This window comes from Sorex araneus, chromosome 6 (genome assembly GCF_027595985.1).
Source record: "Sorex araneus isolate mSorAra2 chromosome 6, mSorAra2.pri, whole genome shotgun sequence".
Taxonomy (NCBI): Eukaryota; Metazoa; Chordata; class Mammalia; order Eulipotyphla; family Soricidae; genus Sorex; species Sorex araneus.
The window spans coordinates 13956495-14100673 of NC_073307.1; the positions used below are offsets into that span (position 1 = coordinate 13956495).

At 42.4% G+C, this 144179-nt stretch overlaps 1 protein-coding gene across 3 annotated transcripts; it reads left to right on the forward strand.

The window, feature by feature from the left end:
* The first annotated feature begins 49482 nt into the window (after positions 1-49482).
* Positions 49483-108324, forward strand: YTHDC2 (YTH N6-methyladenosine RNA binding protein C2). Of its 3 annotated transcripts, none has more exons than XM_004612729.2 (29): positions 49483-49823; positions 51314-51404; positions 59213-59409; positions 60906-61105; positions 62754-62920; positions 64752-64854; positions 65670-65826; positions 67436-67543; positions 69358-69506; positions 70976-71111; positions 74954-75080; positions 75259-75324; positions 79956-80134; positions 80355-80451; positions 80532-80619; positions 80708-80788; positions 82617-82699; positions 82999-83104; positions 84747-84866; positions 85135-85407; positions 88378-88504; positions 89504-89709; positions 90412-90607; positions 94299-94408; positions 95080-95372; positions 99422-99599; positions 102522-102725; positions 103369-103551; positions 106047-108324. In XM_004612729.2, the coding sequence occupies exons 1-29, from the start codon at positions 49646-49648 to the stop codon at positions 106125-106127; spliced, it is 4284 nt and encodes a 1427-aa protein (XP_004612786.2). In that variant the 5' UTR covers positions 49483-49645; the 3' UTR covers positions 106128-108324. The 3 variants fall into 3 exon arrangements, with proteins under 3 accessions (XP_004612786.2, XP_054998484.1, XP_054998485.1); XM_055142509.1 differs by having other exon boundaries at positions 94302-94408; XM_055142510.1 differs by lacking the exon at positions 59213-59409 and having other exon boundaries at positions 49783-49823; positions 106047-108321.
* Positions 108325-144179: the final 35855 nt, after the last annotated feature.

Below are 144179 nucleotides of genomic sequence, written 5' to 3' on the forward strand. Positions count from 1 at the left end.
GAAAAGGCAGTTGGGATAGGGAAGGGGCCACTAAGTAAATGAGGGTTGGAGGGACGCTCAGGACGGGAGATGTGTGCTGAAAGTAGATAAAGGACCCAACTTGATGGCTTCTCAGTCTCTGTATTGCAAATCATAACGTTCAAAATTAGAGAGAAAGAGCATGAAGAAATGTACCTGCCACAGAGGCAGGAGGTGGGATGGGGTGGGGGTGGCGGGAGGGACACTGGGGACAATGGTTGTGGAAAATGTACACTGGTGGAGGGATGGGTGCTCCATCATTGTATGACTGAAACATAATCATGAAAGTTTGTAACTGTATTTCATAGCGATCCAATAAAAAATGTGAAAAAAATAAAAACTACACCCTTAGTCTCAAAATAAACCCACCTGATCCCACTCTAGACATGCTATCAGAGGACTCTCACCCTCTCGCTTTCTCAGGAGTGCATGTGGCACCGTAGGTTGGCATCCACATGCTCCACAGTCAGCCTCTGTGCCTGCGTCTCCTGAGACATCAAAGAAACTGAGGAACAAAAGAGTGACAGAAGAGTACCAGAAAATAGAGGTTTCTGAACTCAGATGGGTTTTAGGCAGTGAAAGGCAACTGTGTGAATCATTTCTAATGATCAATTTGTCCCGACACATGGGCCCTACTGAAATTTCAGGCTCCAACTAATCACTTGTAAAATGAAATGACAGTCCTGCATACATCAGATGACTGTTAGGTCCCATTATAACTGTGGCCTCTGAATTACATTCCGCCAATCAGAAAACAGCACTTACCATTCTGTAGTATCTGGGTCTTCCAAAACTCATCCCACAGGAAACATTTTTTCTCAACCTCCCTCTACATAAACTGTTTTCCATGCAAGTGAGATGTGCCATGTTTTCTACACAAACCAGGCCAACGTTTTTTGAATCAGCTCGATTATATTCTGCCATCTCATGAAAATCCTGACAATTCCACTGAGGTAGCACTTTCTTCAAAGAAGAAAAGCAAGCACAGGGTTCTTCTTCTTGCAGATTATTCTGTCATTTGACCTCCAACACCTGCTGTGGCTCTAAGCAGTGTCTTTGCAATCACATACCAATAAACACAGCTTCAGTGCCTTCTGCTAAATATCTGGACGGGAAGCTTAACTCCCTCAACCTTTTAAGCGCTTGGACAGACATAAGAACCAGAGGTCCCCTAATTCTATCCATTGTCCCAGTCCCATAAAATGCCCTCCCAATAAACTCCTCAATCTTTTAGTTCCTTTTCATGCTGTGCCAATTTGCACCAGATGCTTTCCCTCCACCACTTAGCACTCACCCATCCAGAAGTATTTATATTTGACTACTATGAGTCAGTCATCCCGACTGTCCCCTACTACTGATTCCCATTGCCTGGTTTTTTTTTTTTTTTTTTTTTGCTTTTGGATTATACCCAGCGATGCACAGGGTTTACTCCTGGCTCTGCATTCAGGAATTACTCCTGGTGGGGCTCGGGGGACCATATGGAATGCTGGGAATCGAATCTGGGTTGGCTGTGTGCAAGGCAAACGCCCTACCCGCTGTGCTATGGATCCAGCCCTCTCCCATTGCTTATTTCATAACAACGATGCTATTCAAGAACTAAACTCATTGGGAAAAAAGAAATACCTAATGCAAGCCAAAAGAAATTTGGTCAATTATTTGTTTTTGAAAACATATTAAGCAAATCTGCCAAGCCATGTCTGTAGTTTACAGACTTTCTGCAATGTTTTCCAATAAAATTTGTCATTTTTTTACTTCACTTATTAGTCTCCGCACCATTCTGAGGTCCATCTTTACATCGGGTATCAAGTATTGCACTCCTTAAAACTGACCAGTTTCCCTACATATAAAATGAGTTTGTCCTCTCCCTATTTATTTGTGGGACCGTGTTTTAAATGTGCTTACTTCACAAGTTTTTGTGTTAAGAAAATCTTTTCTGATTATGGTCAGCTGCTGAACTAATACTTGTTTTGTTGCTTTTGTTGGAGGGACTGTACCCAGCAGTGCTCAGGGCTTATTGCTGGCTCTGTGCTCTAGGATTACTCCTGTTGGTGACTTGAGGAAATTATATGTGGTGCCAGGGATTGAATCATGGTCGACAGCATGCAAGTGCCTAAACCCCTGCAATATCTCTCCAACCTTTCATCATTACATTTTTTTTTTACTAGAAGTCATTTGGGGTTGACAGAGTATCGGGAATATTCTCTGCCATAGAGGCAAGGGGAGGGTGGGAAAGGGGGTGTATACCCGGGATATTGGTGGTGGGGAATGTGCAGTGGTGGAGGGATTGGTGTTTGATCATTGTGAGATTGTAACCCAAACATGAAAGCTTGTAACTATCTCACGGTGATTCAATAAATTTTTTTAAATTAAAAAAAAGAAGTCATTTGGGGTCATAGTTAGGGGGCCATTAGACCACTAACAGTGATTGGTGGTTGGGTGGGTATTAAATTCAAAGCCTCACATATACCATACTTGTACTCTTAAAATGTGAGCTATTGCCCTAACCCATGGATTGTCTTTTACAAATTATAATTTAAGTACTTAATACATTCTAAATCTATATTTTCTGGTAATATAACAAAAATGATTTCTACCACTCCAAAAATATTTTAAATACTTTTAAGAGAAATATTTACAGAAGTTTTACTTTAAAAAATTATAATTTACCAGATTTTCTTCTACTGATGATGCTTTTACAAGAAATCTAAAAATTCTTTGCTAAAAACTCTTAGGTATTGAGAACCACCTTCCCAATCACTCTGCTTCTTGAAATTTTATACCTTACATTTTAATTCATGATTCATTTTAGAGATTATTGTTTTTGTAAAGTATAAAGATTTTTAATTTAAAATTTTTATTATAGTGTAGGTAATGGGGCTGGAGCAACAGCATAGCAGTAAGGCGTTTGCCTTGCATGCGGCTGACCCGAGTTCAATTCCTCTGACCCTCTCGGAGAGCCCGGCAAGCTACCAAGAGTATCTCGACCGCGTGACAGAGCCTGACAAGCTACCCGTGGCATATTCGGTATGCCAAAAACAGTAACAACAAGTTTCAGAATGGAGACGTTACTGGTGCCCACTCAAGCAAATCAATGAGCAAGGGGATGACAGTGACAGTGACAGTATAGGTAATGATAACAATAGTGTTAAAGTTTTATTACAAAGTTATTTTTGAGGGGTATTTGCCAATAGATATTGAAATCTATTAAATTGATCTTATATTTGGCAAATTCACTAAACTTTGGTGAATTTGAGTTGCTGTGATGCTTTTACGTAACAGTCTAAAATAAATTTTATGTCTTCAATGACATAACATGTTTCTCCCTTAAGGTGTAGCCAGACCTTTCACTCTATATTAAAATATTAAAACAAGGACAGCTTTATCTTATCCATAATCCTAATGAAAGAGCATCTAAGCTTCTCTATGAAGTATATTTGACATGAGGTGTCGATAATGTTCACCAAACCAGCGGTGGGGCTCAGGGGCATAGAATATGCCTTGCATGCATTAAACTCCAGTTCAGTCTTTGGCACTGCCAAGTGCTAATACAATGTTGCATACACCAAATTTAGAAAGTTCCGTTTTTGCACTGGAGTGATTGGACAGTGAGTAGGGCATTTGCCTTACATGCAGCCAAACGGGGTTTGATCCCCAGCATTTCATATGGTTTCCCAAGCACCACCAGCAGTAATTCTTGAGTGCAGAGCCAGTAATAACCCCTGTGCATCGCCAGGTGTGACCCAAAAAGCCAAAAAAGAAAATAATAATAAGTTTCCTTTTTTCTAAGTTACCTTAATTTTTATTTTTAGTGATTGTTGTTCCTTATCATATGAATTTCGGTGAAGTTGAGATCATTATTTTTCTCCACTGTTTTTAATATGATTAAATATACTCATATACAGAGATAATTTTACATCAGAAAACCTATCTAAATTATAGACTACTTGATAGAGTTTTTTAATTAACACAATTGGCTACCATTTATTACTTTTTACTTCTCTGGCTATATGTGAAACATCTATAATTTTCTTGTATTACTGTTGAGAGACGTTACTGGTGCCCACTCAAACAAATCGATGAGCAACGGGGTGACAGTGACAGTGACTGTTGCCTTATTTTTGAATCATGGTTTCATTGGCCTCATATAATAAGGTGACACCTTAGTTCTTTCATTACATCCCCAGTAACTCAGTAGAACTCATCTGTACACAATTGAATCTAAACTATTTTTATTATAATTTCAATTTATTTCAAGCTTAGTGGTCATGTCATTTTGTTGTTGTTTTTTTGCCAATTCTGACTTCCTGCAAGAAGCGTCATTGCATCCAGTATGTTATTCAACACGATGGGACACTAAGAAAGTCAATCCTTCTAGGTCTCTATTGTTATAGAAAAAATAAGAAAACCTGAAAAACAACCTTGGTAAATTTTTGCTTTAATCCATATTAAAGTCAAAACAAAGTTAAAATTTTAAGCAAAGCAAAACAAAATAGACAAACAATAATGCTAGATGTTTTAAAACATCTTATAACAAAATCATTCTGGCAGGTTTACTTAGTACTCTGACCAAAACAGATAGTAAGGGAAGAACTTCTTGATATCAATTCAATATATTAAACATCCAATAAAACCAAAGGCACATAAGCATATGAAAAATCAAACCAAGTCCTTTCTCACAAATAAAATGCAAAAACAAAAAAAAAATCAGCTAACTCAAGAAACAAAGGAGTCTGTACAATGAGCTCAAAGAAATAATTGAGAAATTCACAAGTTAATAAAAATTCAATAGTCCAGGATAGAAGGCAGATAAAATGAAATCCTACCAAAATAGTCTTTTTAGCCATTTAATAAAGAGTGTTTACTCAAGATACACAAATAAAAAAGAAAGTCATGAAATGAAATTGTTATTATGACCATGGCTATCAGAATATAAAACACATGGAATTATACTTGTCCAGAACAAGTACGTTTCTAATTAGAATTTACTTGAGAATTGTGTTGTGGGGAGCTAGACCGTGTTTAGGGGTCACTCCTCATCTCACATTAGAGACCATATGCTACTGAGGATTGAATCTCCAAATGTTACTTGCAAAGCATGCACTCCAGCCCTTTGAGCCATCTCTCCAGCCTCTCAGATCTTAATTGAGTCAATTAATTTAGCTAAATAGGCAGGGTGAACTAGACAGAGTTGTGAAGAATGGAAGTAGGAAACAAGTTATGTTTAACCAATATTTGGACTTCTATCAAACTTGAAAAGAAAAAAATAAACCTGCTTTCAGATGCAACCTACTGATCCACCCAGAGAATAGAAGATTGATTCCGGAGTGATTGAAAGGTAAAAAAAACAATTGAGTTGTCTGCTTATTTCAACTGGTGAAAGGAAGAAACACATTGATTTAAGGGCAATCTGTGCACCATGAATTGTAGTACAAAATGTAAAAATTGATTTATAAAAGAGACAATTTGATAAGAATGGAGAAGGGAAGTAATGTTTTTGCAATATAGCAGCTAGAGCTGAATCCAAACACCCATGGGTTTTGGGATGACATTATTCTCTGTCTAAGAGATATGAAAAAGACAGCTAATTGCTTACACAACATTCACTCTCTCTTTCTAAAAACAAAGCCACTAAGTTGTTGGGGTGGTGTAGCTAAAAGCAAACTATACTCATAATTTTAACTATATTGTTTGAAACTAAAATGGTCAAGAGAGAAGACTTTCTTTGCTTAGAGAATTCCAGAAAATTGTTGAATACCTATCTTCTCAATCTGGGAAATACAAATTCTGTATTGTACATTGTTGGGAGCACAGTGTTGGTACATTGTTGGGAGCACAGATTTTGTACCAAGCACCAGAATGTGTTCACAATAACAAAAATGAATTCAACTAGGAATTGATTACTGCCTGGCATCTCAGCCTCTCATGGGTCAGCCTATCAGTGATCTCTGCAGAAGTCACAGCAAGGTGATTTGTTGGTGAAACTGAGCATACACTGAGTGGATGGGGCTGAAAACTGAAAAGAAAACCAACAGAAGTGATTAGATAGGGTTGCTGGGCTAGTTCTTTCCACAAAGAGGGTGAACTCATCTGGAAGGCATATCACTTCCCAATCCCCCTTGGCGTCCTGCTAGTATGTATGCAGATGCGGTAGCTAACGTCCTTTTGTCATCGTGGAGTGATTTTGAAGGTGAGCCCGCAGTTAATGATGGAGAAACAGAGAGGTAGGAGTCTGGGCTGCAGATGATAACTACGAAATTATCCAGCTCAAGGCTGACAAATTTCAGCCTCATGCCAAGTGTGAGGCAAACATGCTATCTTATTTCAAGCTACTATTTTTTTATAAATTACTTTACTAGCGACTATTTACAGTTGCAGTTGACTGACAGGGCTGGTGGGGACAATGGAAGGTAGCTTATTGTTAGGTTCTCCAAAGACTCATGTATGAAATTATGACAGGCAGAATAACAAATACTCTTTACACTGAGAAGGGCGTTGAAAGAAGCTACATGAAGATGTGGTGGTTTCCCTCTTCATTATTCAAGTTAATTATGTCAAAACTTGCCCCAATTTTTCCATCAAAGACAAGGCTATATTTTCAAATAATGCTCTACACTTGATGGGATTTTAGTGATGATCTGAATTTTAAAATTAGACAACTTACCTTCCAAACCTGGTTCTAGATGCAAAAAGAAAAACTGGATAAATTGGACTTTATCAAAATTATAGGGCTGGGAAGTGAGCACCTGCCTTGCATTTGAGGGTTCCTGGGTTAGATCCTTGATATGGTTGGAAAATGACAAAAAAGGGAGAAAAAAGAGCAGGTGCCAGAAACGTCTCCATTCGTCTGTGTCACGTGCTAGTGTAGCCCAATGATATCTGCTTGCTCCAGGAACATGAAGAGCCTCAAACGATTCATTCAGGGTTTTGACGAAGAAGTCTGACCTTCTCGTAGGTGGATGGCCACACGGTCTTTTGATGTCCACTGAAATCCAGTCGGTAACAGCTCTAGTTCATTGTTCGTCTCTAAATCACATTACGTGTCCAGCCCATCTGATTTTTGATGCCTTGGCAAACGAGACAGCGTCCCCGATTCTTGATCGTCGAGGAAGGTCGGAACTCCAGATTCCTTCTCTCACTTGAGTGAAACGTGATACTCCAAGCATAGCTCTTTCAATCCCTCTTTGGGATACCCAAATAGTGTTCTCATCCTGTTTTCATAGGGCCCAGGTCTCTGAGGCGTATGTTAGTGCAGGAAGAACGGTCAAGTATCTAACAGTATCTAACCTAAAAACAGAATCCTTAGACATCAACAAAAACAACCAAGACAAAAGCATGTGAGAGATTTAAATAACATTTCTCAAAAAATATATATAAATATAAGCACATGGAAAAACATTCAACATCAAAAAATCTTTAGGCAATGGAAATGAAAATCTCAACCCACAGCTAATATTTACATAATAATGAAAAATAGAAGGTACAAGACAGGTATATTCACTTTAACTGCTCTTATTCAGCACAGCATTACAAATCTCACAAATAAGGCAAGAAATAAATAAATCCAAATTGGAAAAGAAATCAAATTCTTTGTAGGTGTTACAATATTATACATATAAAACTCCAAAGGCTTCTCAAACACAGAAAGTAGTATAGTACTGTGGTAGGCCACAAAATTAATGTACAAGATTCTTTCACATATCTATCCACAAACAACAAATCAGGAGGGAAAAAATCGGAAAACAGCACATTTATAATACATCAAAAAGAATGCCTGGGAATAAACATGAGAGCAAAAGGACTATACTATAAAAATTCTAAGATTGCTCAAAGATCCTCTTACCGACAGCTTTATACAAATTCGGGACAGCTCTTATAAAAATTCCAATGGTATTTTTATAAAACAAATGCCACTAAAATTTGTATGGAATTATCGAAGACCCAAAATAGTTGGAGCTATATCCTGAGATGAAAAAATAGAGATATTCTTTTACTACAGGGGCTGGGGAGATATTAAGGGAGGTAAGACACCTGCCTTACACATGGCAGACCTGAGTTCCATCCCCAGCGCTACATACAGAACCTTAAGCATCAGCAGAAGTGACCACCAGGCAGAACAGAAGGAAGCCCTTAGTGTGTATTACTGGGTGGCACTCAAAAAGAAAACAGGCAAGAAATTTCTCTGCAAAAGTAGTAGCAATCAAAACAATACGATGCTGGAATACGCAGAGGCACAATGGAACATTTCTGAGATACCAGAATTTAACATTTCTATATAGGAAGAGTAAATTTACTACAAAGGAATAAAAGCATATAATGAACAAAGTAAAGACTTGTCAACAAGTAGTGTTGAGAATACTGCATAGTATTGTGCTGGAAAATGAATGAAGACGAAGTACAGAGACTCAAATGTATTAAAGACTTAAATACAAGACCTGAAATGCACCATAACCTCCCCTAAACAAAATAACAATGGTGATTCATTCAATGAAACTGACTTTATAGACAAGTCTTTGGCAAAGGCAATAAGCAAATGGCAAAGAAAACAAGTAAAAATATGCAAATAGGACATCAAATTAAAAGGCTTCCACATAGAGCCATTATTTTTTTAAAAGAAGACATCCTGCTGAATAGCATATTCAATATTTGAATATAAATGTATTTGACAAGAAGTTAACATCCAAGATATATAAAGAATTCATGCGACTCAACAACAACAAAATATTCCAATAAAAATAAATGGCTGAGGCCGTCCTGGGGTGCTCAATCCCTGGCATCCCATATGGTCAACTGAGCCTGCCAAGAGTAATTGTTGAGTACAGAGCCAGGAGTAACCTCTGAGCACCACTGAGTGTGGCCCAAAAACAACACAAAACAAAAATGGCAGGAGAATTTAGTAGATACCTCTTCAAAGAAGCATACAGCTAGCCAGGAGTCAAATGGGAAAATAATCATTATCACTTGCTAGGAAATATAAAGCAAAATCACACCATGACATGACCTTTTCCAAGTGTTTTTGACAGAGGCCATCTCAGAAACTGTGTGAGGGTTGGGGTGAAAAGGACTCCCGGTACTGTTGCTAGAGAGGTGAATTGCTACAATTTTTGTGTAGAACATGGAGGCTTCTCAAAATAATAAACAGATCTACCATATGGTACAGAAATTCTACTTCTATGTACCTACCCGACGAAATAAATATACGCACTGATCTAAGCACTTACTGTTTTTTCCTTCAGATCTTTTGTTCTAACGATGTTGATCAAAATGAAGCAAAAGCACGAAGATGTATTTGCTCAACAAGCAAATACTTGTTCTTGAGTCTTAAGCCTTAAGTCATAACAAGTCGTAAGCCTTATCAGAAGCAATATTTGTGCTGTTCGATTCTGATTTTTGTAAAAAAAATTAAAAAGGAACATCAGAACAAAGTTTAGCAGTACAACAGGTGAGCATGTTTCTTGCTTGATCCAAGCCAGCATATCACCATCTCCAATTCAATTCATTTTGAATAGTTTCATTTGGAAACTGAAAGGATGGGCAGAAAAGCCTCAGACTAACTATCAATTAAAATTCTCTTTTGCTAGGAAAACCTGGGAGATAATGAATAGCACTGTCTCCAAGGGGATAACAATGGCAAGATACATACACAGAGCATTTTGAAAAATTGTTTATGAGTAATATGAATTCACAAGGCTGTGTCAGTTAAGGTTTCTGGATTATTTTTGGTTCTGTTTTTTGTTTTTTGGGTGGGAGCACACTGGCTGTGCTCAGAGCTAACTTCTGGCTCTGTGCTCATATATCACCCTTGGCAGTACATGGAAGATTGTAAGTGGTGCCATGAGTAAAACCATGGTTTGCTCTTAATATTAAGAAGATTAGAGCAAAGCACATATTTTAAACCCTGTACCACCTCTCTGCCCCAGTTTAAAACACATTTAACTGAAATATTAAAATTCAGAAAAGCAGAACAATAGGATGTCTTGAAACTACAGGACTCAGCCACTTTCTTTGGGATCAGGGAGACAAAGTAAAATGTGGGAAATACTGAAATTAAAATTTTGAGTTGAGTGCACCACAAAGACCTTAGCAAATAGACTATTCCTTCACTGGAGCAGGAATCTGACTTTGGAGAGGAAATCTCATGGTACAGGGATTCATCCTTAAAGATGCCCAATCCGGATGTTATTGTTCCTAAAGGTCATGATGAGACCTCAATCTCCAAAGACTGAAGAATTTTCAAACTGAATTCAATTACTTCTATCAATAAATAAAGTTCCAGGGTCCTATTGAAGAAATGAGACTGTTATGATACAGACAAAACCCCCAACTGATGTAAGAAGGACCTCCAGCTTTGCAATGCTTTCTAGTGCCAGCTCAGTCTTGCAAGGCGAGAGTTAATATTACAAAGTGGAACCTGGAGGGGGGGATATGAACTTGAAACACAATAGCTGAATGAATAACTGGTGCAATTTACCACTCAATATCTCTTCACACTTTTTCTACCTATACTCAAACTTTTATTCAGTAACAAAAATAACTCCTAATTTGTACCTAATGTGATGAAGCAATTCTTTAGGAAAATAAAGGCATGCTTTTCTTCTCCCCAAAATATGGAGCTGCAACATCAAAAGATTCTTTAGTGATCTCCAGCAAAATTTGTTTAAGATTAGAACAAAAAGGAAAATAATGGAAAGTGCACACACACACACACACACACACACACACACACGCACAAGACAGAAGCTCTATATAGCTACCATTGCCTTCTGTATAGTTACTGTAGCCTTCATTTTCTAATGATCATATCATCATCACCATCATCATCCCGTTGATCGTCAAATTTCTCTAGCGGTCTCAGTAACGCCTCCATTCATTGCCCTAGCCCTGAGATTTTAGTAGCCTCTCTCAACTTGTCCTTCCCAACGATGCTGCATTGGAGGCTCTTTCAAGGTCAGGGGAATGAGACACAGCTTGTTACTGGTCATGATTAACATTTTTACTACTATATTATAGATCTCATATTTAATGTCCTCAGTCAGAGCATCAAACAGTCAAGATTCTCTACCACAGATGAACTAAATTTTCCATTCCAAAATATTCTAAATATCTGATTATCTTTCCAGGTTAAATTAAAGTTTTTCTTTTAATAGGAAATACCAAGAAAACTCCAAATAAATTCCTGGGTTCTATACATACTCTTCTGATATAGTATAGGTACATATACCTGAGTATGAGGGTCATTTTAAAATAAAACTTTTTATGATGCACTATTAGCAATTGTTTTATTTATATGCCCATTTTATCTACCTATATACATAGGGCTGGATAAGCATTTATTGGGTGGAAGGGATTGTGAGTTTACAAAGATTTACAAGCCTTGGTTCAAATGTCTCATCTACCAAGGTGATAGTATTAAAAGGTAAGGCCTTTGAGAGGTAATGAGAACACAGTATGGAATCCTCACAAACAAAAATCATAGCATCATTGTTGTGTTCCCCTGGGGAACTAACCATTTACTATAAACCAGACTCAGATTTATTTTTTCTCAGCCATGAGTTCCTAAGAAATTCTTCATGAATCCATAGGCATGAAATGACACAGAATGACACTATACAATAGTAAGTAGCATTGAAGGAATCTGTTGTATGTGCTCATGTAACTTTTGGGGGCCTTTTGAACTAGCTACTTTTCACTTACATCTGATAACTAACCACTATTTCATGTTAAAATGGAAAGCTTGGTGGTTCAGATAACACTAGTTTTTGATGGAAATCTGAGAACAGCTGATATCTGACGTCCAATGTCTAGATCTTCAGCATCTACTAGAAAACTTGGAAATATTTCCTAAGAGAATGAGTATCTGCAAAACAGAGCAGAGATTTATGAAACCTCTAGAAATCTGCCCTTTCGGTGTCTTTATAGTATTTGCCAAAGTCTCATAGTGTATCACTTTATTCTAGTGGTTTTTCAAGCATCCTCAGAACCGCTCCTTCATAAAACTGAAGTGGTTGCAACTCAAATAAACCTTCTCTTGGTCCCCATTTAAAACTGACAATCTACAGTTTACTCAGTAAATATCATTTAGTGAGACATATCATTCTCACTCAAATATGATGTCTTTTTATTGGCTGGTGGCTCAAGGTCCTGCAACTTGACCTGAATCCCTAAAGTGGTCATTCAAATGACTGAGCTCCTGGATCTCTGAATACTCAAGGATTCCATAACCTGTTCTTTATCTCTCATCTACCTTACTAAGGTTCTGCTCATCAGAGACAATAAAAATAATACTAGCATTGTCAGCATGTGTAATACTGTAGAGAATGTCAGGATAATCTCCGTGGAAGACATGATTAAATCAGGAAATATAATAGAGCCTTGAAGTAAGGCTGTGAAAGCAAATTATTTATTGACCATGCCCAGGCAAACAACATTTGTGATCCCTGCATATTGATATGGAAGATATCATGGAAGATATGATCTGGGTCAATAGCTGCACATTTGGCGCCAAGATTAATGTTGATTTTTCTTTAGCAGAAGTACCACACCTTGAGCAGCAGCTAAAATGGAAGCCACCACTGATTAAATATGATACACTGTGGTCATTCTCCAAGGCCCATGTAAACAAGCAACCAAGCAAAACAAATACAGATGTGTTTGCGTCTTATGTATCTTGGGTATTGGCAGTAATCTCCAAAAATCATTCAGAAATGCTGTACTGCTTCAAATTCCACCCCCCCCCCCACCAGGGAGAGAAATAACAAGGTCTTCTACTTGGTCCTTCCTAGTGCATATCTTTACTTCATGAGTCAGAGAGCTGAAATAATCGATTTTCTAGTCTGCAAGTATGTCAACTCAAAGACATATTTAGTAACTTAGTAAATACACACTGCAGTCAGGGGACCTACTGAGTCAGGGTGCTTAAATTTAGGTCAAAAACAGCGCATGGGACGGCCCTAAGTTCTACTTTTACAACCACCAAGTTTTCCTTCACTGCTGTTCACGAGCCGATCAATCAAAAAACAATGATGGGTTCAGAAAGCATTTATCAGAAACAAGCCAGCAGGTTGGAAGAGGAGAAGCTCCTGTCTTCAAAGGAACTTTCATGTCTGAATCATCACCCAAAGTAGTTATTGTATAGAAATAACAAGGAAGTAAATTTTTTAGAAAAGGCGGGTTGCAAACCAGCTGCCACGAGGATGATCAATAAAATTTCTGCAGAGCTGGTCACTTGAGGCACACTCCAACTTACCTGTAAACCTAAACAAAGGTTTCAGAGGGTAGTTAACCTGTCCTTCTTGTAGGTTTTGGAGAAGACAACTTAAGAACAGTCAAAGGGTTTTAGTTTTATCTCTTTCACTCTTAGTAAAATACCTCCTAAGTTCCCTTAGTAAAAAAACCTGCCAGAACAGGTCTGAACATTTTTCAGACATCAATTCAGAGCTCAAAAATGGGCTGTTTTAAACTTTACCAAGGAAGAAATACGAATGGCCAAAAGGCACATGAAAAAGTGCTCTGCATCACTAATCATCAGAGAGATGCAGATCAAAACAACCATGAGATACCACCTCACACCACAGAGACTAGCACACATCCAAAAGAACAAAAGCAACCGCTGTTGGAGAGGATGTGGGGAGAAAGGGACCCTTCTTCACTGCTGGTGGGAATGCCGACTGGTTCAGCCCTTCTGGAAAACAATTTGGACGACTCTCAAAAAATTAGATATTGAATTCCCATTTGACCCAGCAATACCACTGCTGGGAATATATCCCAGAGAGGCAAAAAAGTACAATCGAAACAACATCTGCACATGTATGTTCATCGCAGCACTGTTTACAATAGCCAGAATCTGGAAAAAACCCGAATGCCCCAGAACGGATGACTGGTTGAGGAAACTTTGGTACATCTATACAATGGAATACTATGCAGCTGTTAGAAAAAAGGAGGTCAAGAATTTTGTAGTTAAGTGGATGGGCATGAAAAGTTTCATGCTGAGTGAAATGAGTCAGAAAGAGAGAGACAGACATAGAAAGATTGCACTCATCTATGGTATATAGAATAACAGAGTGGGAGACTAACACCCAAGAACTGTAGAAATAAGTACCAGGAGGTTGACTCCATGGCTTCGAGGCTGGCCTCACGTTCCGGGGAAAGGTCAACTCAGAGAAGCGATCACCAACTACATTGTAGTCGAAGGCCATGTGGGGGAAGGGAGTTGCGGGCTGAATGAGGGCTAGAGACTGAGCACAGCGGCCACTCAACACCTTTATTGCAAACCACAACAGCTAATTAGAGAGAGAGAACAGAAGGGAATGCCTTGCCACAGTGGCAGGGTGGGGTGGGGGGGAGATGGGATTGGGGAGGGTGGGAGGGGCGCTGGGTTTACGGGTGGTGGAGAATGGGCACTGGTGAAGGGATGGGTTCCCGAACTTTGTATGAGGGAAGTATAAGCACAAAAGTGTATAAATCGGTAACTGTACCCTTACGGTGATTCTCTAATTAAAAATAAATAAATTTAAAAAAAATGGGCTGTTTTTTTTTTTTGGAAAAGCATTCACAAAATGTTGGTGAAATATTTCTCTTCAAAAACTGCTGAGCAGTTTTGTGTGTCCTACACTTTTTTAAAGCTCACAAGTAAAAGGAAGTATACTTCAGTGATCGAACATTTTCATAAGTAGAAAAGAAAATATTTTATATAATTTCAGGTTCTAATAAATTGAGCCAAAGGAATAAAAGTCATCTGGCAGAGGTATAACAGGACAGTCGAGGGCAGAAGGCGGCATGCCAGATAGAACAGTTGCAAAAACAAACCTGAACCTAGGGAACTGAGGTTAGAACTGAAGACTACAACCAAACCAGTTCTGACAAAATCTGAAATGAGTTTCAGGAAAGGAAGAACAAATCGCAGAAACCCACTGAGGAAAAGTGTTGGGAGAAGGGCCCGCAGGAGCAAGGGCAGTACCTGGGGGCAAAACACCATGACCCAAAACAATGCAGCCAATGTCTTGCTGGAGAAACCAACCCCCGGCCAATATGCAGGTTCTGATAAGGAAGGAATTAGTATGGACAGGCCATGAATCATACAAGGCGCAGTTTCTAAAAGTCACTTGGTGATGCATGTATAATAACAACCATGGTTTTGGTTTTTTTTGTTGTTGTCGTCGTTTTTGGGTTTTTTTTTTTTTTTGGTTTTTTGGTAACCCCGGCGATGCACAGGGGTTACTCCTGGCTCGTGCACTCAGGAGTTCCTCCTGGCGGTGGACCATATGGGATGCTGGGAATTGAACCCGGGTTGGCTGCGTGCAAAGCAAATGCCCTACCCGCTGTGCTATCACTCCAGCCCCGCAACCACGGGGTTTAAGGGAAAAGCAGAGCCAAATGGAAAACACTCCAACATTTTGTAAGCAATGCTTGGGGGAGAAAATTAAAAGAAAACTAGTTTTAAAACAATCAGTCAGTGGCCGCACCCGTTAGGTGAGTCCGTACTGAAATTATATAATAGCAATGGCCCTTCACCTGAGAAGAAGACAGGTAGCTTGTCACAGGACAGGGTGCTGGGGTAGGGGCTGGGGTTGGCGCGCATGTGTTCCTTCAGCCACTGCAGCTCCTGCTCTCAGAACTCTTGCCTCCATGCGTGAGGCTCTGGGTTCAATCCCGGGAACCATCACCTCGCAACACCATTGATTCCCTATCTTGCCACCCCCCCCTCACTACTGAAATAATAAGTTAATATGTTAAAAAGAACTTATTAAAATCTAAACAGGCCGGTTTCACAAGTGGTTTCAGAAATTCTCCTTTGTCTTGTGATGTTGCATGGGATTAGCCACTGGGTATTTTTTGTTTGTTTGTCTGTTTTTTTTTTTTTTAAACACTGGTACCAGCACCAGCCAGGTAAACCTCTGTTAGGACCAAAGGCTGACTGCCCATGACGTACGTAAGTGGTACATGTTGATGGGGAGACGGCAGTTCAAGGAAGGTGTTTTGCCAGCTTATCCATCCCCCTGAAAAGGAAAATTCTGGTCTGTTTTCAAGGTTTATTTAGACAGGCAAGTCTTAAAACACTCTTTTTTTTTACTTCAATAAAAAATATGTTACTTCTGTTCTTTTTTCTTTTTAACCCCTCCTCTACTTTCCCTTTTCTAGAAATTATACAACTGCACCAAAATGACCAGACAGTTTGAATGCTCTGAGCCCGCAGATACAAAGAATTAAAGTTCCCCTTCTCCCTTAAAAATCTCTCCATATCAATTTAATTATTTTCCAGCCTACGAGCTGAAGGTAGATGGGGGTTCATTTCTTCCCAGCCCCTCCTGACCACTCCATGTACTGGCCGAATCTGGTCAGTGTCTAGTTTTCTTCAAGTGGTTGGTTCCTTCTCACCCACCCCACCCCCACCTCATACATCTACTACTGCCCGGTGGTTGTCTCCCCAACTGATAATAATAAATCTGGGAGCTAGAAATGTGGGGACCCTCACCTAGGTCCCCAGTGAGCTTCTCAGAAACATTTCCCCTTTAAGCCTAAAAGAGCATCAGTACTGGTCCTTGGGGTTCTTGTGATTGTAAGAAGCCTTTCATAAGCCATCTGCCATCAGGAAACATAGAGAAAATAGAGGCTTGCTCTTAGAAGAATTGGAAATTACACAAAACATCTGAATCGCAGTGAGGAGTGGACGGGGATCACAAAGCAGAGGACAGAGACAGAGTTCAGAGAGAGGTGCCATGGTCCTGGAGTTCTGCTTCGACCGGGATTGAGGTGGGGGCCGACGGGTCAAGGCCTCATGTGTTTGGTTCACTTAAACATAGAAGCAGAATTGAAGAGCATGAAGGGAAAGAAATGAAAACATACACACATACACATGCATACACCCTTGCACGCAGGCCTCAAAGGACTAACTCTTAGCTTAAACTGTGGGCTGTGACCCCACGTGTGGTTTTGTACTTGAATAGGGGGATTGCAAAAAAAATAAATCATGAAAATCTTTTATGAGGGCCAGGGAGATGGCACAGGGGTTAGAAAAATGTCTTGCAGGGTGGGATCCAGAGTCAGTCTCCAGCACTCCACAACTCCCTGGGTAGAATAGCCGGGAGTGGCCTTGGTGACTGTTGGCACCAAAAGACCCTGAGCAGCCTAACATTCTCAGACCGCAGCACTCAACCTAGTTGGCCAGAAACTATTGGGAATGGCTCCAGGGCTCCCGGTGTAGAGCTTAGGGGATCTATCCTGCCATCCCCCATCCTGCCATCCCCCCAAAAAATTATCTTAATAGCAACATTTTTCTTTATGATTTATTATTGGGCTGGAACAATAGCACAGTGGGCAGGGCATTTGCCTTGCAAGCGGCCAACCCAGGTTCAATTCCTCCGCCCCTCTCGGAGAGCCCGGCAAGCTACTGAGAGTATCTCGCCCTGCATGGCAGAGCCTGGCAAGCTACCCGTGGCATATTCGGTATGCCAAAAACAGTAACAAGTCTCACAATGGAGACATTACTGGTGTTTGCTAGAGCAAATCGATGAGCAAAGGGACAACAGTGACAGTGAGTGTGATTTATTAGTAGTAAATATTTTATTTGTATACCAATTTAATATACCTCTGTGCCCCTGGATCAGGTGAAAACTTCTCAGGCAAAGATGAGTTGCCAATGGAAAAAAAATCCCTGATTCAAATCAACTCTGATGTACAGAACAAAGGATTCTGAGTCAAGGTGAGCCACCTGTCTGTTTCCTAGGCAGAGGTAAGCAATGTGCTCGCTGGTTTACTCCGTTCATTTCTACATGATTTACTCTCTTGACTGGTGAAATGCTAAGATCTGACACTATTTGCTGTTGCATCTAAATTCTTAACATATTGCCTCAGAAACACAAGGCTCTGTTTTGCTCGAAATATTATCCCTCGCTCTGTCTGTCAGCTTCTCAGCTGGCTGGAGACAGACAGCAGACACTTAGTTCTATTCGCTTTTTTGTGTGTTTCCTTTACTTCCCTTCCTACTTGGATCATCTACTGAAATTTGGTAGCTGGTCTAAATATTGTGCACCCTAAATTCCCTGCAACCAATCAAATGGTGATAGCTAAATAATAATCCAATTCCATCAAATTCAGAGATCCAGCAGACTAATATTGTATAAGGACTGATGAACTGTGTGGGAAAAGTACTTCCATCAAGTGTCCCATCCAGCATTTTATGTCTTGGTGCTGTGTACAGGGGATTATTGTCACTTTTTGATTATTCTACTTGATAGATAGCTTTCATTATTTTATAGTGCGTGATAATGCCTTGATGCATAACCATCAGAGAAGGAGATTCTTCTATTTCCTGACAGGTAGAGTCCATTCATTTTTGGGGATAAGAATTGTGCGATCAAGAAAATTAGGATGAGTGGCAAATGAAAGTTTATCATTTGTAGCATTCTTAATTTTGATTTTTGGGGCCATACCAAGTGGAATTCAGGATCAAAAACAGTTTCCAGCTCGCAAAAGATGTGCAACGGCCCTTTAAACACTCTCTGAAGATCCCTTTTCAGCATTCATTTTTGTAGTTTTTTGGCCCATACTCAGCGCTTTCTCCTGACTGCACTCAAGGATCTCTCCCTTCAGAATTTTGGGGGCCTTCTGGGGTCCCAGGGATCAAACCCAAGAGGGCGGAGTGGGGACTACAGGCAAGTTCCTTACCACTATTCTCTCTCTCCCTGACTCCTTTTCAGCATTCTTAACCCATTATTGAGTAAAAACTTTTCAACATCCTACACAAATTATGATATAGTCCTGTAATAGAATCCCACACCTTTATTGGAAGGGATATATTCAAACTTTACTTATTAACTGGAAAGTAGTAGAAAGTGATTGAAAATTCGGTCATAAAGTATTTTGCGAATTATGATTTTCAATTTGGTGAAAAATGTATGTATATTCATATATTAAATTCAAGGACATACTCTTTAGACATGTCACAGGTATATTCATTACAGAGATCACTAATGTTTTCATCTCTTCTGTCATCTCCATTTTTTCTCATTTTTCTACTCTGAACAGTTATTCATTGTGTATCTGTATCACTGTCACTGTTGTCCCGTTGCTCATCAATTTGCTCGAGCAGGCACCAGTAATGTCTCCATTGTGAGACTTGTTGTTACTGTTTTTGGCATATTGAATATGCCCCGGGTATCTTCCAGGCTCTGCCGTGGGGGCGGGATACTCTCAGTAGCTTGCCGGGCTCTCCGAGAGGGAGGGAGGAATCAAACCTGGTCGGCCATGTGCAAGGCAAACACCCTACCCGCTGTGATATTGCTCCAGCCCATGTATTTTTTAGCATAATAAAAACTATCATTAGGGGACAAGGAGGGAGCACAGTTGTTGGAGAGCATGCTTTGCAAATGATAATCATGGGTTCAATCCACAGTCCCCAGAGGACTGCAAAAATTGATGCCCAAGAACTATGCCAGGATTATCTCTCAACTACTGTGTGGCATGGCCCCAAAATAACAAAAACATTATTGTCTTCATGAACCAGACATAATGTTAATAAAATGCTGTTTTTAAATAATTGTTAGGTGTGTGAATTTTATAAAATTAATTAACTATATTAATGTGCATTTTTTTAGTTAATTTTTTTCTTTTTAAAAACATGACTGGATTTCAGTCATACAATGTTCCAACACTCATCCCTTCGCCAGTGTACATTTCCCACCCGGGTTTCCCAAGTTTCCCTTTCAACCCACTGTCCCTCTACGGCAGGCACTGTGTAATAATAATTTTTATTTTATTGGGGGAAAATGTTTGGCCACATCCTGCTGTGCTCAAGTCTTACTTCTGGTTCTGTGCTCAGGGGTCACTGCTGAGGAGTAGTGCCAGGAATCAATTAATATTTTGAACTATTGGCAAACTATAAAACTGATAGGATTTTCATATCCATTAACAGATATGGATTAAAATTTGTAATTTTATTTCTAGATTCACCCTTCACTTAGTTTCATTAGTTTTAATTCAGTTGCATAAAACTAAGGTTTTACATACTTAGGAAAGGAAGAAACACTAAATGTATAGTGTATTTTGTAAAAATATTCACATTAAAATTTTGGTACATTCTTATTTCTAAATGAGAGTGTTGTATCCTAAAATTTTAACATTGGTTATTTTTTTGTAACCACTGGCAATGCTCAGATCTTACTCCTGACTTTGCACTTAGGTATCAGTCCTAGAAGGTTCAGGGGACTAAATGGGGTGCTTGGGATCAAACCTGGGTAAGATGCCTGCAAGGCAAGTTCCCTACTTGTTGTAGTATTACTCTGGTCCCAACACTGGTTAATTTGATTTTTTATTTTAATAATTTTTATATTTCATTTATTTCCCTTAATTTTCTTAATTTTCAAACTATGATGCCACTCTTGTGAAGGTTTAGAATGAGATTATAATTTTAATGTGCTCTGTATTAAATAAAAGAAAGAGCTACAGGTTTTGGATGAAAACCAATTTTATCACCCTCTCTGCTATTTCTCATAGGCAAGACAATAAAATGATAGTCACAGATTTGCATGTACTAGAAAAATATTTCACCAACATTCTTGTTTAAAAACTCATTGAATATTTATTGACCAAGAATAAGATAAATCATAATAATAAAAAAAACTCATATTAGAATATCATAAAAGAGTCCAAGCTGCAATTAAATTCCAAATTCAGTGCATGGTGTATTACCTGCGCTCTACCCGTGAGGACAATTCTGCCCTCTAGGGGTACTGCTCGATGCGACTCTCATTTGAATGTTAAATTATTTTTAAGCAAGTCCTTTGTGCTCTTCCTGTTTGGGGACTTTAGGGATATAATAACGTAGCAGATATTGAAATCACTTCCCTACAAAGTCTACCGTCTCATTCTTATTTTTTTTACTTCTGCTCCTCTCTTAGTAGAAAAGATAACTCTGAGTCACATTCTTCACCCCATATTTAGGAGGGATGCCTGCTCAAAGAAGGCATCCACTTAAAATCTTAATAGTTCTTATGAAGTTCCAGCCATTTCAAGAGAGTTAAATTTTCCTATAGTTGGAGCACTGTGCCACAAAGAACTCACACACAAGAGATCTTTTGTTTCCCTTCCACAAAGGCAGAATTGCACAGAGCCATTTTCATTGCTCAGAAACTCAAATGAGTTTCTTCCTTTTGAAATCCATTTTTGACAAACACAGTTATTCATATCTTTTAATTGGAAAAATGCAGCTATTGTGTGTCGCCAAGTGCATTTTTATATTACCGCAAACCTCAAACTTGGAGCTGTTTCGCTTTTAACTCTACCTTAAAATTAACTCTTCAAACAAGTAAATATATGAAAACGTTCATGGAGTTGACAGAGGATCTTTAATAGAACTTGACTTTGTTGCCTTCTCACTTCATTGTCCTTTCCCTTTTCCAACAAGAACTTGGTTGCAGGGTCCAGAATGTTCTAGATCAATTTTCTTTCCCCCTCCCCACCAAGTTTATGCTGTAGGTTGTCCTGATCTAAACATTAGAAGTAGAATTGCTAGAATAGTAAGAATAGAGTGTTCCAATATTTGCACAAAATTGAGATTGCAAAGAAAAGATAAAGGTAATTATTGTTGTTGTTGTTGTTGTTTGGGGGGCCATACCCAGCAGTACTAGGGCTTACTCCTGGCTCTGCTCTTAGGGATCACTCCTGACAGGGCTTAGGGGACCATATGGGGTACTTAGGATGGAACCGATGTCAGCCTCATGCCCTACACTCTGTATTATCGTCCTGGCCATGGATAAAGATAATATTCAACACTGATTAAAATCCACAAATCTTTCACTTTCCCCTTCCTTCCCCTTGTGGTTGTTATTAACATGGGATGCACGTCCTCCATTGTGGTACTTGCTGTGGTCACACTCCTTAGTTGTGGTTCCCTTACACACTTGCTAGAGTGCACAACAGATTGAACAATGTTTTGTGATGCTGGTCTTCCCAAAGAGCAGGGTCACACCAAAGACCAATCTCACAGCCTCTCACTCCTCTCACTTGCAAGCCTGAGGGTCGACACTGAGGTACGCCTGGGATATCCTTTACTTTCGGAGAGGGATTGGAGCCACATTCAGTGATGTTCAGTGGTTACTCCTCGTTCTGAACTCAGAAATTACTCCTGGCAGTGCTCGGGGGACCATATGGGATGATGGTGATAGACCCTGGGTCAGCCGCATGCAAGGCAAAAGCTCTAACCACTGTATATCGCTCCGATCCCCAATTTTTAAAAATAATTAGATGAGCTGCTCTGCTAGCTTCTGTGCCAAAATTTGGGCCCATACAGTATATCTCATATGGTCTGTGCAAAATGTTCTGCTGCCAATAAAGGTGATACTACTATATAATCTGCAACAATATGAAACTTCAGAAGACTGAACAACCTCACAGTGAGGAAATCTGTAATAATTAAGGGTTTACGGTGTCTAAACAAAAATTTTTAAAAATGAGTAGGGTTTCAACAGAGGAGAATATGCACATTTTATATATATATATATATATATATATATACATATATGATGTTTTATTGGGACAAGTTATTTCTTCACAAGTGTAGGCTCTGGTTTAACAATCTAGATCTGTCTGTTGTTTCTGTCTGATGCCTGAAGTCAGCAGGGCAGCCAGGAAGCAGGTAAGATGGCACTAAGGGACTACTGGAACACACTAGAACATGCCAGTCATTGTCTAGGGTTTCAACCTACTTAGACCCTAATAAATTAGCCTTCAACTGTACCATGGATTCTGGAAGATGACACAATACTCGGGTCAGAGACAAAATATTCTATTACATATTGCAAGTAGCATGAATATCATATTTGCCTTTGTTCCCCTGGGCCCTCCAAACCCAGCGGGAATACACAAAGGGGCTCAAATGGACGATGCACATACAGTATATTTTCATCACAACTAAGAAACTGAGTTTGCAGAATCCACTAAAGTAAATAAGTGTAGCAGGCAGGAAGCTGCCCTGTTCTTTGTCCCAGAGGGAGATATTATCTCATCTTTCTGGTTGCTAGCTGTAAACACAACCCTCAGAAATGCCCAGATTGCAAGCTACTTGTGTTTTTGACATCCCCTGCAAGATTGCCAAGGGACACTGAGAGCCTACAGTGGGTTGTCTGTGAGACTGAGCTGGGACCCAGATGGATGAACTGGCACCTGCCCCCACATCTCACCGTCTCCAAATCTCCAGTGTGATAATGTGCGGGTTCAGAAGGTGACACAGGTGCCCTTCGTCATAAACCAGGACAGCTCTGATACTGTGGGGGATGATGGAGGACAAGTGAGGTAGGAGCTACCGTTGATGTCAGCCTAGCAGTTGCCAGAGGCCAACCAGACAGAACTATGCGGACATGATGGGTGAGCTATGCAATGGCCTGTCGTGAGACAGCAGAGTGCAAGTATAATGACTGCTGTTCCACATCTGTCTTTCAAATGTGACCCAAAAAATATCACTGGTGGTCTGTGCTCACCCAGAGCTGGAGTGCATAAATGAGAAGTCAAGAAAACACAATTTGATCTTTGCTATCTCAGCTCCAATACAATCATCACAGAGAGTGGACACGTGATCTCCGTGGAACTTTCCTCCCAAGTCCGAAATTGCCCTTTCCATCTTTGAGAACAACACCCTAATGCTCACATTTCAAAGAGGAATGATGGAGAACCAAAGCGACAATGTCTCAGGTGTTCCTGCAACCACCCCCAGCTCCAGTGATTCTCTAGAACTCACAGACCTCATCATCATCATCATCATCATCATCATCATCATCATCATCATCATCATCATCATCCCGTTGATCGTCGAATTTCTCAAGCAGTCTCAGTAACATCTCCATTCATCCAAACCCTGAGATTTTAGAAGCCTCTCTCCACTCATCCTTCCAATGATGTAGTACTAGAGGCTCTTTCAGGGTCAGAGGAATGAGACCCAGCTTGTTACTGGTTTTGGCATATTAATACACCAGGGGGACCTTGCCAGGCTCTCCCATTTGGGCAGGAAACTCCCAGTAGTTTGCCAGGTTCTCCCAGAGGGAGAAGTAGGTTATAAGATATAACCTTATATAACCTTCGGGACCGCACTCTTCTGGGAGCTGGCTTTTAAGTCTCTGGATGCTGGCCGTTGACAGGATTACACGACGCCAGGGGCAGTCCCTGGGAATGACTACCTAGCTGCTGGGAGATGGGAAATCTGGGCGGAGGAGGCCCAGTCCCGATCCGAGCAACCTTGGAGGTCTCAGCTCCGGGTCCCACACACCTGGGTTCCTCTGCCGGTTCCTGCATGCTCGTCAAACGTGTGGAGAGGGGCCTTGAGCATGGCTGTGGCTAGGCTCCGGAAGTCTTTGGCCGCCGGGAGCTCTGCTCAGGGTGGGGAGGGAAGCTGGAGCCCATCCCCTCTGAGGAGGCCCTGGGGAAGACAGCCAGGCGTGTGGGCAAGAGACTCTCTTTTATGCTCAGTATAGAAACATTATCATCACAAAGTAGAACAATGTACAATCATTCAGGAAAAGGTAATAAAGGGAAAAGACAGAAGAAACCAGGCAGAATTTCCAAGAGTCCTCTCCACATGGAGTGCCTTGAGATACATTTTAGTGATCCTAGGAATAAATCAAAACAACATAGGAAATGTTGTGTACCAAGAAAGTTCATTCTAGACCCACTGACCCAAGGTTCTTACTGGGATAGAATACAAAATCCTCATTCCATAATCTCACAAGAAAAGCAAAGATTCTGCATAGGCCATATTCTAGGCATAAGTTAGGCTCAATGACTAGCTCTTATGAGTGAAGGGCCTGATGGGAACCTGCTCAGGACCCAAATTTCTACATGGCCACTTTGCCAGCAAACCTTTAGAAGGATCAGTGTTTCAACAACAGAGCTGTTTTGCCAAAAACTCGGAACATCAATGGCACCTCTGCTAATCTCTCATATGAGGGATGATATTTAAAAAAAAAAAGGAAAGGGAATGGATCATGGAAAACAAACCCTTAGGCTCTGATAACAGTACTGTTTTGAACTGATTTTACCAGAGGGAGGACACTGGGGGGCAAGGAACACAGTGGATGGTGACGGAAGGACAGTGGTGTAGAGTCTGGACCCTTAGAGACAGTTAGGATGCAGTACAACACATCAAATGCATAAACTTTGACACTGTTGTAAACCAAGTTACCTCAGTACCAATACAATCTGTTTTTAGGCATAAAGGAAAATTGAACATCCAATACAATGAAAAGTTCACTGCAGATGATTCACCCATTTTTAGCTGTTTGAATATTAACACTGTACTAGATAAATATTTTCTCTGGTGGGGAAAAAAGTGCTCTTGCATTGCTCTCTGTATTTGAGTTTGGAAATACCAACCTCTTTTCTTTTTTTGAGTTTTTAATCTTGTAAAAATAAAACACTTTTTCCCATTCCCATTTTTCATGAGGAGGCTGTTGAGCTTCCACTTCACCCCCAACTTTTCTCACCACTCAAGCTCGCCTCTCCCAGGGAAGGGCAAGGAATCGAGCTCAGTTTGGGGAACATTCTCGGCACTACCTGGCTTTGTGACTCGATGGTCTTCTGACATGACAGGGACTGCCTCTTTGATGAGGAGACCTCCTCCATCCGGGATTTAAAGCTGGTTTCTCTGCTGAAGTCTGAGGTTCCCTGAGGTTCCCTGTGACAAACCAATGGCTTTGCAGCTATTTCGCCAACTTTGCTTTGTTTTTCTTGCTCTTAATTCACTCCATTAACCAAGCAGAGAAAGGGTTTCTATACATTGAGGTTCCCTCTGAAACCAAATGAAGAGAAACAAGGACTATTTCAAAAGTGGGGCACGTTTGTTATTAGAGTGGTATTTCCCCTCCCTTAATAGACTGAATCTTTTAAAATATGTTCTTACTGTTTTAATCAATATGTAATTGCCATGTTATTATCTTATGACCATAAAATAAATATATTTTTCACAAATAAATCAGAGTTGTTTATACTGCAAAATACTAGACATCTTTAAAATCACAGAAATACTAGACATCTTTAAAATCACAGAAATACTAGACTTCTTTAAAATCACAGAAATACTAGACTTCTTTAAAATCACAGAAATACTAGACTTCTTTAAAATCACAGTGGCGCTTAGCTAATCCTTCCTATAAATAAGGTAAAACTCACAACAATGACCTTGAAACTGCCTTCAACCCTAATCCCATAAAATAATGGGATACACTGGCTCTAGATGGATAGCTGAATTCTATATGTTCAATGTATTGATGTTGAAGCTGATTTTTAAAATACTTTTCAACCTCCTCAGTTGGCTTTTAATTCCTTCAGCAGGAGGTCTGGAAACAAAAGCTTTTGTAGAAATGTGTAGTACCCAGAGATTCAGGTCTCTGATTCAATTTTGCAACCAAAATTCCTCAGTAATATATTGTTTATTCAGCTTAGAATTTACTGACATAGTTGATGTCAAGTCTTCTTAAGGTTCTCTCTTTCAAGGACCTGATTTTTTTCTGAATTGGGGACCAAATGGCTATCTTCTCATGTGAAACTGCAAGTTATGTAACAGCTGTGTCAGGAAGCATTAAACTCAGTCATCATGTCAGGGACTCAGTTTCTAAGAAGCCTGAAGGAACAGATCTCACTATTATCGCTCTTTGAAAGAAGAGAAATATTTTTCTCTCCCTGCTACCCACAGAGTCTCTTGCCCCTGCACCTGGCTGTCTTCACCAGGGCCCCCTGGAGCAGGGCAGGTTGAGTTTCCCTCCCCGCCCTGAGCAGAGCCTTGGCAGCCGAAGACTTCCATAACCCAGCCACAGCCATGCTCAAGGCCCCTCTCCACATGTTTGGACAAGCCTCATGCATGAAGAAACCGGCAGAGGAACCCAGGTGTGCGGGACCCGGAGCTGAGATCTCCAAACCTGTTCAGATCAGGACTGGGCCTCCTCCACCCAGATCCCCCATTTTCCAGTAGCTTGGCAGCCACACCCACAAACTGCCCCTGGTGCTGTGTAACCCATCAATGGCCAAGATCCAGAGACTATAAAACAATACTCCCGGAAGCATGCAGCCACATTCGTGGCCATGTGAACTCTTGTAGCCTAGTTCTCTCTCTCTCTCAGAGAACCTGGCAAGGTACTGAGAGCACCCCGCACGCATGGCAGAACCTGGCAAGCTCTCCATGGTGTATTCAATATGTCAAACACAGTAACAATGATGGGTCTTACTTCCCTTACCCTGAAAGAGTCTCCAATGCATAACCGCTGGAAAGAACGACTAAAGAGAGGCTGCTAAAATCTCAGGGCTAGGATGAATGGAGATGTTACGGCACCTGCTTGAGCAAATCGATGATCAACGGGATGACAGTGATACAGTGCCCCACACAACCACTCTTCTTGAGCAAGGATTGGGGGTTGAGTCACACTGCAGTGCTTTCGAGGATATTCCTAATTCTGTGCTCAGGAGTGACACCACTTGGGTCAACGGAATGCAAAACCAGTGTCCTACTATCCCTGTTCTACATCTCTAGCTCTAGGAAGAAAAATATTAAGTGCAATGTTGTGTAGAGCCCCCGAATACCTTCATTGGTATTTGGTAGCCAATGAGATACCCTCTGCTATTCCCTCAATAAAACTAGAACTCAGAATGATAAAGTGGCTTTCTTTTATGCATTGAATCAGCTTGATACCTACTTCAAGCATCCTCCATGTTTATTTGCATTGGGATAGATTGAAAGACAGGAAGTACAGTGATAAAATTGACCGTAAAAGATATGAGCTTAAGGAAATGAGGAGAGAATGCAGTATTCAGGGGCCACATGCATTCGTGCACTGAATTCATAGGGACCAAGCAGCATGTGACAGAATTACTGTATGTGGTCCTGGTGGCCCGAAGCACCACTGGGCCTGAGCACTTACCCATCAACCTGGGTGACTGATGTCTGCCTACATTGGCCCTCTGACCCCCACAAAACTGCAAGGGATGTCTGGGATAAGTGAACATATAAGTAAATAAGTAGAACTGTAGCACTGTCATCCCGTTGTTTATCAATTTGCTCCAGTAACATCTCCATTGTGAGACTTGTTGTTACTGTTTTTGGCATATCGAATATGCCACAGGTAGCTTGCCAGGCTCTGCTGTGCAGGCGGGATACTCTCAGTAGCTTGCAGGGCTCTCTGAGAGGGACGAAGGAATTGAATCCGGGTCGGCCGCATGCAAGGCAAACTCCCTACCCGCTGTGCTATTGCTCCAGTCCAACTAAATAAGTAAGTAAATACATAAGTGGGGGCTGGGCAGAGAAAAAGAAAACTAGCTTAAGTTGGGTTCGTGTTTTTAAGGCAGGGATGGAGCAAACTGTTCTGAGAACACAATCAGGACTTGGTGTCCTCCCGCTCTGCTTTGCTCCGCTCCTTCTCAGCAGGCTTCCCCCAGGCGATGGTAATGAGAGCCACTGGCAGATGCAAGTCCTCTCAGCATAGAAATTTGGAGAGAAAGATAATATTTTCCCACAGGTCCAGATAAAACCTAAAAAAGGGTGCTGACTGACACTGCTTATCTATCCCTGAGATAAGCTGTCTGGAAGAAGGGGAAAGTGTGGTCACAAAATATAAAGTTCCTCAGTAACACATCAGAGAAGTTACCAAGAAGACAAGGGTGAGGGGGTGATTTATTAAAACATGGGATGCATATCCCTTCCTGTCTTTCCATCTTCATGGAATGATAGCTTCCATCTTCATGGGAGATAGCTCAAAGCACTGTTTACAGACTTTGTATGTGGTAGGCCTGCGTTTGGTCCGTGGGACAGTATAGAACCCAGCACCACAGGAAATGACCTCTAAGCAGTTAGGACTAACCCCAGAGTTCTGCTAGGTTTGCAAGGTCCCATAAAATAAAAAGTTAATAGACTAGACACATCTTGGTTCTGACTGTTCTCTGGAACTCTGCAGCATGTTTATGTGTACAGGGATGGTCATTTACTATAGACTGGCCACTCACACTGTTAACTCTCAACCACTGAAAGTTGAAATTGAAATAGCAACAACAGCGAGTGGTTGGAATGAAAACTCATGGCCACCTGCGGAAGAAGGAAACTCTATGCCTTCCTGCTGCTTAGGTCCCCAGTTCTTCTCTATATAGTTCTTCAGCTACTTTATGGTCAGGAAGTAGTTTGTCAGCTATTTTCCCTTCATCCTTAGAGGTAAATTGTTAGTGGGAGTCTATCCAACTGCCACTTCTTGAGAGCAGAAGCACTAGTTGGTGCCTAAGAGCAACCAGGCCCAGCAACCAACCTCCATCCAAAAAAGTAAATAAATAAATATTAGCATACAAGGTTCAACATGTAACACCATGGTAGTAATCTCTTATACAAGGGCTTGATGACTCCAGGCTGAGAGACAAATCTTCACACATCTTCCTCTTAGGAAACTTTCCATCACTTTAAAAAGATTATTCATAACAAGCAATTCAGAATAATTTAGGACCTGCTTGGAGGGAAGGCTATGGTGGTGGTGGGAAAATTTGAAATCATGGTGGTGGAAAAGTACAATGGTGTTGGGATTGATGTTGGAATATTTAATGTAATATATTATTGTTTATTGCTATTGTTTATCCAAATTATTATTTATCCAAGCCTGCTTGGATAGGGACTGGGCCTCTTCTGTCCAGATCCCCCATTTTTCAGTAGCTAGGTGGTCACACCCAGAAACTGCCCCTGAAGCTGTGTAATCCCATCAATGGCTAACATCCAGAGACTATAAAACCAAGCTCCCAGAACAGAGTGACGCAGAATCTCTTGCCCCAGTGCTAGGCTGTCTTCACCGGTGCCCCTCGAAGGGGGTGGGTTGAGTTTCCCTCCCCACCCCGAGCAGAGCCCCCACAGCCAAAGACCTCTGGAACCCGGCCGCACGACATCTTATAGCCTAGTTCTCCCTCTTGGAGAACCTGGCAAGCTACCAAGAGTTTTCTGCCCACATGGGAGAGCCTGGCAAACTCCCTGTGGTGTATTCATATGCCCAAAAGAGTAACAATGGTGGGGCTCATTCCCCTGACCCTGAACGAGCTTCCAATGTGGCACTGTTGGGATAGAAGAGTAAAGAGAGGCTTCTAAGAACTTGGGGCTAGGACGAATGGAGACGTTACTGAGACTGCTCAAGAAAATCGACAATCAACGGGATGATGATGATGATGATGATGATGATGATGATGAAATTATTGTGAATATCTTTATGAAACAAAAATAAAAATAGGGGGTGGAAACAGAGCATCCAGGCCCTTGCCCTCATCTACAGCTGCTCAGTTAACTCTCAGTCAGTCCTGGGGGCAAACTGCTCTGGCCAATGTCGGGGGTGGGGGAAGCATGTCCACGTACCTGTTGTACTTAGGGAATGTTGGAGTATTTCTCTCCTCCTCTCTCTCTTCTCTGGGAGCAAGAAGCATGATGACCTACAACTCCTGAACATCAGAGGCCAATTTAAAGCAGGACGAGCAACTCGCAGGAGAGAGTAGTGAGACTGATCTCTTGGTCTCCATCTGGCACTGAATTAGGCATCTCTGGAACCTCTGGACTTCTTGATAATTGGGATAATAAATATTCACATCATTCAAGCACAACTGACTTGGTTTTGGATTGGGGATGTTTTTAATTGTTTTATTATTATTTTTTAAATTAATCTATTTTTTAACCTATCTTTTAAAAAAAATATTTATTTTTATTGAATCACCATGAGAAAAGTCACAAAGCTTTCAGGCTTACATCTCAGTCGTACAATGATCAAGCACCCATCCCTTCACCAGTACATATGTTCCACCACCAAGAACCCCAGTATACCTTCCATCCCACCCCCCTGCCATGTGTGGCTGATGATTTTCACTTCACTTTCTCTTTACTTTGATTACATTCAATATTTCAACAGAAAACTCACTATTATTATTTGGAATTTTCTCCCAACCATCAGACCTGCTGAAAAGGCATCATTTGATAATTTGTTTTCCATTGCTGAGAATGAAGAGCATATGAGGTCTTGAATTTCTGGTATTTTAGTAATGAAGTCCAGAGAAATTTCTTCCAGAAGTCGCATCACTGCAAGCTCGTACCTCTCTTTAGTGGGCCTTATAAGATGGTGGCTGCCACGCCGCCACTGGGGAAAGGAAAGGCAAGAGAGAAAAACCTTTCCCTTCCTGGGGCGGCATGAGGCCGTAGCTTAGTTCACAGTCTAGAGGCATTTCTGCAAGAAGTTGCTGGGTGCCAAAAGTAGTTACTTGGTCTCTGGGATCATGGGAGTTCAGGAACGGAGGAGTCGTTTGTGTGTGGCTGCTCGGGGTCACTTCTGGGTGGCTATTGTTTATTTTTTGATTTTTTTAAACTTACTTTGGTAGTAAGCTAAGTAAAATGAGCTATCCGACATATTTTCAACAATTTTCACTTTCATCTAATGCCCAATTCTGCTATTTTCTATAAAAGAATTTTAAACTAATAGATTGTGGTCTCAAGAATGATAAGTCTGGGGCCGGAGCCATAGTACAGCGGGTAGGGAGTTTGTCCTGCACTCAGCCAGCCTGGGTTCAATCCCCAGCATTTCATATGATCCCCCAAGGATTAATTCCTGAGTGCAGAGCTAGGGGTAACTCCTAAAGCATCTCTGGGTATGATCCAAAAAGCAAAAAAAAAGAAAGATAAGGTTACTTTTATATTAATACTCCAAACCTGTGACTCTGCCCCCACACCCACCTGATTTGCAGGAAATCCATCTGTTCTTTGTGTGTCTTTCCTTAAACGTTTCTTAAAACCCCATTGGAATTTTTAGATTAGTTCTTAAAACGTGACTAGCTATCTTTTATCTATCATAAGTATATTCATTCTAAGTAAGCACTATAATTTACTTAAACTTTCCCCTAGAGTTTTCATTTAGATTTCATCCAATTTTTTGTTGCTACAAGGCTCTGATATAATGACTATAAAACTGTATTTTCAGAAATTTTCATATGTCATTTTCCCAAAATAGAATCCTATGTTAGCAAATGCAAATATTTAAAAGTCCAGTTTCCTTGCAGAAGAGTTGTATTAATTTATTCTTTAACGGAGAATGAATGAGAGTACCTGTTTCACCACATTCTTAACAGTGCTAAACATTCTTTCTCTTCTTCTTCCTTTCTTTCTTTCCTCACCCTCCCTCTCTTCCTCTTTTATTTCCTCCCTCTTTTTCTGGTACCTTTAAATAAGCTTAGTTTTAGTGTGTATAATTCAGCTCAGCTCTGCCAACCACCAGAGATGTTGCTGGCAGGGTCTTTGGGAAAAACCTATCAGTAGGGCCTCCCCCCATTAAACTGTAAATACTTCATCAACAGAGATGACAGCTCTCCACAGAGATAATTCACAGTACCGCCTACAGTCTGAAAGTTCTTGAAGTTCTGTCATCTTTTAAACTGTCTTTAACCAGCATCTCAGTTTGGAAGATGAAATAATCACATTATTCAAAAAGGATAACATACTTTGGACTATGCTTCCTTCGGGTGTTTTTACTTATACTACCACCATCTATGTTCTACTGGTGACCTGTCTATCTATCTGTCACCTATCTACTCTTAATTTGAAAGGCAAAGAATTATATTTGAAAATAAGCACATGTATATTCCATCATACCAATATCAACTTTGCTCTGATTATATCTTTCTCCAATATAAACACTTGGGATTTCTGTCAATGGAAATTAAAAATAAGAATCAATTACAGAAGTCTCTGTGCTGAGGAAAAAAGGGATATTCTTAATAGAAAGAAATAAAAATCACAGACAGTCTTATGGAGGACTAAAGTTTTATTGTAGGGAAGGTCTAAATAGGATTATTACAAGTACAAAGTGAAAATTCCATCTCCTAACGCAATATAGGTAAGATGTACCATTGGGAGATGTGTGCTCAATGTAGACAAAGGACCAAACATAATGGCCTCTCAGTATCTGTATTGCAAACCATAATGCCCAAAAGTAGAGAGAGAGTAAAAAAGAAAGTGCCTGCTCTAAAGGCAGGAAGTTGGGTGGGTGGGGGTGGGGGAGGGATACTCAGGACTTTGGTGATGGGAAATGTACACTGGTGTAGGGATGGGTGTTCGATCATTGTATGACTGAAACTCAATCATTGAAACTCAAACTCAATCACGCTTTGTAAATGTATCTCACAGTGATTCAATGAAAAAAATAACACAAAAGAATGAGAAATACCTTGGATGCTGTGCTCAGGAAAGTTTAAAATACAGAATTGGGGGTTACTGGGTCTCAAATTCTTCCTAGAGAAGGAAATGTGAGAAAGATATCCAGGAGACAGAGCAGGGAAGAGGCTGCCACTGAAGGCTCTGGGGGAACTTTTAACTGGAGAGGAAGAATGATGGAGAAAAGGGGGAGTTGGGGCAAAAAGTTGGTTATGAAAAGAATATGAATATGACAAGGAATCTGTAATTTGTAGAGTTGACAATGAAAGTAAGTGAAAGCTTTTAGGCAGGTGAAGACAAGAAAACAATCCCTGGAAAGCAATTTGACTATGATAAGAGTCAATGTCATTCATTTCTTTAAATACTTCCACTTTTCCACCAAACACACACCCAATCAGCTTTCATAGGCATATGTTCCCTAATTTACAAACCTCAACCACAAGATTGTACTTTCAAAGATTGGCTGTTTATCTATTCCCACGCTTTAGGTGAGTATCTATACATATCAGTATCACAGTTTCTCAACCGTTTTTAAAAACAACTTTTACCTCTTGAAGGTAATAGTACCCAACTTAGAATGTCTCAGTTGGAGGAGGAGTAGAATTGGATAGGGTGACAAAACATGTCTGAAACTTTACAAAAAGATTGAGTTTCTCATAGCATTCATACAAGCAAGGACAAGAAACTGGGGACTTGGTTGGGGGAAATAAACACATTGAGTTAGAGCTATGGGAATGGAGGAAGAATGATTTTAAGCAAGGAGGACAAATTAAAGGGCCAGGAAGAGCCTGGATGTATTCTCTAGGTAGCCACCTCTGCGAGACATGGCAGTGTTTGCACCAAGATTTTCAGGAGTGAGCGACGTGGGCCCAGCGAGTCAGCAGATAATCAGTCACAGGCATCTGAGATGGCAAATGGGGCCCGTTAGCTCTGATCCTCCCAGACATGCTTTGCCCTGTGGCTGACTCTAAGGACAACTGACAGGTCAGAGAAGACATGGAGTCAAGACACAGACGCTGCAAATGAGAAGGGGGAAATGATGTTCTCAGAATCTAGGGCATAAAGAGGTGAAGTCGTGTAGTGAGGACCAATCTGAGGTGCAGAAATCAGCTCAAACTTCAGCCGTAACCCCAGTTGAGCGAATCAACTCTTGACCATCTTCAGTGAGACAAGCATGGAGGAGTTTTGGAAATAAACCCTTACATCAATCAATGAATCAATTCGTCAGTTTTCTTCATATTAACTTGGTTGTCCTGGATATGGGGATAGAACCCAGCCTTGTAGAAGGGAGTGGAACAGGTCACACAAAGGGCAACAGGGAAGGCAAGTCACAGCAAGTAGGAAGGACTAACCAGCAGCAGCAGAAACCACCAACAGCACAGATACTGAAGAAATCACTTCTGTACACCCAGTACAAGTTGGCAGCTATGAACCCTCGGCTCTACTAATGTGAGGAACAGGGCATTAAACGTCTCATCATTGTGGGGCCATAGAAGCAGTGGGAGGCTTGGCGTGGGGTCAGGGGGATACTGGGGACATTAGTGGTGGAAAATGTACACTGGTGGAGGGATGGGTGTTCGCTCATTGTATAACTGAAACTCAAACATGAAAGCTTTGTAACTGTACCTCATAGTGATCCAATTTTTTAAAAATCTCATCATACAGAGGATGGTAAGGAAACAAGCAGTGCAAGAGGAGGCATACAGTATGTGGTGTAGATAACATAGCCTCAGGTAAAATACCTCTTAAGGTGTTTTTCTCCTTTCCTTAGTCCAAACACTCATTAACATCTTAATACTGTTAATTTTGTATGGACATAGTAAAGGCTTGTAAAGCAGCTCTCCTGGGAACATCTTGCACAGACTCAGACTACAGCGCTCAGGCCAGATTAATCATTCCTAACTCTAGCAGGGTCCGAATCTAGTTATCACTGTTTGGATCATGACAGCATTTGTCCATGACCAAACTCTTAACTTATAGTTAAGAATTAGGCACTTTGGCCAGGCCCATCTCTATGCCAGGGTAGCACACAACTCACCTCTTGCCCTGGGTCCGTCTCATTCCTCTTCGGGACCCCGCCTTTGAGGGTGCTAGGAAGTAAGGGAAACTGAGGTTTAGGTCGAGAGAACAAATGCCCAGGAGGAAAATATCATGTAGAGTCAAATGACTCCCAGTTTACAAAAGCATAGCATTTGCTACAGTCTTCCTGTACAAAAGTATGTCGCTCTGAATAAACTATGCAAAGGACTCAAGGAGAAGATAAAAACAATATTTACAAGTCAACAGAACACAAAGAAAGAAGTTACAAATAAACACAGAGGGATGGGAGCACTGTGATGGGAACAACCCAATAAACCTAAACTACCTGAGGCTATGTTATCCTACATGGTGGGAACTGGAATAGTGAAGCAGAGGCGTCTGATGAATTTAATGCAAAATTAAGGAGATTTTGGTGCTGATGAAGAGTCACCCCAGAGTTGCAGTAACTCATAGATGTATGGATCACATACAAGACCTAAAATGAAGGAATAGGTAATCAGTTCATGAAAAAGGTAGAAAAACAATACTGTGCCACTCAGAGAATCCCTCTCACCTATTCCTTATCCCCTCTCTTCAATTCCCAATGGGCAACAAAAAATGAAACAGGAAAGAAAGAAGGGAGGTGAAAAGGCAGAAAGAAGAGAGAGAGAGATAGTCTTTTCAAGTAAAAGTTTAAGTGGTCTGTCTGCAGGGAATGAGGACATTAGTGTCTGCATGGCCTCTTCAGAACTAAGCCACACACAGGTTAGCATGTAAAAGTCCCCAGAGGGCAACAGAAATGAGAAGTGAGTCCCATCACAGGAGAGAATCACTGGAAAAAGAAACCCAAGAGATAAAATTGGGTTGAAGCTGCCATAGACTTCCCACAATGACTTGATACTGCAAACGTGAAGAAGTCAGAAAGACAGCAACTGGAGAACTAAGAGATTCAAGCTTACAAGCAGGAAGATGAAATCACAGAATATAGCTACATTAGCTATTAGTGAATGGCATAAAGTTTTCTCTGTACAAATCCTAAAATCCATCTGCTGACAAAAGACTTACTTGGGAACCACAGAATAGAAGGCAGCTAAAACCCACCCTGACATAATGAAAGCAAAATGACAATGGGCAAGAGTTGGAAGATAAAAGGGCGAAGGAGAGAGGAAGGGTTGAAAAGTCTGTTTCGACAGGTGTTGGAGTGAGAAATAAAAGTGCAGATATTGTTTGAAGTTACACAGATAATCAAGTGAGAAACTGAGAAGATAAACACAAGGGAGCTGAAAGTAGGGAGGAGAGAAGATGAAAGGTGAGTGGGTAAAAAGGAACCACTCTGCCATCTGTGGCAGTCAGAATCTAACAGAAAATATATGAAATGAATGAAGGAGGAAATGGCAATTGATGTTCTATTTATCAGAAATATGGAGGGAACCACAGATAAAATAATGAGTTCCAAAGCTTTTCATGTGTCCCAGAATGGGGGTGAAGAGAGAGATAGAGAGAGAAAGAGAGAGAGAGAGACAGAGAGAGAGAGACAGAGAGAGAGTAGGGACTCTTTTTCTTACGTGTCCATGTTATTTGGCTCTTAATAGCTTGAACAAAAAATTAAGAAAATTTGTTCTTTAACCAAAAGCCATTTGTATGATTCAAAGAAGGTTCCCAAAATAGGACAGCAGCAAGAATGGAGATGAGGGGGCAGATGTGAGAGACAGAACGGAGGGAGAATTATCTGTGCCTCCTATTGAACATAGTTGAAGGACAAAGAAAGGGACTTATGAAAACCTTCCCCAAGTTTTGAGATAGAATACACAGAAGAATTTTAGAGCCTCTGCTGAAACTATAGAATTAGGGAGAGCAAGCTTGTCTGTGGGAGATGTGATGAGGACACTTCAAGACACGTGTGTAACAAGCAAAAGAAGCCAATGTAGGTTTTCAAAACATTCCTTCATTTCAAATAACCAAAACCCCAAGAGCCATTGCATAATGCAGAAGGGAAAGAATCTTTTCCTTACTTGCATTTGTGATGCAAGCCTGTTGTCAGGCTTAAAAAAAAAAGTAGAGTGGTGCTCCTTATTGACAGAACATAGAAGGTTCTATGCCCCATGGAAGGGTTAGGGGCAGGAGGGAGGTGGAATTAATTATATCCCCGAATACCAAACCTGTCCTTTCTAAAACAAAACAATATCCTACTTCCAAGGTATCCTCAAAGCAGGGTGATTCTAAGCTACCAAATAACAGATGATTAACAAAGAAGCAGATTAAAACTCAGATTCGCTTTTTGTCTGAGTGCTGGGATGAGGAATGTTGTGTCAGAATGCCCTGTAATACTGGAAAATAAGTAAGTTTGGTGTAAATTGAAGTGCAGTTAGAATGTGATGGAAGTAAATTCATGCCAACAGTACCACCCACTGGGCACAAGCTGGACTGCCACAGGCTTGAAAGAAGATTCCTGGCATGCCCGCACAATTGCCCCTCCACACCCTCCCACCACCACACACGACACAGAAATGAAAGATTTGACCCAGAGACACTTGATGATGGAGAGTAAAAACAAGAACAAAATTAAGTAATGAAATGATTTTCCTAGTTATAGTGACTCAATCAAGGGTATAGTATTTAGAAGTTTTGTTTATACCAGGATGTGGAGCCTTACTCCTAACAAAGTAGTATTGCCTTCTATATTACAAAGTCACTTTCTTGAAACCATCTGTGATGGGAAGAATTTCAGCCTGTTCCATCCTCCAAAAACAAAAACTGTCTAGGTCTACATTCCTGGGTCTGTGAAGCTGTGACAGGACAAGAGAGAATTTACAGCAGTGAACTTTATGTGCTGAAACAGCAGTGGACATTCCAGGCTTACATAGGGCCTTTAAAGGGGGTGAGACAGAGACGTGAGGACAGAAAGCAAAAGCAGGAGTGATGGGGGGGGCGGAAAGAGGAAGAGAGAGAGAGAAAGAGGGATAGAGCAAGAGATATTAAGTACGCATCTTGTTCAGTCTATAGTCTATTTTTAGCCTGTATCTTCTATGCCTAGTGGGCCTGCCTAACACCCTTTGCTTGGTGATCCCTTCTCTATCAGAGCTGCTTCTTCATAACTCTGTAGCAAACCACAACACCCAAAAAGAGAGTCAGCAAATGGGAATGCCCTGCCACAGAGGTAGGGTGAGGTGAAGGGAACAGGGTGGGGGTGATGGGAGGGATGCTGGGACCATTGGTGGTGGAAAATGGGAACTGGTGGAGGGATGGGCACTCAATCATTGTATGACTGAAACGTAAGCATGAAAATCTGTAAGTCTGTAACTTTGTCTCACGGTGATTCACTAATAAAATAAGAAAAAAAAGGAAAGAGCAAGAGAGGTTTGACTATGAAGAAAGAGCCTACAAGCTAAGTTACCTAGCCACCTAGCTCCGCGTTAGGCCAAGAATGAGAATTTGTTCCCACAACCTAAAAGAAAAAGGGGACACAGACCTATTAACCCCTTAATCCAATGCCAAGATAGTTTGTGATATTTAAGCCACAGTGTTGGTAACAAACACATATTTCTGTAAAAACACATGCTAGAACTATATAGCAGAAATAGAAATGCTGGAATTATTTGGAATTATTTGCTTTAGTAAGCTGGGCATCTTTAAGCAGAGCTACCATGAATTAGAAGAGTTAGATGGTAGGTCAGATACTAGGGGAGGAACAATGTAGTATGAGATAATGTCCCTAGAATTTTGATCCAAAGTCTGGATAGGAAAAGAAACCTGATGTTTATTAGAGCATAGAGCATCAGTTTTGAGCAATGTGCAACAACTTCTCACCCAGAGGCCAGTAGATTGAACTTAGAGTGGGTGATTCCTCATGAGTCTTGGTTTATAACCCTTAGCACAAAGTTGAGCTGTTTTAAAGTCACTAACCATGTTGTCTAAATAATGGGAAGCTGAGGAGTGGAAGATTATAAACCGGCCCTTGTGGGTAAGATTTATTAAGGAAATTGGGTCACCTGTTTTGAAGAGAAAAATATACTCACTTCTGTGTTTTAGCTCACCAGAAACCTTGTTCAAAGAGAAAGCTGATGTCCTTACTAAGGAATGAGTCCGAGCAGCTGCCCTTAGTAGAGACAGCAGATGCATGCATAGACAAGAGTGGTCACCTTTGCACTCAGATGGATCCAGTTGGCAAGGTGTTCCAAGGATGTCTGATTGTCCCTGAAACACAGAAACTTCATAAATACAGAAATAGAATATCCTGTTTCCTGAAAAACACCCATGACAGCTGCCAAAGGAGTGTGGGGTCATACTCTGGCGGTCCCAAAATCAACATCATATTCAATATGGAGGTAGTTCTCTTACTGTACTGAAGGCATCTGGGCACTTACCATAATTGTCTCAAATGTAAACAGAATAGCAGTTTATGATAACTATCAAACCATGTCCTGGCCAATGGATAGCTCTTAAGTTTTAGCTACTAGAAAGAGATTTATATTAGGGGCTGGAGCGATAGCACAGCGGGTAGGGCGTTTGCCTTGCACGCAGCCAACCCGGGTTCGATTCCCAGCATCCCATATGGTCCCCTGAGCACCGCCAGGCGTAATTCCTGAGTGCAGAGCCAGGAGTGACCCCTGTGCATCACCGGGTGTGACCCAAAAAGCTAAAAAAAAAAAAAGAAAGAGATTTATATTAATGTTGGGTACAGAGTAACAGCCTTTGGCCACCCCCTCGCCCCCACTGTAAAATGACTTAGGGATGGAGTGGAGAAAGCATGCATCCTTCTGGTCAGTTTTAGAGATGGCCCGAGCAAAAGTACCAACTATAACTTTGACTGAAATTATGGCATTGGCAGATTCATAAATGGCAATTTGGCACAGGGGTAGCTATCCAGAGGGTAAATAGATGGAAGGCAACGTAAGGAATTAAGTTCCATTATATATGGGGCTGTTTACTATGTAACCACAATGTGTGGGGTTGCCATTACCTTACCTACCACTTTCAGCTGATCATGGTGATCAATAACCAGTCTCTGAGAAATGCTCATGTTCTGAGCATTGCGCTTCGTGCCAGGGTTGCTTCTACTCCAGATGCCCCCGGTGTGCTGGGCCAAACAGCAATTTCAAAGCCAGGCTGCTCCCAGCGGAGTGGCAAGCTCGCTGGCCGCAGATTCCTTCTCTGGCCTGATTCCTAGTGCAGCCATCTGTACTTGTGTGGTGCTCATGGGTGGAGAGTGTCTAAAACAGTGCTCAAAACCGACTGTGTTCTTGCCAGAAAAAAGAACTGAGGCTTTTGAAATAGCTGTTTATCAGTGGATCTCTAACCTGCTCAATACTGGAATGGCTAAAGGAACTTAAAGATTCATATTGGATGCATTTAGCAGGGAGAGGGAATCCTTGAGAAACCTATTTGTGGAACCAGCTTTGTGTGGATGGACAGAGCCCAGAGTGCATAACGTGACTTAGGAAAGGGTGCAGGTTCTTGGACAAGTGATGGGAAGTCTCTCTATACCTAAGTACAGTGTACCTCGTTTTTTATTAGGAATCTTTAACACTATTAAGATTTCTTGGTTCAAGCATAGAACAGATGGAGTCCGCCTTCCATGTCCCAGCTTTTGCCGCAGATTTTATGTAACTTTGACAGTTCAGATGGCTCTTAAATTTCTATTTTGCCTGTAGGACCTCAGCAAATTCTCTGGAATACTGTGGGTGTGTGTGGGAGGCAGGTTCATTTACCTCCTGAGATTCTTTTATCACAAACCTTGGGGAATAAAAGGGGATGAAATAGACAAAAATATACAGCTTGAGAGAGATTAAAAAAAGAGTGAGAGACTATAAGGGAAATGAAAAAGACAAGGTCGGTGAAGGGATGTGGGTCTGATTTGAAGGGAGAGAAGAGTCGGATATTAGGCTTTCTCTCTCCACAGCTGTCACCTCCCGATATCCATTTCTGAGCAGCACAATAAATCACCCCAAAGAAATATGTGAACCTAAACAGTCACGGTCCAGAGGTTCGAGGAAATGCCTTCATGTGCTAGGGGAAATTTAATAGGAAAGTTGAGAGTTATACTAGCAAGTGGAAAAGAAAGTCCACATTGAATTATGCTGGTCTTGACCACCTGCGGGGACATTCGCCTATTAATAATTTTTTGGAAATCCACAAGTTGAATCCAAGGTGTGACTAAAAGATTAGGGCTAGAGATAAATACAGGCTCCAAATATGGTCATGGGGCTAGTGATATAGCTTAGTGGATTAGCAAACTTGCTTGCATGCAACTGACCTGGGTTCAATCCCCAGTATCCCAGATGGTCCCCTGAGCTCACCAGGAGTAAGTCTTGAGCACCATCAGGTATGCCCCAAAACAAACAAACAAAGACACGAATAGGATAGGATTTGAAATATATTCTGTAGAGAGTCAATTCATCTACTTGAGGCCATGATGACGGCACAGACTAAGGGGCAACTGGTAGCCCAGGAAGAAGAGGAGACTTTTCAGAAGGAGTAACGGGAAAATAAATGTGGGAAGTCAAGTAGGATTGGGCCACATAAAATTTATGAAATCATTTTAGATATCAGGGGAAATGTTGAAAGCTGCACATCAGGGGGATAACAAGCTTCAGGACGTGAAGAATTAAGGCCCACGATGTCAGAGCTCCAGAGATGTAATGGCCATGCAAGTTGCACCAACTTTTTTAGGGCTCAGTAGAAATGCTAAGGGTTTGAATTTTAATCCTATAGGAAGGGGCAATAAACCGAGGCTTTGCTGTAGGGGAGGGTGTGGTCAGATGTGTGACTTAGCAAGTTGTATTGTGGTTGTGAGGATGGATGGCAGAAAGCAGAAAGAAGGTCAGGAAGAGCACCTGGTGTCAAAGTACAGGTAAGAGGGGACAAGGCACCAGCTCAGGATGTGGATGAAGAAGAGGCAGAAATGAGGGCGTCTTGGGAGGTCAAGAGGACACACCTAATGAGAGGGGTGTGATAAGCTGGACTTTCTAAATTAGGAATCTGAGTAGATGATGCTGATTCTGTCCATGACAGAGGAATCAAAGGCAGGGATTTTAGTGAGATGATGGATAACCATCTCGAGGGAGTTATCTGGTTTGCAGTTATCCGGTTCTGCTGCTTTTATTCTGAAAATAATTGAGAATTTTTCTGAGAGCACCAAATAGGTAATGGATGTCCTGGGCCTGGGCACTGGTGTCTGGAGAGTTTTCAACATTCCTTCTGGCTAACCCATCTGATCTTTGGTGGGAGTGTCCCTTTCAGCAAGTGCAAATGGTGGTTGGTTTGTAGGAATCTCATATATTTACCAAGAATCCCTTGTAGAACTAAGCACAGTTTGAAATTGTCAGGTCAATAATAGTCCTAGAATTGAGCAGAGGATATTGCTTTGGCCTTTGTGCATCATGCAGAATAACAAGTCAAGAGAGTGTTGGCCCTGGGTTATAGAAACAGGACTTGACATGTATTTGGGTGTCCTTGGAAGAAGAGCCCTGTAGTGCTGTGAGAAGGTGAGAAAATAAACATAGAGTATTTTTCCAAAAGATCACAAAGAAACAATAACACTTAACACACGACCTCTCGTCTGCACCTTTCTTAAAACATCATTATTGGCCAGATATAAGGTAGAGGGGTCAAGAGCTTGCCTTGGACATGCATAACTCTTGTTTGATCTCCTGAACTTTATATGGTTCACTGACCACTACCAGGAACTGATCCCTGAGTACAGAGTCAAGAGGAAGTACTGAGTACTGCCAGATCTGGCCCAAACCTGGATTCTCAAAAAGTCATTATGATGGCCATTCTATATAGAACAAAACTTCCTCTAATTTTGAGATGTAAAGGATAGCTTGCAACTTTTGTAATGACACATGCCTGGAAATTATTATGTGCTCAGTTTGGTATAGAGTTTTTAAACTGAAACTGAAAATAACTAATATTCTATAAGGAAGGCTGAGGTATAGAAAATCTGCTGGATTTTACTTTTGTTCTGAGTTACTCCATTCTCTTTTCTGTCAGTATAACAGTGTTTTACAGGAAGCTATTTTATTTATGGGATTCATAATTTTTTTATTTCCTCCTTCTCATCCCATGGGTGCTTTTCTGCTCTTCTTGAATAGCTAGAATGAAGTGTACACTAAAAAAGATTGGCTATCAAACTATATAGTTTTTGAGATGAACCACGGTGAGAAGGAGAAATCCAAGGGTTGAAGGTGAACTACTCTTTATACCTGTGCTACAGAACTTTAAAAAATGACAAGGACAACGTTTTAAATTCAAGACATTATCTCAAGTTTCCAAGATTATCTTTCACTGAAAGGATTTCATATCTCTTTTAATTTCATAATCAATATATTCATGAATCAGGACCAGTCTGCTGAATTAATGTGTAGGTTGAATTCATAATTTATCAGGTTTCCTATATGAACATAAGACATCAATTTCCCTTAGTGGGAAAAGGCAAGATTCCTTTAATTTGAAGATGGACAGCTTGGAAATTCTAGATAAACCTCAGTGCCCCAAACTCACTACCCCATGAGTCTTTCTGATGCGCAGAAGCAAACCCCATACTTCCTTCTGCTTAGCTGCTCTATGCCCAGAGGACTCTAAGGATCTCCCCTGGGCTTACTTTTTCACAAATGATGCAGTTTCCCTTCGTGGACCACCTACACGCTTGTCATTGTAAATTCTCTGGAAGCTGGATTCAAGTGTAACCAGCCTTTGAGAGCAAGTGCAGAATCTACCACATGATAAGACGTCTTGGAGTAAAAAAAAAAAAAAAATGGCAGTTCTTTTTTTCTTCTCTCAGCAGGCAGGACTGTGGGGGAAATGTGTGAGGATGTATTCCAAAAGCACAGGACTACTCTGGTGAACAGAAGGAAGTGAGAATGACCCATGACTAAGTTATGGCCTCTCAAAGAGTGAGTATCACACCCAGGAGTCCTCAGTAAGGGGGAGTGAGATTAAAAGGTCCTGTGTTCATAATGTACATTATCACTAGCTTTTTCCCATTCATTGATTGATGACCTTATATTCTGGAAAATGCAAAATAGTTATCCCTTCTAGGAGGTTGTTGGCTCCGAGCTGCTGATAATCCTTCAAAAATGGGTGGCTGGATTCCACACATGTAGTAAAGACAGAGTTCCTCCCATTTACTTCCTGACCATGGATTAAGGTGATGCTGATGGTGAAAGCCTATGAAACTAGCCTTGCCTGCCAATTTAGTAAAGCAAAATCAATTTTCAGGCCAGAAAAAGTCAAAGAAATTTAGTGCCACCATTAAAAAAAGATTACAAAGGCAGCTATTCCTACAATGTCTATATTTAGTTTTACGTTATTCCATGTGAAGAATATATTTGGATCTTAGAAACCTACAGCCGGTTACGGTAATGCTGAGTAAAGTGCCATCTGCTGTTTTAGTTAAAATCTTACAGAACAAATCAAAATGACTTCATATTTCTAGGGAACTATTAATCTGGCAGAAAAATGTTTTCTTTTTCCTGTATCCCACTTAACAAAAAGCACCAGAAGCATTTTTTTCTTTCCTTTTCTTTTCATTTTGGGCACTGCCATTATCATACCTTCACAGTTTTCTCAGTGCTAGATCAACTCTGAATTTTTAGTTAGTGTTAAGAGGGCCTTAATCTTAATTTCTAAAATATCAAAATGCTCATCCATCATATTGGTAAAGTCATGCTGATTGAATTTCGGAGGATAGAAGCAGAAAGTTTCCTTTCTGTACTCCTTAGACATGTGGCAAAATGGCATGAGGTTCATGAAAATTTAGCAGCCTCCCAATCAAAAAATTTTCTGAGTAGCTCATCATCTGAAACAAGATGTGATATCTCTTCTCAAACATGAAAGAAAGACTACATCTGGAGTCCCCTGTCACTAGAACTGGAGTTCAGAGCATCTGGGCTCTGGAAGCTTCCAACCATGCCCTCAATGTTTGAACGTGGTACTCAATTAGCTGGGAAGTCACTGCTAAGATTCCCAGGTTTGACTGGCTTCTAGAAGAGAAGTCCTTCAAGTTTTGCAAGATGCTCCGCCACTTGCTGGTGTAGGCAGGTGTGGGGGGCAAGTCACGATGCTTTCTTGGGTTGGGAATTCCCTTAAGAAAGAATCACAGTGAAAACCTCTAAGGTCTGGGGCAGCGATATGCCCACTTAGTCAAAGACTAAATTTCTTCCTGAGAAAGAGCTCCTGGTTGTTTACAAAATATCTGCCCAGGGTAATTCTTTTATATGACAGACTTTGGATTTGGTGTGCTAGCAGCACTTTGTGGATGAATGGAAGTGTCGAGAAGGGATCTTGCTTCATGAGCAGAAATACTTTGGACACCTTTTGTCAAATGCCTAACATTGTTCCCAATTTTTCACTTGTTCTCCACTAAATAGCAAGGGTGCCCCCTTACAGATGGGAAAAAATTTCAATGAAAGAATTCCAACGGAAAATAGGAAATTTTGTATAGCTATTTCTTAAAAGTTATTTTCTTTTTTTAAAGCCCCATTTTCATCTTTAAAAGGAGACAGAGTGCTTCTGTTTATTATTAAACATGAATATATTACATGTAATTACATTAAAAAAATTCCCGAGATTCAGGCTGAGCACTTTATGTACTATCTCAATTTTATGCCTTGAGGAGGGCTGGAGCCATAGCATAGCGGGTAGGGCATTTGCCTTGTGCGTGGCCAACCCGGGTTCGATTCCTCTGTCCCTCTTGGAGAGCCTGGCAAGCTACCGAGAGTACCCTGTCTGCACAGCAAAGCCTGGGAAGCTCCCTGTGGCGATATCCCAAAAACTTGATACACCAAAAACAGTAACAACAAGCCTCACAATGGAGACGTTACTGGTGCCCGCTCGAGCAAATCGATGAGCAACGGGTGACAGTGATACAGTGATACAGTGATGTTTTGAGGTGGGTATTGTTATTATTTCTAATGCGCCGAACTGGCAATAGTAGTCAAAGGCTGGGGCACATGCCTGAGAAGCACCAGGTCCCAGGTTCAGCTTCCAAGTTGCATGGCCTCCGAGCACTGCTGGGTATAGCTCAGCTGGTCTCCCCCTTCAGTAGGGCGTCCCCCTCTCCGCCACCATCAAAACCAGAATAGTCCAACTGCTTTGGGAGAGAAATTGACTTCTTAACATGTCTATGTGTGAATTCTCACCGAATAGAAGAGAACAAAAGAATCCTGATGGATAATCTTAGATTTTAATAGGGACAATCTTGGCTATATCATTAATTTACCTGTTGTTACAGAAACAGGGCACCCTACAGGCAGAACTGAAGCCTGTACATGATGTCAGAGGAACAACTGGCATTCTTGCCTTCGCATTGATCAAGTTAGGGTTGCTCCTGGCTCTGCATTCAGGAATTACTCTTGGTGGTGCTTGGGAGAGGAGGTGGGATTCCAGGGATTGAAGCTGGGTCTGCTGCATGCAAGGCATCACCCTGCCTGATGTACTATCGCTCTGGCCTGCTCATAATTTTTTTTTAAACCAATGTCACTTTTTAAAAAATGGTAAGCTATTCATCTAGCCAAAAATAAAGTAAATATTGATGATTGATGGCACACTTAACTCAAATGAAATGATTTATGCCACTTGCAGAGAACCAATGTAACAATCTTAACGGAAAAGTATTAATAGTCTTTATTACATATAAATTTGACACTTTCTATGATTTATAATTATGTGCTTCACTTTTAGAAAGCATAGTTTAAAGGTAGCGTTTATTGGTATTTTTAAAGCCCATTTTGCTGAGGTAGGAATGACATTTACTAAGCTGCCTTTCAACTATGGTCAACATCTAAGATTTACAACACATAGCTAAGGAGCTAATGTCGTTTTTTAACCTTCATAGTAGTAGTTCAGAAAGTAAATTATAAAGCTGGAGATGTGAAGCACTTGCCTTGGTGTGCCTAAGGTTCTGGATTGAATCATTGACCAAAAAAGTAAATTTAAAAAAATCAACAAGAAAAAAATAAGGCATATACTTATAATTTCACAATTTTTAGTTCAAATGAGTGACTTTAAAAGTATACAATAAATATTATGTAAAAAATTTCTATTAAAGCTTCTTGACACCCCCAGAAAGATTGTTGACATTGTATTATTGTTTTAATGTTTTAAGTGACTCAGGTACTCCAACTGAATACTTTAAAACTGAATCATTTGGGGCTGCAGAGATAGTACAATGGGTAGGGTGCTTGCCTTGCATGAAATCAATCCAGATTTGCCACCCTGCCCCCCCCCATATCATACAGTCCTCAAACATTGCCAGGAATAATTCCTGAGTGCAGCTCCAAGGGTAATCCCTGAGCATCAGTAGGTATGACCCAAAAACCAAAACCAAGACCAAACAAAAAATAAACAGATCATTTTAAGTTAATGTTGTATATGTATTGCAAGTGATACTATAATAGAATAAGAGTGAAGGTTGACCATTTTCCTTTTAGCCCAAAGAACACTGCTACTGAGTGCAAAGACTATCAGGCAGAAAAACGTAAATTGGAAACAAAGATTTGTATCAAGATTTTAGAGTGCATAACTAAACATTTCAATATTTTTTTATTTCTAGTAGTATTCTTAGAACTTTGAGCTCCTACTTAAAAAAAGACCTTTGATCCAAAATATTTTGGAAATCACACTTGTACTTTAGTTTTAATTTAGTTTTAGTTTTACACTCAAGCTGATACCTTATGTTCATGTTTAACCTATGTTCATGTTCCCCGCCTTCTGTAACTGCTCATCTGAATTTTAACAGGACTATTCACATAGTCCAGTGGAAAACGTCTCTTGTCCATTTATGCGGGCAACCTGGCCTGAGGTGTCCTGATCTGCCTTTACCATGCTCTGGGGCCCACAAAATTACCCAAGGGCCCTCCTGGCTTCTGTGAGCCTTTGACCAAGCAGTGACTATGCTACCGGGTTGGCCCTCCTGCCAGTGAGCTGGGGATAGTGAAAGGAATGGGAAACGGTTCTGAGCTGCTGGGCTGTTCACCTTCATACGTGTAGAGGGTTGAGGGAGAAAGAAAGAAACGGAGCACAGAGCCTCCACTCTCAGACTGCCCTCAGTGGGGGCTGGTCAGCAGCAAACTCCCTCCCAAACCGACTCCATGCTCTCTGCCTCCAGTTTTACTAATCTTATTTATAATATTTTAAATTACTTAAAAAAATTGTCTGTATGATGGGGGAGGGACTCCACTGTGGAGGGGGCCCAGGAGCTATCTATCCCCAGTGATTTCCCGCCCCCAAACACTGGCTGGAAAGTCCAATGCAAGGGCCAGGCCACTGGCAGTTGCTTGGGATGCTGGTAATTGAACCCGGGCCCAGGGAGATTGGGCTGCCAATCTCCCTGGACTCCCTGGCATGCACCCCATGCACCCCGACCCACGAGCCATCTCAGGGGTGAAGGGCTCCTGGCCCCCTGCTGGGGGTACGATGCCTTCGCCTTAGATGCCTAAGACACTAATATCAGAATATTGACTGTCAGTTAGGACATGTCAGTGAAAAAGCCCAGTCTCCAACGGCGTCCGATTGTCCAGTGGGTCAGTTTTGTGTTCTCAACTCTCGAGGTGACATCAGGACGTCTCTGAAACGCTCTCTACACCTAAGGGTCTCTCTCTGTTGTGTGTGTGTGTGTGTGTGTGTGTGTGTGTGTGTGTGTGTGTTCTCGCTCTCTCTCTACTCTCTATACCTTAGGGTCTCTGTTCTTTTGTTTTGGGGTCACGCCCAGCGCTGCACAGGGGTCACTCCTGGCTCATGCACTCAGGAATCACCCCTGGCGGTGCTCAGGGGACCATATGGGATGCTGGGAATCGAACCCGGGTCGGCCACGTGCAAGGCAAACGCCCTCCCCGCTGTGCTATCGCTCCAGCCCCTCTGTTCTCTTTCAATGCTCTCTACAGCTCAGGGTCTCTCTGTTCTCTCTCCCTACCCCCACTTCTCGCTCTCTGTCGCTCTCTCACACGCGCCCGATCTCCCTTCCAGAACTTTCTGTGGCGCCCCGGCTTCCTCCGCGGGGCCCTTTAGCTCCCCATGCCTGGAAACCTTGGCTCGGTGCTCGCACCCCCCCCCCTTCTCGCGTTCCCCTGACCCCCGGGCGCCTTCTCCTTCCCTCAGCCTCGCGCCCACCCGGCCACGCGCTCGGACGCCCCCGCAGAGGCCGCTGCCGGCGCCGGCTGTCGGGGCGCGGCAGCCCGTTCCAAACGCCCGCCGCGCTGACGTCGGGGGCGGGGCTCCGTGACGTCATCACGCCGGCGCGGCGCGCGTCCGGCTCTTTCCCGGCGCCCGGGCCGGCCGTTGTGTGTCTGTGTGTGTTTGAGTGTGAGTGTGTGTGTGCGCGGGGGCGCTGCGGGCACTCGGGGCCGCGTCGGGAGCAGCCCCCCGCGTCGGCGCGCACCCCGGAAGCCACAGGCGCGGCCCGCGGGCTGGGCGCGGGGCACGGACGCCCCCGGGGCCATGTCGCGACCCAGCAACGTCTCCCCGAGGCCGCCCGCGCCCGGCGGTGGCGGCGGCGGCGGCGGCGGCCCGGGGGGCTGCGGCCGGGCCAAGGGGCTCAAGGACATCCGCATCGACGAGGAGGTGAAGATCGCCGTCAACATCGCCCTGGAGCGCTTCCGCTACGGGGACCAGCGCGGTGAGCGCGACCCCCGCCCCCGCGCGGCCCCCGCCCCCCGCGGCCCGAGGGTCGGTTATCCCCGTCTTGTTGGGGGGGGGGGATAGGTTCTTTTTCTTTCAATGGGGGCCTTGGGAGTGCCGAGTTGGCCCTCCGGGGGGCGCGGGGCGACGTGCGGAGACCCTCCCCCCCGCCCCCGCCGCTGCTGGGCGCGCCCCCCTTTGGAGAGGCCTTCTCAGGGGGCCAGCCCGGGAGGCTCAGGGACCCACGGGGGGAGCTGGCGGGACTCGGGCCCGGGGGTCCACAGGGCCCACTGGCCCCCAGCCCCCTGCGGGTCTGGGTCGTGATAACACCCCCCCCACCCACACACCCGGGAGGGATGCGCGGGGTTGATGGGGGACCGCTCTGCGGGGTGGGGCGTTAGGAACGCGGGAGATCGGGAGCACAGATACTAACAGCAGAACTGAGCAAACAAAAACACCCCCAAACCACGTTCGTGGGCCCGAGATTCCAGCCCCGGCCAGGTCTGCTCCGTAAGTGACCTTTGAGCACCTTTGAGCACCTTTGGGTTTCCCTGTTGGGAGGTCACGCCCCTCGGAGCCGCCACGGGGGGTGGGGGGGGATCGGGCTCCCCAGGCTCGGGATGCCAGAGCAGACTGGGGAAGGAGTGCCTGGGCGTCCCTCGCGCAGAGCATGCACTCAGCGCACGGAGCTTCTCTCCCACCCAGGTTTGTTTTTTCATTTATTTTTTAAAAAATTTTTTCTTTATTGGAGGGGGCGGAGGTGCACAGCCAGCATTGTTCAGGGCTTACTCCCTGCCCAGTGCTCAAGCCTGTTGAGCCTAAAACTCTTCAGCCTCCAGGTTTAATTTTTGGTTGTTTGGGGACCACGCCCACCGTTGCGTAGCGTGCACTTTTGGCAGGGCAAGAGTGATGCAACATAAGGGTGCTTTTAGCAGCGTGCCTAGTTTTTACATTCCGAACCGGGATGCCAGTAACTCTTGCAGTCCTAATTGTGATAGCCCCAAAGCCTCTTGGCGTTGCCAGAACGTCCTCTGACGTGGCACCGAACCCATGTCATCAGTGTGCAAGGCAAGCACCTTACCCTCTGTGCTGTCTCTCTTGCCCCAGGTTTAGGGTTTTCTTTAGAGGGGTGGGAAAGCAGGCACATCCGGCGATGCTCAGGGGGCTACCCCTACCTTTGCACTCAGTAATCTTTCCTGGTGTGCTCAGGGGACCATAGGGGATGCCTGGAATTGACCGCGGGTCAGTCACGTGCAAGCAGGCACCTTATCCTCTGCACTATCCTTCCAGTCCCAGGTTTAAGTTTTTTTAAAGCATAGTAACTTTGGAATGTATTCAATAGTAACTGTTTTTAGATCTGTTTCTCAGTTTCTAGTAAATTTAATTATATGCTTTTTAAGAAGTTTTAGTATCTGTAGAAATTGAAGCACTTTGAAAAGAAATTGCCTGGTCTAAATGGTACTTTGTGTTTTTCTTTTTTTCATGTAGAAATGGAATTTCCTTCTTCTTTTACCAGTACTGAAAGAGCTTTTATTCATCGACTGAGTCAGTCTCTTGGTTTGGTTTCTAAAAGCAAAGGGTAAGATGATAGCTTTTCTTATCTAAAACAAATTATTTACCCAAAAGAAATAGAGTTAGGTTTTCTGATGACTGTACGTGGTGATTACTGTATTTTAGATTGACAGCCTTCATTATCGTGTAGGTAAACCGATTGTAATCTGTACTAAACCCAGCTCCTTTAATGTTACTGTGCTGTGTCAGGAAGGTGATGAGCCATATTCTAAGAATATGTGTAAATTATTTTCTGTCAGGTCAAGAATGTGCTCATTGGGCTGGGGAGATAGCCAGGGCTCAGGGGCTCATGCCTTGCTTGCACAAGGAGCCGGAATTGATCCCAGGCTCTGCGTGGCCCTGGCCCTCTCGTTCCATGACGTACGTTCCCTGGTACGACCCTGGCAGCCCCCACACACCTTGCCCTGAGCAGCACCGCATTGAGACTTGCAGTGCATATGGAGTGAGTCCCCTAAAATAGAACAGGAAGAAATTGTATATATTTTTTGAGGGTCACTCATCCAAAGGGGGGAACAAGTAATTTATTTATTTAAGCCATCCGGGCTAGAGCAATAGCAGAGCAGTAGGGCGTTGGCCTTTCACGCGGCCGACCCGTGTTCGATTCCTATGCCCCTCTCGGAGAGCCCGGCAAGCTCCCGAGAGTATCCCGCCCGCACGGCAGAGCCTGGCAAGCTACCCGTGGCGTATTGGATATGCCAAAAACAGTAACAAATAAGTCTCACGATGAGAGACGTTACTGGTGCCCGCTCGAACAAATCGATGAGCAGTGGGGTGACAGTGACAGTGATTTAAGCCATCCAAATTGAAGATCTCTTAAAAGTAGAAACTTTTATTTTTTAAATACTGATATTAGGATTGCTCTGAAGCAGAGTTTCTCGGTGTTGGTATTATGAGCTTTTTGGACTGGATAATTCTTCATTATGGTGACTGCTTTGTGCATTGTGGGCTATTTAGCAGCATCCCTAACTTTAACATACCTAACCTGGATGCCAGTAACTCTTGCACCCCTAATTGTGATACCAAAATGCCTCTTGGCATTGCCAGAATATTCTCTGAAGAACTCGATTGAGAACCACAGAAAAGAGGCAAAAAAATAATATCCGCCAGTTTTCCCTTTATAAAGGGGCATAACAAGACTTTATTACTACATACTAAGTAGTAGGAAAGTTCTAAGATGAAAGTAGCTATTACAGGAAAGCCTTGCTTCTCAGTGCCTACCTGTGATAAACTGACGCCTGGGACTGGGGCCTTAGCAGAGGCGAAGGAGCATTTTGAACTAACGTCTCAGGGGATCAGTATGAGTAGTTAGGCTGTCAAGCATTCCCATGTTAGAGTTCTTTTGTAAAGCTAAAATATTGAACTTTAAAGATTGACAGGCTACACGTGTACCCATTTATCTTTGGAGAGACTGTTCAGATTTTTAGAAGATATAGTTGGGTTCCGTTATTCAGTGACCCTGGTAAGATACAGGCAACACCTTTAATAATAATGTTTCTGCTGAAAAGTGTGTAAATATTTTCACTATGACAAATTGTTGCCAAATGAAGCTGCTATGAACTTAGAAAAATCCTGCAGTTTTTAGAACTGTTTTGGTTTAAAAGGTGAGAGGTTGAGGGCCTACATTAGAAAGAAATATGTCACAGCGGTGAGTTCTGTAACTCCCATCACTTTAATGGTTTAATGGGCTTTGACCTTTGAACAGCTAACTTTGGAATACTATTTTCTAATAGAATATTTAGAAGACATAGTTCTAAATATTAGAAAAGATGGCTTCTGTTTCTGTGAGTGGCACAATTGCCTAAGGAGTGGTCCAGAATGGAGAGGTATCAGGGAAAGAGCAGAAGAGGAAGAAAAGCCAGGACCAAAGAGAACCGAGGAAACATCAAAGACAGAGAAAAGAAAAAGCAGGGCAATAGAGAGGGAACGGTGCCTCCATGTCCATTTTTAAATGTTGGATAAGCCCTCTTCACATAAATAAATCCTCCTAGTTCTTTCTGTCCTTCGTTTGTCTTGGAATAAACTTATTACGGTGTTTATTTCGTGTTCCTTACCATTTTCAAATGCCTTTCCTCTTTATATATAGAGATAAATTAAGCTTTGAATATACATGTTAGGTCTTAAAACTTGTATGAGAATTTGCACCTGATTTTTATGCTTCATGTATCCTTGAGTAGAGACTTCTTGTTGTTTTATCATGCACTAGTAACTCAGTGAGTTGATTTTTCTGCTCTTTCCCTTTTCTGCTTGAAACTGTGGTTCCTTAGTAAGCATTGGAGAGAGAGCCTAGTGCAGGAAGAAGCGGGAGACTGCGTTCAACTCCGCTTCTTGCATTGCTCCGTTTCCTAGCTTTAGCCATGCCCCTTAAATTTGAAGTGCTTTTCTTTCACTAAAGCTTCACTTTTTAATTTGTTCCCTCTCTCCTTGGTTATTGTTGTTGTGATCATTTAGGGAGTGAGGGTGGGGTGGCCCTTGTGCTCAGTTCCAGTGTTTGCACACTTGGCCATGATACTCTTCCAGGCTCATGTGCTCGAGTTATGCCAATGCTTGTGCTACCGGGAGCCATAACCGTTAATTGTGCCAGTTTGAGCACATGCCAACCACTGTACTTATGGGGGGGGGGCGGGGGGGCACTTTGATTCCTACATGTGCTTGCCGGGGGTGAGACTCAACTGGAAGTCCTACACTCTTTGATTGTGAGCTAGAGCTTATGCCCTGTGTGGTGCCAGGGTTCCCAGCATGTGGACAGCGCTGGCATCCTGCTCAGACTTGTCGGGCAGGCGCCCGATTGTCCGTCCCTCCCCCCAGCGGCCCCCTGGTTTCATTTATTATAAAACTGGATAAAATTGGAGTTACTCTGTTTCATTAGGATTTTGTGAATGTTGAGATTTAGTTTGTTTATTGTTTGGGGGCCAGACCCAGCAGTGCTCAGGCCAACCTGGTGTTTGAGAGTGACTCTTGGTGTGGGTTCAGGGCCATGTGGTGCTGGGGATCGAACCCACGCCTCCTGCATGTAAAAGCATATGGCAGCCTCTTGAGCCATCTCTCTGAGTTATAGTTCATTTTCATTTTCTTTTCTTGCAAGGGTTTTAGAAATAGATTCCAAGCTTACTATGTGATAATTTATAACTTCTGTGATTCTCACTTAATTCTTGCGGACTTTCTTTTAAAATGCAGACATGTGCTGGACTTTGGTTTATCTTTTCCTGAAGAATTAAGATATACATATATTTGCTCATCTTTTGGTGAAAATACTCTTGCTTGAGTAAGATCTATATTTTGTGTTAGTATATTTCAAAGTTAATTTTTTTTGTTATTGAGTCAGACCGAGTGTTGCTCAAGTGACCTTATGCAGGGGAGGAGATCAAGCATGCCTGTGTGCAAGGCAGTCACCTTAACCCTGTGCTAGCTCTCTAGCCCCAAAGTTAAATTCTTTCGGGAGACAGGGAATACCTGGAAGGGCTGGAGCATAAGCTTTACATTTAGAAGTCCTGAAATTGATTCCAGCACTGCAAAGTTCCCCAAGCATTATGGGGTGTATACCCCCTATTCTCAAAAATCTATCACTGTATCACTGTCATCCCATTGCTCATCGATTTGCTCGAGCAGGCACCAGTAACGTCTCCATTGGAGACTTTTGTTACTGCTTTTTTGGCATATCAAATATGCCACGGGTAGCTTGCCAGGTTCTGCTCTCAAAGATAAAAGCAAAAAATGTACCATAAAGTTGAACTTGTTTGTCCCAGAATTTCACTTTCTTTTTTTTCTTCTTTTTTTTCTTTTTGGGTCATACCTAGCAATGCACAAGGGTTACTCCTGGTTCTGCCCTCAGGAATTATTCCTGGTGGTGCTCAGAGGACCATATGGGATGCTGGGGATCGGACCTGGGTCGGCCACATGCAAGGCAAACGCCCTACCCGCTGTGCTATCGCTCCAGCCCGCAGAATTTCACTTTCTTATCATTTACTGCCCCCTGATTCACTGAGTTATTCAGTCTTATTAATATACTTTTCTGAGTGTTTGTGTTATGAGGAAAACAAGACCATTTTCCTAATCTTAGCCCAGATTAGGCTAAATGAAATTGACCAGATGAATTTTTTTTTGAAAATTGGAGAGCAAAAATATAAAATACATAAAAATACAGATTTTTGTAGGGCTAGGTATTTTATTCCGTGATTGTTGGATCTACTGCAAAGTAGGTCTCTAGAGCGTTACCCACCCTTAATACAGGGCTCTGGCCTACAGGAAAGCTGCACTTCTCCCAGTTTGGGTCACTGCTTTCCTCGCTTGCCTTGGGAGATTGTGCACTGCAGTCCTCGGCTCTTTCTCGGCCAAATAGGAGAATTCTCAAAAGTGATGTACTTAAGGAAGGTTTGTAGTGGGGGAGAAAGGACAGCCTGAGGTGCCCCAGTAATAATAGTAGCTAACACTAACTAGATGGTTATTTAATCTTCACAACTGTCTTAAGTTCTGTTACTGATATCTGGCACGTATGTAGCACATAGTTTAAGCTTAGAGCGGGTAAGCACTTTTTCCAAGATCACGTGGTTTGGCAAGTGGCAGAGCCTCACTCATACATGAGACACATGCTCGGCCTTTAAGCCACATCCCTGGCCCCATATTATATCATGTTTGATTAGTTATATCATTTTCTCTTTAGAAGGAAGAAACCATTAAAATGGCAATGCTTATATTAATTAACTTTGCCTTTTGAAAGTTAGAGTTTATGATGTTTATATCTATGATTTAACTGCAAATTTAACATTTGCAGTTAAATGTTCTCATATGTTATTTACTTTTTGTTATTTTAAAAATTTTAAAGTTCATTTATGTAACATCTTTTTTGACACCATACAAGAATTTTCTAATATCGTTTTGTAAACGGGCTTGATCCTTTTCATCAAAGCATAGTATGGAGTAGTGCCTTGGAATGAACGTGTAGCGAGGCAGTCTCAGTATATGTACAAGCCTCTGCCAGAGGGCAAGTCTCCACTTATCACAGGTGTTTTTAGCCACACAGTGATGAGCATCTTGCCAAAATACTTATTATCACTGTTATTGAGATGCTAAAGGTGGTAGAAATGTACTCTTAATAGCCACAAGTGAAATCTTTCACTGTGTATTAGAACTGTGTAGCTGGTGTTCTTTCTGTGTCTGCCGTTCATGTTCACACTAAACTCAAAATATTTTAAATGGTAATGACTAGCTGTTTAATGTAAGTAAATTTTAATCCCTGACCGTTGTTTATTAGTCAACCTTTGTTAGGAAAGTTTCAATCTAACCTGATATTTAAGTTTTGAACAGTGAATATTTCTGTTAACTCTTGTAGTCCCAGCTTCTAGCATATCGTGTGGCAATGTCGTAAGTACTCAGTGAATATATGATGAATTATTAAACTAAAAAAAGAAAAGTAAAGGCAAAAATACAGAAAATCTTTCCGAGATAATTTTTAAGAAAACCAAAGCCTCTTGGATACAATAGGAATATTAAATACTTTTACAGTACTAATACACAGTTTTAGAGTAATAGTTTATTTTTGATCACATAAATAGTTGAAATATTACAAACTGAAATAATTGAAACATTACAAACTGAAAGCAAGCCTTTTGACACTTGTGTTGATTTCAGCATTTCATTTCCTATAGTTTGTAAAGATTTAGTCTTTTATGATTAACGTTTCAGAAGGTCCTTCGGGAGGGAATTAATGAATAGACATCTCTACTATCAATAATTCTGTCTAACTTGGATAACTAAAAGTAGGTCGGGTCTGTAACTATACCTCAGATATTATTGAAAGATCTTAGTAAATTGAGAGCTTTACCAAGAAGGCTTAAATAGCCAAAATTGTTAGATTAATATCCAGTTTTATTTTATTCTTAGATTAAAGATATTGTTAAAAAATTCTCATAAAAATCAATGTAGTTTTCATTGTATTTGTGCTTTTGTTGCTCATTACTTACAATACATAATGATATTAATAATAAAACATGACATTTTAGGTAACTTTTTCAACATAAGTAATTTTTTTCCTCCCCTGGATAGTTTTTATTAAGTGCTTACTCTGTAACAGCTACTGTTTCTCCCAGGTATTATCTTATTTAGTCATATGAATAGTCTTTGAGGCAGATGACTTGGTCTCAAGGGTATTAATTATTTGCTTGTGGTCTCACTGTTAGCAAGTTGTAGGGTTTTCAAACCCTGTGAGTATCTTTTCAGAGATTTTTCATCAATATTACAGTGTACAAGCTGATGGGCATGTATTAGGCCATTCACAGCACATCTGAGGATTATGTACATAACATTAGACTTCATACTCTTGGAGCTAGAAAGTCATAAAAGTCACGTTCAGCCCAGAAAAAGTTAGAGAATCAATATACTTTTAATCAAATACCTTGATAATTGGAAGCTAGAATCAAAAACTTTGGGGGAAAAATAAAGATTTTTTAAATATACATCTGAAAATACTCATCAGTAATACCAATTTATGAGATTTTGATTCAACCACTTGACTATCTTAAACAAGCTTTCATGTAAGCGTCCTATTACCACAGATCCTAAAAAAAATTAGTGGAATATTTTATTCTGGATGGTGGACTCTTTAACTTTTTTATTATCACTTTTAGACTTTGTTCAAATTGATTTCCCTCCTCTGTACGCTTCCCTGCATATATTAATTGGTGATGTTTTGTTCACCATCAGTTTTATAACTCTCTTTTTTAAAAATTTTTATTTATTTTTTTAAATTTTTATTTTATCACCATGTGGAAAGTTACAAAGTTCTCAGGTTTATGTCTCAGTTATACAATATTCAAACACCATCCCTTCACCACTGCCCATATTCCACCACCAAAATCCCCAGTATACCCCCCGCCCCCACCCCCCACCCCCAACTGTATAACTGATGAATTTCACTGCATTTTCTCTTTACCTTGATTACGTTCCATATTTCAACACAAAACTTACTATTGTTGTGGGAGTTTTACCCCCAAACAAGACAGCCCTACTAAGGAAGCATTTGATAATTAGTTTTCCATTAAAATATTGTATGTTTTCAGTTTTTAGAAAAGGTTCGGATGTGTCCCAGTCCCACATCCCAGAGCCGTGTTAGTTGCTGCTCAGTGTCGCCAGGGTTTGATCTGGAGAAGGTGTGGTGGCTGCACCTCCTCCATCCGGATCCCCGGTGTTGCTGGCCCCGATTCGGGTCCGGAGCATTCTCTGGGCTGCGTTGCTCACCAGAATGCCTGGCTGCTTCTCTGTTGAATGTGGCAAGATGGCGCCGAGGGTGGGTCGAGGGGTGACTTCCGGCGGCCGGACCACTTGGAGGCTGGGCTGGCGCCGCCCCACTCCAGTGCCCCCTCCCCCCACCCCGCAGCTTGGATATGTCCCAGTCCCGCATCCCGGAGCCCTGTTAGTTGCTGCTCAGTGTCGACAGGGAGAAGGTGTGGTGGCTGCACCTCCTCTGTCTGGATCCCCAGTGTTGCTGGCCCCGATTCCGGTCCGGAGCATTCTCCAGGCCGCGCTGCTCACCAGAATAGTTTTATAACTTTCATGTTTATAGGTAAGTCCTTAAAATTTTTTTCTAAACCAGTTTAAAACTGGATTTGCAGCATTTTGGAATTTCAACTGAGAATGGCCTTGTGACCACTTTAGCAAACAAAAACCACTCTTTACTGATTTTTTTTTTAGCATCTTACTCCAAAAAACTTTGTTTTTTACAGTGTTTTGCAAAGACCTGTTTTCTAAGTAGACATGCATCTTATGTGAACGACTTATGTGACTCTATATAGTAGTAAATCAATGATCTTTATTAATATTCAGAAAGGGAGCAAATAGATACCTAACTGTGAAGAAGAAAGATGGATCAGAAACAGCTCATGCAATGATGACCTGTAATTTAACTCATAATACGAAACATGCTGTTAGGAGCCTAATTCAGAGATTTCCTGTCACGAATAAAGAACGTACTGAACTTCTGCCTAAAACAGAAAGAGGAAATGTGTTTGCAGTTGAAGCTGGTATGTATTTTCTGGGGAGCTTCCTTTTTTATCCTATTATTAATGCCTGTTCTTTATCCATTTTAAGTTTATTTTTTGGAGCTAAAATGAAAACACAGATAGTGTATTAGAAATGGTTGAGTTGTGAGAGTTGGATAGAGATGCATTGTGGATCAGTGCTTTAGAAAAAATATTTTCTAAGTGTTACAGTATTATGAGCTATCATTTATTGAATATATATTGATTGCGAAGCAGTTTTGAAACTCCTTATATAGGGCCTCATAGCAACATGAAAATTTTTCATTTCACAAGCAAAGAAGCTGGGGCATTAGAGGAATTGAAATTTTAATTTAAGAGCCGGAGCAATGGTACAAGTGGAGTGTTTGCCCTTTTTGTGGCTGACTTGGGTTCAGTCCCCGCACCCCGTTTGGTGCCCCAAGACCACCAGGACACCACTGAGCACAATCAGTATGGCCCAAAAAAGGAAAAAATATATATTATTCAGTGCCACTCAGCTAGCTAGTAATCTGCAGAGCTGGGATTTGAATCCTGTGGCAAAAATGAGTGAGATTTTGAGTTGGCTCTTTAGCTTTTGGAGAGACCTGATAGAATCTTTAGTACAACAAGTTGTTTCCTACTGAGTAAATGATTTATTTTGATGCTGCGTTGACAAGAGTTTGCTGTTGGAGTAAATTTGCAAAATTTAGAAAACACATAGACTCCGGTATCAAGAAATTAGTTTTAAGTGCACAAAATATTTTGAGTTATGTGTAGAATATAAAGCAAATCATGCCTTTTTAAAATTCCTATCTGCGTAGTTGAATGTAGCTATTGGCTCAAATGCTCACTTAGAAACTTTATTGTTGAGACTGGAGCTAAAGCACAGCAGGTAGGGCATTTGCCTTGCATGTGGCCAACCCAGGTTTGATTCCTCCATCCTCTCTGAGAGCCCTGCAAGCTACCGAGAGTATCCCACCAGCATGGCAGAGCCTGGCAAGCTAACTGTTGCATATTTGATATGCCAAAAACAGGAAGAACAAGTCTCACAATGGAGACGTTACTCGATGTAAATCGATGAACAACGGGACAACAATGCTACAGTGCATTGTGCTGTTGAACCTTATTTACACATACTGTTTATAACTTATAATTATGATCATGTTAAACTTTAAATACAACAATTAATTACATATTTTCATACTGTACATAGGACTTTATAAGTATAATGCATATTATGTAATTACTGATAGAAACAATCCTGAAAATCATTTGAAGGGTAGCAAAATTCTGTTTTATTAAAATGATTGTTGAATGATTGATTTTTGTGTATTTTTTAACATTATATGCTCAAAATAGTTCTGAGGAATTTTTTTTTCTAAATGAGAGAATAATTGAGGCATTGTTTATTAATCTTACAAACTCACACAAAGAAATTCTTGAGTTACATTAAAACTTAATCGTTATTTCAATACTTTTTAAAAGGTGTTAATTGTGAATTTTTTTTCTTTATTTCAAAGAAAACCGAGAAATGAGCAAAACAAGTGGACGTCTCAACAATGGTATACCTCAGATTCCAATGAAAAGAGGAGAATCCGAGTTTGATTCCTTCAGGCAATCTCTGCCAGTGTTTGAAAAACAAGAAGAAATCGTTAAAATAATTAAAGAAAATAAAGTAGTTTTGATTGTAGGAGAAACTGGGTCTGGAAAGACTACTCAGGTTTGTTTCTTTGTTTTAATAGATTTTCAAGGAGTTGTTGAATATTTTTTTTCCTTTCTAATAAGGAGGTGGGAAACCAAATAAGGTAGTATACTTCTGATTTAGAAGCTTAAGTACACATCAACTGCCAGAAAATATATAAAGAGGAAAATAAAAGTGGAGGGGAAATGCTAAACTACATGCTATAAAAACAAAAGGTAGAATGTTGGTGCGGGAATAGACAATTAAAGATGTATAATAAAATTCTAGAAATTACGGTCGAGTAGTTTTGAAACAATATTTTATTAAAAGGCATACTTTAAATTGGAGGAAATCAGTAGAAACAACTATACATTAGCATGAACAATAAATAATTTTTGTATTAAAACAATAAATTCCAGGGGGCTGGAGCAATAGCACAGCGGGTAGGGCGTTTGCCTTGCACGCGGCCGACCCGGGTTCGATTCCCAGCATCCCATATGGTCCCCTGAGCACCGCCAGGAGTAATTCCTGAGTGCAGAGCCAGGAGTAACCCCTGTGCATCGCCAGGTGTGACCCAAAAAGCAAAAAAAAAAAAAAAATAAAATAAAAATAAAACAATAAATTCCAGGCTATTTAGAAGCTATAAATTTTAGAATACAGTTTAAGAAAATGTTTAAATCTTTATGATTTTCATTTTATAAAAATTTAAGTGGAATTTGGGTTATTTTTTCATTGACTATTGACTAACTTGGGTATAGTTAGCATTTTTACATTATTTCCATCTAGATACGTGTCACGTTCATTTTTTAATGTAAACTCTAGCTATCTCTTTAAAACTTTGTTCTTAATATTTGGTTTCTGTTGTGCACAGCATCTTTTCCTTTTTTGGGGGGGGCAGGGGGGTGTTCACATCCAGCAATACTTGGGGAATACTCCTGGCTCTATACTCAGGAATTGCTCCTGGCTGTGCTCGGGGGACCCTATGGGGTGCTGGCAGTTGAACCCAGGACGGCCGCATGTGAGGGAAATGCCCTACCCGCTGTACTGTCGCTTCATTGCTCCAGCCCACAGCAGCAGCAGCATCTTTTCTTCTTCTTCTTCTTCTTTTTTTTTTTTAAGATTTCAATGCCCCATTTTAAACAGTGGTTTAATTTTTGGATACAAAAATTAGTAAGTAATCAAGAACTGCAATAATACAGCCGAAATGTGTCTATCTACAGGAAACAGTACATACTCGAGTGCACGGAACATTCTCTTGGATAGATCACATGTTAGACCACAAAACAAATCTTAACAAGTTTAAAATTAAAATAATGACAAGCATTCCTTTTTAATGCAGTAATATGATGCTACAAGTAGAGAAAATGAAAAAAATTTACAAATCTGTGGAAATTTCAAATCACACTCATATAACAAATGTGTCATAAAAGAAACAAATAGCAATTAAAAATAGAGATTAAAAGGCAGGAAGTCCTGGACTAGAGTGGTACTCCAGCCTGTAGAGCATTTGCCTTGCGTGGAAGAACAGCATCTTCTTTAAATCACAGTTATTAGCAGTGACACTAAAGTTCTTGTGTTTGTGATTATTCTGTTTGGATGTGTTTCGATTTTTTAAAAATTTTATCCACTTGGATTTTCTGACTGTGCATAACCATAAAGGTTTACAATATTAATTTTTTTTTCCCAGATTCCTCAGTTCCTTTTAGATGATTGCTTTAAAAATGGTATCCCCTGCCGGATATTTTGTACTCAGCCACGGCGATTAGCAGCTATTGCGGTTGCTGAAAGAGTTGCCGCAGAGAGAAGAGAAAGGATTGGACAAACAATTGGGTACCAGATTCGATTAGAAAGCAGGTAAAGAGAGCTTTCCAGTACCTAATCTCTTATAATTTCTTTTTATAATTTCTTTTTAAAAAATTATTTTGTATAGAATACCATGAGATACACAGTTGCAAAGCTATTCATGGTTGGGTTTCAGTCATACAGTGTTTGAACACCCATCCTTCCACCAGTGTACATTTCCTACCACCAGTGACCCCAGTTTCCCTCCTGCCACTCCCCCCAGCTTCCCTCTTGCCACTCCCTCCAGCTCCCCCCCCCACACAAACACCCGGACTGCTTCTATGGCAGCCACTTCTTTTTCTCTCTCTTCTTTGGGGCATTATGGTTTGCAATATTGGTATTTCTGGGTTATTTTTCTGGGTTATGTGAGACTACTATCTCTAAGGACAGTAGAAACAAGGGCCAGGAGGGTTGGTCCACAGTTGGAAGCCTGCCTCAAGTGCTTGGGGCAAAGGGATAGAGAAGGGACCGCTGTGACAGTGATAGTTGGAAGTGATCACTCTGGGTAAGAACTGTGTGCTGGAAGTAGATAGAGGAACAGATATGATAACCGCTCAGAACCTGTATTGCAAACAGCATTATCTTTAATAATGCTTAAGCTGAATGCATGTTTTTCACTAATATTGGGAATAGTTGAAATGTTCTGATCATTTGCTCACGTAAGTCTGTTGGAGGATATTGAGCTCATATCTCTTAGGGAAGGTTTTGAATGGTTTGAGAAAGGTTTCCCATCATAGATATAAATCCTCTTTAGAGTTTTGTGATTGTTTTACCTCACTCACATTCATTTATGAAACAGGTTAAATAAAAATATTCTGAGCAGGATTCGATAGATCGTACAGTGATCAAGGCACTTGTCACTTGCCCTGCATCTCATTGACCCTGGTTCTAATCTCTTGTACCACAAATGACAAGTGGTTCTCCAGACACTGCCAGGAGTCACTCCTGAGCACGGAGCCGGGAATAGCCTCATAGCCCTGGAGTGCTGCTGCATATGGCCCCCAGAGCACAAGTAACTATAAAAACTTTGGAACACAGGTTGGTGATGATGCTTACGGTAAACAGTAATTAACGTGACTGGATTATTATCAGTAGTAGTATGCTACACTATATTACCATCTTTACCAATGGTAGTAGTTGTTCTTGTTTGGATATTGTGATTCAAAAAATGGACTTAATTTATGATTTGCTTTTTATCCCCAAACAAGCATTTAAGGTGTTTCTTTTTTAAAAATCTTGGTTTTTATTCTTTTTTTAAAGAAATAAACAATAAAAGGCTATTAGTAACAGTAGATTGGTGAGATTGTGGGGCATAAAACACTTCTTTTGGAACCAGAGCTATTAGGGTATTTGTCTTGCGAGTGGCCAACCCTGGCTTGATGCCCGGAATCCTACCAGGGGTGATCCCTGAGTGCAAAGCCAGGAGTTGCTAAGCACAGCCTGCCTTGCAGGCGGCCCCGAACAAACAGAACACTTTATATTATATAATATTAAAATATTGTGGGATTGACATTTAGTGTGTATATCACTGTATATCACTGTCATCCTGTTGCTCATCGATTTGTTCAAGCGGACACCAGTAACGTCTCTCATTGAGAGACTTATTGTTACTGTTTTTGGCATATCCAATACACACGGATAGCTTGCCAGGCTCTACCGTGCGGGCAGGATACTCTTGGTAGCTTGCCGGGCTCTCCGAGAGGGGCAGAGGAATCGAACTCGGGTTGGCCGCATGAAAGGCCAACCACTATGCTATCACTTAACTTTCACATTTAGTGTGATTATGTTATAATTACATAAAGATTTGTTAATTGTGCTCTTTATTTTATTTATGTTTTTAAAGGGTTTCTCCAAAGACACTTCTGACATTTTGCACTAACGGGGTATTGCTTCGTACATTGATGGCAGGAGATAGTACAATGTCAACTGTGACACATGTTATTGTGGTAAGAATAATGCTAAATTAGCTGCATATAATTCACCATATTAAAACATATATGTGAGTACACTGTTAGAATCAGGTATAAATAAATTGGATGCATCTTTGAAATAATCTTAACAGTTTTTTGATTGAATTAAAATTTTTTCAAATGAATTTATTTTTACAATAGGAATATGAAGGAAAATAAATTTTTACAAAGAGCTCTTTGAATTTGAAAACATAACAAACTTAGAGCTAACCAAAGCACTGAAAACGTTTTTACTTGTTAATCTAATTCATTGTTTAACAAATTGTGAATAAATTTTCCAGTTTTATGGACATGCTTTATAGTCAGTTAACTTCTTGGTTAAACTGTTGAATTAACTAGCTAGTAATGAAGTAGATGAATTACCACCCACATGGTAAATAAGCTTTTATCCTCTTTGTGTTGGGAAAGCAATAAATATTACAAGTTAGCAGTAAGCAACTTTTGAAAATTTTCTGGCGCTGAGCATTCAAAGCAAAGATTCCCCTAAGTCCTGAAGCCAAAAAAAAGTTTACTGATAATAGATTCTGCGTCTTTTAAAAAGTACATTAAATGTATTATTTAGCTTTTTGTGATTTGATACTCTCCGGGGTGTTGGGGGTAGGATAAATATATTGCTTTGGTACCACCATTAAATTGCTTGTATCTAAGATAGAACTTTTTAAGTTATACTGATTGGTGTTATCCATATGTATTATTACTTTGTGCAGTACCCATCAGCTTCCTAGTTTTAAAGACAGCTATCTATGTTTTAATTGTTCTGTAATTTCATGTTTCATTTTTATTTACTGCAGGATGAAGTACATGAAAGGGATCGATTTAGTGATTTTTTACTTACAAAGTTAAGAGATTTATTGCAAAAGCACCCAACTTTGAAGCTAATTCTTTCTAGTGCTGCCTTGGATGTAAACTTGTTTATAAGATACTTTGGAAGTTGCCCAGTGATATATAGTAAGTTAAATTATACGATTTCTTTTGGAATTTTTATTAAAGAATTCTTTTTGGCATGATTATATTGACTGTATAAAAGTTGGGACATGTTCTGGAGAAGAGGATTTCTCTGTTTCCTCTGAACTATGCTTTGCCATGTCTATCCTAGTCCTCTTGTTTTCTGCTTGTAACTCAGGCATTCTGCACTAAAGCCAATTCTCTAGTCTGAGGAGGAAATAAGCTTTATTTCAGCTGAATTCTCTAAATTCTGTACTGTAGTTTCCACCTTTTTCTTAAATTCCTTGAAGGAGTAGTTTTAGCTCCCATTTTTACTTTCATTTGCTTTTTAATACCGTGGCTTTTGATGTGTCCTTTTATCAGAGCTATTCTCTTTAAATAACATGTTACATTTCTCTTAGAATTAAAAACGTTATCTGCATTCACTTTGAATGCGGCACATATAGAAAAGTTCACAGTCCCTCTTTAAAATTTCATATTCTGCTTTGTCAGGAGCACAGGCCTGCCGTTTATCTGTTATCACAGTGTTCACACACAAACCAGTGCAAACATATACCTGTATATGGCATTTTTATAAGCCAGAGACTTCCTTTGCATCACTCCATATTCAGTCTAATTTTGAATTCACTGCTGCCATCTTTTGCCTAAACTTTTCCTACAGCTGTTACTTGGTCTGTTACGTCCACTATTCTATTTTAATTTTGTTTTCCAAGTTGTAGCCACTGTGTTTTTTTTTTCTGGAAATGAATGCTTTCGGTGTTGAAACTTTTCCTGAGCTTATAGTGTTGAATTTATTTCAATAAGGATCCAAACTCCTAAGAAGCCATACTACTTCTTCTTCCTCACTCTAAATGCTGGTCAGCTTTTCACTAGCTCCTCCAGCCATATTCCAACTATTGTGGGTTGTTTTTTTTTGTTTTTTAAACACATCATGCTTTTCCCCACCACAGCGATTTTGCCTGTACTTCACTTTCTTCATTGCACCCTAATCATTTCATACGGCAGTCATTTTATGTACCCCCTTCTCTTCTTATTTTGTAAGGAAGGATGCTTTTTTGAGTCAGACTGCCTGAAACTGTCAAGTAGCTTGTACTTCTCTCTCATAGAACTTAGAACAGCTTTGTTTTTATGTTTATATTCTGAACTGGTAGATTAATGACTGTCTTCATTGCTAGCTTGAATATGTCAAGAGGGCAGGAGGTATCTCTGATTTTGCTTGCCATTTTTATTCTTGGAGCCTACCTGATGCCAAATATGATAGCAAACTGGAAGAAGCTAGCAAGTGTGTTTGTCTAAGAGATCAAAGTTATACTTCAAGTAGTTTCTTGAGGAGCATCAACTTATGGGTTGCTATTGAATTTTACTCTGATGTTTAATTAGATTGGATTTCCTTGTTTTTATGTATATCTCTGTATCACTGTCATCTTGTTCATCGATTTACTGGAGCGGGCACCAGTAACTTCTCTATTCCTCCCAGCCCTGAGATTTTAGCAGCCTCTCCTTACTCGTCTTTCCTGACGATTGGAGGCTCATTCAGGGCCAAGGGAATGAGACCTATCATTAGTTTTATGTATATAAATAGATTATTTTAAAACAAATTTGTATTATTTAGTACAGGGAAGACCATTTGAAGTAAAAGAAATGTTTCTGGAAGACATCTTAAGAACTACTGGATACACAAACAAAGAAATGCTAAAATACAAGAAGGAAAAACAGCGAGGTAAGATTTTTTTTTTTTTTTCTTTTTGGGTGACACCCGGCGATGCACAGGGATTATTCCTGGCTCTGCACTCAGGAATTACACCAGGCGGTGCTCAGGGGACCATATGGGATGTTGGGAATTGAACCCGGGTCAGCCGCGTGCAAGGCAAACACCCTGCCCACTGTGCTATTGCTCCAGCCCCAGCGAGGTAAGATTTTTACCAAACAAATATAAGAAAAAACTCCTGTTGATACTTTTTTAAGTACTGCAGTTTTATACTAAGACAGTCAAGAAAGAATGTTTTAAAATGTTTCTTCTTTATGTATAATTATGCATTATTGTACTAGAATACATGAAAATGTGTCAGATGTACATTTTATATTTTGAAATCATATTCTATAAAGAGAGAGGGAAATTGGATGCCAGAATTGAGAAGATGGATTGTATCCCAATATTCAGGTACCTTTGTAAGTACCTGAATATATAAAGTATGTGTAAACTACCCACACCATATCCTTGGACAAGAGGGGAGGATAAGGTGGGAGGGAAGTGAAGATGGTAGTATCACTGTATCACTGTCACTGTCATCCATTTGTTCATCGATTTACTCGAGCGGGCACCAATAACATCTCCATATGTCTCAGCCCTGAGCTTTTAGCAGCCTCTCCTTACTTGTTTTTCCCAGCAGTTGGAGGCTCTCTTCAGAGTCAGGGGAATGAGACCTGTTATTGTTACTATATTTGGCATATAGAATATGCCACGGGGAGCTTGCCAGGCTCTCCCATGAGAGGAAGGTAGTATGTTGAGAAATAAGAGCTATTTTGGTAAAATGTGATGATTATGCATTATACCTATATTCAATTTAGTATTGTATGCCTATTAATACATCTTTTGTCACTGATATAAATGGTTTTTCATCTTTTAAATTAGGGCGAGATTTCCTTTTGCTTGCTTTCAAATAGATTATTCGTAGCAGAACACTTGGTTTCAGACTTTTGATTCTTTACTTTGACCTTTTGCCCTTTGACATATGTTGGGGTTTTCTACTTTTAAAAAGTAGTTAGCAGTTACTATTATATAAGCACAATTCTGAACCACACTGTCAGTCATAAAACTAAGCTCAAACTTTCGAAGGTGAAAGTTCAATTAAACATTTATCTCACTCAAGCATTGTGTCAAAAATTCAATAAGTGATTTCTCTACAGTGTACTACATTAACATTCACGTCACGTCATCCTGTTGCTCATTGATTTGTTTGAGTGGGCACCAGTAATGTCTCTCGTTGTGAGACTTATTGTTACTGTTTTTGGCATATCGAATACGCCACAGGTAGCTTGCCAGGCTCTGCCGTGCCGCTACATTAACATTAATTTATTTAATTTGTTTTTTCTTTTGGGGTCACACCCGGTGTTGCACAGGGGTTATTCCTTGCTCATGCACTCAAAAATTACTCCTGGCCATGCTTGGGGGACCATATGGGATGCTGGGAATCGAACCCCGGTCAGCCACATGCAAGGCAAACGCCCTACCTGCTGTGCTGTTGCTCCAGCCCCAATTTATTTAATATTTTGTGGATAAGACAATGTTCTTTCTAAACTTTGGACTAGGTCATCTTCTTAATAATAAATGATTGTTTGTCATTTTAAGCAATTTCACCTGAAACTGCTTTAAAAATCATTCATCATGGTAACTGAATGCTCCTAACACATATTTTAAAGTAACTAAAAACAGACCAACTTTTAGTGTTTTCAGGTTTAATTTTTCTCAGTGTGGAAATACAGTTCAAAAGTAAAGAATTTATCTACCTATTTTTTCTTTGGTAACTACTACAGAAGAGAAACAACAAACCACACTTACAGAGTGGTACTCAGCTCAGGAGAATGCTTTCAAGCCAGAGTCTCAGCGACAGAGGACTGTTCCAAATGTGACTGAGGAATATGACTTACTAGATGATGGTGGGGATGCCGTCTTCAGTCAGCTGGTAAGACTTCTTTGGTTTTGCACTGATATTTTGAGTGTATAGTTTCAAAGACAAGATATCATTTTTTGTCATTTTATTGAAATGTTCTGAATTTTACATTATATTACCTTTTCAGAACTACTCTCTGTACCCTTTTTTGCAAATAATCCAGCATCTTTTTATTTCAAATTGAAATAACTTCTGTGTTCTCTCTCAGAAAAGATGTAGATAATTCAGTTTCGACTTTTGGGCCACACTTGGTGATACGAGGTGGCTGTTCCCAGCACTGTGCTTGGGTGTTGCAAGGACTGTGTGGTGCTAGGGATTAAACCTGGGCCCGATGAATGCAACACATGTGCTTCAGCCCATTGAAGTCTCTCTCTGGCCCCTTACGAAAATAGATCATGCACATACATTATTATTGCTTGGTAGATTAAGGTTACCTGTGAACTACAGGCCTCATGAGCAGCTGGCTGCATGAGAAGATTAAGAAAGGCACTTGCAGTTAGAGCGAGTAATCATTACTGGTGTTTCCATCATCAGTGACCTGTGTGACTTTGTAAAGTTACCCTTACAGACCTCGGTTTCTTTTCTTCTCCTTTTCTTGCCTCAAAATCTTTTACAAATGGAATATTTCACAACCTCTGATCCTGTTCATTCCTCTACACCTGTATCCCAAATGGGGCCTCTTCTGGCTTAAGTCCATGAGATCTCTTTGAAATCAGGAAAAAGTTAATTTTTCGGGGGCCTTTACGTTTTTACTGTCTTTGACTCTGATTTGGAATTAAATGGGTACTGGTGATTAATGTGATGAAAGTAGGTCTGGGACTCTGTACTTTTTAGAAAAATAACTTTTTAAGCATGAGAAAACACATACTGTGGGTATGCTTGCATTTTTGTACCATATGCTAACTTTATATGCATTCAAATGAACTTCAGTTTTTTGGAAACAAAACAACTTTTAAAGAAGTCTTTAAACAGTTGACTTAAGCTTAGGGAATACCCATTTTTGGTTCAGTAAGCAGCATTTTGATCATGAAAATTGGTGATTCTGAAGCTTGACTGCACATTAGCATCACCTAAATATTTTGAAGCCTTGTGGATTCTGGCCTCCTCTCTACTTACTTTAATCTTGCAGAACCTGCATCAGCATTGAAAAGCTCCAAGTGATGCTCCTCCCTCTGAGGTGCACTTGGGCATAGAACCACAGTGTGCAGGTACCTGTTGCAGCACCCTCTAGCAGCTCTTAGTTAATCTTGTAGTTAATATCCCTTTTGTTGCTGGAAGCTCTGCTTCAGATACAAGTGAACGCCACAACAAAATACAATTAGTATTTTGGGTGATTATATTTGTAATAAACAAGAACCTTTTTGTGCAACCTTTGCTCTACTATTCGGTTAGTGATTCTTGTGGCCTTTATGTCCCTATTAAGTTTTTAGTAAGCAGAGTTGAAGGTATTGAGTAATTTTATATAATCTTTCTTTTTGAAGACAGAAAAAGATGTAAATTGCCTTGAGCCATGGTTGATAAAGGAAATGGATGCTTGTCTTTCTGACATATGGCTACATAAAGATGTCGATGCCTTTGCTCAGGTCTTCCACCTTATTTTAACTGAAAATGTTAGTGGTGAGTATAATTTATTTGGTTTTATTTTTATTACATCTGCATTCATTTATGGTAGAAGTGTAGTTTAATTCAAGTGTATGCACTTTTATTGACATAGCCAACAATTTCATCTTTTGCAGTATTTATTACGGATATATCAGTATCTTAAGCATTATAAAATAAAATTATATTAAATCAGCGATTCTTGTGTGTGTGTGTGTACATGTGTGTGTGGCCTGTGTGTGTGTGTGTGTGTGTGTGTGTGTGTGTGTGTGTGTGTGTGTGTGTGTGTGGTAGGGAGAGGAAGGAATTGGGGCCACACTTGGGGATTCACACTAAGGGGTTCTTGGACTGCTTTCTGTTGTGTCTCGAGAGCCATTGGCAAAGCGGGTAGGCCATTTGCCTTGCACGCAGCTGACCCGGATTCGATTCCTCCACCCCTCTCGGAGAGCCGGGCAAGCTACCAAGAGTATCCCGCCCACACGGCAGAGCCTAGCAGGCTACCTGTGGCGTATTCAGTATGCCAAAAACAGTAACAAGTCTCACGATGGAGATATTACTGGTGCCTGCTTGAGCAAATTGATGAGCAATGGGATGACAGTGCTACAGTGCTACTTTGTCATAAGACTTTTTTTTTTATGAGTTACCTTATTTGTTGTTTATAATGTTCAGTGTTGTTTATAGTGTTCAGTCTGAAACATCTTTTAGACTCAGATGTTTCTAGGCAAAGGGAAGAGTGAATCATAGGTCAGTACTGGAAAATATTAGGTATTAAGTAATTTAGTAGCAGAGCTTGCCAGCATTACTATGTAATTTTACTGATCATTCTATTCTTGTAGCATTTAAAAAAATTAACTTTGAATATCCTACTGTTTCCTCTCTCCTTGGCTGCAACTCCTTGTTTTCCTTGGCAGGATGGCAGATTTCCCCTTTTTTTGACCTCAAATGTAGAATGTCCCAGATCTTAATCCTTAGACTTCTATTTGCTGTTAGTTCCTACCTGGAGCTTATCTGGTCTGACTTTGAATATTTTTTAAATGATTCCTGACTTTATATTTCCAGTTTTGATTTCTCTGATCGCTTGTCATGTCCAGTTGAATATCTCCTAGAGTGTGAATTTGGACATATCTCAAGCAACTTTTGATTTGCTGAATCCCTTTTAATATGCTTTTGCTTTCATCATAAAATCATGGTTCTCTTTTAAAATGCCTTTATAGGGACCAGAGCAGTAGTACAGCAGGGAGGGTGCTTGTCTTACATGCAGCTGACCCCGGTTTGGTCCCCAGCACCTGGTATGGTACCCCGAGCCCAAATAGGGGTGGTCCAGGAGTGACCCCTGAGCACAGAATTAAGAGTAAGCCCTGAGCACCTCTGGTGTGACTCCCACCCCCAAAAAATAAATAAAAATGCTTCTGTGATTATCATTAACTGAAGATGCTGCTATTGGCCTTGTTGCTAAGGTACAAAACAAAATCATCATTTACTTTGCTATTATATCTTACAGTCCATTAGCAAATTCTGTTAGCTTTATATGTCATCATCACTGTCATCCGTTGTTCATCGATTTACTTGGGCAGGCACCAGTAACATCTCCATTCGTCCCAGCCCTGAAATTTTATCAGCCTCTCCTTACTCATTTTTCTCAATGATCAGAGGCTCTTTTCAGAGTCAGGGGAATGAGACCTATTGTTATTACTGTATTTGTCATATTTAATACGTCACAGGGAGCTTCTCAGGCTCTTCCGTACTGGCGGGATACTCTCGGTAGCTTGCCAGGCTCTTCGAGATACATATTTCCCTTTATGAGGATATGACTTGCAGGGTCCAGGAATATGTTCACTCGTGATTGAGGCTCGGCCCAAAGTGTGAAAAGTGATCTGGAGCGTGGTGGAGGTTGGCTGCCGGGGCTGGGTCTCTTGGGGCAGGGAGGGCTCTCACCCACCCCCCTCTGGGGCATCCCTGGTAGAGTCCGGTGGCATGGTTATGTAGCCTCATTTTATGGTCCCTTCCGGGAGAAGCAGCCGTGAGTTCTGGAGGGTGGCCGATGAGATTATCTGGTGCCAGCAGGGGGTGGCTTATGAGGGTGTGACCCCTGGGTCACCAGAGATTGGGGGAAGCAGGCAGAAGATCTCTGCTTCCAGGTCCAGTTGAGCCCAGAGTCCAAGATCACAAAGTTCCGCATTACCTGGGTTCCGTGGGACTTTGCTCATGCGTGAGGGTTGGCCCGAGCGTGTGGAAAGGGCCTGGAGCATGGCAGCCATGGGGTAGTGGAGGTCGGCTGCCGAGGCTGGGTCCCTTGGGGTGGGAGTGCTCTCACCCGTCCCCCTCTGGGGCGCCCCTGGTGCAGTCTGGTGGCCTGGTTAGCTTTATATACTAAATCAAATTTTAATCTTGTTTAAGCCAACAACATGATAACAAAAGATGATCTTGAACTTTGTATTTGAGCCTATGAACATTCATCGCCAACCGAGGATATAAACTCTTGAATTCTTTATTTTTTCTTTTGTTTTGGGTCCAGTGCTTAGGGCTTACTTAGCCTTCCTCTGCACTTAGGAATTACTACTAGCAGTGCTCAGGGGATCATATGAAAAGCCAGCGATTATACCCAGGTTGACGATGTACAAAGCAAACATCCTTCCTGTTTTACTATTGCTCTGGCTTCTTAGATTCTTAATTGTATGTTGGCATGTGGTGATTATCACACTATCTAGATTTAGGACAGTCATTTAAGGGGTCTGCAAGTTTGTATCATTCCTTTTCTAAATATCTAGATGATTTTTATTTTATTTTTATTTTATTGAATCACCGTGAAAAAAGTTAAAAAGCTTTCAGGTTTAAGTCTCAGTCATATAATGATCAAATCCCCATCTCTTCACCAGTGCACATGTTCCCCCACCAGGAACCCCAATATACCCCCCTCCCAGACTCACCCCCCACCTGGGTGGCCAATGATCTTCACTTTATTCTCTCTATACTTTGAATACAGTCACTATTTCAACAGAGAACTCACTATTATTATTGGAATTTTCCCCCAACAATCAAACCTGCCGAAAAGGCATCATTTGGTAATTTGTTTTCCATTGCTGAGAATGAAGCTTATATGAGCTCTTGGCCCACGGTTTTGGATTTCTGATATTTTAGCTCAGTTCACAGTCTAGATGCATTTCTATAAGAAGCTGCTGGGTGCCAAAATGGGTTAGTAGACCTCCCGGATCATAGTCTTTAAGGAGCAGAGGGGCCCTTTTGTGTGCAGCTGCTCCGGATCTCATCTGGGCAGAGAGCATGCCGGTAACAGCCCCATCCCATGGTCTCCTGCTTGCCACATCACTGCAAACTCATACCTCTGGGTTGTGAGTTCTAGAATATGGCAGATGCCATGTGGGCGCCGCTGCCGCTGCCATCCTCCCCGCAGAAAGAAAGGCTTGAGAGAGAAAAACCTATCCCCTCCTGGGGCAGTATGGGGTTGTAGCTCAGTTCACAGTCTAAATGCATTTCTATACGAAGCTGCTGGGTGCCAAAATGGGTTAGTAGACCTCCCGGGTCATAGTCTTTAAGGAGCAGAGGGGCCCTTTCGTGCGCGGCTGCTCTGGATCTCATCCCTATCTTGGTGATCTTAATGCATTTTATTACATTTATTTCTTCCTGTTGACAGTTCCCATTCTGTTCTGTATTTTTACAGAGTATATCAAGCTAACAAATCTCTTTGGATGTTCTGAATTCAAATTTTTATAATGCTTTTATTGAGTGAAAAGTGCAAATCCTCCTTGTCCTGACGCCCGATTCTTTCATTTAAGTCTGAAATTTCTTAAATTATTTTAAGTTGTTTGGAAAATTAGCGTTTGTTTTTATTTATTTTTCTCTAGTTGATTACCGACACAGTGAAACCAGTGCGACAGCTCTGATGGTTGCTGCAGGCCGCGGCTTTTCAAGTCAAGTGGAGCAGCTAATTAGCATGGGAGCCAATGTCCACAGCAAGGCCTCCAATGGCTGGTGATTTCATGCCGCATGCTTTCTTCGTGTACCTGTATAGATACTCATGTGTTTTATGTCTTGTGTCATAATTGCTAATTTGTCCCTTACTGGGTGGGCAAATAATTTTGAGTTAACTTATTTTAGGGTTTTGGAATTTTGAAAAAAATCTTAACATGGTATCTTTGAATCTTGGCAGGATGGCTCTAGATTGGGCTAAACACTTTGGGCAGACTGAAATTGTGGATCTTCTAGAATCTTACAGGTAATACTTAGTATTATAATGCTGTCTCTTTTAAAAGTAGCTGTGTTTACCACACAGTGAGACAAATATAGGCTCTTTTTATTCTCAGTGATTAGAAGAAAAATTCAAAAATAAAGAGGATATTTGAATTCATGAGGAAAATCAGGCACAAGAACACATTATCTGTTCATATCACATCTTCATGAGGGCTTCTGAAATTTACACTGTTACTGCCCTACATCCTGTACTATATAACTTACTCCCTAACTATATTTATTGGTTTTTCTGTTTCTTCTCTCCACCAGAATTTATTAGGCTATTTGTCTCTTCTATACAAGGACAGTGTTTAAGTACAATAGATGTTCAATGAATATTTGTCAAAAGACTAACAGTTGATAGGGCACTTATCTTGAATGTGGCCAACGTGGGTTCAATCCCTGACACCCCATGTGGTCCCCGAAGCCCCATCAGGTGTGGCCCCCAAAACGAAAAGGACTAAATAACAAGAAGAACATTGTAACTAAAATTAAAGAGCAGAATATGTGCTGGGAAGATGGTTCAAAGGGTTGGAACACATGCTTTGCTTGTAGGAGTCTGGGTTCAGTTCCTACCACCACTTAATCCCCAAATATCACCTGGAGGGATTCCCAACCAAACACTACACCAGGAATGCCCTGAAATTCCCTTGTCTTTACCTGTGATGGTACTCCTCTCCCTGCTCCCACCACCACCACCACCAAATAAACGAACAGAAAAACCCAAAAAAGTCTTTAGAAAGGGGTGGGGATTTGAACCACACAGGCAAATCAGGGTTTACTCCTGGATATGTGTTCAGGCTCACTCCTTGTGGTGCTTAGGCAACCATATGGCCATATAGGACATTAGCCTGAGTCGGCTTGCATGCAGGACAAACACCAGACCTTGCTTGTCTGGTGCTTGTCCTGCATGCACCACCTATACTATATAGACAGTATATTCTATATGTCCTGCAGGCACCACCTGTACTATATAGACAGTATATACTATATGTCCTGCAGGCACCACCTATACTGTCTCTGCAGCTCAGAAAATAAATTTCTTCTGTAGCCTTTATATGTAGCTGTAGGAGTGAAATCACAAGAGTGAGAAAGTAGATAAAATAGAGAACAACATTTTAGATTCAGCCCTGGAGGTAGATGAAATAAGTGCCAAGTGTTTGGATGCAGAGTATTCCCAAGACATCTGTCTACCTGGTAGACGTCATTTCTGCATGGAAACAGAATGTTGAGAACTTCTGGAAGGAAGTCACTGAATCGATGGGGATGGGGGTGGGGGTGGGTTACCTGATATCTGACCATATTTAAGAACCTTAATAATGATGTTGGAGACTTTGGGTGGTGGTGTGAGGGGGGTGGGGGGATAGTGAAAATACAAAAAACATTAGTAGTTACATGAGAAAAAAAAGTAATAGGAGAAAATAAGTAATCATAGTTCACTGGTTCAGTGTTAAATAATGCTTGCACAATTGCAGTAAAGGATGAATGAAGATTTAACTAAAGTTATACTGATGGGTATGGATTTAAAGAGCATAGGGATGGTGGTGATGACTGTATTTTTAATTTACTAGGTATCCACAGAAGATGACTTAACTTGTGAAATAAACATAGGAATTGCATGTTATTTAGAATCATAGCAGTAGATCCCAAAAGAAATGACTGGAACAGTTGAAAATGGAGTGAAAAGGGTTTTTTTTAATCTTTTGTAGAACTACTTAGTTAATAAAACCATGTACGTATATTACTTTGATTTTTAAAAAATCAAGCAATATTTCAAATAGCATATGAAAACATCCTTTAGATATTGATAAATTTAGATCATGTTGACTTTATAACATTTTAAAGAAAAAACATTTAAGGAAAAGATACAACATTGATTGCTTTTATCTGTTTTCAACTTATGAGTCTCATAAAACAGAAAGTAGAATTGAATGAAGTTAAAGTATGTTAAAACACCTATTATGCAAGAACATGTTGCACTTGATTTGGGTGTTTGTATTTAAATGTAGATGTAATTTCAGACTTTAGATGAGATACACATTTGAATATAAAGTATTTTATTAATTTCATGACATGAAAATACACAGTATAGGGTTTGAGACTATTTGGCTGATCCTAATCTCTATTCTCATATGGTAGGTTTTCTTAAAATTTTAGTAATAACACCCAAAAATTGCAGTACTTTTAGTGCTAACACTGAATACACAGATAATCTTGAGAATTCATTAGACACTTGACACTACAGATTACTTAGTAATGTCATTATTTGGGTAGCATTTTTATTATCGTAATAGGATTGTTTTTTTGTACCGCACGACATTATCAGTTACAAATTTCAAATATCTAAATTAAATATGTGTGTTGGACTATTGATAATACATAAAGTTCATACTTTCAAGCAAAGAAGATAATACTATAGTGTGTGTTCACAAAAAAGGGGCAGCGGGGCTCTACCTCTCCCGCCGCCCATGTTCAGTTGTCTCAAGCCGCTTCCCCGACCCTGGGGAGGTTGATGGAGATGGGCAGGCGAAGGAAGGAATGAGTGCCAGGCTGGTCGGTATCAATTGCAGTTTATTCCAATCTCCATTCCCATTCTGCTTTTGTCTCTCAGCCCTTCTTCTCTGTCTCCCAAGACCTTCTCGCTCTCATTTCTTTTGTCTTGTGCTCTGCTTCTGTGTCTTCCCCTCTTTCTCCTATAGTCATGGTTTATATAGCAGTCACATAGGGTGGTGACACGAAGGTGGGTTGAACATTAACAAATTAACAAAGAGGGGTAAAACCACTCCTCCAGGAGATTAACAAAATCTCATCTAAGGAGATTACTCCAGATTACTAGAAGATCTGCTCAAGGGTGGGGTCCAAACAAGGGTGTGTCACTTTCTTCTTTCCTTAGCTAGTAATCCGCTTAAATAGTTATAGTAAATTTACTTCTAATAGTTCTAGCAATGTCATTCTGTATGAGCATAGTAAAAGCTATAAACTTAAAGTTTGGTTCTTCCTGGGGGACATCTCATTATATATTCCAGACAGCAGTCCTCAGGCCAGGTTAATCTTCCTAACCCTAGCAGGGTCCTAATCTTGTTGTTACTTTTGGATCATGACAGCATTTGTCCGTGATCATGCCCTCAATTTATAGTTGAGTATTGTGGCACTTTGGCCTGGCCCATTTCGATGCCAGGGTAGCTCACAGCTTGCCCTGGGTCCATTCCGTCCCTCGTCAGGATCCTGCTTTTGGGATGCTAGGAACTAAGGGCAACTGAGTCAAGAAAGCAGATGCCTAGGAGTAAATACTATTGGAGTCAATCAACACCCAAGTTACAGAGCATAATATTTACTGTCTTCCTGTGTCCATACAGAAAGGACATTGCTTTAAGATAAATTGTGCAAAAGATACTAATATACCATACAAGTTCAGAGTCCTTAGAAGGATCTGATCTTATAAGATAACAGAATCTGATTAGGGAAAAGGTGATTAACTGGTTGGGAAGGAGGGTGCAGAGAAGAGTTTACAGATTAACAGAGGAACAGGAGTGTCTCCAGAGCCCTTGAACCTAAGCTCCTTGTAGCAAGGGAGGAAGGACAAACCAATGTTATCCTACACCATAGTAGTGAACTAGAAGAAAAAAAAATTCTAAAGTGTAAATGATGACCAAAAACATCCTTTAAGAAGTTACTAAGGAGTTGACTCAAAGGCCTAGTGCTCATTCTATGTATGCAGAATCATCCCGGTGATCCCTGGTATAGTGTATTCCCCTGAACTCTGCTGGATATGTCCCCGCAAAAATAAATAATTCACACATCATATAATTCTTCCACATATGTATACAATTCAGTGGTTTCTGTACGTTCATATAGTTACAGTCAATTCAAGGGTGCTTTATCACCACCAGAGAGTCTAAAGACATCCTTGGCAGTCACCCTTTTTCTCCCGTCTCTCAGTCTTAAACAACTCTAACACTTACTGCTTCTGTAGGTTTGTCTATTCTGGATTATTAGTGGAATTGTGGATAAGTCTTTTGTCGTTGAATCCTTTGAATTAGATTAGTGATTTCGAGGTCTGTATTTTAATGTTCTTTTTATGATTAATTAAAGTAAATTGATTATCATTTAATTAAATGGAGTACCATGTATGGATAGTCCAGTTAGTGCATTCATTAGTATATGAATATTTGAGTACAGACTTTTACCTGGGTGCATTTTCTTGTTTTTTTAGAGTTGGAAAGTGTAAATGTTTATGGGAAAGTATAAGAGAAAGGAAAAGTGGACTTTCTTAGTATAGGATGAACTGTTCATTTTTTTAATTGTTATTTTAGTGGGTGTGCGGTGGTATCTTATTGTGATCTTAATTTTTATTTTTCTGCTATCTCGTGGTATTAAACATCCTTCTTATTGGTCATTTGCATATTTTCTTTGGAGAAATGTTTTCAGATCATGGTTTGAAAAGCATTTCTTGACAGGCTTTCCTTTGTCTAATAAATTTAAAACAAAAATCTGGACATTAATTATTACTCACCTTCCTGAGGACAAACTGAAAATTTGGAGGACATAATGGGAATAGTTGACTTCAAGGCTGTTCTTTAATGAAAATGTATTTGGTCTTTTTTGTTTGTTTGTTAGTGCTTCATTGGAATTTGGCAATCTCGATGAAAGTTCTCTGGTTCAAACAAATGGAAGTGACCTCAGTACCGAAGACAGAGAGCTCCTAAAAGCCTATCATCATAGTTTTGATGATGAAAAAGTAGACTTGGATTTGATCATGCATCTTTTGTATAACATATGCCATAGTTGTGATGCAGGTAAATATTGTCTAAAAGACCTAAAACAAAAAAGTATGGTTTAATGTAAAAATCAGTACTTGGAAAAATTTTCTATAATTCCAACATTATATAATCTTGTAACTTGTTACAAATATTAGGGTTTATTAGAACTTGAAAACACATGATAGTTCATTGTAGTGCTAATGATTGGTTTATTTTACAATGAGATTTTATATTCAAAAGATCATTATTCTCCAAGGTGCAATACTAATTTTCCTACCTGGATATGATGAAATTGTTGGACTGAGAGATCGCATCTTGTTTGATGACAAGCGGTTTGCAGACAACACACATAGGTAAAAGCTGAGGTTTTATTTTAATTGCCTTAAATAACAGATGGGTATCATAATAAATATTCTTTTTTAATTGTCAATAGGTATCAGGTCTTTATGCTTCATTCAAATATGCAAACATCTGATCAAAAGAAAGTATTAAAAAACCCACCTGCAGGTGTTCGAAAAATAGTAAGGTTCATAAAATTCTCTTTGTTCAGTTTCTTTTAGTAATTTATTCTGTTTTCATATTAACTGCAAAATAATATTCTTATTGCAGATTCTGTCCACTAATATTGCTGAAACTAGCATTACAGTCAATGATGTGGTCTTCGTTATTGACTCTGGTAAAGTGAAAGAGGTATGTATAGATTAATAGTGTTTTTACTTAAATAAAATGTTAAGTTCCATTTCATTGTTTGGTTTTTTTTTTTAAGCAAAATTCACTCCAATGATAAATTTTCTGGTTCTAAATAAATTTGACTTAGAGACTATTCTACCATAATATGAAGGGTCTTGCTCGTTATTTTAGCAAATATAAAAGTTTAAGTTGTGCTCACTAAAAGCTAGGGGGAAAGTAAGGGTTTGACTAAGTACAGTGAAAATTTGTCACATATGGAATTTTATTACATATTTCACTGATACGTAATATATACAATATATGTGATATACAATGTTAGCATTCTAGGAGGAAGCAAGTAAATTAAGATAAGGCTCAAGAAATTTTAGTCAGTGACGAAATAATGACTGGCACCTGCTTTTCCTAAAATGAATTTGATTGAAATGTTGCTTTTTTCATTCTCTACCGATTATCTGTAATGGTTTTCCTGCTACAATCGAAGATTTGAGTTATGTGGCAAAGATTCTCTGTAATGGCTACAATGCTCACTACCTGGCCTTTTACAAAAATAGTTACCCATAGCTGATACAAACAATAGGCATAATTTATTTTCTTGTCTTATGGGAATTCCCAGAAATTTTTAATACCCTTACTTTTGATTCGGGCTGGAGCGATTCAGATTGAAAGTGAGGAAGTTAATTAATTGATTTTTCAAGGTAAGAAATGCTTTGATATGCTGTATAAAAGTAGATTCTGTCTTTCCAGATGGATACGTGATCATTTTTATTCCTATGCTTTTTAAACTTTTTTGACTTTTGTTTTTCTTTTTGTGTCACACCTAGTGGTGCTCTGGCGAACATGCCGTGCCAGGGATCAAGCAGGCCCACGCTGGCAAAGCATGCCCATTAGTCCTTTGAGCACGGTCACGGTCTTGGTCTCAAATTTTTTACTTTTAGATAATAATTTATTTCTCACAGCTCTGGATATTAGTTAAAGTTGCAGCTTTTTAAAGTTTAGTGTTATTTCTCCTTAGAATCACTCTATCACTGTCATTGATTTGCTCAAACGGGCGCCAGTAACGTCTCCATTAGTCATTGTTGCATGCTAGTGTAGCCCGATGGTATATTGAGGGCTCTTTCAGGGTCGGGGGAATGAGGACCGTCATTGTTACTGTTTTTGGCATATCTAGTACGCCATGGGAAACTTGCCAGGCTCTGCCGTGTGGGTGGGATACTCTTGGTAGCTTGCTGTGCTCTCTGAGAGGGATGGAGGCTTTTGGGGTTGCCTCCAAGGTGTTCCCAGTCAGGCGTATGTATATTTCCCTCTAGGATTTGTTTGCCTACTGTCTGAACCCCGTCAGATGTGGTGTGGTAATTATGGAACATGAGTAGGGAGTGTCTAATGACGTGTCATTGCCTCGCGTTCCAGGAATATGTTCACTCATATATGAGGCTCGGCCCGAGGTGTGGAAAGTGGCCTGGAGCATGGTGGGGGGGGGGTAGTGGAGGTCGGCTGCCGGGGCTGGGTCCCTTGGGGCGGGGAGGGCTCTCACCCGAGCCCCTTTGGGGCACCCCTTGTGCGGAGTCCTGTGGCTGGTTAAGGGGGCCTTATCTGGTAGGCTCCTTTCTGGAAAAGGAGCCGTGAGTTCTGGAGGGTGGCCGATGAGGAGATTATCTAGCTTTTTAGAGTATTGACAGTAAAAATTACGGAGTTTCAAAATTCGACACTCTTCCAGTTACAAAATTGTGGGACTCGAAATAAAAGTTGACATGTTAAAATTTATTTATATTTCTTGCTACTTCTTAAATACCTTTTATGTTTTAACATGAAGGTAATTTAAATGTTACAGAAATCCTTTGATGCATTGAATTTTGTTACAATGCTAAAAATGGTGTGGATTTCCAAAGCTAGTGCCATACAAAGGAAAGGCAGGTAATGTAAATTTAGCATATTTATTTTATTACCCTGGGAATGGGAACATTTTCATACATATCACATACTAACGAAATAACTTCATAAATGTAATTTTTAATTTAATGGTTAAATATTTTGCAAATACACCCTAATACTTCTTGAAAAATCAAATTCAAAGTATGTGAAAATTAAAAATTTTTATTTGTGTGTCCTGACCCTGATTTAATTTATTTTTACTTCTCCTAAATTAGATTGCTTTTAAAGTTTCCTTATTAAAGCTTTAATTTTTTTTGTTGTTGTTGTATTTTACTTTGAAGGGCAGGGCGATGTCGCCCTGGGATCTGTTTCCGCCTCTTCAGTAGACTTCGTTTCCAGAACATGTTGGAATTTCAGACTCCAGAACTTTTGAGAATGCCATTACAGGTAGAAATTTACTTTTTTTTTCTTTCCCCATTTAAAAATTGGGGGGCTCCCCCTAGTGGTGCTCTAGTTTTCTGGCTAAATGCTTGTGTGTTGCTTCTAATTGTGCTTGGGGAACACACATGTTGCGGTGACAGGGATCAAACCTGGGTCTCCTGCGGCCAAAGATGGCACTCCAGTGAGCTGAGCTCTCTCCCAGGTGCACATGCCCTTAACTTTGAAAATTTCTTCTTTGTGGGTGAGGGAGAAGAGCGATATTTCAACTTACACCAATTAGATTTTTTTTTTTCTTTTTGGGTCACACCCGGCAATGCACAGGAGTTACTCTGGCTCTGCACTCAGAATTACCCTTGGTGCTGCTCAGGGGACCATATAGGATGCTGGGATTCGAACCCTGGTCAGCTGCGTGCAAGGCAAACGCCCTCCCCGCTGTGCTATCGCTCCAGCCCCACACCAATTAGGTTCTTAAACATCAGTTTATAAAGCAAATGGTCAAGTTGGTATTGTGGAGAACCATTTCACAGACACCACATATAACTAATATGTTTACATTTCTTTTTGTTCCTCCCTCCCCTCACCCCTTCCCCTTCACTGTCGTTGATGCAGTGGACAGGATCAAACATGCATGACTGTGGTGGTTAAACTTTTTCGGCTCTGGTGGTCCTTGGCAATCGGAAGTCTGCGGCCGTGGTGCTCCCACACTGCTGTGGTGTGCACGGTGGTTTGGCTCCTTTAGTAGGCATTGCACCTTGCACTGGGGCTTGCTCTTTGCATAAGGTGCACACACACTGGTAGTAGTGCTCGCTGAGGGTCACTGTGGTGCTCACACACATGTTCACCGGGGCCCAACCTTCCTAACTTCCTAATCATGCTTGCACATTTTTTTTGAGGGGGGAGGGGGCTAGGGTTTTCGTTTGTCTCATACCAGCTGTGCTCAGGGCTTACTTCTAGCTCTGCTCAGAAATCAGTCCTGGTGGGCTCGGGGCCATAGGGGTTGCTGGGGATGCGCCCAGGTCAGCCGCCTGCAAGGCAAGTGCCCTGCCCGCGGTACTCTCTCCAGCCCCATTGCACATCTGTTTTTGTCAGCTGCACTGCCTCTGGAGCTGCTCACCTTCGTGGTGCTTTTATATGTGGTATACCCAGAAATTGTGTGCAGTGCAGTTTACTTGCTACATTGTGTCATACCTGATCAAATGGATAAAAGACTTTAGAATGTAATATAAAGGGTAAAAAAAGTCTTCTTGGATATTTTCTATTAATGTTATATATTATTATATTAATTATATTAATATAATATATTAATGTTACATATTAAAAAACTATATGAGAAGACACTGCTAGTACAATCAAACTGTCTTCAAGTGTATGGGTTGAGGTGTTTGTAGACAAAGTGTAGATAAAAACTTAGTTGCATGGGTTGGCGAGATAGTACAGAGGTTAAGGCACTTGCCTTGCCTGTGACCGACCTCCTGTCCTCATCATCGCCTCCGGCTCCCAGGCACCAGCAGGAGCGACAGGAATTACCTTGAGCACAGAGCAGAGAGTCTTTCCTGAGCACTGCCAGGTGTGGCCCAAGCCCCCCCCCCAAAAAAAAAGCTAATTATAAATTGTAATATTTAAAAATATTTTCTGTTCTCCCGTACAGGAGCTTTGTCTGCATACCAAGCTACTAGCCCCGGTCAACTGTCCTATTGCTGACTTCCTCATGAAAGCGCCCGAGCCGCCGCCAGCCTTGATCGTGAGGAATGCCGTGCAGATGCTGAAGGTCGGTACCTCTGTTTCAGTGAACCTTACACCAAATGAGAATGGTTCTTAAGCAATTTCGTACTTTAAAAATGTAAGATCATCATGGCTTTTAAGTAATACTCATGGTAATTTTATTAAAAGAGTAGATCTGATCCCTTTTTATATATTTGAAGCAACTTACATTTTCTGTGATGTGATAGCCACAGAAAATTTCAGTTACCTTTATTTCTAATGTGTGGTTTGATTAAACATAGTTTTGGTTATATCAAATTGTATTTTTTTTTAAGACGATCGATGCCATGGATGCCTGGGAAGACCTCACTGAGCTCGGATACCACTTGGCCGACTTGCCGGTGGAGCCGCATCTCGGGAAAATGGTCCTGTGCGCGGTTGTCCTGAAGTGTCTGGACCCGATCCTGACGATTGCCTGCACGCTGGCCTACCGGGACCCTTTCGTGCTGCCTACCCAGGCCTCTCAGAAGCGCGCTGCCATGCTCTGTAGGAAGCGTTTCACTGCGGGAACTTTCAGTGACCATATGGCACTTCTCAGAGCATTTCAGGTATAAATAACTATTACCTTTTTTCTGAAAATGTTGTTAGTTAAATACTTTCCTAGAGAAGATGTGATAGTTGTAATAAGCAGCTATGGTTCCATTAATCTTTTTCATTTATTATAAAGTCGTTACTAATAGCATTGCACTATAGCACTGTCGTCCCGTTTTCATTGATTTGCTCAAGCAGGCACCAGTAACGTCTCCATTATGAGACTTGTTACTGTTTTTGGCATATTGAATATGCCATGGGTAGCTTGCCAGGCTCTGCCGTGCGGGCAAGATACTCTTGGTAGCTTGCCAGGCTCTCTGAGTAGGGCAGAGGAATTGAACCCGGCTCGGCCGTGTGCAAGGCAAACGCCCTACCCGCTGTGCTATTGCTCTAGTCCAAAGTCATTACTAATAGCCCAGGAAAATACCTCCTTACTATTAAAATGTTCAGATGATGTTTTTCTCAAGTTTCTTATTTTTAATTCATATCTTGAGCAAGAGATGCTCTTTTGTTGTAGTTAAGAAATATTTAAAATGGAATGGCCTTAGGAAACCCATTTTTACAAAGATGGCGCCGAAAGCCAAGAAAGAAGCCCCTGGCCTCCCAAAGTTGAACCAAGCCAGAGCTTTGAAGGCCTAGAAGGCAGTGCTGAAAGGCGTCCATGGCCCCAAAAAGAGAAAGATGCGGACATCATCCCCTACCGAAGGCCCAAAGCCCTGCGGCTGAGAAGGCAGCCGGGTGCCCTCAGGAGAGCCCCCAGGAGAAACAAGCCTGACCGTTACGCCACCATCAAGTTCCCTGTGACCTCCGAGTCAAGGGGCCTCCGAGAGAAGACAGAAGATGGCAGCGCACCGTGTTTCCTGTGGATGTCAAGGCCAGCGGGCGCGGGGTCAGACAGGCTGGGAAGAAGGTCTATGACGTGGGCGTGGCCAAGGCCGGCACCTGCTCAAGGCCTGACGGAGAGGAAAGGCATATGATCGGCGGCTCCGCACTCTGAGACGCCTTGGATAGTGCCAACGAGGTTGGAATCATCTAAACAGTCCAGCTGACATCCTAAATGCAATTTTCTTACCTTTAAAAAAATTAATGTATAAAACAGTTTTGAAGAAAGTTATCTTAATATCCTAATTTTTTTTTTAGACTTTGTTTTTTCCTTGTCATTAAGTCACTATGTTAAGAATTGGGGGTGGGGGTGCGTGACACCTGGTGGTGCTCAGGGCTCACTCCTGGCTCCAGGCTTTCTCTCGGATACTCCTGACAGGCCCCGGGGGACCGTATGTGCTGTTGGGTTAGAACCTGGGTCGCCCATGTGCAAGGCAAGCACCTTACACCACTGTACTGTCGCTCTGGCCACAAGTTAAGAATTCTGTAAAGTAAAACCCCCAGTTTCTTAAGTCCTGAAGGTAAAAGAAGTAAAACATTGTGAGGAGTTAGATGTTACAGGAAAAAATAAGGAAAGAACTCTTAGCAAGGGAACTGATACTGTAGTTTAGAGATTCAGCTGTGTAGGGAAGAGTACATTATTTTTACTGGCCTATTAGATACAATATACTATAGTAGATAATATCCTATATATTCTTTACTTCTTTCTCTAGTTTTTTTCAAAAAGAGAGAGAACTGCTTTGGTTGTGTAGTTATATTCCAAAGCAAGGTGACTCATTTTTGAAGGATCTTTCTTCTACTGCGTATAGATGGTTTCTAGAAATTCCACTTTCCATTCCCATATAGATTTAGGAAGTTATTTTCAGAAGAATATAGTGACAGAATCCTTTGATAAATGGTGTAGTAAGACTTATTTTAAAACCTTCCACACTAGAACTGGGCAGGTAGTGCGGGAGGTAAGGCCCTTCCTTTCATGCCACTGTCCCTGGTTTGAGTCCCCAGCATCACATCACGTCCCCCTGAGCCTGGCCAGTAGTGATCCCTGACAACAGAGCCAGGTGTAAGCCTTGAGCACCACGGTGACCCAAAAGCCAAAATAAATCTAATTTAAAATCTTTAAAACTTAAAAAGAGAACAAGTAGCAGACATATCTGAAGATGTAAGTATAGTTAACATAGCTCATCATTGAATTATTGATACTTACTTTTCATTGCCGGTTCCTTCATGCGTGAGGCTCGTCCGAACATGTGAAGAGGGGCCTTGAGCATGGCTATGGCTAGGCTCCAGAGGTCTTGAGCCACCGGGAGCTCTGCTCAGGGTGGGGAGGGAAGCTGGAGCCCATCCCCTCCGAGGAGGCCCCGGGGAAGACAGCCAGGCACGAGGGCAAGAGAATGTCTGCTGAGGTGTGTGGAACCCAGATCTGTGGGACCCGGGGCTGAGACCTCCAAGGTTGCTCGAATCGGGACTGGGCCTCCTCTGTCCAGATTTCCCATTTCCCAGTAGCTAGGCGGTCACACCCAGGGACTGCCCCCGGCGCGTGTAATCTTCTCAACAGCCAGCATCCAGAGACTTTAAAGCAAGCTCCCGGAAGCTCAAGCTTCCTACTTCTCCCTCTGGGAGAACCTGGCAAACTATTGGGAGTTTCCTGCCCACATGGGAGAGCCTGGCAAGGTCCCCGTGGTGTATTAATATGCCAAAACCAGTAACAAGCTGGGTCTGATTCCTCTGACCCTGAAAGAGCCTCCAGTACAGCATCGTTGGAAGGATGAGTAGAAAGAGACTTCTAAAATCTCAGGGCTTGGACGAATGGAGATGTTACTTACTGAGACCACTCGAGAAATTCGACGTTCAACGGGATGATGATGATGATGGTGATGATGATGATGATAATAATGATGATGATGAGTTTTCATTGGGATTTTATAAATTCAGTGACTTTCACAGTATTTGAATACAAAGCAACAGTAAATTTAATATTGTCTTAATATCTTAAATTTTGCAAAATGAAAGGAAAATTGATCTTGAGAGTGGCTAGTATAATATTTTTCAGTTATTTTTCTATTTCACTGAGAAATCATTGCTGTTATGTAATTATGTTTTTATAGGCATGGCAGAAAGCACGAAGTGATGGGTGGGAGCGAGCCTTTTGTGAAAAGAATTTTCTTTCACAAGCTACAATGGAAATAATCATAGGCATGAGAACTCAGCTACTTGGTCAGCTTAGAGCATCAGGTAAGGGTTCCTCTGGAGAATCCATTGAGAGCACTGAGACTGCCCGGCCAAAACCCGATTGTATTTCTGCTGTAGCGGTAGCCAAATTATAATTGCATTTTATCAGTATTAATAAACATTTACTTAGCTCTATGGAATTAAAGTTAAAAACATTTAAGTAGATTGTTGTAAGTATCAGTGTTTCTGTTTTTACCATCCCCCCCCTCTGGTGCTGGGGAGGTGAAACCACAGCCTCATGCTGTCCTCGGCCCTTGGCTCGGTTTTGATTTGCAAAGCGATAGGAGTGTTGCTGTTTCCCTCTTAGAGTTGCTTCTTGGGATTTCATTTTTGATGAGTATATTGTCTTGAAGGGATGGTCACAAGAAAATGACCAGAGCTCAGGGATTAAGGTGCCTCCCTCACAGGGGACCAAGTCTGGTTTGGCCCCTGGTACCACATGAGATTCCCTGAACACCGCCAGCAGCCAGCCCTGAGCTGAACACTGCTGAGTGAGACTCACCCCCGTCCCCTGCCCCTTCAGTGAAAGAAAATGCCCTGAGCTTGAATTAAAGGATTAGTAGCATGCGAAGTAATGGGGATGTAGAGTTGTCTCACATATGGAGAAATCTGTAGGACCTTTGAAATGCAAGCGAGATGTATTTCCTTAGCCTTACCTCCAGAATGCATACTTGCCATGGCCAGGACTTTATAGCCAGAGCTCTCGTTTAGCTTTTCAGCTCTTAGTAAGTTTCTCATTGTTTCTGAAGAATTTATGTTTCACTTGTTTGAGGTTCCCAAGTCTTTAGTGTGTTTGCTACTTACTGTAGCCTGAGCAGATCCGACTTCCTTTGAACATTGGTTCTATATTTCTGACTTTCCAGAGATTTTTATTAACTTTTGTCAAAGTTTGTGTCATTAAGCTTCTAAGCGTTTTAATAACCTCTTTTGTAAAAATCCCACCAATTTAAAGGGCTGTTTGGCACCCAAAGAAGAGTTGGTGTGACTTTGTCCTCTTTGTAGGTTTTGTCAGAGCGCGAGGTGGAGGTGACATTCGAGACGTGAACACAAACTCTGAGAACTGGGCCGTTGTGAAGGCCGCTCTGGTAGCTGGCATGTACCCCAACCTGGTCCACGTGGACCGGGACAACATGGTACTCACGGGGCCAAAGGAGAAGAAAGTGCGCTTTCACCCCACCTCGGTGCTCAGCCAGCCTCAGTACAAAAAGGTAAAAGTCTTCATTGGTCTTTTTTAAGTTTTTGTTATTATAGTTTAGGCTTTGGTCTATGATAATATGCTCTTGATGTACATGCTTCCCACAGCTTACCACCACCAGCATGCCCAAGACCCGCCACCAAATGTTTTGAATGCTCTGATGTCTTGAGTGACTCTGACCTGATTTATAGGGTTGAATCAGTGAGAAATGCTCCAAACACCCACTCCCTTTAAGATATTGTTAATATATAATTCAACATCAAAAACATTATTGATCAAATTTTGGAGTTGAAAGAGATACTATATGAGTAATGAGGATATTAATACAAACTACCTGAGTGTTTGCATATTCAAAGATAATGTCCCTGATGGACTTTAATTTTTATATTTGAGTTTCCCTGAGATACACAGTTACAGAGCTCTTCATGATCAGGTTTCAGTCATGCAATGATTCAACACCCATCCTTCCACCAGTGTCCATTTCCCACCACACTGACCCCAGATTCCCTCCGACCACCCCCTTCTCAGCCTGCTTCTAAGGCTCTATGGCAGGTACTTTTCTTCTCACCCTTTCTCTGTCTCTCTGTCTCCCACACTCCCTCCCTCCTTCCCTCCCCGCCCCCCACCATTGGTGGACTTTATACATCTTAAAAATATTCTTGGCAAATTCGTTGATAAATATGGGTAATGATTTTGAACTTTTTTTCCCCAATAGATTCCTCCAGCCAATGGTCAAGCAGCAGCAATCCAGGCGCTGCCCACAGATTGGCTGATTTATGATGAAATGACCAGAGCTCATAGAATAGCTAATATACGGTGCTGCTCTGTAGTCACACCTGTCACGGTATTAGTGTTCTGTGGACCAGCGAGGTTGGCAAGTAATGCCCTTCAGGAGCCTTCATCCTTTAGAGGTAAATAAATATCTGCTTAGGACAACTTGTGTTTTAGTGAACTTAATTTTTGTTTTGTGTATTGTGCCACAATTATGGTGCTCAGATATCATTTCTGGCAGTGCTCAGGGGACTCTATGCAGTGTGGGAATTGAATCAGGGTTAGCCACATGCAAGGCAAACACCTTATTCCTGTATCGTCTCTGTTCATTTTAATCAACTAAAAATTTCAGTTGCTAAAATTTAACACTAATAGCTCCCTTTGACATATTAAGGCTAATAAGGGAATACCAAGAGAGTACCACTATTTGTAAAATTGATTTCTAAAGCATCTTGATATTAATTTGTGCATTTTTTTTTTTTTTTTTGGCTTTTTGGGTCACACCTGGCGATGCACAGGGGTTACTCCTGGCTCTGCACTCAGGAATTACCCCTGGCTGTGCTCAGGGGACCATATGGGATGCTGGGATTTGAACCCGGGTCGGCCGCGGGCAAGGCAAACGCCCTACCCGCTGTGCTATCTCTCCAGCCCCAATTTGTGCATTTTTTAAGGTGAAAAGAAATTTGCTTTTCTATTCCACTTGGAGTTAAATATAGCTAACAAAATTAAGGTAATTATAAGAAAGAATAGTTATACATAATCCCATCATTCTTAAAACTAATGCTTTTTCATATTATGTATTTCATATATATATTAAAATACTGTATTTTAATACATAACTTTTTTAATATGCTTGCTTATTTATTCCATACTGTATCATTATGCTATTTTAAATATATAGAGTATTTTAAAAATTAACACTTCATATTTATGTCTGCATTTGTGATTCAGGTGTTTTGCCATTTAATATTAAGCAAATATTTATTGCCTTCATATGTCAAGTATTGGTATGTAATAAAAAACAAACTAAGCAAGGCATTAATATTCTCAGTTTATATAAGAGTAAGGGAGATAGGACAAAAGTGAATTTTCTGCCTGGAATAACAAATAAATAGGACTTCCTCAGAGTTACTTGGCTTTAGAACAGAGCCCAAGATACGTTACTTTGAAAAGAAACCATCAATATTGAGATGGAGATCTGTGCTGCATATCGAAGAATATGACAAGTGCTTAAATTCTGTTCTGTACTAGGAACTGATAAAGTTGTGTAGTTGAGAGTATAGTGATCAACAAGACACAGATGGGAGATGATTGAAAGAAGGAAATGAATATGTGAGCTCTGGTAAATGCAAGAGAAACCATTGAAGGGAATTATATGATGTGACATGTTCAGAAAGATTATTTTGGTTGCAAAAATGAATTTCTAAAGATGCAAAAATGAAAGAAAAAAGGCCACTTTTTCAATGGTCTTATGACAGATGGCTTGGAACTTGAATAATGAGAAATAGATTCCAGATTATTTCAGAGGTACTGGTAATACATTGCTCTATAGATATGATGGTGAGTGGAAGGGATCTGTAACTCTTTAAATTTTTTTGCTAAGAAGCACTACTACCTTTAGAGGTTCAGAAAGCTTTGAGAAACAGGTTGTGTAGGAGGAAGTTTAGTTTTGTTTCAGTTAAGTTTGAGAGGCCTAAAACATCCTAAATGAGATTTTTGTCGATTTATATATCCCAAGCTCAGAGGAGAAGTTGATCAGTAATAAAAATTTGGAAGACATTTGTATATAAATTATCTTAGAGATATGGTAGTTTTTCTAAAAAGATTTAGTATATAGAGGAAATTCTTGAAAAAAATCTGAGAAATTGTAATATTTAGAATTTGATTAGAGAAAGAAGTTATTCATTTCTTTTATTAAATATTAGTTTGAGAGGGGGTCGGAGCGATAGCACAGCGGGTAGGGCGTTTGCCTTGCATGCGGCCAACCCGGGTTCAATCCCTGGCATCCCATATGGTCTCCCAAGCACTGCCAGGAGTAATTCCTGAGTGCAAAGCCAGGAGTAACCCCTGAGCATCGCTGGGTGTGACCCAAAAAGAAAAAATAATATATATATATATTAGTTTGAGAGGGTGAGATGTATAAAATTACACATTTTTGGCAGTGTGGCATTCATTGATGACCTTGATGAGAGCAGATACAGTGGCATGATTGGGTCGAGAGGGTGTTGGCAGTTTCCCATGATAGGTAACTCATGAGTATGTGGTCGGAGTGACAGTATTGGTACAGTGCCATCCTCATCTGCGTGACTTCGATTTTCTTTAAATCTTTTTGTGGAGCACGAAGACAGAATGATAGTACAGTGGGTAGGGGGCTTGGCTTGCATGTGGCTGACCTGGGTTCCGTCTCTGGCGGCCCCCCTGGCTCCCTAAGTGCCACCAGACGTGACCTATGAGTTTAGAGCCAGGAGAGTCCCTGGGCACTGCTGGGAAGAGCCGGCACTTTGTATATACTGTGGGGTCAGGAAAGCGGAAATTGAGTGGTTAAAGTATGTATATTTGATTTATGATTTTCCATGCACAATAATACTTGGGAGTTTATTTTTAATCTTAATATTTTAATAAAATTCTATTATTTATATTAAAGGAATGTGTTTAATTATATTTCTGTGTTTAATTACATTTCCCTTTATTTGAATCATTTTAATTTTTTCCACTTGAGGCCTGAGGTTTTTCATAGAAATTGAAAGACAGGGCCTGAGATAGTCTAGCAGTTACTAGTGTGTGTGCCTCTGGCGAGTTGGGTCCTGAACAGGAAGGGCCCCTGAGCCGCCACCAGGTCGGCCCCAAACCCTCCCCCAGATTTTAATGCTCATTTGCAATAGATGTGAATATCTGCATTAATAAAATTAGTACTATTCTTTGGGATAACTCTCCCATGATTAAGAATTTGTTGATTACAAATATTTTGCTAATATTTTATTTTAAATTATTTATGTTCTTGGGCCTGGAGAGTAAGTTGTGCGGCAGGTAGGGCACTGGCCTTGCATGTGGCAGGGTTTGATCCCTGGCATCCCATAAGGTCTCCCAGCGTGGCCAGGAGTGAGTCCTGAGCACTGCTGAGTGTGGCCCAAAAAGTAAAATAATTTATACTTTAATCTTTTTTTCTTTTTTTGCTTTTTGCGTCACACCTGGCGATGCACAGGGGTCACTCCTGGCTCTGCACTCAGGAACCACTCCAGGAGGTGCTCAGGGGACCATATGGGATGCTGGCAATTGAACCCGGGTCGACCGCGTGCAAGGCAAACGCCCTACCTGCTGTGCTATCGCTCCAGCTCCTATAGTTCATTCATTAAGGAGGCAGTCCTCCTTAATGGTATCATTAAGTTTTAGAATTTTCTTTTTTAATTATTTTAAAACTGTGATTTACAAAGCTATTTATAGCTAAATGTTAGGCAAATAAAATTCCAGCATCTCTCCCACCCTGAGCTTCAACTGCCTTCACCAGTTTTCCCAAGTTCCCTCCCACCCAAAGCCTGCCACCTTGACTGGCACATTTCAGGTTTGGATGTTGTAGCTCGTATCTCCTGTTTTCAGTGTTGACTGTGGTTTGGATACACAGCGACACTAGTACTCCCCACTAGCAAGGTACCGAGGCCCTGGACCCCTGCTCCCCCAGTTTCCCTTCCCTGCCTTATTATTTCCCCTTACGCTGACTGGCAATTACCAGTTTATCAGGAGTATCTGTGTAAACATAGTGCCTATTTTTTTTTTCCTGCCCTGATATAAAATGCTAAATGTGTGTTTTTGTCCTTGCTGTGTGTGTTTGAACAGCAGATGGTATTCCTAATGACAGTAGTGATAGTGAAGTGGAAGATAGAACTACCGCCAACCTGGCAGCCTTGAAACTGGACGAGTGGCTCAGTTTCAAACTAGAGCCAGAGGTAAGTTGCTTTTTTAAATTGCAATATGTTTCTTTTATTCCATTAGTTTATATTGTTATGTAGTATTTCAAGTATTATGTCTTTAACATTTAGACATAGGTTTCAGATGCATCCTATTTTCATACATTTCACCTGCATTGGGATTTATTCCCATAGAGAATTTGAGAAACCAAAATGTGGTTCAGTTTTAAATATCGCAAATGTTCTCACTGCATAATCTAAGGACCTCACCCTTTGTAGATTTATTAACCATTTATGCTTTGATGACTGTCAAACTTGTGTCTCTAGCTTAGGCCTTTCTCCGAACCTGTGAATGAATTCAGTGGCCTTCTGTTAATCATCATTTGGATGTTCTGTAGGCATGAATTCAACTAAACATAGTTTTATTTACCTGGCTGTAACTTTCCTGGTGGCCAACACTCTGTACCATGCATTGTTTCCTGTCTTTTGTTAGACTACATTTGATTTGGTACCTCTAATACTTGAAATAAGCTAAATAAGAAATTAAATTTCATGCTAGAACAATAAAAAAAATAATTTGGCAATAATAGAGAATATAAGAAGGTTCTTTGGAAACCTTTGCAGACCTTCACTTATGAACATGTAACAACCTTCCTTGAGGTGTGTTTGCTTTCCATATCTGTATATGAAGAGACGAAACTCTTTTACAGGCAGCCAGTTTACTGCTGCAGCTCAGACAGAAGTGGCACAGCTTATTTCTACGCCGAATGAGAGCTCCATCCAAACCTTGGTCTCAAGTTGATGAAGCTACCATCAGAGCAATTATAGCTGTTCTGAGCACTGAGGAACAGTCTGCAGGTCTACAGCAACCATCTGGGATTGGCCAAAGGCCAAGGCCTATGTCTTCAGAAGAACTTCCCTTGGCTTCATCTTGGAGGTCAAATAATAGTAGAAAAAGTTCAGCAGATACTGAATTTTCTGATGAATCTACTACTGCAGAAAGGTAAATTTATAACATTTGATCAAAATGTTTTCTCCAGGAAAAGGAGTTAATTCTTTATGTTTTTATAAAAAGATTTGTTTAAAAGATAGTAACACTTTGTATTATATATTTCAGTCCATATATGTCAAGTGACATCACTCCTAAATAATCTATAGCAAAAAGCATTGGCCAGGAACATTTGAACAGTCTCCCAACAAATGTAACCTAAAGATCAGTATTGATGAGGTTTGTGTCTACAGAAAAGTGTTCCATTTTTTAAATTTAGTGACACACTGGATGCCTGTTGTTGGTGTGAGGGATAGAGTATGTGAAACAGATAGGTTCACTCCTTCTGTGAAAGTTGTGATAAACACTGTTTCGTGTACCTACTTGGTCAACCATATGTATTTGGAGAAATGTCTTTTCATCTTTTCACTGTGTTTTTGGTAGTGTTCTTCAGTTTCTTTTTGTTGAGCTTTGTGAGTGCTTTATAATAGCTTGAATGCTTTCTGTAGTCCTAATTTACCCATTCTGTTTATCACCTGGAGAGTTCTACTTTTATCTTCCTGATGTATTTCATGGACTTTGGTCCAATCTTGAATAGAAATCTTTAATCTGTTTTAAATACCTTTGTATATGGTATGAGGTAGGTGTGCAGTTCTGTCTCTCATCTGGCTGTGCTCAGGCGTACTATTGGCTCTGGATCACTTCCCAATGGAATTTGGATGACTATTTGGGGTGCCAAGAAGCCCAGGCTAGACATGTTCAAGGCAAGCACCTTGCCTACTGTGCTGTCTTTCCAGCCCTTGATTTCTTTCTCTTTTAGCTTGTTGTTTGTATATATCTTTTAGCTATTCTATATGTGAAAGAATCCCGAATTAAAGACAAATCCTGAATCTATGACTAATTTCTGAGGAGTAAATTGTGATCATGCACTAACTGTCTTGAAGGCAGAAGAATTGTAATTGAAGAGCTATTGAAGCGTCTTTTTGGTTTAAAATACGCTACACGTATTATTGATGGTGCAGGAAAGCAGACGGTCTACCCTGAGTGAGCTCTGTAGTTTTCAAGATTCTCACCTATTTGCTTTAATTTACCCAGATTCTCTTTTCTTGCTTTTTGGAGGGTCTCCTAAGCGCTGCTCAGCAGGTCTGGATACTCTGCCCGGGTGCTCCAAGGACCGTGGAAGGCTCCAGCCATCTGAGCACTCCCCAGCCCCTGCTTAAATTTGTTTCTCTTTCTTTTCTCTTATTTTTACTTACTTAAATTTCACTCAGTGTTGGTTTATTCTTCCATATTAAATAGGCTGGTCTTTAAAAGAGAGGTTTTCTACATATTAACTTCCAGGTGTCAGTTTTAATAAGGTCATTCTAGATGATTCTCAGCTGTACAACTTGCAGCGATGTGAAACAGCAGCTAGTGAGTACGCACCGTTGTGTTAAGTGTATTGTTTCTTCAGTCTCATGTGCTACAACTGTTCTTCCCTTGACTTCTTGAAAGAAATTGGTCAGTTTGTAAAAAATTACAAAGACGCGCACTCGGGAGGGGGTGATGATGTGTGTGTTGTGTTCTGTTGTTCGCGGGCTCTCAGGGTGGTTCTCTCTTTCGTGCACCACTCGAGTTCGGTGCTCTCGAGCCGCTGTGTATGGACTGGACCTGGATGGCTCCTCCTTGTGCTCTGCTTCTGTGTGTGCCTCTGTGCTCTGTGCGCTCTTCTGTCTGTCTCTCTGTCTCTGTCTCTGTCGTCTCTCCTCTGGTCTCTTCCGACCTCTCTGTCTCTGCTTCTGTGTCTTCTCTCTCCACTTTTGTGTCTTCTCTGCTGCTTCTGTCTTGCCTCTGTCTTTCTCCCTCGCTTCTGTGTCTTCTCCTTGCTGTGTTTTCTTCTGTCTGTGTCCTGCTGCCTCTGTCTGCGTCCTGCTGCTCCTTCTCACTGTGCTGTCTGCCTCTTCCCCCACAGTCTTAGATATATAGCACATTACATAGGGTGGTGGGTGACACAAAGGTGGGTTGAACATTAACAAATCAACAAAGAAGGGTGAGATCATTTCTCCAGGAGATTAACAAAATCTCATCTAAGGAGATTACTCCAGATTACAAGGAGATCTGCTCAAGGGTGGGGTCCAAACAAGGAGGTGTCACTTTCTTCCTTCCTCAGCTAGTAATCCGCTTAAATAGTTATAGTAAATTTACTTCTAATATTTCTAGCAATGTCATTCTGTATGAGCACAGTAAGAGCTATAAACTTAAAGTTTGGTTCTTCCTGGGGGACATCTCATTATATATTCCAGACAGCAGTCCTCAGGCCAGGTTAATCTTTCTAACCCTAGCAGGGTCCTAATCTTGTCGTTACTTTTGGATCATGACAGCATGTGTCTGTGATCATGTTCTCAACTTATAGTTGAGTATTGTGACAATTTGGCCTGGCCCAGTTCGATGCCAGGGTAGCTCACAGCTTGCCCTGGGTCCATTCTGTCCCTCTTTGGGACCCTGCTTTTGGGGTGCTAGGAACTAAGGACAACTGAGTCAAGAAAGCAGATGCCCAAGAGTAAATATTATTGGAGTCAGTCAACTCCCAGGTTTCAAAGCATATTATTAACTGTCTTCCTGTGTCCATACAGAAAGGATGTTGCTTTAAGGTAAACTAATAAGTTCCCTGTAGCAAAGCTAAAACGACAAACCCCATGGTATCCTACAAGTGTTAGTGTGAGGTATGCCACATTCTATATCTGTTTTGACATTTTTAATAACATGAACTAAAATTAGCTCTCAGCTTGATGAGAGCCACTGTGAGCATTATTTTTTATTTCTTTTTGTTGTTGTTTTATTTTGTTCTGGGGCCACACCCAGTACTGCTCAGGGCTTACTCCTGGCCCTACACTCAGGAATCTCCACTGGCAGTGCTTGGGGACTACATGGGGTGCTGGGGATCATACCCGGGTTGGGTGCGTGTAAGGTAATCACCCTGCCCACTGTACCACCCCTTATTGGCTCTGATTTTACCTTTTTTCAGTACATATGTATTTGCTGTTTTGTGTTGTTTTTAAATCAGTGGTTATATCACACGATCATATCATCACTGTTGCTGCACTGTCATCCCATTGCTCATCTATTTGCTTGAGCGGGCACCAGTAACGTCTCCATTGTGAGACTTGTTCTTAACTGTTTTTTGCATATCGAATACGCCACAGGGAGCTTGCCAGGCTCTGCCAAGGGGGCGGGATACTCTCAGTAGCTCACCAGGCTCTCTGAGAGGGACAGATTAATCGAGCCCGGGTCCGCCGTGTGCAAGGCCAACGCCCTACCCACTGTGCTATTGCTCTAGCCCCAGTCATATCATATAAAATAGTTATTAAATCTAACTATATTCTTATTGTTTCTATAGAATTTTTGAGCTGAGTTTTAAAGTTTAGTCCAGTCCCTTAATTCACCAGATAAATAAATTAGAATTCAGATAACAGTTTATCCAGTTTACCCAGACTCACACATCTAATTTGTTACAAATGGCGTAAAAACAATCTACTGTTAGACTCTAGTTCAGTTCCGTTTGACTGCACTCTAGTATTTAATATGCTGTTAAAAGGTACTGTATAAAAATGTAAAGGAAGACCAGAGAGGTAGTGCAGAGGGTGGTAACGCTTTTGCCGTGCACGCGGCTGACCCGGTTCAACCCTGGCATTGATGGAGTTCCCCAAACACCATCAGGAGTGATGCCTGAGCACACAGCCAGGAGTAATCCCTGAGCACTGCTGGGTGTCAACCAAAAAGAAAAAGAAGGAACAGGAACGTGAGATGGTGATATTCTTCTAAGGTCCATTAGCAGAGATGTATTTAAGTGTTATGGCATTTAGATATATTAAAATATCAATATAGGGGTATTGATAATAACCTCTCATTGTCATAAAAGATTAGGATCCTAACTTGGTAAGGATATAATCACTATCAGTTAAATAACTGAAAAAAATGAATTCCTGAATGTTTTTTCATTAATCATAATAGCATTGGAATTTATTTAAGCACTACTTTTTATTATAAGCTTATCTGTAACTGGTGTTTACTTCTTCCCCCGTCAGAGTATTGATGAAATCTCCATCTCCAGCTCTACACCCACCTCAGAAGTACAAAGATCGAGGAATCCTACATCCTAAACGAAGTACCGATGATCGATCTGATCAGTCCTCAGTGAAGTCCACGGACAGCAGCAGTTACCCAAGCCCGTGTGCTAGCCCCTCGCCCCCGTCTTCGGGAAAGGTAGAGTATCCACCCGTGGGAGCCCAGTCAGAAAGTAACCCCTTTGTGCTTTGTAAGTTCAGAGAGTAATTAAGGATGGAAAGGAATTCTGTTCATCTTCAATTACTTTATTTCAGTGGCTAGATTAGGAAACAGAAGACTGGGTATGGGTTAGAAAGACAAAAAATTGAAGATTGTATCTAAAAATTTTAATATGAATAGTTTTTAAATGCTTAGAATAACTACTTCCCAGCATTGTTAGAATGTGAGTGTTTTATTAGCTAAATGTTGTGTTCTGGTGAAATGTCTGGCAAACCTTTCTAAGGTGTGACGTACACCCATGAACATTCATCTGCTCAGACTGTGGAAGTCCTTGGATTTTTATAAATGTATACAATTCTATAACCATACCACAGACATTTACGTCCTGTTACCCCTGACTTCTGATAAACATTGAACTGCTCTCTGTCCCTCGAGTTTTGCCTTTTCTGAAATTTCCTCTCAATGAAACTGTGTTTGTAGGTTTTTTGACTGGTTCACTCTATTATTTTTAAATGAATCTGTATTGTGTATTGCAATTATTTTATAACACTTGTTGCTGCTAAATAGTAGCGTATTACGTGTTTTTACTGTTTTAAAAGTGCTTTGACATTGTAGTACAAGTCTTTGTATTAGATATATTTTCTGTTCTTGGGTTACTACTCAGTTGGGGGATTGTTGGATTGTGTGGTATGTTTAACTTCATAAGGAAGAACTAACTACCCAACTACTTTCCAAAACATTGTTTTATTTTTGTTCTCTTCAGTCATTCATTTGCTACATGTTCCAACAGTATTTGACATTATTAATCTGCCTTTATAGTTAGTCTGTAGGTTCATATTAACTTGGTTTTTCTCCGTGACTACCAAGCATCTGTTAGATTCTATTCTAATTTTTTATCAGTGCTAAAATGATTTGATTGCAAGAGATGTATTATGTTTAAATGAATTTTTGTCCAGTTTTGCATTTGTCAATTTTGTTTGCTGTTCATAAATCAGATTTTATGCTGATTTTAGAAGCAGAATGTCAGTTTCTATAGACTGTTGTTTTTTTTTTTTTTGAGTGAGAAATTCCATTGAATCTGTAGATCAGTTTGAAGGAGATTGATAATGAACAGTTTATAATTATCTCTTTTTTAAACATGGCACATATCTACATTTATTTAGATATTCTGTAATATATCTTCAATATTTTATAGATTTCAGAGTTCAGATGTCTCTGTTATCTTTTATATTTTTTAAATGATTGTTTTTTAAATTTATATTTCCAGTTATTTGTTAGCATGTATCACTGTCATCCCGTTTCTCATCATCGATTTACTCCAGCGGGCGCCAGTAACATGTCCATTTGTCCCAGCCCTGAGATTTTAGCAGCCTCTCCTTACTCGTCTTTGCCAACGATTGGCGGCTCCTTCATTCAGGGTCAGGGGAATGAGACCTGTTATTGTTACTGTTTTGGGCATAGCAAATATACCACAGGGAGCTTTCCAGGCTCTGCTGTGCATTGTTAGCTTGTAGAAGTTAATTTGATTGGTTATTTGCCCTGATTCCCATGATGTTGCTTTATTTATTCTAATAGTCTTTATGTAAATTTTCAGGATTTCCTCCTGTCTTCTATTAATAAAGGTAGTTTTGTTACATAACTTCTTTTCAGTCTGCTTACTATTCCCCCGCCCCCCTTCTTTCTGTTTTGAGCTTCCACTAAAATGTGTAATTCAGGTATTGAGAGCAGACTTCTTTTCCTTTATCTTAGAGATGAAGAGAGCATTACAGTTTTTACCATTTGCCATGATGTAATTGGGCGTCATTTCTTTTTGGATCTAGTCTGCCGAAAGTGTTTACTATGGATAAGCATTGGATTGTGTTTATTGATTTTTTTAAAATTTATTGAAATGACATTCTTTTGATCTTTTGGTCATACTATATTTTGATTGCTTCTACTATTTATACCTATTTGGTCATAAGGGTATTTTCCATATTGCTAAATGTTGTTTTGCTCAGACTTTTTGTTCCTGGGGGCATTATTCTGTAGTTCTTTCTTGTGTATTGCTTTGTGTCTTTGTGTCTTTACCCTAATACCAATTGCCTTGATGTTAGGGTAATGCTGAGCTCATATGGAGGTTAAGATACAAATTTTCACTTTAATTTTTTGGAAGAAATGTATAAAACTTGGTATTATTTGATAGAAACCACTGGTGATCTTAACTGTGGACTAGTGTCATATACATTTAACAATGTGTTTGATTTTTCATTCTGGCTGGTAATAAAGGAAATATTCCCAGTCACATGTGAGCTTGGTAACCGTTGGATCTGCTGCTTTCTTTGGGATCTTAGATTTAGGATCTTAGCAGTGCAGAAAGTTAGTACTTAGCCGAGAACTTGTGGGGCCCCTCTGCAGTTCTTGGGACCTCTCCTGTGCAGCTTCCCTCCGTGTTTCAGCCACGGAGAGTCTCCTACACTTGCCTCTAAACGCCAAGCTCTCTGCAATTCAGCAGGACCGCTGGACTCTGCCCCCTCCCCTGCACTGTCCCCTGGACAGTTCCAGACAGTGAACTGGAACAATTTGTGTTTTATTTTCAGATTTCTGAATGTTTATTAACATTTTCTGAAAGTACTTTCAGCATATAAACAAAGTTGATCATTGAGAAACCTTTCTTGATAAGGGATTTTGAAACCTCTGAAAATTGATAAGGGATTTTGAAACCTGAAAATAAATACTTGGTTTTGGCTCCTTAATCTCATTTTGAGTAGCCTTCTCTACTTTTTCAGGAATGATAGATGTTTGCACTTGTTGAATAATTGGTAAAATATCTTGGTTTATATATTTATGAAGATGTTATTTAATGATTTTTATTGATGTCAGAAGGTCAAATTGTCTTTCAAGGTTTCATGAATTCTTTTTTAGGGCTCAAAATCTCCTTCACCAAGACCGAACATGCCTGTTCGATACTTCATAATGAAAAGTAGCAATTTGAGAAACCTGGAAATTTCTCAACAGAAGGGCATCTGGTCTACAACCCCTAGCAATGAGCGGAAGCTAAACCGAGCCTTTTGGGAAAGCAGCATGGTTTACTTGGTATTTTCAGTTCAAGGATCTGGGCACTTCCAGGTGAGTCATCCTGAAGCCTTCACATGGGCTGTGTTCTGCTGCAGTCAGAAAGCCAGATATCAAAACCTGGCTTTCTGTTGCTTTGGTGTGCAAGAATGCATTTGCTTGAGGAGTATATTGCATCTTTTTAAGGGAATGGTAAATAGGGATCTCTTGGTTTTTGTCTTGACTTACCAGTGCTTCATGAGATGAAACACTTTTTCCTGATGACAACTTTTGATTTATTGTTTCTCAGGCTGATTTAAGAAGTAATGAGAAGTTTGACCTTTTGGTAAAATGTTTAAATAGTCAAAAGAAGTTAGTGTTGAAAATCAGAAAACTAAGTGTGATACTTAATTATCTGACTTGGTACACTATATGAATCTTCAAAGCAATAAATGTACTATTTTCTAATTTTTGGAAGTAAAAACATTAGCGCTTATACAAGTCTATTTGTCATGGAGTAAATGTGGGCTTGTGACTGTTGCTATATTAAAAAATATCTGTGAATGTTTTGAATTGTTACAAAATTGGAATTTTTTTTCCTCTAAGATTTGATAATACAAATTTTTAGAAAAGGCAGATAGTAAATAGCTAACTTTTGTTTATCCATTGCCTTATTATTGTTCCTCATCTTTACTCTTTCCCGTCATTTTCTCCACAGGGATTTTCTCGGATGTCTTCTGAGATAGGAAAGGAGAAGAGCCAGGATTGGGGTTCAGCGGGGCTCGGCGGAGTATTTAAGGTGGAGTGGATACGGAAAGAAAGCCTTCCCTTTCAGTTTGCACACCACTTACTGAATCCTTGGAATGACAACAAAAAGGTCCAGATAAGCCGAGATGGGCAGGTATACAGTGGCACTCAATTTTCTTCATCTTTGCTTTTTTATTTTGCTCCTATGTAACAATAATACCATATTTGTCTTATACACACAGGAAATAATGGTTTAGATTTGTGAAAGTTCTATTTCCAAGTGTTTCTAAGGGAGCTCATTGTGTTATTTAACATACCATAAATTTAGATTCTCTTTATCTCTGCATGTAAAATCATAAGTTACTTCATGGAGGATCTTGATGTGTTACTAACTACATGTGTAGGCCAAACTGAGTAATTCTGAAATAATTTAACTAAAATGTAAAGCTGATAGCAGTATTTACCTTTTCAAGTAGTTATGTAACGTAAAGAACAATTTTTTTCTTTTAAACTGTGGTTTTATTTTTATTACATTTTGCTTTACCTTCTTGGTAAAATACATGCTAAAATGCATGTATTAAACTTGGAGTGGTGTATTAAATTTGAAGGTGTTGACTCTGCTAAGTGATACCATTTAATTCTTGCATGTGAGTTACATACTTGTTGAAACCCAAAGCAATTCATAATGACTCGATTTACATAGCTAGTACTTGATTTGAACCAGTTTGATTCAGTTTAAATCACAGTATGGAAGGTATTTGGGTTCTCGTTATTGTTAATGTCACAAGCACTGTAAATGATAGTTTTTTTTTAATTTTAAGAATACTTTGATTCTTTTACTTGAAGAAAAATTGGGGGCTGGAGTGATTGCACAGTGGGTAGGGCGTTTGCTTTGCACGCAGCCGACCCGGGTTCGAATCCCAGCATCCCATATGGTCCCCTGAGCACTGCCAGGAGTCATTCCTGAGTGCAGAGCCAGGAGTAACCCCTGTGCATCACCGGGTGTGACCCAAAAAGAAAAAAAAAAAATTGAAGTATTTTTAATATTTAAAATACTCTTTTTTTCTTCTTCTTTTTTGGGTCACTTCATTAATGAAGTTTTTGTTGTTGTTTCCATTGCTGTTTTGGGCCATGCTCGGAGATGCTTAGGGGTTCCTCCTGGCTCTGCACTCAGGAGTCACTCCTGGCGGTGCTTGGAAGACCATATGGGATGCCGAGGATCAAACCCGGGTTGGTTGCATGCAAGGCAAAGACCCTCTCAGCTATACTATTGCTTTAGCCCTTTATTTTTATTCTAAAATAAAGATTTAGAAATCGATCAGTTCCTCGGTTAAGATATCTAGTCACTGGGTAGTTTCTGGGTTCTGGGAGAGCAGGATGCTGTCCTTCCAATTGCTCACAAGGCCGGGAGCCCCTTCTGGTGGTGCTTGATCAACTGAGAGATTCCGTGCAAGAGCTGAGAGTCCTTCTGCGGCCCCTCTGCCCTCTGTGCTGCCTCCTCACCCCTGCAGTGCAAAGGGCCACGTGACCACACCAGCTGTCTTTATCGTTGCTTCAAACAAAAATCAAGCAAATAACCCAAACATCTAATAAGCAGCTTAGTTCCACAGAAAAGCTTTGAAAATTCTAGCTGAATGATTTTCTCCTGGGCGTGGGGCAGCAGCACTGGGTTTTCTTTAAAAACAAAATCCAAGACCCTGTGTTCAACCCAGTGACATGTATACGCACACAACGTCCAAATAGTCATGCTGCAGGCCTGAACTTACAGGCTCTTACACATCTGCAACAGCTAAATTAAAATCTTTTAAAAGTTCACTATTGCCAGAAAGAGAAAAGTTCTTGAAGCACTCCATAGAAATATATCCATTTCTATTACACATAATGACAGTCCTTGCAGGTTATTTGCAATCTTGGATTCTGGAAGCCTGCTTCATAGACCTTCACAATTATGAAATTCCATTAATTGTCGATTTCTCGAGCGGGCTCAGTAACCTCTCCATTCGTCCTTTCCCTGAGACCTTAGAAGTCTCTCTCCACTCGGCCCTCCCAATGATGTCACACTAGAGGCTCTTTCAGGGTCAGGGGAATGAGATCCAGCTTGTTACCGGATTTAGCATATGAATACACCATGGGAAGCTTGCAAGGCTGTCCCATGTGGGCAGGAAACTCCCAGAAGCTTGCCAGTTTCTCCCAGAGGGAGAAGCAGGCTACGAAGCGGCCGAGCACTTCTAGGAGCTTGCTTTTAAGTCTCTGGATGTTGGCCGTTGATGGGATTACACACACCTGGGTCCCTCTGCCGGTACCTTCATGTGTGAAGCCTATCTGAACGTGTAGAGAGGAGGCTCGAGCATGGCTGTAGCTAGGTTCTGGTGGTCTTCGGCCACCGGGAGCTCTGCTTGGGGTGGAGAGGGAAGCTGGAGCCCATCCCCTCCGAGGGGCCCCGGGGAAGACAGCCAGGTGTGTGGGCAAGAGACTCTCTGACCTTCATAGACCTTAATAAAAAGAATTAGAAAAATGCGTGTTGCATGATTTTTAGTGATGTGGTAGAAAATATAAAGTTTGACATGCTTTCTAAAAATATTTTAAGTGGCCCTTGGTAACAAAAATCAATTCATTTCTTTCTTCTTCTTTTTTCTTTTATTTATGTAGGAACTAGAACCTCAGGTTGGCGAACAGTTGCTCCAGTTATGGGAACGTCTTCCATTGGGAGAAAAAAGTACAGCTGATTGATTCTCAGATTCTATTATACTTGACTGAATCTAACTGATGATGAGGGTATTTTTCAGATTGTTTATCTTTTTTTTCTTTTAGCCCTTGGCTACAAAAGAACATCATTCCTATTCATAATACCTGAATGTGCTGACTTGTAAAAACTGAGGAAAGGTGTGTGTGCTTCTCTGGCTGAGGATGGTGCAAACCATTCGTTTCAGACAAAAGACGAAAAGATGAGTTTATTTTTTATAGCAATCATAGGGAATGGTTGTATAGTTTTGTTAATTATATGTTTATAATTGAATTAATCACTTAATTACTTGGTGCAGCAGCAGTTATTTAAACCAGGTTAACTTGAAATTAAACGTTTGTTTAAAACACTAGCTTACACCTCTTATGATGAATTTTAGTGCAAAGAAAGTTGTTTACTTTTAAGAAAGTCATGAATATAGCAGTGCATGTGAGCACCGTTTTAGAATAGAAGTCATCTCTAAAGATTTGTCGTTGAAAAACGAGCAGAAACAACCAAATTCTAAAAATGTCTCATTTCAGAATAGTGCCTGCCGATTCAGGACCGTTCATTCTGCTGTGTTTGACCTTCAATCCATTAAGGAATCTAGGAAGGATATTCTTTTTCTGCAATTATGAAATGCAGTAAAATCTTAAGGAGATCCAAGTCTCTGATCATTTCCGAGGAAGTGCTTGGTTTTATTCCTGGCCTTGCCTTTGGGTTTGATGAGGGATGGTTCCTTGCCTTCTCAGTGATGCTCTCCAGCCGCTCGGTGTGAGCATGGCAATTAGGAACTCTTGTTTTGCCGAGGGAAACCTGATGTAGACAAGTTAAAATTTAAACAAATTACTTAAATTGAGAAAGTAATTTTTAGGGCTAGAGAGAGGTTGTACAGCCGGTAGGGCACTTAGCTGCCCAGCACACGGCTGACCTGGGTTTGATTCCCAGCTTCCCATATGGCTCATAAGCACCTCCAGGAGTAATTCCTGAGTGCAGAGCCAGCTGTGACCCCTGAGCATCCCCAGAGCATGGCCCAAAACGTCAGCGGGAACAGCAACAAAAACTTAAGTATGTTCAGTAGAAGTGACTTGGTTGCTGTCCGTCTTCCAAACTCTACGGTCCACAGAGCACGATTCTTAAGTCACCAATTATAATTTTTCTAGTACTTTCTATCTTTCCGGATTTGATTCCTCTTTTGTGCTTATTTATACTTGAATAACTGGGAAGGGGTGAGTTTTTGTAATCCTGTGGCAGTGCCAGTTCTCACTTTTGCCATCTCAGAATTACTTGGTTTGAGCTCTTTTTACCACTGTTGTGAATAGTTCCCTCAGAAAATTTTTGAAGGGAACTAGAAGTAAAAGAAAACAATAACGTGGTTGTTGAGTTTTACATAGAAAATTTTGATAGCATTTCTTCACAATACATTTGGATCATCTTTATATATGTGTGTGTATCTATACATATATATACATACATACAGGTATTCATGTTTAGTTATATGTATATGTAAACATGTATTTATACATAAACATATGAATCTAAATTAACCTTAAAGAAAAAATGCCTCGTAAATACACTGCTTTTATATTTGAAGACAAAAAAGCAAAAATCTTGGGTCAGCATATAATTTAACAGATTCCTTGTACTGTTTTCTGGGAATGCATTGTAGATTGGTGCATTAGTTTAGAATGTCATTTGTGATTTTTGCCTAAATTTATAGTTACTGGGCTTTTTTGTTTTGTTTTATACTTTGAAATATACTTGTAAATTGAGCCTATGTGAATTATGTTCCACTGTATGTATATTGTACTTATTTTCCTATCAGAGCAATTTGTGTTTTTTGAAAATGTATTTTGTTTATAAATATATTTACCAGTTCACAGTTCTAAATTTGGAACACAGTTCTAAATAAGGACTTAAAAAAGAAACCTGTTTTCATTTCCCTTTGTTTTCTAATATTTAGCCCCATATGTAAATGATATGTTTGTTATTTAAATATAATTGAATGTAATTAAGATGCTTTAAATATGCTTATTAAATGAAATTCTATGAAATTATTAAAATCTTGTTATTTTTAATACCATATGATAGGACTAAAGTAATAATTCTTAAGACACACTGGAGAATACTTAATTGATATGGAAAGTGATGATTTCATATTCATATATTTCCTAAAAAAATTGTTTTATTACAGCAGAAAAATGGATACAACCATAGAGATGTGGGTCTTATATAAAATTTTTGGAATATTGATAAAGCATATAATCATCTGCCTTAAATTCTCAAGAAACTATATTATGATAATGTGCCATTATAGTTACTGAAAAACCTTTGGTTTGATTCCCAGGTCTTATAAGACCCCTCAAATGCGCACGTGCACACGCACACACACACACACACACACACACACACACACACACACACCCTCAAAAAGACCTTCAGGTAAGAGGTAAAGCTAGAACTTCTAAAGGAAAACCTGGAAGGAAATACTGTTTATCTTATTTTGTCCTTCAATTCAAAACTCACTTCTGGTCTAGAGAGATCATGGAGGGCTCCCTCTGCTTCCACGTGGTCCCCGGTCTCCAAATGCTGGTCTCCGTGCCCCCCTGGCCACTGCTAGAGAGTCCCAGGTAATGCCTGGCACTGGCAGGCAGGAGTCGCCACATCCTCACACCCGTGTGTTAAACCTCTGGCCTTGTCGATTGAGAGTTGCCAGAAGGTGCCTGTGTCCCCTGAGTCTGCCGAGGAAGCCCAAAAACACAAAAAATACTTTTTTTTTTTTTAATTTCTATCCCACAAAACACTGTTAAGAGAATGAGAGATTACAAAAAAAAATAAATACTTGGAAAGTGGATGGCCACTTTACGGTCAAATCTTTAAAAAATCTCCAAACTTAAATAATTAGACATCCAAGTTTTAAAGTTGTGTCATTTGAATAGGTTCTTCACAAAAGAAAGCTAACAAAATATTAGGAGCTCAGGAGTCAAGACACTTGCCTTGCATGCAGCTGCAATGGCTGTGATTGTGGTTCAGCAACCCCCCCCCCACACACACACACACACATTGTCTCCTGAGCACAGAGCCAGTAGTAGTTCCTGAGCATTGCCAGTAGTGACTCCATCCCTTGCCCCTCACACACACATACAGTAGAAAAGTGAGTACATGCAAAGACGTTAAACATGATCAGCCAACAGGGAAATGCAAATTAAAACTATAGCTAATAACATTACATCTCTATCAGAGTTGAAATGAAAGCATTTGACCACATTTTGTATTGTTCACAAGGGTGAGTACTTTTGGTGAGTTTGTGAGATGATTCAACTTGCTTCAGAAAATAATTTGGCATTTTCTTTGAACCTTAGCAACTCCTACATATTCCAGACCTGAGTATTGACACCATTCTCCCCTCACCGTTTATTTCAACTTAATTTAATTGTTTTATGATTATTTTCATGTACGTCCCCTGCCCAGTCCACTGTAGTACTGTCGCAGTGTTGCCCACACTGTTGCTCCAGCAGGCACCAGTAGTGTCTCCATTGTGAGACTTGTTACTGTTTTTGACATATCGAATATGCCACGGGGAGCTTGCCACGCTCTGCCGTGCGGGGCAGGATACTCTCAGTAGCTTGCCAGGCTCTGAAAGGGATGGAGGAATCGAACCCGGGTCAGCTATGCTCAAGGCAGACGCCCTACTTGCTGTGCTATCAACTCCAGTCCACAGACACTGTAAATCAGTGGCAGTGCGAATCTTTCCATTTTAGATGCTCAGCTTCGTAGACAGTTTCTTGTAAGTCAGAATGCATTATGAAGAGCCATAAAGAAAATGACAGTAAGAAAAAGTTACTGAGGGGCCGGAGCATAGGACACTGCGTAGGGTGTTTGCCTTGCATGCCAACCCGGGCTCCATCCCCCGTGTCTCATTAGCTCTTTGAGCACTGCCAGGAGTGATTCCTGAGTGCAGTCAGAACTAAACCGTGAACACCACTGGGTGGAGCCCAAATCTGACCCCCACTCCCCAAAAATGATTCAATATTAAAATGACCTAATCTAGTATATTTTTATTTAAAGTTAACTTTAATGTTTTCTTCATGTTATAGCAGACTAACTGTAATGGCTACATAGTATTTTAAATATTCATTATAATTTGTATTAGAATCTTTATTACATTTTCTTTTCTTATATTTTTGTTTTTTATTTAATCACTGTGAGATACACGTACAGAGCTTTCATGTTTGAGTTTCAGTCATACAATGGATTGAACTCCCATCCTTCCGCCTGTGCACATTTTCCACCACCAATGTCCCCAGTATCCACCGCCCGCCCCCCCCCCACCCCCCGCCAGCCCATCCCAGTCCTCCCCCTGCCTCTGTGGCAGACAATTTCCCCCATACTCTCTAAACTTTTGGGCATTATGGCTCACAATATGGATAGTGGCTATCACGTTTGATACTTTATCTACTTTCAGCACACATCCCATCCCAAACTTGTGATCCCTTCTCCATCCCAGCTGCCTTCTCCCCCAGCCCATGAGGCACCTGGCTCCCAACCATGGAGCAATATTCCTGGCCCTTGTCTCTACTATCCTTGGGTGTCAGTCTCATTTTATATTCCACAAATGAGTGCAGTCATTCTATGTCTGTCCCTCTCTTTCTGACTCATTTTACTTAGCATGGTACTCCGTGACCATCCACTTATAAGCAAATTTCATGACTTCATCTTTCCTAACAGCTCCATAGTATTCCATTGTTTGGATGTACCAAAGTTTCTTAAACCAATTATCTGTTCTTGGGCACTTGGGTTTTATCCAGATTCTGGCTATTATGAACAGTGCTGCAATGAACCTAGAGATGCAGATGTCATTTTTGCTTTAAATTTTTTTTTTGTTTTGGTTTGAGACTACACCTGATATGCTGATGTGCTCAGTACTTGTTCGTACTGATCAAGAATTACTCCTGATGATGTTTTGGGGGGATCATATGTGATGTTGGGGATCAAGCAGTCTCTATTGTGTGCAAGACTTCAAACTTTTTTTTTTTAAAGAATAAATTAAACCCTTTTTATAAGGTTGACAACATTGAAAGGGTGGAACTTTGGGGAGTTTTCTTAGTCTTTTGCTGTTATGAAAAAAATAACTTGAATGAGGGACCTTTCTGGACCCGTCCCAGAGTTGCCGTGTGTGTGTGTGTGTGTGTGTGTGTGTGTGTGTGTGAATCAAAACTTAATGTTTCGTGGTTTTAAGTAAACTTAAGCAATTAAGGGATGTTGTAAGGATGTCAGGTGGTTCCCAGAACCAAGGGGCTTGAAGAACCGCAGCCTCCTTCCGTCGTCTGGGCAGTGGATGCCTGTGGAAATGAGAACAGGGAGGAGGCCCCAGGTGGCACCCCTGGCTATGCCCATGCAAGATTTCTCTGTTCTTTGATTTTCCAACAAAGTCTGGGGAACCGAGGGGCTGCCCAAGCCCTTCTGGCCAGGGAGCAGAGGGAGTTGGTCTCTTCTGCTTTTGCAGGTGACCCCTGCTTCCTCCCAGTATAATTAAGCCCGTCGGTCCTCCAAACACAAGGAGCTTTGGTGGCCTGTCGCATCAAAACATGCCGTTTGATAATTAGACGACAACTTATTTTCCCAGCGGTTGAAGTATATACAGCAGGAGCTCTGACACTGGCTCAAACGTGATTAAGAGAGATGTCAGCCATATAGTCCCTAAACTTGCAATGCGCTTTTTTGCATATTGAAGATCTAGGAGGTCCTTAACTTTTTTATATTCTCCACTAGATCCACAGTGGACAGAAAGTTAAGGAATCCTCCCTTGGGCAGGAGGCATAGGCCAGGGGTTAAAGGGCTTGCCTTGCCTGTGGCCTACAAGTGCCACCAGGAGATCCCACCCTAAGAGTGGCCCCGGGTGCTCCTCATCTCTGCAGGTCCTGGACAGCACTGCATCCCTAGGTCCCGGCTGACCGTCATCAGCATGGCCCCCTGAGCACTACTTAGGAGACAGCCCCTCCCTTACCCCTCCCCCCAGTAAAAGTACAATCTCCTGGCCCCGTGGTAAAGTGGGAGCCTCCAGTGAGTGAGGATGTGGGTTTACAGGACTCCGGGGGAACCTGGTGCATGGGTACGTCCGTCAATTCTTCCATCTTTCAGTAGCACCACCGTTTGTCCGCTAGATGGCGATGTTGCACGCGTTTTCAAACAATGACGAGTTCCTTGCCAGGGATGGAGAATAGCGAGAGGAAGATCTCAAGGTTATTTTAGGGTTGTAAGGAAATTTAGAAATTAGATAGTCCATATAATTGTTTTACAGTCAAATAGCCTGATGCCCCTAAAATGTTGAAAGAAAGCTGTAATTTGAACTTCAAAAGTCCAAAGAGGGACCCTGTGGCTACGGACGGAACACTATCGGGGCTCTCCTTAACCTAAACGCACCTCAGGGCCGCCCTCTAGCCGCTGAGCGTGTAGAGTGATTCTGCTTATGGGCTTCCAGTTCTTTGAGGCTGATGTTTTTAGTTACAATCACAGCTTCAAATCCAGTCCGCAGATGCAATAGGGAGTATAGTACTGCCAAAGTGAGCATTAGTTGATGAAGAAGTTTGATCCCTCTGCCCTCTTCCCTGACTCCCATTAGCTCAATCTAATACGCACTTTACTCTTTCCAAAGCCAGCATCCACCTGATTACATATGCATTTTTACTGATGACAGGTGCGGACGTACAGGGACACCAGTGTTTGGATTCCTCAGGCCTAAGAGTAGAGGGAATGGGAATCGGAGCAAACAGCACTCTAGCATGTGAACTGACCTCGAGTGTAATGAGTCTCCACAGAGCCAGGTTCTGCAGCTTCTCCTGTGGACCGACCATTGAGCATCATCCTTAATTTCTGCCCAACAGTGTCTGCGAATCTTGAAGTGCCTGAATCTTTAACAGCTCAGCTGTTTCTTTTTTCTTCCATTTCCCTTTGCTCTTTGTTCCTTGATCCTTCTTTGCTGCACCCTAGCAGAGGCAGGAATCAAAGTTCTCACTGTTTACGTGGCTTTCTATCAAAGCTAACTGTTGAATCGATAAGGTGCCCTTTAAGATTTTTTTTAAGCTTTTGGCGCTGACAATGTGACTTTTAAATTGGATTGCACAGCCTGTTGTAGGGCTTCTATTTATTGTTGGGAGGGAAACTTAGGGATCCACACCCAGTTGTACTCAGGAATTTTTCCTAACTCTGCACCCAAGGATCACTCCTGGTGTTCTGGGGTACCAGGGATTGAGCCTGGGTCAGACATATGCAAGGCAAGTGCCCTACCCCCTATACTATTGCTCCAGCTCCACCCCCAGATGAATTTTCCTTCAAAGCACATTATCACACTCAAAATCATTCTTCATTTGTCTGCTTAGATTGTCCACTTAAATCTGAATTCCTAGGGCATGGATGGTGTCTTTTTCCTTCAGCGCTGATCAATAATCCTTAAAATAGTACCTGGCTGAGAGTAGGTACTGAATAATGAAGATACAGAGCAGATGGTAAAATAGAGATGCAACGTCAGAAAAGGTTGGTTTTGACAGAGGAAAACAATAAGGGCTCTCTGGAGGAGAAAGCATTTAAATCGGACGTTGTAGGATGGATGACACTGATGATGGGCAGAAATGGAAAAGTTTAAACAGAAGGTCTTCTGTGGAGAAATATGCAGGAGAGTGAGAAGTCCAACGTGACAAGCGCTGGGGGAATAGTCTGGTATTCTACAAGTTGTCTGGGAGCTGGTTTCTGCTGAGGTCCAGGTTTGTTGATAAACAGCATCTAGACATCGAACTGTGGGGTTCGCTCCGGTTTATGTCCTCCCAGATACAGTATTGTTGGACACTAAATGGTCTGTCAGAGAGAAGGAGGAGGAGGAGGAGGGCGACAGCAGGGCAGAGGCAAACAGGCAGAATACAAGGGAAGGATTTTGTCTTGTATCTTGCCTACCTGGGTTTGAATCTCAGTACCACATACGGTGCCCTAAGCACCACCAAGAGTCATTCCTGAGCACAGAGACAGGAATAGCCCCTGGGCATCACCCAGGTATGGTCCTGCTAATCCCCACAAATAACAAATAAAATGGTAATATCCCTTTACCTACTTTTAACACTCAGTTCTTGTCCAATATGATCATTCCCAGCTATTATTGTCATACTGGTCTCTTCTCTATCTTACCTACCCTCAGCTCCACTCACACTTGTGGTTAGATCCAACCACTGACCAGTCCTTCCAACCTCTGTTTTCCCTGGCCATGGATATTAGTCTTCTACTACATATATTTTTATATTCCACAAATGAATGCATTCATTTTATATCTGTCCTCCTTCATACTCATTTCACTCAGCATGACACTCTCCATATCCATCCATTTATAGGCAAATTTCATGATTTCATTTTCCCTAATGGGTGCACACTATCCCAATGTGTAGATGTATAGTTTCTTTATCTATTCGTCTGATCCTGGCACTCAGGTTGTTTTCAGATTCTGGCTATGGTGAATAGGGCTGCAATGAACATAGGAGTGCAGATGGTGTTTCCGTTGTATGTTTTGGGGGCCCCAGGGTAGATTCCCAGAAGTGGTATTGCTGGGTCAAATGGGAGCTCAATATGTAGTTTCTTGAGAAATGTCCATATTGGTTTCCCAAAAGGCTGGCCCAGTCGGCATTCCTGCCAGCAATGAAGGAGAGTCCCTTTCTCCCCACATCCACACCAACACTGGTTGCTTTTGTTCTTTTGGATGTGTGCCAGTCTCTGGGGGGTGAGATGACATCTCATTGTTGTTTTAATCTGCATTTCCCTGATTAGTGCATCTGGGCCTTTCTAGGGGAGTGGGTGTATAGACCCTGGAGATACAATGGCCCCACATCCTTGACACTCCAGGTGAGGGTCTGTCCCTAACAATGTGCTAGTAAGGATGTTGCTCCTTCCGTTAGCAGGAGGTATGCAAATGATACATTTGTGGCTCTTGTTCTTAGTGAAAACTAATTTATCCACCTGTTCACTGGTTGATATTTAGCAGATCAGCCCAGTGTATCTTAGGTTAAGTAGCCTTCTTCTTATCTGTGTTCTTAGAGGCTTCTACCTTACTTAAATAAGACCAAGACTCAACCAATGGCTAGGAAGAGAGGGAAGTGATTTCCCAAGCTCATGTCAAAGACTCATGTTTTGAACAAAGCTTATGTCTTTACTACTAACAGTAACTTTCAGAAGAAGTTCTAGATGTTGGTGTTTTTAGTATCTTCTTTTTGGTAATTTACAGTGTATTGTGCTACATTTTTAGATGCACAATCGAAATAATATTTTAATGAATATTCAGTATTCAACAAGATTATTTAGATACTCAAGTAGAGAGATTTCTGAAGCGATACAGAAATGAATGATAAAAAAAAATCCAAAGACTAAGGAGAAACAGATCTCTGATGAAATTAGGAAAAAGCACAATTCCACACTGTAGATTAAAGACAATTTCCTAGATAAGAGTATTTGAGCCATTGGGGAGGGTTGTTGTGTTCTTTGGTATTGGGAAATGGACAGATTGAAAAGTAAACAGTAGTGGACTAAACCGAGGCCCAATGAGTAACCTTTGATTGAATGATGATGGAGAAATTAATCCTGCAGATGAATCCAGGAGGAACAGCAGCATTTTCTGTTTCAAACTAGGACAAGGGAGAGGGAGCTGAGAGAGAGAGAGAGAATAGGCCCGCACAGTTTGAAGTTTAAGAAATGTTCCCAGGCTATGATGGCTTTCAGAAGACGCTAGGAGAGTGACTCTCACAGACTCAGAACTGCCGCGGAGTATTTCATCCATGTGTAAGACAATAATTTATAATGTGATTATATTTCTCTGGGAAGGAAAAGTAATTTTTAAAAAGAAAAGCTCCAAGAGAATAAAATATCAGTTGTGACACAGATATTCCAAAGCGAGCAGATTCGACAATAAAATGACTAAGAAAGAAAGGAGTTGTGCAGATATGGGACTATCCGTTCTCTCGTCTTGAGGAGATGTCTGATCCCTGGTTTGCACTTGAAGAATGGAAAAATTCTGAAGTCAGTTGCTCACTTGATTCCAATTCTATGCAATCTTATTCTTTCCCTGTAGTCAGTTTCAAATCTATGTGGTACTGCTTCTTTGCCACCTAAACACTTGAATTTTAAGATTAAATACAAAAAGGAACAACAGAAGCAAAATTAAAGCTTTCCCCTCCTTTTCCACGGCCTTGCTAATAACATCTGAATACTGAGATAGTTAAAGACTGATTGGTAATGATGATCACTAAAGAATGTTCATCCTTGAGTGATTTGCTTTTCTACTTCCAGCATCCCCAGTGTACACAAAGTTGTTCCTTAACTTTATTTCCTAGAGAGACTCTAGAGTGGAAAGATAAGATTTTAATACAGAGCTCTGCTAAAGACAAATCCAGGTGACTTGGGCTAAGCTCTTGGTGTGTTTAAGTTTTGTCTTTGCAAACTGCAGAGAGGGCGTTCCAACTGCATCCTTCTATTGCTTATGAGAAAATAATTGTTCGTAGGTAATGAAATATGGTGATGCCAGAAAGAAAGCTTCCTTCTCTGAGCAACTTCTGTTCACTAGATCGTAGCCCATTCTTAGCGTCTGTTTTATTACTCTGTATTTCTAAAATTAGCATAATTATTATTCTGCTGGACATTTCATGGATGGAAATAATTAGACATTTTATTTGTTCAAATAATGGGTTCAAATAATGGCCTCTGAGCATACATAAGTCTCCTAACTCATAGTCAACAAGTTTATAAAAGTTATTGGATCTGCAGCTATGACCCTACAGTATGCATCCCCTGGGTATTTTTAACAGAGTTTTACTTGGGGTTGATCAATAAAAATCAATATTTGGTGTGAAGGGGATTTAGCAGATCATGCAAGGAGAAGTAGGAAAAGCAAATAAAAGGCATGTTTCATAGGGCATGTGTTATTGAGGAGAGAAAAGAACGCTGAGAGGCAATCAAACCTTGGACGTTTAGATCGCAAGCCCCCATTCCCTTGGATCCTGGCTCACTCACCGTCTTACACCCACTGCCCTCCATTTACATTTACTTCTGAGCTCAGTTTATGGTTCTTTTCTATGTATAATTTTCAGGATTGGGTTAAGGAAGGAAGAAAGAACCTCCTTGTTCACCATCTTTTCAGAAACCAGAAATTCCTTATTTCCATTTGTTGCCCTATCTAGAAATGAAATTTGAGTGGTGTCTATTTATTTCATTGATGTGAAACAGTCTAAGACACGTACTAGGTCAGAGAGAAAACTAAATTGTGCTATATGGGATCACAGGTAGTAGTAAAGATCTTAGGGAAAGCAAGGAATTGGTGCCATACGAATCAGGATAGAATTAAGACAAAGAGTTGTAATTGGGAGGGCATGGCTTGGAGTTCTGCAGTAAGAAAGATCTTCTTTCTTGACATACATAATAATCAGGGTGGGATTCCTATTTTGTGAGGGCTGTACAGGTATAAATGTGGAACATTATGGTTTTTAACCAATTACAACTATCAGGACATTGACAGAGCTTGTAGCACCTCTAGATGCGCTTTTCTGGGTAACCTCATAGGATGTATTCCCCTGGATTCAGGTGGTGGCTGTGTGAGTATATCCTCGAGACTATTTTGTAAATGTAGAAATTTATACTGTAGATGCTTTTCTTTCTTTGTGGGTTTTCTTGGTAAAAGAGACAAAAGTAATTGAATAAAATGAGAATTAAAAAATGAACCAATGGACTTTCTTATTACTTGGAGGAACTGCCACTGAATAGGAAAGTTAAAAGAGTGAGAAAAGTAAACAAAAATTCAAGATATGTGTGGAGTAAAAAGAACTTTTTTTGTGGTGTAAGAAAAATAGAAGTCCCAGTGGAGAGAAGTTGAGAAGCAAACATTTTAAGAAATATGACCAAATGCTCTAGAATGAGAGAAAGTAAAAAAAAAAATTCATAGATCACAAAATAGATGAAAAGAAAACTATACCTAGACATATAATCATAACATTTAAGAACTAAGAATCAGAGAATTCAAAAAATTTCTGGAAAAGAAAATCATAACTTGTAAAGAATAGGGAATAAAAACTGCCCCAGGCACTGTGTAATCCAATCAATGCCCAATATCCAGAGACTATACAACCAAGCTCCCGGAAGCTTGGTTTTATAGCCTAGTTCTCCCTCTCGGAGAACCTGGCAAGTTACCTAGAGTTTCCCACCCACATGGAAAAGCCTGGCAAACTCCATGGTGTATTCATATGCCGAAAACAGTAACAATGATGGGTTTCATTCCCCAGACCCCGAAAGAGCCTGCAATGCAGCACCGTTGGGAAGGACGAGTAACGAGAGGCTTCTAAAATCTCAGGGCTAGGACCAATGGAGATGTCACTGAGACCTCTTGAGAAAATCTATGATCAAGGGGATTATGATGATGATGATGGATAAAGCTCTATTCCCTGAGGCAATTTCCAAGATGACCAAGGCCATTTAACGTCTCTTTAGCCTAAAGCTACACTTGTGATTGGGTCAACCAAAACCTGCCCAGAACCAAAAGAGGGAATCTGGGAAGCAAGATTTAGTCTCTGCTCTGGAAGCCTCCCAAGTGTTCCTGGAATCCAGAAAACTGAAGCTCAACCAGGACCTACCAGGGCCTCTGTCTCTGACCTCTAGCCGACCTTGAGGCTCTGGGCAAGTTGGAAATGCAGGCAGAGAGAGAGAGGAGGAAGTGCATTACAGCCAAATCGGCTATGGCCTGGATAAGGGTCCTAGAGTTCTGTTTGTAAAACTAGACTCAAAAATGCCCGATGTTGATATTCGCATTTCTTCGCTGTTCAGTTTAAGGGAGTCCTTCTCGGTGACCAGCTCTCTCTTTGCGTCCCTCTTACTAGGCCACTCATCACGACCCCAAACTGTCTCCAGTGAACGGTCACCTGTGCTGTCTCCTTACTGTTCTCTCTCTCTTCTGGTGTTCTAGGTCACTTGTCCTGTCCCCCCGGGCCTGAGATACTCTGTCTCCTTCACTCTCCCCTGGCCTGAGTCTGTGACTCTGTGATCTGCTTCTGGGGCTCCCCGCCTGCCTCTATGTCCCCCTTTAGCTTAGGCCACGAGGATGAAAACTGCTGCTTTTCTGCCATCTGCCCAGGCACCCCAGAGGGTCAAAGGAGAGGCCACCTGATCTGCGTTTCCCTTTAATTGTCACTCATTCTGCCTCTTGGCCATTTCCGTGGGCCAACTCTGACTGGCCAGTTTCATGTGGGCAAGATTTAAAAGGACCCACATAACCAAATGTCCTTACGGATGATCTGGCAACTCTCCCCTTGGCCCCCAATCTTCTCGAGCATGGCAGGTGTATTCTTACTCAAGGCCAGAGGCCCTTGTCCCGGTTTCTAGTTACTTCTCAAGATGACCCAAAGAAACGGAGCAGGAGAAAACAGCTGGGTGCTAAAGATGCCTTTGGGGCCAGAGAGGTACAGGGGGTAAAGGACTTGCCTTGCATATAGCAGACCCAGGTTCGATCTCAGGCACCACATATGACCCCCTGAACATCACCACCTGGAGCAAGGCCTGAGCCCACCCCCCACCCCCCCGAAAAATATGCCTTATCCCTAGAAACTTAAAGAAACTTTGAGAGACTTTAAAGCAAGCTCTCAGAAGAGAGTGATGCAGAGAGTCTCTTGCCCACACGCCTGGCTGTCTTCCCCGGGGCCCCTCGGAGGGGATGGGCTCCAGCTTCCCTCCCCACCCCGAGCAGAGCTCCCGGCGGCCGAAGACCACCAGAACCTAGCTACAGCCATGCTGGAGGCCCCTCTCCACACGTTTGGACAGCCCTCATGCATGAAGGCACCAGCAGAAGAACCCAGGTGTGTGTAATCCCATCAACAGCCAATATCCAGAGAGACTTAAAAGCAAGCGCTCGATATCTTTAGCCTACTTCTCTCTTTGGGAGAAACTGGCAATCTTCTGAGAGTTTCCTGCCCACATGGGACAGCCTTGCAAGCTTCCCATTGTGTATTCATATGCAAAATCCAGTAACAAGCTGGATCCCATTCCCCTGACCCTGAAGAGCCCCCAGTGCAACATCGTTAGGAGAGCCAAGACAAGATAGACTTCTAAGATCTCAGGGAAAGGACGAAATGAGATGTTACTGAGCCCACCCGAGAAATCGGTGATTAACGGGATTTCATGATTCGTGATCCCAAAGGAGTGTCCTGTGGGATATCAAGAGGAAGCTCTGGGCTGATTCGAACATTCCTGTCTTCTCTCCAGATCCTGCACAGGTAAGTTCCCCAACGTGTCAACTAGGATAGTTCTAGAGGCCTCTAATGAAGGTAGTTTCAAGAAGACACCACTTCACCTCTGATAACTGTTTTCATCTCAACATGAGGCCTTATTTTCACCCAATATCCAGAAATCCACTTCAAGGCAGAAAAAGTGGGTTGGATGGATTAGAGTGACAGTCTGGCAGTCTTGCCTTAGCTGCAGCCAACCCAGGTTTAATCCCGGATACCCCATATGGTTGCCCCCAAACTCACCAGGAGTAATCCCCAAGTGCAAAGTCAGGATTAAGCTCTCAATACTGTATGACAAAAAAAAAAATGGACTGGAGTAGAATCTAGGGCACCCAAGTGTTTAGAAAATAAGATCAAGACCAAGGCAGGTAGATGGGAAGGTCAGTTTCAAAGCAGAGAGGTTAAGTCAAATCAGCGTCCTGTGGTTCAGCAAAGAAAGGGCCAGCAGCTGAGCAAGTTGTGAATCACAAAGAAAGGCCATCTGCTTGGGAAGCCCTGACCTGTCTTGGGTTTAGAAAACTAAACCCTGTCATTCCAGGGTTAATATTTTGAAGAAAAAAGAAAAGCAACATGAGATTTGGGCTGGAGAGAGAGCACAAGGTTTAAGGTATTTGCCTTGCTTGCTGCTAGCCTGGGTTCAATCTCCAGCACTGCATACGGTCCCCTGAACACCGTCAGGAGTGACCCCTGAGCAGAGGCAGGAGAAAGACCTGAGGACTGCTGAGAGTGGCCCAAGAAAAATGAACAGCAAGAAAGGATTTGCAGGTTGATGATCAATAGTTTGTGATTTGGACCCATTTTCTGAGGCTGACACCATTGAATCTGCCAAACCTGAAAGTTCTCTTCTTTATGAGAGGCCTTTGGGGGAAGGATGAGATAAGATAAAGGAACCATCTTTCCATTCGGAACAGACCCAACCCAAAAGAGTTTGGTTCTTTTCTTTAAAAAAAAAATTTTTTTTTTGGCTTTTTGGGTCACACCCAGTGATGCTCAGGGGTTATCCTGGCTTGGCACTCAAGAATTACTCCTAGTGGTGCTTGGAGGACCATGTGGGATGCCCAGGATTGAACCGGGGATTGAACCGGGGTCAGCCATATACAAGGTAAACGCCCTCCCCTCTGTACTATCTCCACAGCCCTGCTGGTTATTTTTATATTTGAATCTAGCTCTGTTTTGTTTGTTTGTTTGTTTGTTTGTTTTGAGGACACACCTGGTGTGTGCTCAGGGATCACTCCTGGCGGTGCATGGGGGACCACAGTGTAGTGCTGGGAATCCAACCCAGGCTGGCTGGGTGCAAAGCAAGCATCTTACTGACTCTACTCTCTCTCCCACCTAGCTCTTAACTTTTTTTTGTTTCAATTTCATGATTATGTTTGATATTTAGGAGAGAGATGAGCTGAATCCTCTTAAGTTCACCTCCTGCTTCAGGGGGCCGTGAGGGGAGCCCTCTGTGAGCACGGCCACCCTCCCATATGCAGGAGTCACATCAATTTGAGACGGACCTATTCTGAGCAGAATGGGCTCATGGATGCAGGATGACCCTAGCAGATGAGTTAGCCCTGTGAAACGCTGCTCTGAAGCTCTGGGAGAAGGTGATAATCCTGTTCCTTTTTTTTTTTTTTTTTTTTTTTGCTTTTTGGGTCGCACCCAGCGATGCTCAGGGGTTACTCCTGGCTCTGCTTGGGGGACCATATGGGATGCTGGGGATTGAACCCTGGTCGGCCGCATGCAAGGCAAACACCCTACCCACTGTGCTATTGCTCCAGCCCCCGATATTCCTGGTTCACAAGTTTATCCCATCATTGTCATGGTCCTAGGTACTAGGCTGATGCTTGCACACAGATCCTTGATTTTATTCTTAGCACTGTTATTTCCCCCAAAGTTTCAGAGGGACACCAAGCTCCACCATCAGTCATTGGTGGCCGAGACGGTGCCAAAGGCTCACAGGAAATGCAGAGTTTTAATGAATGGTTTAATTCAACTCAGAACCAAAACCAATCCCCAGTGCTTTTCGATTCCGGCGCAGATGATGGATGTATTTGCCTCTTTGCTTGACTCACCCTCAGAAGGTTTCTGGTTTGCAACCTTGTCACCCGGAGTGTGACATACACAGAGACGTGTTTGAAATGGATCTACTCTGTCGGGGCACCTGGATTGACCTTTCCCTGTCAAAATATCCATTCATTACATTGATGCAGCTAAGACGTTTGCAGCCCGTAACTTCTTTTGGAATTTACTGGCTTCTTTTAAAACCCCTAGGAAGCCCGAGCCGCCCGTGTGGGCACAGGCAATGGCTTTCTGACGGTGGAGGCAGGTCCTTCCCTGCAACTTAACTGAGTTCGGCGCTCACCGCAGCTGACAGGGGGCCAGGACGCGCATCCCTCAGGCGGAGCTGTCGGAGTCCAGCTCTGGACTCTGCTGTCAGTTCTTGGCCGCAAGCAATTTTCTGCAGACATTTCTGTTGCATAATGAATTGGCCGGAAGGCAGTGTTGCCACTGAAAGGAGGATGAAAGCGTGAAAAGAGGGACATTAGGGGCTGGAGAGATAGTAGGTGGGGCGAGGGGCAGGCTTTACGTGCTGCTGACCTGGGTTCCATCCACAACACACACTTGGTCATTGATCACCACCTGGAGGGAGTTGGGTAAACCCTGCCACTTGCAGGGCCCTCACAGCTCCCCTGGGCCCTCCAGAGCACTGCAGGCTGAGAATCACTGGCAGGGGACCCTGGGCTTCATGAGAAATGCTCGTGAGACTGCCCCCAATACACACAAAATACCCAGAGAGATGTTGATTTAGGAGGACATCCCTGGTTGTCCCCAGCTGAGATGCTTAGATGTCTAACACAGGCCCCATATGCATTTCACCAAATTACCCAAGTCAGATTCTGCACCAAACACCAAAATTCTTCAAATCATCAAATTCTTCCCTATCCAATCACAGCAAACCTTCCTGCCATTTTCAAGAAACTTCTGCCCATTGGGTATCAGGTCACTGTTTATTTTAGGGGGACCTTGATTCTTCCTTTGCCTCTGACTCGGATACCAACAGGTCGTTGTTTTTCTCATTTTGACGGCAACATAGCTTGACGCTTTTCCTCTACACTTCCAGCATGTTCCATTGCTCTTTCCTATCAACGTAAGAAGCCACTCTCCTCCCCTATTTGAATCTGGGGAGCGATAGCACAGTGGGTAGGGCATTTGCCTCACAGGCAACCGACCCAGCTTCGATTCCTCCATCCCTCTCAGAGAAGGATGCTACTACCCGGGGCATATTCGATATGCCAAAAACAGTAACAACAAGTCTCACGATAGAGACGTTACTGGTGCTCACTCAAGAAAATCGATGAGCAACGGGATGACAGTGATACAGTGATAGAGTTCTCCTCGACAGGCTGCTGGGTTGTGATACAGGCACAACTATTGTGGGCAGTAGCTGGATACCAACCAGCAACTAGTTCTTGGGAACTAGTTCTTTTTTCTTTTCTTTTTGGTGTTTGAGCCACACCCAGCTCTGCCCAAACTACCTTTTGGCTCTGTGCTCAGGGCTCACTCCTGGCCCTGCTACAGGGGTGCTGGAGTTGCACCCAGCTCAGCGGCTCATAAGGCCAACACCGTCCCCCTGAACCCTGGCTCGGCTCTTTTTTTTTTTTTTTTTTGAGCATTTACAGCAGAAGCTGCTTGACAGCCATGCGTGGAACATGGGCAACTGCAACACGGCACGTGGGGAAGAATTTGCAGGGCGAGACGCGCACCTTGCTGGGTGCGGAGCCCTTCTCTAGGCTACCCTGCAGCCCGACTCTGCATGCCAGGTGAGCACAGGTCGAGGGGCCCACGTGGTCAGGAATGTGCAGCGGCGGCGGGGTTCCCTAGCAACCGGCCCAGCTCTGCCTGCCTCGCCCTGGAATCCTCGAACGCGAGCCCAGAGTGACCCCTGCATGGTTGGGGCCCCTGCTCCGGCTGAGAACTTGACAGTGCAGCAGTGCTGGGTGGCGTCAGTAGAATTATTGCCCGGGTGGGTGTCGGGTTCCCGCCTTCTCGGCCACCTGCAGCCAGTTTAGTGCCGGGTGGAGGATGCGCGCTATGAGGGGGGCTGTGGGTGTGGGGATACCCCCAGAGCTGTACCCGGTGTTCTGGAGGCGGGACGGGGGTGGGGAGGGGCGGAGGGGGACCATGTGATGCTCAGGACCCAAATTAGGTCACCCCCCCCCATGTACCTTAATCTCCATCCTTTCTTCCTCGCTCCCATTGCCAGAACTTTCTCAAAGCCCCCAAACCAAGCCCTCACTAGTCAGTTCTCCCCTCTCCACACCAGGCCCACCGTTTCTTCTTTCTTCCTTCCTCCCTCCATCCATCCCTTCCCCTCCCTTCGTCCCTCTCTCTTCCCTCCTTCCCTCCCTCCTTCCCTCCCTCCTTCCTTCCCGGTACCTCATGCAAATAGAACCAGGTGTTTATCCTTTTGTGACTATGGCTGAACTTTATTGTTTTGCTTCTTCATCCCTCCCCCAGTTACTTCTGCAGGAATGGGGGTGTCATTGCAGATGACACCAGTGTCAGCTGCCAAGGTCCCGAGCAACACAAGAGCTGGGACACTGGGGGTAGCATCCAAGGTCACATTAACATGCCTGCCCGGCTCTCGCCTCTTGCCAAGCCAATAGGCAAGACTGAGATTAGTTCACTAGAGAAAAGCTTCCAATGTGCGACAGTCAACGTGTGACGGGAAACTTGTGTTTCCAAGACTTACAAACCCTGGGACTGGAGCGCTAGTCCAGCGGATAGGGTACTTGCCTTGCCTGTGACTGACCTGGCTTTGATCCCTGGCATCACATACAGCCCAGAGCTAGGCGTGATCCCTGAGCACAGAACTAGGAGTAAGCCTTGAGCACCAGTAGGTGTGCTCCAAAAAAGGAGAAAAAAAATACACTCTCAGGTCATTGCTTGTTGGAGAACAGTTTTCCCCCAAGGTGCCCAGATACATTGCACACTGGGTCCGGGCAGAGGTGGGGTGAAGGATGACGGGCGCGTGGAGAAACAGCCTCCAGTAGCAGCTGAGGGCTGTTCACCTCATTGCCAAATACACACATGTTCTATAGAAGGTCTTGGCTTATGGAAAGGCCCGATCACAGCAAGTTTAGCATGATTGGCCTCTCACCTTTCCTGCTCTGCTTCGCCCCGGTCCAATCCCAGTCAAGGCTAGGTGCTGAGGTGAGGGTGGCCTGCTAAGTGTACATGACAGTTTCCATGTCTTCTTGGGTGCATGTGACTAGGAGGTCGAGGGAGGCTCAAGGCCGAACACCTGGCACTGGCTGACACCCTGTTCTTGCCAACTTTGCCCGGACATTCCCTCCTGCGAGGCTTCGCTTCTGGGCCTCTTTGCATGGCGGGGTCTTATCTGCTCCAGTGCCCGTCACCATGCCCCACCGTTGCTGGGTGATGATGGCCGGGTGAGCCCCAGCTCTCATGGTGGCCCAGTTGCCTTTGTTGGAAGGTGCTTCTGCACCCGAGTCAGCGTCCCCTCCCCCACGGCATGCCAAGGTGCACGTTGCATTGGAAAAATGGTGGAAAATGCCTGCCAGGGGTGATTTGCTGGGCCTTGGGGTTTCTTTTTTTCTAGTTTATCCACTTATTTTTTTGAGCACATCCTCTAGTGGTTTTATGAAAAGAGGTGGATGAGAAAAAAATTGGTTGGGGCAGGGGAAAGATCCTGGCGTGCCTTTGTGGGAATTGCTGGAGGCTTTGAAAGCCAACATGCAGCCTTGACTGTCCTTTGAGGTCACTGATGACGTCTGGTTGGCATGTGCAAAAGCCCCAAGAAGGAAGGATTGGGGACTGTACCCACACATCCACTGTTACTATCTTATATAAATAATATCTATGGTTGATTCCTGTATTGTAACTCATTTTCCCTTTGTATAGCTATTTGTTTTTACGGGCTGGAGTGATAGCACAGCAGATAGGGCGTTTGCCTTGCACGCGGCCAACCTGGGTCCGATTCCTCCGCCCCTCTCGGAGAGCCCGGCAAGCTACGGAGAGTATCTCGCCCGCATGACAGAGCCTGGCAAGCTACCCATGGCATATTCAATGTGCCAAAACCAGTAACAACAAGTCTCACGTTGTTAGTGTTAACAAATCGATGAGCAACGGGATGACAGTGACCGTGACAGTGTATTTGTTTTCCTGGAGTTATTATTTGCTTGTTTTCCATATATACCTCTGTGTGTGTGTGTGTGTGTGTGTGTGTGTGTGTGTGTTGAGGATGGAGAGGTAGTACAGAGGAAAAGGCACTTGGCACCCCATATGTTCTCCTAAGCCCCACCAGGCATGATCCCTAAGCATAAAGCCAGGAGGAAGCCCTGAGCAATACCAAGAAAGGCCCCAAACATAATAAACAAACAAGCAAAACAAAGTGTATTTAAAGTACTTTGAATACAGACATGTCTTCATCTTTTTTCCTCACAGTTATCTCTTGTCGTTGTTTTGTAAATTTGTTTCTTTGCATCTGGACTTGTTCTTCAGCATCAGCTATGCCAGCCCTTGGAGGTTCCCTCCTGCTTTCCCCCGGTACTCAGTCTGGGACTTGGGTTTTCTTTTCTACTTTATTCATTTGCTTTATAGAGCGTATCCTCTAGTGGTTTTATGAAAATAGGTGAAAGAGAAAGAAATTGGTGGTGGAGGGAGAAGGGACTGCTTACAATCGATAGACTTCCAAATGGAAGCTCATCTTTTCATCATTTTCTTCAAAGTCATTTTTTGTCCCATTTTCACCGTGCCTGTGAGGTGAGGATGACGATTAATGCCTGATCCTTATAACATGGTGTTTGCTTTTCCTCTCTGGAGGTTTATACTCTGTGAGCCCTTTCGAATATGGAAATGCTTGCCCTTTAGTGCTGGGAAAATTGTTTTGAATTATTTTCTTAATCATTTCCCTCTTCTATATTTTCCATCTAAAAAGCACAAAAACAAAAACCAATCTAATTCAATTGTTTCTCATCCTAAACTGGTCCCCTAAATTGCCTTTTCTCCCTTAGTTTTCATATTTAAAAAAAAAATGTTCTGCTCTATTTTATCGGCTATTTCCTTAGAGTTATTTCCTCAGCCTCCGCTAATCTTATTCATTTTAGCTGCCCAGCTTTTAATTTCCAAGTTCTTTCCCATACTCCAACCTTTCCTTGAAGCAGGACCCTGGCATACGAGTCCCTCACCCAAACTTTACTTCATGTTTCTCCAGAAAAGAGTTTTCCTCTCTCCGACCTGGGGTAGGAGGGATATAATCCCAGCTCTGAGCGTCTAGGTGCTGGGTGAGGGGTGGAGAGGTCATGTAGGTGAGAACGTGGACTCTTAATCCCTTCCTTATCATTTGTGTCTTATTTTTGCGCTTTGCTTTGGAGGAGGTCACCAAGTTTAGGTCTTTTCAGTTGCCCAGCACTTGATAGTTGCCCAACAGTCTTAATAGTTCGGTGCTAGGGAACTCAGTGCTCAGGGGCAGTGCTCGGACCAGCAGAGCCTAGGTGCCGTCAGGGCGCCTCTGTCCCAGAGATGTCGGCGAGCATGTTGGTATGCGTGGCCCGGGATCAAACTGAGGCCTGTGTCCCACCACTTTGAACCGTTTGCCCACCCCTTCTCTACAGGATCTTCAACATAATCAACACTATTTTTTTAATAATAATTTTATTTTATTGAATCACCATGTGGACAATACAATACTTTCAGGCTTAAGTCTCAGTTATACAATGCTGAAACAGCCATCCCTTTACCAGTGCCCATATCCCACCACAAACAAACAAACAAACAAACAAAAAACCCCAGTATACCTCCCATCCCGTTCCCCCCCCCCGTAACTGATAAATTTCACTTTACTTTCTCTTTACTTTGGTTACATTCAATATTTCAACAAAAACCTCACTATGATTGTTAGGAGTACCCCACTAGAGTCAGACCTGTTGTGAAGAGATATGAGGTTGCGTGGTAGTGGCTGCACGGTTTTGGATTTCTGTACTTTAGCAACTAAGTCCAGGGAGATTTCTTCCAGCTATTGGATCATTGCAAGCTTGTAACTCTCATCTGTGATTGTCATAATATGGCGGTAACCACGCCCTTCACCCCCGGCAAGAAAGAGGCAAGAGGAGAAATACTTTTCCCCTCCTGGGCAGGCATGGGGCCGCGGCTTAGTTCTCAGTCTGGAGACCTTCTGCAAGGAGCTGCCCATACCAAAAGTAGTTTAGCTGGCCTCTGGAGTCATGCTCGTGCAGCTGCGGAGACGTAATCAACACTTTTAAAGAGCCTGGACTTTTGTTGGCTCTAGAAATTGATCTTTACCATGTTAGAAAGCAAGACAGTCGTTTTAAAAGTATTTAACCCACTTCTTTTTCTAAAACCCGAAGATATGTCTATTTACCTATTCAATAAATGATGTGTTGGGGCTAGAGAGATAGTACAGCACTTGCCTTGCACGAAGCAAAACTAGGTTTGATCTCCGGCATCCCATATGGTCCTCTGAGCACTGCCAGGAGTAATTCCTGAGTGCAGAGCCAGCAGTAACTCCTGAGCACTGCTGGGTGTGGGAGCACTCCCCCCAAATAAATGATATGCTTCCTGTTTTATGTACCTATTTTTCCCAAAAGAAATTTTAAGGCCAGGGACAGAGGAACTAGATCAAAGGCCTGGAGTGTTTTGTATGCCGAAGCCTCAGGTCCCTCAAATAAGGGTCTGAGTGATTGTGGACCACCAAGGCCGAGTTGTGACCCCCAACAAAATATTTCATTTACTTACTTATTTTGTTCTCAAAACATTTTTAATTTGTGTTTGGGGTCACACCCATAATGCTCAGGGCTGTCTCAGAAATAAGTCTTGGTGTAGCTCCGGGGACCATATGGGACACCCAGGATTGAACCCGGGTCAGCTGTGTGCTAAGCAAGGGCCTTACCCACTGTACTATCTCTCCAGCCCCAAATTCTTTTTATTTTTTAATTTTTTTAAATTCTTTAATTAGTGAGTCACCATGAAGGTACAGATACAGATTTATACATTTTCAAGCTTGTTTTTCCCTCATACAATGTTCGCAAACTCATCCCTCCACCAGTGCCCATTCTCCACCACCAATAAACCCAGTATCCCTCCCACCCCCCAAACCCATCTCCCCCCAACCCTACCCTGCCTCTGTGACAGGGTACTCCCTTTTGATCTCTCTCTCTCCAATTGGGTGTTGTGGTTTGCTATAGGGGTATTGAGTGGCCATTGTATTCAGGTTCTAGTCTACTTTCATCACACATCTCCCTTCCCACGCGGGATCTCCAACCACATTTTACTTGGTGTTCCCTTCTCTATCTGAGCTGCCTTTTTCCCCAGCATTAGGGACCGGCTTCCAAGTCAGCTTCCAATAAGCCAACCTCCTGGTACTTATTTCTACTATTCTTGGATATTAGTCTCCTACTCTGTTGTTTTATATTCCACAGATGAGTGCAATCTTTCTATGTCTGTCTCTCTCTTTCTGACTTATTTCACTTAGCATGATACATTCCATGCTGATCCACTTATATGCAAAGTTCATGACTTCATTTTTTCTAACAGCTGCATAGTATTCCATTGTATAGATATACCAGAGTTTCTTTAACCAGTCATCTGTTCTCGGGCACTTGGGTTTTTTCCAGAGTCTGGCTATTGTAAACAGTTCCAGCCCAAAATTCTTTATATATATATATTTTTTTTTTTCTATATATATGGAGTGCTTCACAGATTTGCGTATCATCCTTGCACAGGGCCGAGCTGGTCAAGGGCAGGAGGGACGTGTCTGAGTTCTCCGTCCTTCAACTCGGACCAGTGCAGGGCTTCCAAGGCTGTCGGGAGATGGGGCTCGGTTTCTGCTCGGTTCTCCCCCTAGCACTGGTCTTTGGCTCTTGGGGTGGCCCCCTGAGAAACCCAGGCCCCTGGGGAAGAGCAGGGTCTGTGTGCAGCCCAGGGAGCTGCAGAACCCCGAGTCTAGCCTGTGTGGTGTTGTCACCCAGTTTTCAAGTCTTCCCAGCGGAGGTCTGGGCTGACGTGACGAGCTGTTCTTGTCCCTCCCCATCCTGCCTTGCAGAACTGATGCGTCTTTAAGAAACATGTTGTTTGATTGCCTAGTTTGGGAGTCATTGTTCAGCCTCACCTGTCCAGAGCAGCGAGGGGACCACTCATTCCTCTCTTCTCCATCTTCTAGAATCTTCTCATCACACATTCATTAGGTTCTTAAGCTTCGTATTGGGGCAGTGCTGAGGATTCCTACCCAGGTTGGCGATGGAAGCGGGGTGCCTCCCCAGGAGCCCCAACCCCAAGCCCGGGCTGTCTCTCGGGCTCTGTCTTTCTCATTTGTCTTGTTTTGTGGGTTTCAGCACTGGACTATATTTTTAGGGATATTGGCATATTGGAGACAGTTGCGTGGTTTCAGTGGGGGTCTTCTCGGTATCTTGCGCCCCGCAGGAGGGCATGTTGGGATGGTCTTCACCTGCATGTGCGTTAGTCTGAATCTGCATCTGAGCGGGTGTGCCTGTGTGCGCCTGGGTCAGTTGGCTCAACTGAGCCAGAGCTTATGGCCTGGCCTGCCCGGGACCCGCCCCCAACAACACGGAGGTGCTCTGGGAAAAGCGTGAGTGTCCCCCTCACGCTCTGGTTCTTGGGGACCGTTGCCCGTGAGAGCCGGCCCCTCTGTTCTCCTGCAGAGCCAGTTTCAGATTCCACCTCCTCTCCCAGCCCCACCCTGGGGGGCTTCTGTCAGCTGGGTGGGCCCGAGAGACCCCCACCCTGGCAGGTCTGTGGCGGGGGCGGGGAACCCTCCTAAGAGGTCGCCTGCAGGCCTAGGGGCGCTAACCCCAGTCTGAGCCATCTGTCCCTTGGGCTGCTGGCGCCAGCCCCCCCAAAATGGTCCCACACCAGGCCTGCTTGCTTTCTCTCACTGGGGGGGGCTTATTTTCCTCTCCTTTGTCTTCAGTGTTAGGAGGTCCAGACCGGAGCCCCCCTGACACACACACACACACACACACACACACACACACACACACAAGGTTTGTGCTCTTCCATTGAGTCTCTTTGCCCTTCCCTCTCCCGCACCTTTTGGTTTGCATTCAGCTGTGTGTGGGGGGGAGGAGGCGGGGGGGGCGTGCTCAGGGTAACCCCACAGGACCTGGGATCAGACGGGGCCTCCTGCCTTCAGAGCCTGCGCTCAGCCTTCAGAACTTTGTCCCTGGCTCGCCAGCCGCCCCCTCCAACCCCCCGCTGTCCCCCACTCCTTTATTTTCAGGTTTTATTTTTGGCGAGAGAGATTTCAGAGCTATTTTTGCTCTTTCTCCTATTTTCTGCCCTGGCCGCCTATAATTCATACGTGACAAGTGGAGCAGCGGCGGCAAGGTGTCCTTGTGGGTGAAAGTCAGACGGGGGAGGCTGGCGGGGCAGGAGCCCAGGAGGAATCGGGGGCCCCCCATCCCGACACAAGGCTGTTTGCCATCTGCCTGCCCTGAGGAGCTTCTGGTCCTGGGATCTCCGACCTGAGAGAAGAGACCTTTGGGGCTCCCCTTGCCATGAGGTTTCCTATGTAGCTCAACCAGCTTCTAAAATACAGCGCTCACATTCCAGCCTCAGGGCCCCCCAAGTATGGTGTGGGGGGAGACACGAAGGTAGAAAGAGCACCCAAGCCCGTGTGGGGGTGTCGAGACTGGAGGGGCAGCCAGGGCAGGGGTGGAGGGGCACCAGAAAAGGGGAAGCAGAAGGCCTGGTGTGTGTGTGTATGCATGTGTGTGTGTGTGTGTATGCATGTGTGTGTGTGTGTAAGTACTGTGCACGGGTGTTCAGCACCCAATGCACTGAGGTAGCTGAAGCAGCTCCGTGAGAGACAGCCCAGCTGACACAGCTGACGGGACTTCTGGTCTGGCCAGGAAGGGATGGAGGTGCCCGCCGTGGTGAGAGCTGACACAGGACTGCGGTGAGAGCAGAGAGATGACCAGGCGGGTCTCCACGCTGGGTGCCAACAGTGGCACTGTCCCCAGTAGGGGGGATTCTCACCTCACCCCAGACAGCCCAGGGTGGCCTCTTCTGTTTCTGGCATCAGGCAGTCCAGCAGCGACGGGGGCACTGAGGGCCAGGAGGCACGGGAAGCCCCTTCCCCAGGGGTCACCTCCGAGGTCATGGGGAGCAGCCACGCTGTGAGACCGACAGGGACTGCGGGAGCCTTCGGAAGCCGTCAGTTCAACTGACTCATTGAGATCCAACTATTAGTCACTAAATCTGAATTATTCATGCCGCTCGGCCGGGTGGGAGAGCAGGCAGTCTTTATTTTACTTTATTTCATACTTTGGGTCCCACCCAGTGATGCTCAGGGGTTCCTCCTGGCTCTGCACTCAGGAATTACTCCTGGCAGTGCTCGGGGGACCCTTTGGGATGCCGGGATAGAACCCGGGTCTGCCGCATGCAAGGCAAGCACTCTTTCCGCTGCACTATTGCTCCGGCCCAAGCGGGGCAGTCCTGCCGTCGGGGCCCGTGAGTGCTGGGGCACACGCGAGTGTCTCCTGACCGCAGCCCAGGGCTTCCCATCTGAGGTGGCGGCAGCAGCGCGCCTTCACCTTCGGGCATTTGCCCAGAGCACGGGCTCGCTCTGCATTTCACACCACAGACGCACCTTCTCTGTGCTTCTTGCCCACCCGAGTCTGCCAAGTCCTCCACGGTGTACTCGGGTTGCTCATGGAACAAACAAGGCCCAGCCCTTCTCCTCCGAACCACCCAACTCAAAGTGCCCCTTTAGCAGATGCCAACTGGGCTTCCCTTGTGAGGAAATAATTACACGTAATGCACATTCCCGTGAAACGCTTCCTTTGAGTTCACACACCTCTTCTTCCTAACGCCTCAGAGACACTTGAAGTAGCTGGGGGCAATGACTCCTCACCACCGAAGTGCCTGTCTGGAGAGACTGAGTTTGGGCACTCAGCAGATGCCTGTCCCACTCTGCAGGGCACACTCGGATAGGGCATGCCAGCTGCTGATTCCATCACTCTGCGCCCCACGCGCTGTGGGGTGGGCAGGGAGAGTAGTGCAGAGCCTGCTGGGTGCTTGCTGCTGAGGTAGACGCTGTGAAATGTCTCTCCTGTCCGATGCGTCTCTGAGGCTGGCTGCCTTTCGTAAACACACACTCAGATGGGAAGCAGCCGGGTACCACCAGAGGATGTGGGCATAGCCTGCCCCGCCCACCTTGACGTGAGACTTTTGCTTAGGCTCCTTCCTGCCTCTTACCACCTCCCCCTATGTTCCCCCCCCCCCCCGCCCCGTGCTCTCTCTCCCTGGGCGGCCTTTCTCTCAGAACACTATAAAATCACACCTTGGGGCCAGACTGATAGCACAGCGGGTAGGGTGTTAGCCTTGCATGCGTCTGACCCGAGTTCAATCTTGGGCATCCCACATGGTCCCCTGAGCACCGCCAGGAGTAATTCTTGAGTGCAGAGCCAGGACTAACCCCTGAGCATCACTGGGTATGACCCCAAAACCCAAATGAATAAATAAATAAATAAATCACTGTATCACTGTCATCCCATTGATGATCGAATTTCTCGAGCGGGCACCAGTAACATCTCCATTTGTTCTAGCCTTGAGATTTTATCAGCCTCTCTTTACTCGTTCTTCCCCATGGCACCGCATTGGAGGTTCTTTGAGGGTCAGGAGAATGAGACCCATCATTGTTACTGTATTTGGCATATCGAATACCATGCGGGCGGGTATTCGATCTGCCGTGCAGGCAGGATGCTCTCGGTACCTTGCCAGTTTCTCTGAGAGGGAGACCTAGGCTATAAGAAGTCGCCTGGCCACAAATGCAGCCGTGTACTTCCAGGAGCATTATTTTATAGTCTCTGGATCTTTGTTATAAATAAATAAATAAGTAAATTAAAATCACCTCGTGTGGGAGTCATGTGGCAAAGAACTTTGTGATAATTTAAAAAAAATTTTTTTTCCAGAGACTTGCACACCTAGCAGTTCTCAGGATTTTTTTTTCTGTAGTTCTGTGCATGGGACTCGCTCCTGACACTTCTCCGGGGACCTTGTGAGGTGGCAGGGATTGAACACCGATCAGCCATGTACAAGGCAAGTGCCCGGCCCACTGTGTCCGCTCCCCAGCCTCTTGTTTTCTCTTTTATTTCTCTTCTCACAGTGCCAGGGAACAATCCCAGGGTCCTAAAGTGCTCAGCGAATGCTCACTGCTGAGCTCCACCCCGAGTGAGGATGTTTTCAGGTCCATGATCTTAAACCTGAACTTGACTTACAGCCTGACAAAAAGCGAGTGACTCAAGAAAAAATAGAAACTGCCATCCATTTGGTCCCAAGTTGCCATCGTGATGTGGGATGTTACAAGGAATAGCTGGTCTGTGAAAGGATTAACTTTGAACAGGTGGTTACATACTTTATTTGATTTTTAAAAGGTCAGTTCATGAATGCATCCTGGAAGATAAGCCTGAGTTTCTGTTCCTCTAGCAGCCTGCCCATTTTGTACGTCCTAGGCTGTATTTTGGAGGCACAGTGCTGCTTTCGTTTTAGGGGAAAGTCCTCTGGTGAGGGAGCAGAGAGGAGAGAGGAGGAAAAACTGTCTGTGAGGATATAATGTCGCCCTTTATCTGACACTCAATCTCTGAAAAAGAAAAGTGATTACCTATTCGCCACTTAAATTAATAATAAACCTTTTCCCCACCCCCCGGAAAAACATGAAGTTTTCAAATGGTAATTGTTCTTGGACTCTGGATAGGAGTCTTTGGAGAAAATCTCTTTGGTAAATGGAATTCACTCACACACAGAGAAAACTGCCCTCAAAAGCTTTCATAAAGAAGCTAATAGTGGAGAGTAATAACTACTTTGTAAGGGTGTTGGGGGAATTTATCAGAGACGTTCTGTAAAGTGGTTTGGAGGCGAAAAGTGCAATATAAATGCTAAGTAGTCACTTTTTTGGGAGGAAGAGCTGCAATAAATGTAATCAGGCTGGTGCTCAGACCCAGCGTCCACGCTAAGAGTCAGGGCTGATGAAATGGCTGGTAAAACGCTTTCTTCCTCCTACGGCAATGTCAAAATTTTCCATTAAACTAAGGCAGGCTGGGGCTTGTGAAAGTTTCCCAGAATTGTGAAGGACATTAAAAGCCCAGGTATCTGGTGTTTTTATAGCGGGTGCTCGTGAAATACTGGTTTTATTTGCTACCCTTCTTGCTTCTGGACCCTCTTATTCAAGTGATTGTGGATGCTGCCATGATTTCAGCACTAGATGGCGCTATTTCACTGTGAAAAGCAGGGGGTGGGTTTTTTTTTTTTCTTTGACTTTCATTTTTGAGAGGGGGCGGTGCATCTCTAATTTTACCATTAGCTCAGAAAGTAGATAAGCCGAGGCTTCATATAAGTCATTTCCTTCTTATTTGACCTGATAAGAAATTGGAACCTTCTGATTTGGGGAGAGAGAGAGAGAGAGAGAGAGAGAGAGAGACAGGGCTCTACCTGCTTTTACCTCTGCATAAAGCCAGTTCCTTCCTTTTGCTTTCATTCTCACTCTGAGCGGGCTGTGGCCGGCTCCGTTTCCCAGTGTGTGGCAGTGGGTAATGGGCTGTGACGGCTAAGTGTGTCACGTGTGCGGAGGGAAGGTGACTTGAGAGCTGAGAAATGAAGGTGCGTGATGGATGTTCCCCTTGAGAAGGCGCCTGCGCGGGGCGCTCCTGCCCTAGAAGCTCGTGCCTGTGTCATTTTCATTAGAATGCAGAAATGCAGCTTTTCTCGGAGCCCTTGGGAATTCCCATGAGGGACTCCCGTGTTCCTTTGCCCTTAGCAAAAGCAAGAACTAAACCCCTCCCCACACACACACCCCCGAAAACCTTTTGTAACGATTCAGACCAGGAATGATTTGGAGAATCATTATTTGCGCCTTGGGGTCATTTCTAAGAGCAGATTCCAGCAATCACCCAGCTCTCCCCCTGACATAGAATCATCCTGGAGGGGACAGGGAACCCCTCGTCCCTCCTGCCTGGCCTCCATCATCCAAGGATATGAGGAGGTGTGTCTGAGTTGGTTTCGTTGCACTAGGCCAGGTTTGGTGACTGAAACGTGGCAAAGGGGTTGACTCTTGTCAAGAGCGCAGAGAGGGAAGGAGCCAGGCAGGCTTGTGGCCAGGAGGTGAGGGTTGGGTCCTTTTGGAGCACAGCTCTGTCTTCTCACCCGGCCAAGAAGATCTGCAGCTACTGCAAAGTGAGCCGGGCAGGAAGCAGGTTTAGACTAGAAGCCCAGGAAACTGCCCGGGAGGACTGGATTGCCTGGCTTGATCCGGGAGAAAGGAAGATTTTTGCAGATACTGGCAGCTGAAACCACGTGCCAGGGCACCCCAGGGCACCCTGAGGTACTGCAGTAACCCACAGAGACGGGCCGGGCCAGGTGCCTGAGAGAAGCAGGGCAGCTGCGCCTGCCCCAGGCCAGAGAACTCCTTCAGTGTCCATCTGTCTTTCCATGGGAGCATGTCTAGACGAAGCTTGAGGGGAAGAGGCTGATGAAAAACTAGTAAATAGTGGATGGAAATCACCCTGGGATCGTGGGTGAGAATGACGGCAGGGTTGTGCAGTGTCCAGGATGCATACCTATTCTTTGGGTGAGGATTGTGGCTAGTTCACAACTAAATAAAATCACACCCCCCCCCCCATCAATGTATGTTAATCATCTTCCTTCAGGTGCAGCTGACAGGCCTCTGCCCGGCCCTACGCTCTGACCTTGGAGCATCACATGCTCGAGACCACTGTCAGGGCACCCAGCCACTCTTCCCCACAACCCCACAACCTCCCCTTTCTTCCTCTTTCCCATCCTTGGCTGTTTGGGGGCCCCACCGACCAGGGCTCTGGAGCTACTCCAGGCCTGTGTTCAGGTCATTCCTTGAGGTGTGCATGCAAAGCTTCGTAGTATGGTTGAATAGTTGGACAAAGAGAAGCTTCTCATCTTTGTTCCTAGGATTGCGTTGACTCTTTGGTGGTGGAAGGGGTGGGGTGGTGTTAGTACTCCAGAAAAATATGACAGCAGCATTTGACTTATGTCTTTTAAAGAGGCAGGGGGTGTGTTTGGGTAGGGGTGGCAGGAGAGATACTGGGGACATTGGTGGTGGAAAATGTACACTGGTGGAGGGATGGGTGTTTGATCATTGTGTGACTGAAACTCAATCATGAAAACTTTGTAACTGTATCCCATGATGAGTCAATAAAAAAATAAACAAAATAAAAAGATCATGGGTATTTTTTATAGGGACTTCATTGCGTCTGTATAATGCTTTGGGAAAGATGGTCATTTTGACAATATTAATCTTCCCAATCCATGAACAGGGGATGTGTTTAGTAGTTCGGTATATAGTTTTATTTACCTAAGTATATCTCACCTCTTTTAAAAGCTGATTCCAAGGTACTCAATCTTTCTGAGGCACAGTTGTGAATGGGATTTAAAGAATTCCCTCTCTATTTTATTACTGGCACATCGGAAAGCCATGGTTTCTATGTGTGGATTCTGCAGCCTGCCATGTTACTGGACTCATGTGTCCAGGGGCTTGTTTTTGTGTGTGGAGTCAGGCATTTTCCAAGTACAGTATCATGTCTTCTGTAGAGACTGAGAGCTTGACTTCTCCTTCCTGGTCCGGGTGCCCTCAAGGTCTCCCTTGCCTACTTGCTCTGGCCCCGACATCCAGCACTACATTGAGTAGCAGTGGTGAGAGCGGAAGCCTCGCCTTGCACTTGATCTTACAGGGAAAGTTTTCCCCATTGAGTGTGATGTGCGCCGAGGGCTTGTGGTAAGTGGCTCAACTGTGTTGAAGAAATTTCCTTAGCCAGTTATTCCACCCCCTACACAAGTTTTATACCCATTCTTGGAGGTATTTTGTGGTATAAAATTCCAGTGTCTTGGAAGAGAAGTCAGTGGAGTTACGGCTGCTACTTCATCCCTCGTGGATTTGCTTTATGGAACGAAGCAGTGAGTGGGTGGCAGGCCGTCCTGTTCCTAGTCCTCCTGTCTTTAAGATGACGCCCGTAGCGCCGGGTATACAAAATTCCTGCAGCTGCCTTTCAGTGGAGGCGGTCCTTAGTGTCGTGACAGCATTTAAAAGCACCTCAGATATTAATTGGCAGCCTCTGTCGTCTCTGAGTGGAAGAAAACCTCCCAGCATCGGCATCCTCGTAGCTCCAGAGGGCAGGAGGGGAGCAAATCCGGTGCATTCCTTGTGGCCTCAGCGTGGCAGTTTCCTGTGCTGTGGAACAAAATGCCACAAACCCAGTGGCTTTGTAGCAAATGCACTTGGAGCATCTCACCCGTGGGCAGGTGTGTGTGTGCCGTTTAACCGGACCCTGCAGACCCGCCTTAGACACTTACCCACGTGTTGGCCAGGCAGCCTTCTCAGTGGAGGCCTGTCCAGGAAGGTTAAGCTTCTGAGCACATTCAAACTTGTCTTCTGGGACAGAAGATGACCACCCCACTGCCCCCACCCCCACCCCCACCCCATTGCTTAGGGCCCTGTGAGCTGGAAACCCTTGGTCCAGGTCCTAAAGACCACCGGCTCACAGGTCCCTGCCGGGTCACCTCCTTCCCCGTCTCCTTTACATTACAGCCGGCTAAGGCTAAGGGGGATCTTTCCACACTGCAGTCACGAGGGAGAAAGCTCATCCTCCTGGTGCCCGCTGGTCCCCACTGTGGGGGCTCTCTCACACTCCAGGCAAAGCACAACGGCGCCCCCTTGCGGAGTGGGAGCTGCTGAGATCACCCCAAGGCGTGTCCGCAGATGAAGCATTCTGCAGTCCCGGGTGCTCGAGCCCCTCGCTAGTGTGGGCATGGTGTCAGTGCCCGCCCCTCCCCACCTCGGGGTTGGCAGGGCCTGTGCTTCAGGCTTTCTGCCAAAGCTGCGAGTAACAGCTAGGAGTAAGCCCTGAGCCCCACCTGGTGTGGCCCCAGAATTTTAAAAGAAAGAATGAAAGGTTTGAGAAGGTACTTTATATCTCAGTTCTTCTATTAGTCATTTTAAGAGTATTTCTTGGAAGTTTGGTTGTTTCCATTTGTGATACTGAATGGTCTCATGTGGGGGTTTGCTGTTTTTTATTTTATTATTTTTATTTCCATTGTGATACTGAATGGTCTCATGTGGGTTTTTGCTGTTTTTTATTTTATTATTTTCATTTTTTATTTTTATTTTGCCACATCCTGCAGCACTCAAGGCTGGCTCCTGCCTCTGCACTCAGGGATCACTCCTGGCAGGGTTGGGGCATCATAGAGATGCTGGGGATCGAACCCAGGCTTGCTACATGTGAGGCAAGCACCCTCCCTCCTCACCATACTGTCTTTCCAATGCCGAATCATCTCCTTTGAACCGACAACCACACGCTGTGGCAAGCCAAGCATATTTGAATCTGTCCAGACTCAGGAACCCGATCAAACACAGACATTTTCCTATCACCAATATGTCTTAAAATATGACCTATAAGCTCTTTTCCTTAGCCCCACCCTTCCCTAATGCAGTGCCAGTTTACTTATTGCTAACACGGGGATTGGGGGGAGTGTCAGTGGATGTGCAATTGTTGGATGATGCTCTCTCTTAATAGCAAAGAAGAATGGCAATAACGGGGCGGTGCCGTGAGCCCAAAGAGGCATCAGCAGGGGCGGCTGCCCCAGGCTGGGGGCTCACAACACTGCTCCACCCTGCTCTTGGGTTTCCTCAGGGGCATCCTGCAGGAAACAGGCCTCATTTGTGGGGGGGGAGGGGTGGGGCACTGGAGGAAGGCTGGGAGAATTTCTCACTGCACTTAGGAGGAGTTTTGGCCAAAATGGGACTCCTTTTATTAGCAATATTGAATGCATGTGAATATAACTTTAATTGGGTCCTGAACTTGCCCTGAACCATGGTGTGCATTTAATTAGGTGCCGGTGACCAGTGTCTCTCCAAAGCAGCAAGGACAAAAGATGGCCGTTCGGCATTAGAGCTTGAGGGGCCAAAATTGCATTTCTCATATTCATTTCTACAAAATACTTCCCTTCTCCTACTACTACTTCTTATGAAATGGAATTCTAAAAAAAAAGAAAAAGAAAAAGAAATACTGACTCATGGAGACCTATCATTCTCCCGGGAGATGGATATTGTTCCTGTAATAAGAAACATTAAATTATCATCAATTAAAGAGTGATTGAAAAAAAAGCCACATGTGAGCAGGACTGGGCAAAGGCATTTTATGAAGTTTTTTTTTTTCTTTTTGGGTCACACTCAGCAATGCACAGGGGTTACTCCTGGCTCTGCACTCAGGAATTACTCCTGGCAGTGCTCTGGGGACCATATGGGATGCTGGGAATTGAACCCTGCTGGCCGCGTGCAAGACAAACGCCTTTCCCACTGTGCTATTGCTCCAGCCCCACATTTTATGAAGTTTTACGAAATAAGATTTCACTGGGGAAATGCTAGAACATTTTTCCCCAGGTCCACAAGACTCATAAATCCATGGAAACTGAGTTGCTGCATTTTTCTTTGGTTAAAAAAAAAAATCCAAAAACAAACAAACAAACAAAACACAGAGAGTGAAAGGGAGATTAATTTGTGTTTATAAAATGCCACAGACATCACTAAATGCCTGTTTTTGATCCTCACCCTGCCATGGTCTCCCCCTGGAAACTGTAGGGGGCGGTGTTAGGGGACCCCAGCCACCAGTCAGCCGGAGTCAAAGAAGGATTCGAGCTTTGCATGTGTGCACCGCTGGGTGCCTGTAACGTTTATGGCACCTGCTGGACACCCTCTAGCTGATGTCGGTGGGCCTCACGGGTGATTTATGTGAATCGGGGAGGAAAAGATAGTCACTTTCTCCCCATCCGCCTCTGCCACCCGGGCCCCGGGCCCCAGGGTTACAGGGTTCTCATCTTGTCTTGCAGAAAAGAATTTCAGGAGTAGACAAGCAGTGGAGTAAACAGATATTATTTGGAGGTTTTGAAGGGAAGGAGGAGGAAAAAGTGGGAGAGAGTGGAGAGTATCATGCTCAAGAGAGAACCCAGGCTTCTCCAAGGGCGGAGAGAGCCCTACACACATCCCAGCCTTAGACAGCAAAGCATGAAAGTCCACACCTCAAGAGGGGAGATGCGGGCGACACATGTGCTCGGCCACCTGGGCACAAGCAGCATATGGGAAGCATATGTGCATATGTGCACCCTTCCTTTGTTCAAGGTGGCTTTTAGAGGGTCTCACCAACCTGTTCCCCCCCCCCGCCCCCCACACCCACCGCTTCTAGCTTCCACCTAGGTCAAAGTCCCATTGCTAAGGAGGTTGCCTAGGGGGCTTGGGAGTGAGGATGGTCTCCTTTGAAATTCCTTTGCTGGCCTTTTGTTTCTGCAGGAGCTTCTCTGGGTCTGTTGCTGGTGCCGAGTGAGGGTCTCATCAGGCCTTAGTTCTTGTTTTCTGCAAGGTTGGCCTTTGCAACTTCAGATGTAGGATGACATTACTTTGTCCTCTCCCCCCTTGCCACGAGGAGCTTGTCCCGGTTTTTCCCGGAGTTTAGGCTTACCCCAGTCACACCTATCAAGGTGTTCCGAATCTCTCCCATCAGTTTGTTTAGCTGTAATCACTTCTCTATGCTCTCTTCCCCAAAAACAGTTAATCAGCTTCTCCCCCTAATCTGACTCTGCTAATTTGTAAGGTCAGACCTTCCCAGGATACTGAATTTATAAGTTGATAGTACCTTTCTCCTCTCCTATGCCTTTTGAATAATTTACTTTAAAGCAATGTCCTTTTTTGTATAAACAAAAGAAGACAATATTATGCTTTTGCAACTTGGGACTTAATTGGCTTCGAATATTATTCATTCCCAGGCATCTACTTTCTCCACATAAGTTTCAGTTGCCCTCAGTTCCTAGCACGCCAAAAGCAGGATCCTGATGAGGGATGGGATGGATCCAGGGCAAGCGGTGAGTTATGTGCTACCCTGGCATTGAGATGGGCCTGGCCAAAGTGCCTAATTCTTTTTTTTTTTTTTTAATTTTATTTTATAAATAAAATAATTGATTACATTTTTGTTGTAATCAATAATTGATTACATTTAATATTCAAATGTATTTGAATATTAATGCATTTGTGGTTCACAATAATTGATTACATTTAATATTCAAACACCAATCCCACCACCATTACACCTTCCCACCACCATGTTTGGGATGTTCCCATCCCAAGCCCCAATCCCTCTCCCAAAGCACAACCGAAATAATATATTTTGTATTATGTGTTATGGAAAACCGCTGAAAATGCTAGAAAAAAGTATCCATAAGGGAAACAGTGTGAAGATTTTTCTATTTTGGCAGGGACCATTAAGACATTCTTTAGGATATCACTAACATGATGTTAAAAGTTGAGTGATGTGAGCTTTCACATATATATCAAAAATATGTATACATGAAAAGTGCCTAATTCTTAACTATAAATTAGGAGCTTGATCATAGACGAATGCTGTCATGATCCAAAAGTAATGACGAGACTAGGACCCTGCTAGGGATAGGAAAGACTGATCTGGCCTGAGCACTGTAGTCTGAGATCAAGATAACCCCAGGAGAGCAATTCTATAAGCTTTAATGCATTTCTTATTGTGTCCATGCAAAATGATTAATATTATGAATGCTTATATGTTTGTCGGATGAGGAGAAGAGAACCACACTCATGGGACTCCTCCCTTGGGTGGATGGTCCTGCTGAAAGAGAATCAGTCCTAGGAGAAGCATCCCCTGAGGGAAAAGAACCTTACCCCTATTGATTGTGACCACACCTATGTGTACGTCCAACCCCCTCATGCTGGGGGGATTTAACTAAGCTGTAAGAGTGGTTTGGGGGGCCAGATCCAGAGATCCAGAGAGAAATCAAGAACCGGGAGAGAAGCAGAGAGAGAGAATGAAATAAACTGATCGAGCAACCAGTTTGGCCTTCTTCCTTCTGTCGCCTGCCCTTGACCAACAGCCACACACAGTGGTTCCAGAGCACCGAACGCGGGAGGTGAGACAGAGACGCCTGGAGAGCCCTCGAGTGCACACGCCCGTCGGCGTGCCTTAGTTTTTGACAAGAGCTGTTACTTTCCAGGAAATTTACTGCCACTGCCTAGGCAGGGGGCCTTCCCTATCTGCCTGCCATATCATAGCCATGCGGTATTCTGCCTGATTCGAGGGACTCAAGACATGCGGTAACAAAGGCCCATGTGGGATGGGTTGGGGACAGCCCTATCTGTGACCGCCTGCAGAGAGTATTCTGGGAGGTTGCCCTGATGACAAATCCATGCCCATAGGGTCTTCTCTAGGAGGTGCTGGGGCAGATGGTGCCAAGGGCTGGTGTCAGCTGGTGTTGGGGGGCCACCCTGGTGCTGGGGTGAGGGGCACTTTATGCCTGTCACACGTCCCACCTTTTTGGGCCACTTCTCTAGCCTTATTATTTTATTTTTTTGTTTTTGGACCTCACACAGCAGAGCTCAGGGCTGCTCCTGGCTCTGTGCTCGGGAATCACTCGTGGTGGTGCTCCGGGGACCATTTGGGGAGCTGCGGATCAAAATTAGGTCAGCCACATGCTCTCCCCGCTGGACTATTGCTCCAGTCCCTCAAACCATCCTTATTTAAAAGGACAGTATTCACCCCTCCTCAGAGAAGTCCACTCCCCACCGCTGCTTTAGTCAGTCTTTTATCATCATTGCTGCACTGTGCTGGCTGCGTCTTTGTTTCATTTGTCCCCCTATGACTCTCTTCTCTTTAGATGTCGGTTGCAGGAAGGAAGACATTTTGTCCC

What these genes read in the sequence shown, in the direction of transcription:
- YTHDC2 (XM_004612729.2), top strand. Translation starts at nt 49,646, where the DNA reads ATGTCGCGACCCAGCAACGTCTCCCCGAGGCCGCCCGCGCCCGGCGGT. An exon ending in CTGCAGGTGTTCGAAAAATA is followed by an intron (nt 80,620 to 80,707) that starts GTAAGGTTCATA and finishes TTCTTATTGCAG; the next exon opens with ATTCTGTCCACTAATATTGC. An exon ending in CGCCCCCGTCTTCGGGAAAG is followed by an intron (nt 99,600 to 102,521) that starts GTAGAGTATCCA and finishes ATTCTTTTTTAG; the next exon opens with GGCTCAAAATCTCCTTCACC.